We start from the raw sequence: 144,179 nt of genomic DNA, 5'->3' as shown, positions 1-144,179 counted from the left end.
CACATTCAAAGGGTTAAAGCTAAACTGAAAACTTTAAAGCAAAGGAATACCAGCAAACAGTGAAAAATGGCACGTCTGCTCTCTCTGGACAAGCTTGCATTATATCACATGTACGGAAGCCCAAATTTTTAAATCTAAGACCAGTTTTAGTTTTTAATAGGAAATAATTACATGGAACTTTGTTTCCAGAGAGAATGTCCCTTCCAGCTACAGTGTTTTGCTTTGATCTGAGCATTAGCTGGTAATAAAATAACCATATTTTGGATCCTAAGCATATTGATGCTTAAAGGAATGTTATGCTTTCAATCAAATCCTAACTTTAGATTATCCAAAGGTATTCATCCTTCTTTTGTCAGAAACCAATTTGCTCTCTTGCTCCTACAGATACTCACATGTGTTTTAGTATACTTTTGTTGTTTTATGGTAGAATTTGCACTATCGAGGTGGAAAACTTTTCAATAGAGCAAGATCATGTTCCAGCCTGGCAATTTGGGCTGTTTCTCATACAGCTCCGCCATCCAGCCCTTCTTTACACTTGTTGTACACCACCACCACTGCTCATCTCTGAGGGTGACTACCTCGAACATCCTTGCAGCATTATTTTGTTTTAAATCCCTGGATTTTTATTTATTTATCTATGTATCTATCTATCTATCTATTTATTTAATTATTTATTTTACCTGGGGAATCAATCATTTGGACCCATCCTGAACAATTAACCTCCCCTTTATATCACAGCCCCAAGTGCAGTACTTCATAAAGACATGAAAAGGACATCCCAGACAGCAGGACCCGAGCCCAGGCTTGTCACAGAGTATAAAAGGAGAGAGAAGGGGAGTTTTTATCTCTTTGCCCAGCCAGTTCTTAATAGTTCTAAGTTTCAGTGTGACAATGAAACAGTTTTGATAACATAGCTCATGGGTTTCTCTGCCACATAAAGTTTTCTTAATAATAAAAAAGAAGAAACTTTATCCCTGCTAAATTAAAATAGGGCAGATGTTGGATATGGTTCATATTAGCCAGCCTTTCACCCCTTTGCCCCTGGCACTAAAGTTCTGACTTTTTCTTTCCACTATGTCTGTTTCTAACTGGAAGGTATTATTCCTGCCTCGCTCTCTTCTCTATTTATTTTTTCAGCGTCTAAAATTAAACCTGTTCATTTAGTAATATACGTTCTATTTCAGATTGCTAAACCTGGCCAGAGAGGGGAAACACTTTCCAAAAAGTGATGCACCACTGACCTTAAAAGAAAACATAAGGCAGGGAAAGCTGTTCTTAAAAGGTTTATTTCTAGAGAATTTTGTAGCTCTGTTGACATTATAGGGATAATGGCTGTATTGCAATGGGCTTTCAAGGCCCAAGAGGTTTATGTTTTCTTCTGACCATAAGTATAATAAAATTTTAAAGGTGCACAAAGTCTCATCGCTTTAGATATTTAAAACTAGATTGAAAAAACCCTTGGGAAACATACATTATAGTGGACAGCCCTGCTGAGAAGGCAGGGGATAGAAAAAAAAAAACAACTACCCCAAACCCAAATAAACCCCCCTCCCCAGTTATTTCATGCTAGCTCTATGAAAATCCTGGCTATTCAACTCCCAAGGATAGCACAACTCTTTTCTCCAGGGCTGTGAAGATAGAATTTATTGTCCATTTGGAATGATCAAGTTTAGGCTAATAAAAGGCCTTCTGTAAGCAGAAATGCCCCAGCTGATGCTTGGCAGAGTTTTCAATGGTAGAGTTTATACAGGATGGGGGCTCTGCACTATTTGAAATTGCTCATATCTCAGCAGCCGAAGATGATTTGACACACAGAAATAAATGTTAGTAGGCAATGGCTGAGGGTTAATCAGCGTTGCTTTCTGAACTGGGTGGTTGAAAGCAGGAAAAAGTGAAAGCTGCTCTCTCTAGCCCTTCCCTTTGCTAAGGTGCTGCTAACTTTTATGATTTTTTCCCCCCCCTCTTCCTCTTTTACTATCTGTCTTTGTGCCTGAGGGCCAGTGAAAGAACACTGCAAATTCTAGATTGCTTTCAGAGTTTCCCTTTGCTGATGATGGATTACCATGTCAATTTAAACGGCATAGGATTAATTTGTTTCAATGATTTCTCTTTAGGCTGAATGCCAGTCTTTTTTTCTATCTCTCTCCTTTTTCTTAATAATAATAATAATAATAATAATAATAATAATAACAACAACAACAACAACAATAATAACAACAACAACAATATCAATAATAATAATAACAATCCTTCTAAACCCCAAACACTTTTGATATCCCACATTAAAAAGACAATAATAGAAATAGACAAGTTAGGTGTAATGTTGCAACACAGTTATAGGTTTGAGAGTTTTTATCTCATTCTAAGGGGTTGAAGCATACAGTCAGTCACATTAAAATGAAATTGGATCCTACGTTTATTCAATAAATACTTGTCTTGTAGGTAATCCAGAGCAGAGTGCTTTTGACACATAAGGACTTAATTTGTCTTGGATAACAAGTTATTAATATGGCATATTTAAACTTGCCACCTACAATAAGGTCATTTAGATCTATAATACGACTCGCAAGAGAACTTCATAAAGCCAGAAACAAAGTTTGAAACTGCCTCCGAGTTGCGGAGCAGACGCACGGCTCACGGTTTGCTCTTTTCAGAAGAAAGTTCAGAGCAAGTAGAAGCCACCCAAATCCAAATGGTGTGCATCTGCTCTGCTTTGAAAGGCAAACGTAAATGGAGTAAGGAGGAAAAAAAAGAACCCAAACACACATTTTTGAATGTGTAAGCTTTAAAGCTGTGCTGCGTCTGCTAGCAAACTCATCGCAGCTTTGAAAGTGAAAAACCAACATTTGGTTCCGAGTGGAAATTCGCCTGCATTTGCACCCTACCTCTTCCATGTGCTTTGCAATTTACTTGCTTTTAATAATAAGTGAGGAAGTTGGAACATAATCCACCCATAAATGTTATTGCTGTAATTTGGCTGCGCTGTGTTTGTTCATGCATTAGCCGTATATGTAAAGCGAAGTGGGGATGTATGGTGGTGATCCCTGTACAGCCTGAACAAACAGAGATGTTTTGGTACATGCTGGATTTCAGCCCCCAAATACTCTGCAATTGTTTTAAAACTTGGGAAGCTGGAGATGCGGTGTTTAGCGTCAGACCTGTCCTAACCTAACAATGCCTGCAAGAGGTGCATCAGGAGGGGAATATTGTGGGCGTGCTACACAGGACCTGTTTTGTGGCTGGCGCTTCGGTCTCTGAATTGTATGTGTAAGCTTTATTATTCTGCTTTTATGTATTAAGCTCTTGGTTGCTCTTGCCCTGGCAAATTCTGTCTCTTTAAGTAACTAAATCTCGTTTTTAAGCTCTTCTTGGGAAAAGGATGTTACACATGAGTAGAAAAATGCAGGCAAGAAAGGCTAATTGAATGAAAAGAGAGAATTAGGTTAAAAATAGAGTACAATCTAGTATCACATTTTCACTAGTGTAACCTGAAATGAAGGTGTCTCCAAGTCCCTAGTGATGCCAGAGTGTTTAGATGTTGGGCACAGATGGAGACACCTATTGAAATGTGTCTGAAGAAGATTAATAGGACTTGTCAGTGTTGGGAAAGCACTGCTTTGCTGTAAATTTCTACTAGCACAAGATGAATTACCGATGAATGCTCAGTTATCAACCCCATCACTATCATTGGACACTAAATCAAATTGAGCAGTTATCTACAATCAGAAAATTTCTTTTAAAAATAGGCATGCACCTTTAGGCTTAAACTCTTTAATAAGACAATATCCTCTATGGTATGTGTGTGTTCACGCAGGGATATGATTTAAAGTTTCTGTACAAAAAGCTTCTGTTCAGAAATGAACTTCAAGTTTAGTGTGAAATCAAGGCTGTCAAACAATAGAAGATATTCAGAAAATACTGGTTGTACGATACAAGGTTCTGCTGGGGGCCTGATCCAAGATGGATTTTCATACATGTCATTAGATTTTGGATCCGTCCCTATTTATGAGCGCTTTTTTTCATCACTCCTCTCCCCTTATTTTTGGTGATGATAAAAAACCCCTTCTCTCTACCTTAAAGACTGAGCATCCAAATCATATATTAATGCAAAATAGCTGTCAAGACTCAGGATATATCTATAATAATAATACCACCCTCCCAACATATTTAGGAAATTACAGCTTAATATAATGAAATATGTAATGAAAGAATCAATTAATAATATTTTAACTGAGAATATTTCCTTCTCGCCTTTATAAACAGGGAAACTGTCACAAGCAAAATTATCACAAGCATTTACCAGCCCACTGCTAAAGTGTATTAGCTGTATTTACTGTGTGATGCTGATGATGACAATGATATTAAATAAGTGTTATATATTTTTAGTTTCTAGGATTTCTTTGCCTTCCACCCAGGCATTTTATTACTTTATCCAAGGAGATTTATCGGGGCATGTTTTCTGAAGTCAATTTTTCCCTTTTATTATAGACAAGGGCAGTCATTTATGTTTAGGGAGGGAGACAGGTACAGTGCCTTTATCTGATCTGTGTCCTCAGCCACAGCCACCTTCTTAATCGACGGCACATTCCCACTCTGGAGGATCAGGCCCTATCTGGGCTACTTCTCAGCCAAGGAATGCATCCTTCCCTTCATCTCCATGTATCTTACCTGTGATGTATGCTACTTTTTGAGGAGGGAATAGTACGCTATTTACCACAAAGCACAGCTTCAAAGCCTTTGTGTGTTTCTCATCTCCAGCCAAAGCTTATTATTTAGCGCCTTAAAAATTTACCTGGGTAAAGGATAGTAGCAGTTACTGTCTTAATTTTTACATCCTAATTTTAATGCAGCAAATGCCCTGCATTAGGGCCAGATTCTCACTCACATGGAAATTATTAAGTTTAAGCAGAACAGAGCCGATTACAGCCAGCTACAGCCCGTGCCCTTCTAACACAGTCCCTTTACAGCATCCCCTTGTTTGTTTTTTTCTTTGGAGGGCATGATTCTTTAAACATGTTTGTTTTACACAGAGCAGCAGTTGATTCCTAACATTTTTTTCCCCACAAACATGTAAAGAGAATATTAATAGGGAATATTAATAAAGCTGAGTGCAGCACGATGCTAGTTAGATTGTAGTAGCTGAGAAATATGAACTAGTGAACATAATCCATAAACTCCATTTGGTTACTATAATACTCCAATCTGTATTTATTACAACCCCACTCTGATGCTTATACAACTGCAATTGCTAGATTTATACACTCTAATGGTTTCACAATAGGAAAAACCTGTGTTCTTTATCTTTCTTTTCCTCTCCAAAATAACCCCTTCCACATATACTTCAGGCTTCTCCGGACCTTGTCTGGGTTTAATCACAGGCTCTGGGACAAAATGTGCATTATTAAGAAATATAAATATTTTCAGAAGCAATCAAAGGGTTGAAAGATTGATTCGGCATGTAGATTGGGTTTAATTCAAAGCAGCTTTGTTCTAATGAGGACTACTGGGATACAAAGACGGCAGCCGCTTATGGCCACCAGTTGGGAACTTCGACTCGCTGCAGCAACCTGTCAAAGATTTGAAGAAACTGCCAGGTATTAGACAGCAAAGTGGTGGGGAAGCCAGTGGTCTATTGTTTTCAGCCTCCTTCCGAGGCTGGATTAGGATTTCATAGTCCCCATTTTACTGAAATGAAAATTAAGGTTAATTTCTTGCTGCCTATGGGGCCAAATCCTGCAGTCCCTCACTCGGGGAAAACCCCTACGGACTTTATGGGGGGCTTTGCCTAAGGGAAAGGTGGCAAAGCTTGGCTGAGCCCCAAGACCAGCACATTTGAGAGCCCCAAAGCAATTTTTACTGCTTCCAGACCTGGTGTGGTTGCTTTTGCGGTGACTTTTTCTGTTAAATTTTGCTACTTCTGCTCCTAGACATGATGGGACATTTTTGCACAGCGAAGTGTTTTTCCTTAAGGAGAAATAGAGCTCCATGTTGGCTTGGAAGCTCTTGTGTCCTTGTTGGGTGACCCAGCAGAACTGCCGGACCCGTCCTGCTTCCTGGGGAAAGCCTGCAACGTCCAACAAAACATCCTTGAGATGATGCTGAACAAAATGGAACACTTGATAGCTTTCCCCTCAGACTTAAAGTAACCCAACAGGAAAATTTCAGTGTGCACTGTGTGAGGGGGTGTCATGTCACAGGCACTTGGGGAGCACAAGACCCTGGCAGCTTTCCTAAATGTTGAGCATACAGTCAGAACCACAGTATATACAGGATCAAACACTGACTAGTTTCGCTCTCCCCTTAGCCCCCCCTTGCCTACTTTTGTCCATAAAAGCAATAGAAAGAGAGAAAGCTTGAATTTTCTGAACTGTTTCACCCATCCACAGCTGGAATTCCAAAGTGAAATGAAAATGCCTTTAAAATCAACCCTACATGGGAGCCTGAGAGAACAAGTTTTCCTTTGTTGTAGGGTATAGTATTATTTGCTGTAGGTTTTTGATATACATTCTAAATTAGGCCTGCAAAGGAATGCTTCATCTTTAATTCATCACTCTCAGCTGAAAGAGATTAGCAATGTCTAGCACGCACCCTTCGTATGGTGCTGACCTCATCAAGTATGGCCTGAAATTAATTAGCCTCATTCATTCCAAATGGAAAAGGATAATGGAGCTGCATTTTAGAGATGACCATCACAAATTGTATGCAGCATATTTAAAATCCCTCCCCCCTCACTCCCCTCCCCATTTAAAAAACTATGTAGATTAAAATTCTTTCCAGAACTTGCAATATGTCAGAGTTATCAAGGCATTAGGAGCAGAAACCACTCAGTTTTTATTTGTGGAACTGGGAGCCACATTTTGTGTGTGTGGCTGTAAAAGCTGTCTTAATGGCAGAACACCTGGAATTAATTTGACATTTCCAGGTGCTCTGGAAAACTGGGGCATCAAGCACTTGGTGTTTAAACATTCTTCCACTGGCTTGCTTAAATCAATATGAAAGTGGTGTCCCTTTGTCATTCATACATGCAAAGTGCTAGCACAAACTCCAGCTTGGCTTCAGAGTCCTACATCACTCATAATCTAATTAGAAATCAGAGCAGAGCTGAAGCAGCATTCTTTGTGGATTCTTGGGCAGCAAATAGGGATACTTGTCTTTTGTTTCCCTCCTCGATTGCATCGTTCACAAGCTTTCACACCACATCTCTAAAGGTGGTTAGGTGCCTCAAGATGTTGACAGGCATGAAGGACAAGATTATTTAGGTATTTAGGTGCCTACCCTGGGTGATTTCAAATGGAATTAAGCAAATGGATGTTACTGGGGGAGGAGGAGGGGTGGGGGGTAGGAAAAAAAAAAGGAAAAAAGCTTCCAGTGCATATGAAAAGCTCTAATTTGTTGTCCTAAACTCTAGCAATGTGGGTGATGTTTTTCCAGGGTAAAATTTCCTGCAGGGTAAATTTACTGATGTCTGCTAATTTTTAGCGAGGTCAGTGGGTACTCTGTTTTGGGCAGCGCAGCCCAGCCTGGCAGCTCAGCCAGCTTCTCTGTGGCAGGGCACGGCGGTGACGTGTGCCCTGGTTGCTTCCCAAGGGACAGGGAAAATAGTAAAGAATGCGGGATTTCCCACAGGAATTTGGAAGATGCCCATGTCTAAGACAATGTTAAGGATTGGGTCAAAATCGAGATCCAGCCTGGATTCCTCCATCTGAGTAGTCCTGTCTTGACCTACGAGTGCTAATGGATTGCAGCGACGCGGACCTTCCTCTCTCCTCACTCCTCAGCATCAGATCACCAAGAGGGCCTGAGATAACGCTGTGAGTAAGAGACACATTTTTCCTCACATCAAATAACTCGTTGTGAAACTTCAGATTTTGAAACACCAAGGTCAAAATGACCTGTATCTGCAGTGCCATGGCTTGGGGAATGTTCCTGCAGTTTGTACATCCAAGGCTGGATACATAGGGAAACTGTTTTGTGATATGCGCTGTAAATCACCTCATACCCAGGAAAACCGAGAATTAATTATTTCTCTTTAACACAAACAAATATTTGCCTTCTAAAGACTCCATTCATTAAGACTGCCATTGAATCCAGTATTGAGCCCACTGTTATTAATCCTAAATGAATTCAAGTTTGTCTACCATGAACAAAGATGCTTGCCATCTGATAATCCAAATTTGCTCAGGAAAAAAGAATGAGCAAATGTTAGAAGCAGCAGGTGAAATCGTACCACAGTTATTAAGCCTTCTTTCAGGGGGAGCACAGGATAGATTAAATTGTTATGTTAGGCCATGTTGTGAGTCCACGTCAATTTTGTTTGAGATCTTATCTTAGCTTAGAACTGTTTCCTCCTAAATTAAACTAAATGCTGAAGACATGAGAAGCATATTGACCCAAAGATTCAAAACTTTGGACTCAGCAGCCTTCTGATCTTTTGTCCACAGAGTATCGAGTTGTAAAGCTGTGGAATATTAAATAATCATGATTATCTTCAACTTGCCTAAGTTCATTTGTCATGCTGAAACACTGGCACGGATTTTCCTTATTTTTTTTTTTTTTCAGAACGAGCCATTGATTCTGCCTGCAAGATGGTTTCATTTGCCAGTGATCTTGCAGACCAAGGTCCTATACTAACCTTAAGTCTCATGCACTAACCATGGTCTCTAATTCTGTCTCTGGTGCTCTTAATCTCTCTTTTGCAAACATCACTGTCCAATAAAGCAACAAACAAAAATCTTACAATCAAAATGACCGACCTATGCTGGTACTTCGATCAGCTGTTATCAGGCGCAAGCAGTTCTTGAGATTCAGAAATGCAGTATAATTCACCTGGGATAAGAAATCAAATTTAAAAATGAGCTGAACAGACATTTTTAGGAATAAGTAAGTTTCTAAATAAACCAGGTTTTTAATTCCGCTTTTTCTATATTAGTACTGTAAATCAATAATAGTCTGCACTTGGAGAAACCAGATGAGTTTGAATTGTCATAATTAAATATCATCCTGTTTCTTGTAGCACAGCCAAACAAGGAATTTTACTCCTGCCCAAGAATTTTCTCAAGTAGGGACAATTTACTAACTCATTACAGCAATGGTTTAAACTCCAAGTGGTTCCATCATTTTTTAGAAAACAAACCTCTACCAAAACACATAGCACAATTCATCCCTGGTGTCAGAGCACTGAAGAGATGGAGTTACAGAAGAAAGAATGTTGTTTAGATGCTTTTAAAAATACAAACATAATGATGATACATTAAATAATGTGATCTACTCAGCCGGACTTCTAATTATCTGCGTGCAAACTGTGTGTTCATGGTAGACATTAACACTAAGCCATTAGTTTGAATGGGGAGAAAAACAAGGAGAGTGCAAAGCTGTGTATTAGCTTAAACAAGTAGGATGTCGTTGCAGCCTGAATTTGTTGATGACACCAGGCATTAAACAAGTAAATCTTCAGCCACTGAAGCAACAGTTCACTTACTTTCAGGAATGACATCCAGGAGGCAATGCAGTGGATTTACAGCACTGGGTACCTATGGACTAATAATGGCCACTTAGCCCCAACCAAAAAATAACGAGTCAAAATGGAGATTCATCTTTCCCCTGAAAAAAAGATGTTTTTGTCTTGTTTTAATCTCATTTCAAATGTTCAAGAGTCTAGGTTTGATCTTATTGGCAGTGGGGAAGGATTTTTGTCTGTAAAGTACCAAGCCCATGGAATCATTTGGGCAATTTCTATTCTCACCTAGCAAAGACTATGGTACAAAAAGGCATCCAGCTCCCAAGCTGGAGGTTTCTGTGTGAGGTCAGGCCTTTCTGTGGGCTGTGGTTTGTTCCCAGTTGTACTAGGCATCAGTGACCTATAGTGGTTTTCCCTAAATCCCTGGACATTGCAGGTCCACACACACACATGGTGAGCTCATGTGTTGAAAACAGAAGCGTGTTGAGTAGCCATCGTAGTTCTTTGTCCCAGCTAAATTATTTGGCTCCCCTTCTGCAGTATTTTCTTTTCATACATCCTAATTCTACCATTTTTTCCCCTAATAACAACATAAATGAGTACTCTATAGGTGTAATTATGATAGTAGGTCTTTTACTGCAAATACTAGAGGCCTGTAACCTGTAATTCACTTTTTCTGATACTCTTTGATTTTAACACTAGACACGTTATTTTAAAATGTTTAGGACCTGAAAGCTAAATTTATATAGTGATACATAATAGTAATGGAAACTAAGCTTCCTCCTTAGCTCAGGCTTTAGATCTATGTTGCATCTCTGCAAATTGGTGCCTTGTTCACCTATACGTATTATACCTACCACTCCCATAATGGTTCCAGTATCAGAGTTAAATAGAAGGAAGCAAGACACGTCTCCACCTCTTTAATTTAAGGTAAGAATCAAGATGTACTAGCATGAAATGTCTTCTCTTGCATTATTCCATGGCAAATTCAGGGGCAATAAGGGCATTTGCCTCTCCACAGTGAATCTGCCACCTCTCTTGTAACACCAGCTACCTTTCTTTCCAGGGATGAACCATCACGAGACCATGATTGGAAGGTGTGGGGACCAAGCACACAGAGCTATGGCTGATGCAGCTGGTTCCCTGACTGTCACTGGGTGGTGGTTCAGCCCTCACTCACTGTGCAAGCTACCAGAGGCTGGAGAAACGTTGTGTGGACTGTTCCTGTCCTGTCCTCTGCTCATCAGTGCTTTGAGTTATATGAAGCCCTGAGAACCAAGGCAACATGATGGTATGACCAGGTATTTTCTCCTCTCATGGCCTACACCAGAGGCACAGCACAAAGTTTCATCCTTTACTTCTGCAGGTAGGAGCTCAATCTAATTTACAGATTTAGTGTTAGTGATGAGCAAGACAATAATGCTAAAATAACTCATGTGAACCTTCGCCCTCTTTTAGAACTGACATTGTTCCATCATTTTCTCTCCATTTTCTGGATGAAGCAACCAGCATGAGGAGGGCATGCTGGTGCACATCCCGCTTAATAGCTGAAAAGAACAAACCAACAAACAGTTTTAATATGCTGCAGCTTATCAACATCCCAGTACAATAAAGGGTGAATGATATTTTCCATTGATTATTCATAGATGTACATGGATAGGCTGATAAACTGCCATTCAGTTCAGAGGCTGGACAGAAACAGATCACCAGCTAAAATACAATATTCCTAGTGGAAACCTTTATGGAATGTGTTCTTGTCCCAAACCCCTCCTGGAATAGGCACAGTAATGCTCCCTGAGACCTGGCAGCCCTTCTAAGTGAGCATATGGTCTGCTCAGCTCTTGTAGTACCAGTGCATGGTGAGCGAACACACAGCAATGTCAGAGTAAACAGGAGGCTGTTTAGTAGCATGAAATTCCGTGGCTACTTCAAACCTCATCGGTACTTCAGATATGGATTCTCCTTCTCTGCTGGAGCATGCACCATTAGCAGGAGAGGTAGGAGAAAACTGAGACAATCTCTTTGGGAGCGGATGGTGTCTGTAGGCATCTGCCATAAAGCTGATGCTGCTGTGGAAGGGTCCTAGTGTGTCAGAAGTTGCATTTTCTGGTGATGCTACATTGACTTCTTCATTTTTCTGAGACGTCCCCTGATGCAATGTAACTTGTACAGTAATTGGAATAGAAAGAGGGACCCGAAAGTAAAAATCCCATTGTTAATCAAGGCTGGCAAAGGGCAGAACATTAGCTGCAGTAATTGTATTTCTGAGGGATTCAACAAAGCCAGGCTTGTCAACGCTAGCAAACAGATCTGGTCCTGCCTCTGTGCTTCTCGCACTGGCAGAACATTGCACTGAAATCACTGGAGTAGGGATCAGGCCAGGAATGAGCGGCTGAGTTGCAAAGCAAATTAATTCCTGCCAAAAAAGTTCAGCTATGCTCAGAAGTATGTAAAGTGTCTGATTTGAGAAGTGTCAAGTAGCATTTGTGACCAATTATCCAAGATGAAGGGGGCAGAGCTATGTTTACATGTACTAATCTTCAGCCAAAGTTTGAAAACTCCAATTCATGGACACGCATCAAATTTCCTTTCCAGGCTTGGCATTTGCCTGTACACACGCACGCACATTGCTTGGGGATGACAGAAAAACATGATTACAACTTGCAAATAATACAGATAAAAAAAAAATAATGCAAGGGGAGCTGCCACGCAGCAGCAGCCTGATAATTAAGCCTATATTGTGATATGAGAAAAAAATCATGGACCACTGTGAGTAAAATAGCTTTATCAGCTGAGCTGAAATATGATGTGTGGTGTGTCTGTATTGTTATTTTTCCACAACCTGTGAAGCCCTGAGAAATGATCTACACAAAAGAATAAGAGGTAAAAGCTGCCTCTGCCATCTTCTGTTTAATTAACATAGGTATATCAATTTTATGCAATTAATCAAGATAGTAGGGATTAAACAGTAACTCACAGTTGACAACAACAATGACCTTATCATTGCTATGGCATAGCAGGGCTACAAAATGGTAGTGGTGACTGGAAACACTATGAGTAAGAATGAGCTGGCTGGAGTTTTGGGTGGCTTTCAGAGCTTTATGCAGATCTATTGCAATTAGGGGCAGCTGATTTTTCATGTGGCTAAGTGTTTATCTGCCCCTGCCTTTCCCTTTCCCCTCTTGGACCTTCCAGGGTAACTCCCAGAGTGGCAACAACTTTTAAAGTGATTCCTCTTTCTTCTAACAGGTTCCTGATGCTGAAGGTCTGACCTTAAAACAAGCAGTGCATAGGGCAAGAATGGGTACCGCGGTGAGCTTCTGGCCTTCAACCCTTCCAAATGCAGCTATTTTAGTAAGCAGAACAGTATATTCATGATGGGTGAGGGAACAGAGCCTTCCAGTGATGGAGTTCTCAGCACATTAACTCTGTCAGTGCTGGATGCTGTGGCCCTATGCAGGTTGCCTGTGTCTATTTAAGACCCTAAGTGCAGATTTGCTGAAGTCTGCAGCTTTCTGTAACTTCATGGCCATGCTTCAGTGCCTGCTGCACCTAAAACCCGAACCATTCTTCCTGGGGATTTCCAAGTAGATCTGGGATGTACTGCAATCACATGCCACTGTGAGTAGATCAGATTTGGATTTCTTGTTCGCAGGAGAGGCACAGCCTGGTTTGCTACAATGCAACTGTCCTCATTAATGTTCTTCAAGCCTTGATGTACTGGGACCGCCATTGTTGGGTAAGAAAATGGCTGAATTTTCTGGGCTCATTCTTTTGGCTTCAGAATGTTAAATTGGGTGATAATGAGTAGTAACTGTGTCCGTTTTTATGGTGTAGTTGACACTTGCCTTCTAGTAAACAGACACAGAGATGACCCTCCTCATTTCGCACAGGTCACCAAACAGCCCCTAGGATGGTAAGGGTTATTGGCCATTTACCAAACTCTGTTTGACTTGGGTTCATGGCTGAGAGATGAAAGGCACTATATTGCATTACCAGTCCCTGGGGCCAGCTGGTCTCCCTAAAGAAGCATTTCATTTAGCAAGGCAACTGCTGGCCTGTGTGAATCGGAGAGTTAAGAAAAAGAGGATGCAGTTTCAATTGCAAATGCTTCCTTAGGGCAGATGTCTTAAAGCCACACAGAAACTCACTTGCTTCTGTGTCGCAATAGTTGCTCCAGGACACTTAATGGCTAGTAGATTTTCCCTATAATTAATCTCTCCTTCTTCCCACCAAAGCATTCATTAAGTTACTCGTGGTGTTTCTGCTTCTGCCCTATTCTGTTTTGCTCCATCGTCCTGGGGGAGATGCCCCACACCTGGGGCAAACCCGGTGCAGCTGGTATGAACTGTCACATTTTTTAAGAGCTTCTGAGTCTAGGCAGCACGTGCCTTCCTCATCTCCCAGATGAAACAAGGAGCCCTGGTATCACACTTAGAGCTGTGTGAAGTGAAGCACCCTCCTGAACTTCCCGACTTTTTCAATGTCCTAGACCTGAGATGCTGACTGATTTTCTTGGCTATAGTCGGGTGGTCCTTACTATTGAGCTAGTCCAAGGGTTGCCTTTTTACAGGTGATGGATGCAGTGCTTAATGCTGCAATGGTTACAGGAAGGAGAACGTCTGCTGCTCAGACAGACCAAGAATTCAACCTGGGCCCATCCTGAATTTCTTACAATCACAAAAGCCACTATTGTTCCAAATTCATTAGCACTGGTCAAAATCCTCCGTCACTTTTCTCCCTCGCTGTTTGTGATGTGGATCACATGATGTTCAGAAGTTGCATTTGTTGTTTGATTGTTTTACATAATGGTTGTAATAGTGCAGCTGCTGAGTCAGCAGTTCTTCCTTTGTTTGTTTATTTAATACTCTATTGCCAGCAAGTTGTTGTTACCCAGTTCCTGCTGACAACCAGGGAACAGGAACAAGTCAGCTCAGAAAATGAACGACTAGAAGGTAAGTGAAAAGAATAGTAAATGCAGGCCATTCATGTGACAGGATCCGATTCATTTTTATGCCAGGGAGATTTTTTAAATGGGACTTCTCCCAGTGGAGAGCTCACAGTGCTCAAGGCCTGCTTCACTATAAAGACAATACATAATTATTCAGAGCTTATTATTATTTTTTATCACTCATTTTCCAGTCACACAGAGCGAGGGCACAGATGAGATCGGGACCTAGTTTATTGCCATGCACTGTACAGATTGTACAGTAAGCTGTACTGTAAGAGCCCTATAAAAGGTGTTAACTGTCTGCTTTATGGAGGCAGGCAAATGCACCCAGGCTGAAGGTTGAAGCGACAGGTCTAAGGTGACAGAACTCAGCAGCAGCAAAAATGGGGACTCGGCCTGAGACCCTCTACCCCGGGATCCTGCTACTTAGACATCTTTTCACGTTTATTTTGAATCACTGAAACAATGAATTGAATAAGTGCCATGTCCTTTGAAGCACTATTTATTGTATTTATAGAAAACAGATTATCTGTTCTCTCAGGCTAGTGGAAATTATTAAGAGTGATAAACTCATCAGGAAAAAATGTAGGTTGGGTGTGACGGAGAAACTTGTGTTTTATTCCACAGTGCTGTCTTAATCTCTGGTTTTGGTATGACAGACTATGTGGTCTCAGTGATACTGCACCATCCTGTTCCCTGCTTTCAGGCTGGGGTCACAAGCTGGATTTGGAAGAAGCAAGTTCCATGCAGAGATATGACTGGAATATGAATACTATTCCAGGGTAAGTGAATTATTTGTTTAATTTGGGTTTTACACAATGTATAAAGTCCATACAAGGTCTGTTGTTTATCCTAGCCTGGTCGTGAAACTGTATTTGACCACTACTTGTTCAATCCAATAAAGCATACCTGTGTACCACAGCAACACCTGCTTTATTTGTATATTAAAATAATTTAACCAGGTCAGCACTTTGGGATTTAGCATTTCATTCATAAAGGATTGTATAACACACACCAGTTGTGCTGCTATCTCTCTACTTTCTGATGAACTGGGTGATTTTCTTAAGCCTATTTATATTTTCATTTATTGTAACATTTTTTTACATTCTTATTTGAATAAGTGAGACTTACAAAAAATAATAAGAGCTAAAAAATAGCTCTCAGAGACTGAACAGATAATCATTATAATTTTCTCTTTAGTACTTGCAAGGCTTGGGTTATCTTATGCAACCTTTCTGTGTTAACTACTCTTTGTTACTTCTGCTCAGACACAGAAGGTAGTGAAAATGGATAATGTGTGTTATAGGTTTCTTTACAGATGAAACCAATGAACTGTCCTGAAGTCTAGTAACCACTCAATACCAGCAATTTGTACGACCCTCTGTGCTACTACTGTTGCTTTGAACCAATTTGTTTAGTCATTTGGACTAATTATTCAGACTCATTCCTTCCTGCTGCAACAGCAGTGATACAACAAGGTGTGTTTTAAACCATGCAGTCATTGACATCCTGGCTTTCATGAGGGGTTATTCTTGTCTAGGAGATGAATCATTAAAATGCCCATCTACAGATTCCAGGTGAGTTACTCAGATTTGGATGCTTCCAAGTAATACACAGAAAGGTGCTGAGAAAATGATGACTCTCTGCCTAGTAAAAAAAAAAAAAAAAAGCTCAGAAAAGTAGATTAGAGCAAATTACAGGTACTAGTGCTTAAAATCTTTCTAAGGACACCTGGGGCCAAAGGGCTTCTGCCTTCAAAAATGTGTGGCCAACAGGGATGCACAGTACTTGCTTTACTGACTGACCCATCAACTGCTCTCTGTCCCCAGAAACAGTTCAGGAAATGACTGAAAGTATCTGAAGACATAAAAAGGATAATTAAGTTTCATTGTGGGAATAAGAGGGTAATCTGTCCAGACAAATCTAGGACCTAGTATTGAAAACTGTAGTATCTGAATATAAAAAATGAGTAATTTTGAATAAAGATGTCTATCAGGACTGTAAATTCAGAGAGTAAAAAAGTAGCTTTGCTTAATAGACCATCTCTCTCTCCATCTTCCTCTAACTCATTTTCTTGTTCTTTTCCTTCCTTTTGTGTTATTGCAAAAAAACGCATGTAAAATCTGATACTGAGAATGCTTTTAGCTTCATTTCAGTCTTCTTTTCTCAAAATGTTTTGTTCCACTGTGAAGATTCCCCCTACAAGATAACCTTAGCTGTGACCGCTCTAGGCTGGCGGGGCCACTTATTTGCAGAGAGAACAGCTATATTTTGAAGGAGTCTCTGAGGCAGCCAGGTCCCCACTCTTCGGCGGCTCTTAAAAATGTTTTTGAGCTGGCATGAGAAATCACCTGGGACTCAGAGCAGATCACAAGGTGCTTAGGACAGTATTTTCTCTGCACCTTTTTTTTGCTGAGCAGAATTGCTGCACTATAAACAAATGTGAGTTTTGCCTCATTCTTAGATACTGTGAGTTATGAAAGCCCACTCTAGATGTAATGAATGTATAGATCATTTTGACCAGATCATAATCTATTAGTAAATAATGTTCCCCGAAAATGTGTAGGTGAAATAAAGAACTTCTTGCTACTATTGCTGTATTTGTATCAAGGATTACTGATGATGCCAACATGATCCCAAAGCTTTGTGCTACTGATGTTTAAATACAATGCAGAACTAACTACAGGGTTTGGTTAGCAAATTCCTTCCTGGATTAGGATATTTGGGATAAATGCAGGAAACACAACCTGAAACTGTACAAGGCTTACCTGTCTTCAGACTTTATCACAAACCCCGCACTTCAGTTGGCTGACATGCTCACTAACATTTATAAAACTTTTCCATTAGGCTCCCCTGATTTTGGTAGTGATATTAATAAAGTAAATCACACAGGATTTTTCAGAATGAGCATGACCGATACAGCAAACCTTTTTAACACCTATGACTTCTTCACTGTCTGTGGAGGAAGCCCAAGGATACCAGGTTGCCTAAGACCCGTGGCCAATTGTCAGCACAGTCTCCAGGCCATGGGAAGGTTAGGTTTAAAGAAGATGGCACTTAAGGGACATCTGTGTGACACACACTACAGTGTCCAGAGATTGGTGTCTATGTATTTTGCTCTAAATCTAGCGAGGAAGTCACTAGGAAAAAAAGAGAAAGAAGCACGGGGGAATAAAAGTACTTTTGAAAGAGAAGAAATCTACATTTCAATGAAAATCCTTTCAAGGCATTTCAAATAAGAGTCTGAGAGAAATAATTACAAAGTTTGGAGAGAAAGAACGTTAGCTTTGATATCTTTTTCTTCTATGAAGCAATTAAAATAAGCAATTTTTCAAATACTAAGCAGAAAATTACTAATGGCTGAACCCAAAAGCTTTCATTTCCTTCTTGGGGCCTTTATTCTTCTAAAAAAAGACAAAAAAAATGTGAAGGTGGTTTTCCAGATAGATTAATGCATAAAGCAGTCGCTAGTTGGATGTCATAAAAACTACAGCAGCATAGAATAGCTGAGATTAAGAGCTAGATTTAAATCATGCAACAGTCCAGTTAATATCAATGTCTAATTAAGAAATGCATAAGAAGTCTGTAATGTTGATTTGATGGAGAAAAACTCTAATAGGGTTTCTTTTGGAATTTTCCATTTCAATTGCTGTGTAGACTTTTAATGGATGTCCTATCCAGTCTTTGGTATTAGCAGGAATCATCCTCAAATTAAAACCAAGGCCTAAAATGGAACACAGGTAGACAAATTAGCTCGTCTGCGAAGCAGTCTGGGTAGAATGACAATGTGAGTTCAAGCCGAAATTTTAGTACAAATAAAAGAGAACAAATGCCTCCAATCTGGTGTGGAAACCCTATCTGCTTATCATTTTAAACAATGGTAAACCCTGTAATTTTAAACAATGTAATGTTAACCCATTTCCCCACCTCCCTAAGCCTGCTGAAATCCCTGACAATTCATACTTAGAAATCTAGACCACTAAGCATTATTAATTAGTCTTTTTAAATAGCAAGGCTTTCTGTAGTTATGTATATCAGTAGTATGTAGAGGTGGGCTCTTTGCTGGCGATGGGATTTAGAGCACACAGTTCCCCATCACTATCAATGAATGCCATTAATCTCTCGCTCCTCTCTGGGCAACTAAAGCTCTTAAACATTTTGAGCAAAACTAAATGCGCAGCATCCACTGTGTCACACAGATCATCCAGGACATTTGGTCTCTAGATAGGAAAGGGGAACCGGCTTTATGCTGCATGTTACTAATGCCCTGAAGTTGTTAAACTAGGAGCAGTGTAACAGTTAGTACGCACAAATCCACATTGCAAAGAGAGAGAAAGCATAGCACTGGATTAAAGCAGCAGTGTATTTGTTATCACCACTTTGTTGTTGACCCAACAAATCTGGAGGGAATTACCTTAAGAATCCAGGAAGACAGCAAACTCAGAATAACCCCTCTGACCCAGGCAGCAAGCACACTGGGGAGTAATTTTAAAGTTCATTAGAAGACATTAAAATACAATACATTGGCCATGGTAAAGTGAGGCATATGATTCCATCTGTCTACATATTTCTTTCCAGTACTAAATCCATCTAAAGACCTTTCAGAATTATATCATTGTCTTGTCACTTAGCAAACAGAGAGTGGAAAAGGTAAAAATCAGACTAACAGTGAAAGTTCAGCACTTCCAAGTCACCACCATTGCCTGAAATGTCACAGTCCAAATTCATGCCTGACACTACTACATTGATCAATGAGGCACAAATATGTCATATTAAACAGTGATACCATGGCCCTGGGGTGTGCCCCAAGGTTTTTTCTTCTTGAAAGAGATGGGAACTAGGATGTTCTCAGTAAGGCATTTGCCTCCTGAATGATACAGAAGGTCTAATGTGAGGACATTCAGGTCATCACAAGAGTCTGATTTTTTTTACCCCTCTGTCTTGACTGTGTGGCTGGGCAGGTACCACGGGTAAAGATGCTTCTAAATCATGTGTTCAAATGGAGCACTGCTCTAGCATGGTGCTTTGTCTGCAAGCTGTGTTGGATTTTGCAACACTTAAAAAAAAAAAAGAGAGTATGAAGCAGGTTGTCTTTAGCAAAAACATGCAACAGACAAAAAAAGACAAACTTGAACTTGTCCAACACACTTGAGAACGGCAAATTCTGCTACAGTTTTGCTAAATGAGAGAAAAATTTCTCCTTTCCTCCATAAACCCATCCTTTTAGACATTACTGCAGTCATGACCTCACTGCAGTTCCTGGCTTCTTTCTGAAAAGATTAACATGAACTAATACACCAGTGATCTCATCACAGTGTAAAGGACATCTTACACAGGGAGGGGGGGGAATCAGAACTTCAGTGCTTCGTTTGCATCACGAGCAGAAAAAGCACTATAACTTCATCGTGGTGAAATACAAAAGGTACAATTCCAGACAGTCATTTTTCATCTTCTTATAAACTCTTTGGATTTGTCCTACCTGATCCTGCCTGTCACACCTGTCATCTTTTTAGCTGTCTCCACATCTGTTTTCTTTCCTCTTTTCCTGCCTTTATCTATACCTTCCTACATGTTTTAATGTACCTGATTTGAGTCACATACACTACTATTCTCAACTACATCCAAAACACATTTTGCAGAGTATATACAATCATGTTACACAAAAGTATTCACACATACCTCATCTATAGCTTATGTTATTCTGGATAAGAAAATCTTTCCTACTTTCCAGTATTCAAGATGTGGTCTCACCAGTGCTGAGTACAGGGGGATGATCACTGCCCTGGTCCTGCTGGCCACAATATTTTGGATACAAGCGAGGATGCCATCGGCCTCCTTGGCCACCTGGGCACACTGCTGGCTCATGTTCAACTGGCCATCAGCCAGCATCCCCAGGTCTTTTCCCACTGGGCAGTTCCCAGCCGCTCCACCCCAGACTGCAGCGCCGTGTGGGGCTGGTGTGACCCACAGGCAGGACCCGGCACTGAGCCTGGTTGAACCTCACACAACTGGCCTCAGCCTGTGGGTCCAGCCTGCCCAGACCCCTCTGCAGAGCCTCCTGCCCCCCAGCAGATCAACACTCCCACCCAACTTGGTGTTTGCAATGTACTGAGAGTGCACTCCATCCCCTCATCCAGATTGTTGATAAAGATATGAACTAGAGCCAGCCCCAGCGCTGAGCCCTGAGGACACTCCGTGTGCCCGGCGCCAGCGGGATGTGACTCCATCCCCACTGCTCTCTGGGCTCGGCCGGCCGGCCAGCCTTTAACCCTGGGCAGAGCACCCCTGGCCTGGCCACGAGCAGCCCGTGTCTGCAGGAGATGCTGTGGGAGACGGTGTCAAAGGCTTTACTAAAATCTGGTAGAAAACATCTACAACCTTTCCCTCAGCCACTAAGTGGGTCACCTTGTCACAGAAGGAGATCAGGTCAGTCAAGCAAGACCTGCCTTTCATAACCCCATGCTGGCTGAGCTCGATCCTCCAGTTGTCCTGCACGTGCCCAACCCCAAATACTCTGCAGATGATAGATCTGCTTCAGTGAATCCATCAGTGATGAATATTAGATGAAAATACATACTGCAGCATCAGAAGTCCAAAAGGCCACAGGAGCAGTGCAGAGCACGTTACCAACAAGAAAACAGTGGGTGAAAAGCTGTTGTAATTCCTGGCCCCAGGAGCCTGTCTGAAAGTGCAGACTTCCCAAGGCACAGGGGAGATTGAAAACTCGGGATGCTCAGCAAGGTCTCATTCTCCCTGAGATGTTCCAGGCCAGCTCAGTCCAGACCAAAGGAGCTGGGCAAGGTCCTCGGCTCTGCTCCAGGTTCATTGCTCTATTGATGGTGAAGAAGTATTTGTAGTAGATCAGGACCTTGAAAAAAGACTGGCCTACCAGCTGAAGCTGTACATACTAAACCATATATTCCCCAACTACAGATAAAACAAATGGCCAGTTTTAGCCTAATCATCACTTCTGCCAAAGGAAAGAGAAACTCTTTGAGGTAAGTTCCCTTGGATATAATTCTTTCTTTCCAGGTTAAAGAAGGCCTGCAGCTAATACAGATCTTGAGTCGTAATGTGGATTTGCACCTTTCCTGTTAAATATAGCTGGTTCGTGTCCAAAGCATCACTTCTATTCCTAATGCTCACTTATATTGTTACAACTTCTACATTAGTTGCAGGTGTGAAATGCCAACTGATCCGCACTTCTCTTGCTGTCAGCAGGAGAGTAATGTATGTCAAAGGCATGATTCTCAGAGGTGAGGTCACCAGGATCTCCATTTGCACATCTGCTTTGCTAAACACAAAACTCTGGAGATTTGCAAAGCTCCAATACACACAAAATGGGACGAGTTCACTGGGGGCCATACGTAAGAAACTGTTTGTGCTTCTTATTTAGTAGGCAGGTCAGAATTTTCCCTCTGTACAAAATATTTGCTGTTTTACAACAGGCAGGCAGCATTTTGCTAGTCTTCATAAGTGGATACTTGTATATTTTATATTAATAAGGAAAAAGGCTAGACTACTCCATGTTACATGATACAAGAGAAGTCAGGTTACCAACAGGTTAAAAAAAGAGCCTAATACATTAAGCAGCTTCAGAAAGATGCTAATATTCAGTGTGTGTCCCTGCTTGGACAGGTATTGAGACCATGAGACTGCTTGGTCAGAGCTCCTGGAGGGACGCTGCTGCTGGAGCCTGCCTTACACAGAGGCATCCAGATTTAGTTTTGAGGGCTCCAAGTGTTCAAATATTTCTACTTCCTGCTGTTAGTGGAATTTTTTTCATACCTCTGAAAAAGTCTTCTGATTGTAATGTGTTTGCACTTGATGCCTAGATAATGGTTCCTGCTCAGGGACATCTAATACAAAATATTTTCTGCCTTCCATGTTTTATATGAGATCAAAGATTAACATATATATATATATATATATATACCCCCCCCTAATTCTTGATTTCTGCTAATCTATAATAGCCTTTGGTATCTGCAATAAAAATTCCCATGAATAAACTATACAGACTTTTTTTGTCTTTATGTATGGTAAATATTTGGTCCTTTAATGTCATCTGGTTATGACATCATGATTCTGCTTATTCCGGACTTATAGGACATTTTAAACACATGCACCCAATCATCATTCACCACTCTGAACTGTAGTTTTCCTACCTCAGCTGACTATTTCTAAAGTTTTTTTGGATAGTGGAACCAAAACTGATCTTAATATCCAAAATTTAGTCATCAGCTGTATGTTTTGTTACATGGAATTTAGACCTACCATCCACATAGTGACTCAATTTGAATTAAACCCAAGCGATTTCAAGACCCCATAGCCTACTGGGGAAAGCCATGAACAGAACACATGGGTCAGAATGTTTCGTGAACATCTGAGATCCCAGCCCTGAGACTATGCTGCTCAAAATGAACATCTCCTTAAGGAAGCTAAAAATAATTTCCACAAGGATCAGAAAAGATACACTTCTAATACTGAAGAAGAGAAGCACTTGCTTTTTTTTAAAAAAAGTTTGATTCTGGAAAAAACTCATTATGTTAGTATGTTAAAAGAACTGTGCTGTAGAAGACAGGGTGGCTAATATGGCTCTTCATGGAAGTGGCTATTGAATCGAGGTGTCTTTTTTTCCCCTGAAATTTACACCAGAAATTCAGAGCAGAAGTTTGTCATGTTTCATCAGAATGACTTCATTACTTTCCTGAGTAATAAGAATTACATTTCTTTCCCTGGGCTGTAGAATATAGACATAATAAACCCATGAAAAGAAATGGGGAAAGAGATACTGATTTCCTTGGAATGAAATACAGAAAAAATGGTCTTGAAAAACAATTGACTATAATATGCCCTGGATTTTTAAAGAAAGTTTAAGGAAACATTTTCCCAGTACATGCCTATTAGTTTTATTTCCATTTTTGCCACATATAATTATGAGAAACTTACAGACAACTCATAAGATTTTTAGTTTCTGTTGAGAATTGCCTTTTCCAAGATAATTCTGTATGTTATTACTTTAGCCCACTGGGTATCATGCAGGCAAGGTGTAAGATTATGCACATGAATATTTCTGTCTACCACTTACGTGTGCTGAGACAATATCAGCTTATTCTTTCTCCTGTCATTGGTCCTTGTTCCACAGAGGATATTCTTAATTACCAGCAAGACAATTTGGTAATATCATGTAAAGTGTTGCAGCATCATTTCTGTGATGATTTACACCTGCTAAGGATCTGATCACTGCATTTTAAACTATATTTTAAGTTCAGAAGACAGAGATTTTTTTTTTTTTTACAGGACACTTGCTATTTTGAATAGAAATACTCTCCTGTGCTTAATTTATTGGCACAGTTCTTCTAAGTGATACAGAGCTTTTCAACATGAAGACACCATTTTTGTACATTTGTACTGCTCTGAAAAATTTAGAGCATACTTCTGTACTGGATTAAATCAACTCAAGTCTAAACACCTAAACACTGTTTTCGACAACTAGGCATGAATGACATACATTTACAGGGATTCTAAAGAATACAAAACTAAAAATATCTCAATTATGGAACAAATTCACTGTATTCCTTCCTCCACTTTGTGATTATAGTAATTTTTATATATATATATATATATACACACACGTTTAACCCTTGCAGGTTTATGCCTGAGTCTGCTGGAAATGCTGGAAACGATTCCGTTAACCCCAACAAACTCTGCTTTACATCAGAGTTTTGCTGGTGATGTCCCACTAAGGAAATAGGGAATTTTATAAACACATCATGGAGGGTAAGTGCCCAATAAAGAGATGTCAGAGATCTAGAAATTACAGTCTACTTGTAACAGAAATAAAACAAGGAATGCCTACTAATGAGTCATGAATGAATTTCTGTATAATTGCTTCCATATTTGGGGCAACCTTTTCCTATATTATCTACAGTAACCTTGCAATTCATGGGACTTTGATAGTGGTTATGATCAGAACAACACACATCATATATGATGAAGATTAGTTTGGGGAGGATTTTTTGCTCCTCAAGTTACTTTTCTGAGGATTTATTTCACTCTCCAGCTACTTTCTTATCCTCCTGATTTTCAATTTCTAATATGAAAACAGGAGTTCTTATCAATTTAGGAGAGAAAAAAAATAAAATTTAGACAGAACTGTAAAGCACTGTCTATTTTAAAGTTCCTCTCAGATAATAAGAATCTGTTTAGTACTGAACTTCCCTCATGAACTCAGTTTTCCATAGTGCATTCAGTGTTGTAATAAAGCAAATCAAATACAATTTTAATAACTCCTTCCATTAAAATGATCTATTAATGTTTTAAGACTCCAACACTTACGAGCATGATTCTAATTGCATGATTTTGCCGCGGGCAGGTTTTATAGATCTGCCTGATCTTCAGATATTTGCACTGTTTGGATTATTTTAAATAATTAATTTTTGGAAGAGTTTCAGTCTCAGTAACAACGGTTCAGTTTGATAGGGGTTGTCTTGTGGGTAATTGTACGTATTTGCTTCCACACAAGGAAAAAGTAGGTAAATTTAGAAATCCTTGGAAGGAGATGGCAGAGGTTTATATGATGATAAATGTTATGAAGAATGTTCTGAAGAAGGGAATATTTACTCACTATGTTAGTACAAGGGGCAAAAGAGGTTTAAAGTGAACAAAATTTTATGTTTGTCATGCAGCACAATTAAACTGCAGGACTTTCTGCCACAGAACACCACAAATATAATCAGATTAAAAAAGAACTAGAAGTTCATGAAAGGTAGTTCCTCTGATACCATTAAACATTTTTGGTTTATGTAACTTCTGCTGTCAGTCACTGTAATGCACTGAGTGACAGGAACAAGGAAAAGACCTCAGGAGAAGAATTAGTTTGTGTTTGACTTCTGGTATTTTCTGTCTATCTGCTAGTGATGTCTGCCACAGATGTGGTAAGGGGTTAGCTGGACCTTTAGTCTAACCCAGCACAGCTACCTCTAGGCAAGAAAAACAGTTGTTTGAAAGCTTGCTCCTTTCTCCAGTTTCTCAGATTTTTTTTTAAGAAAAGAGGAACTCAGATTTCCCTGCCATTTTGCAGAGTGGGATGAGGACAACAAACAGGACGCGCCTTGGGAAGAAGGTAAGCAGGGAGCAAGAGTTGTGAAGAAAGCATTTGTTGGTTGAGTGGCTTGTGAGGGCCCTTACCTTGACACAGTTCCCAGTCTTTATCTCTAGTGGTAGGCTCTTGGCCACCGGCATGCTGGCTCTCCTCCTCGTACGTGCTGTTCTTCCCCTTGAGCATCACTTCAGATCTACAGCAGAAGGTCCCCTCCTTCAAGATGAACCAAAACATCCACACAGTCTTGCACTCTTGATTCAAAGCTTCTGCAGAGAATTTACTCCAACTTTTATTCATGACAAATGGCTACATAAGCCTCGAACAAACAAGCATTAAAACTTGAAGTGATAATTTTCTTTGGGAATTAAAGTCTTCCTATGTACCAAATGTTGCTAGCTGTATGCAGAGAAATGATTCCTTGTCTGCAAAAAATAGCGTGTTCTTTAGTGACTATGGCTTTACCCACCCCAACAGTGCTAGTTCTTCTGCCTTTTTGGTGAATTCTGTCTGGTGTGACAGAACCGAAGAAAATTTCCTCTATCAAGTGTGCCTTTTCCTTGCAGGATGGAGTCCTATTAGACTTGTTGCAGAGTTCACGCACTGGGAAAAAAATGGTGTGCAAGTTGTGCATAGCCTATGACAAATTTTTACTTCAACAGACTTTAGATCAGTCCCGTTTGAGAGTAGTGGGAGGGACAAGAGGCTGTGGGCATAGAGGCCTGGAGAAATGTAAGCTTTAACATTAACATATGCTCAGAAGTGTGGATAATTTCAGCAGTATTTGAAATTTCCAGTGCTGGATCAACTCAGAGCATGAAGTTCTCAATTAGCTCTCCTCAGAAGCCATCCCAAACAAGAATACCCTGAGATACTGAACTGATGATACAAGTGAATTATGTATGGGGTTTTCCATGAAAACTTTGTATTGGAAAATGCCAAACAGGCAAACAGGCTTGGAAGGTGGCTTTCATGAGACTTATCAACTGAAAAAAAGACTTTAAAGACATTTCAAAATCATTGCAAGTGTCCCAGTAGATATTTTTCTAAATGAGCATTTGCTTTAAAATATGTTTTGGTTCTAATTTTTAATTTACAAATGCAAGAAAAAAATGAAATATTTTGAAATTACAGAAGCAAATGGCTCAGTGATTTTTTTTTTAAGCAGCTTATTTGTTAGCTAGAGAATTAGTTGAAAAAACCCCAAAATCTTGGAAACTCCCAAAGGACAGAAAAAAGCACTTCCCTGCTAGCTATGAAATGAGGGAAAAATATAACTACATTTTCATTTAGCACAAAGATTTGCTAAAATACCTCCATTTTCTTAGATGTTGCAAAGATTTGAACTCAGACACACTTTGCATTGCTTTCTAAGTGTGATGCTTACTTATGGTAAGTGATAACGTTTTTACTAGACCTGGTCATCTATACTCCTAAGATAAATAACTGGAGGTTTTCCAGCCTCTGCAAGGGTTATAACGTCTGTTTCATATGCTGTTACAAGGAGGAGGGCAGGAAGCATGAGCAAGTAATTTTAGAGTTTTGGTCTAAACTAATGTGTTTAAACTGCAAATTATGATTAATTCTCTAATAATTTAAAAGTGGGGTATCCAAGGAGAAAGAGCCCTGGATGTCAGGAAGGGTTAAGCTTTGCAGGGGGGAGAGGGAAGACCTCTATAGCTACACCGTGCCATGCTAATGGCGTAGGGCAAGAACATCTTTAGATGCCTACTCAATTTGTCAGGAATTTCTCTTCTGAACTATTACCTCCAGCTTTCTCCAGAACACCCTCAGTCCTTTTATCTGTGAGCTATCTTGAAGTTTACTGTCTGTCTATTGCCTCAGCTGAACCACACTAATAGTCAGCTAATTACATGTGAACACTCTAATTTGCTTTATGTCTTTCTCAAAAATGTACGTGTGCAGGCATGCACAGGAGTAAACTTTTGCTGACGCTATAAAATTGCAGCACTGTGTGGAATTGGTACACCAGCCAAAGCATGATAAAATTCGATGCATGTTTGCTGCCCTCTCCATTGCTTTCCCCCCACCAGACCACCACTACCACTTGTTATTCCTGATGTGCAACACCACCTGTTGCTCCAACACCAGGCTTCTCTAGGCCAGAAACTGGAGCAAAGAAGAGAAATACGTGTTTGTCATTGAACTGAACTGAGAAGAAGGAAGAGGAGAATGATAAGATCATAGCCTGCAGCACTTTGTTTATGAGAACATCCTTCCAGTGATATATGTCTGCACCAGGTGAAAGTATTGTGTCACCCCTAACATATTTTAAATGCCAGGGCTGTCATGCAAGAAGACAATGATGAACAAGTTTAAACAGAATATGGTATTGTAGCCATGTACAGTGTTACCTTTTAAAGGTTTGCACTGGTAGAGCTTCTTAGCAAAACATTTCTGGACTGTTATATTCCCCTGCAGAACTTCTCTCACACAGAAGTTAAACTAAATGAAAATATTTCTGTTGCAGATAAGCTGATGAGGTTGTACATAAACCAGTGCATTTCCTCACACAGGTTTTTCAGGCCATTTCACATGTCCTCCCTGCCACGCTGTCTGAGCTTCTCATAATAACGCCTTGGACAGGAACCCTGCTTCGCTTAGCAAATAAGCAAATAAAGGTAGGTCTAGACTGTGCACTGAAGAGCAGGGACTGGCCTCAGGTCACTGCATGTCAGAGGTTTACTTGGACTAGCTCTAGCATGCTCCTGTGGACTGAATTTCCGTTAGCTGCTGGAGCTCCCAGGCCACATCATCTAGTTCAATTTCACACAAAAGAACTCCGTTTGCGTGCTGCAAGACTGCCTCACCTTGTGGGGCAGGGTAAGCAGGGTCATTTGGAAGATTCACATCAAAAGTGCACTCTCCTGGGCCAGAGTGAAATGCTGATGTAGAAGCACCTTTTGTCACAAAGCAGGTATGCCAAGAGCCATCAAAATATTGCAGTCTTCTTCCCAGATATTTATCTTGAGCTCAACTGCACGAACACCATCATGGTGTTATAAAGCTATTGCACAACATGACTCATTTGTTCAGACTGACAGTTTAAACTGAGCCTTGGGAAAGCCAACATCCAACACTGACACTGAATATGAGCATGACCCTATCCACCTTGGATTCATGTGGAAGAGCTTTAACCATATATGTCACACAGGAATGAAGGCAACTGTGACACCACGGAGTTTTACATCTTTGAGGCAAGTTATGGTCAAAGCTACTCCATGAACCATCCAGGAGAGCACTAACAACACTTTACAAGAGAGAAAGTGGAGCTTCTAATTTCCTGAAAAAAAGTTCAGGGAACTAAGATTTCTTCAGCACTTACTGAGGTCCTGTGTGGGCTTGTGTAACGTGTTCAGCATCTCCCATCAGTTTTTCTTTCTGTAAAACAGAGATACCTTATTTTTCTCACAAGGTTATTAGGAGGATTTTTCCAATTAAGGTTCTTTAGAAATGAAAGTGTCTTGCTAACAGTATTTAATCACCTGACTAAAAATGGACGCCAGCTTCTTTAGGCAGAACATTAGTTTTTTAGGGACTAGTCATGGTGCCCAGCTTAACATAGTCTGCAGGATCATATGCTGCATCTTTAAGACATAGTTTACTTCTGAATCAGTAAATGTACTAGACAAAGCAGCCATTATTTATGCATTCCTGCATACATGGCAAGGTGAAAATAATAGAATAAACATCATATACTTCATTATGATATCGGTTTACACTTCCAGGGTACACAAAAAGAGGCCATTTCATCAAGCTAATTGCCTGAAAGTAAAAGAGAGAGAACTTTAGCTATTAGTCTATTATGGGGCTTTTTTCTTAATCACAAATAGGGGCCGTGTGTCCCCAGGGGGATGTGTATTCTAATTTACAATTGAACTACAGATCAGAGCAATCAATCTTGTGCAGCACTTTTACAGTGTAATTGCTGCAACATAACAAATAAAAAAAAAAAGCAGCCTAAGTTGAGTTTCAGCTTGAGGTGGAGATATTTACCAGGCATTGGTTCGGGGTGGGAGGGAGGCAGAGGGAGAAGAGAGGCGCCAAAGCCATGAATATGCAATGAGGGCTCATTAGTGCCCCAGTGTTGCCATGACGAATGGCATTATCCCCAGACTGGTGCAGCCTAAACATGAATTTTATAACGACCCATTTATCATGACTTGTCATGGGTTTCTTTACTGTACTTTCTACTGACTCACACCTTCCACCATTATCACCTCAGAATCACATCCTTTTGTTATTTCATCTTATTCTGGTTTAGTTTTTGGTAACGATTCTCAAGAAGAGGACTGCAAATAGCAATATGCTAGTGTTCAAGAGTTTAGAGCTTCTTAAGCTGAAGACCCACTGCCAAATGTGTAGGTGGTCTTCAGGCCACTTACTACCGGATAAGTGTCCTCATTGTCACACATATCTACAATCTTGTCAGTTGACTCAGCAGAAAGGTCTCGGGTTGACCGAGCATTGAGACAACTATCTTTCCATTCTGGCAGATGTGATGGATGAATCTGTTTTGTTGACCTAGGCCTGTCTAAAAAGGCTCTTCCTCAGTCCACTCCAGCTATGTGCATGGTATAAAAATCCACCCCTCATCTTTCACTGATAAAAGTACTAAATTGGATAAATAGGCAAAAACTGCTTTCTCTCCAGCTTCACTTAAACTGAAAATAAAAAAAAAATACTAGATGTAAACTCTAAGTGGTAGGAAAAGTGTTTACCTTCCAGCGGCAAGAGATATTAGTCAATTCTAAAGGAAAACAAAATTACAGCAAAGTAATTAGTGTCTGGCTTTAGCTCATTTTTGGTCACTGCACATTGTCTCTGTTTTACTGCTGTCCCTTTGGCCTACCCGATTCCACATTTAATATACCACTGCTTATAAAGAAATCCCTGTGGCTCAGAAGGCTGAATTGCAACTGCTGGGCTAGGGCCTGCTCTCTAGTATATAGAGGCTTTCATTTCCCAAGTTACGAATCTGACATCTCATGGCCAAATCCATGCCAGTTTATTTCTGAGAAGTCTGTCCTCATTATTTACCCCAAATAGTTTCACTGTCAGTATGTCTTTTTTCCCCGCTATGAAGTGGCTGGAGTATCTGAAAGTATCAAGCCTCTCTTTGTTGGGTTTTACACTTTTGCTATTACAAGAATTTGTCTTTAGGGATAGAAAAATCACGCAACTTATTTCCAGCTATTACTTGGATAGGACTTCATGTCCTTAAACAAGTTGTGAGCTCCCATGATCTCTGAAAACAACTCTCCTGAGGTCTTACATCAGGATAGTCCTACATTTCTTTCATTACTCTACTGGATGTTTGAAAATATTAAAAGGCATCTAACATCCCAGTCCAGCAATTTATGGACTCAGAGTCTGGTGCTGCAGCCCTCAAAGACTCTATTTCTTCTACAAAATCTGCACTTTGCTATTATTGTTGCCAAGACAGGCACGTGTTTCACTAGAGGAGTAGTTTGTCAAAGCAACAGTCCATTATCCAAAGATTCATCACAGGTTCCCACTTCAGGACTCAATGGAAGAGAGTTTGAGTGTGAGAAAGTGAGGAGAAAGGAAAGCTTCCTCTCAAAGAGGTGCATTAGGTAAATGACATACCTTGATTAAACAGGGCATAGCTGATTAGGCCAGCACGTACTAATGTGTTCTTGCTTTTTTTTTAATTTTTCAAAAACATCGGTGTTCTATATATATGTAGTTTTTTTAAAGCCCCAGACAGCACCTTGTACAAGGCCCTGACCTTTGATGGAGAACCCCAACTCCCACTGCAGTACAAATGATGTTCTGTTAATTATCAGGAGACAAAAAGAAGAAAAGAAATCTCTCAAAGCAGCAAACCACAACTTCTAATATTGCAGAAAATGTCCACTGCCTTTGCAAGGATTCAGGACACAGCAAATACTGTCATTATTCCTGAGAATAAATGTTTGCTCTATGACCCAGGTGATCTGGATCATCTATTGAGTGGAGAGAACAGAGAGTTGTCAGAAACAATATGCCATAATTAATTTTTTTTTCAAACTCCTGTTAGGAGTTCTAAAACTTACTATAGTCAGTCTATAAGGTCAGGTTGATATACCTGATTGCTGGGCCATTATCTGCAGTTTATGTGATGGAATAAGTAGATTTCTGTTTGAGTTTTAGTAATTCACAGGTTCCATCCAGGGAGCTTATTCTATTATTTTATAGCAAGATGCGCAGGCCCCTCAGGGGAACAGGCTCATCTTTCTCCCATTCACCTCATCAAAAAGAAAGACATTGAAACAAAGATTATTAAAGGCTAGCCCATGCAGATGACATCTAGCTCGATGTCACTTTAACATCCAGCACCACTACAATCACGTCAGAGATTTCTAGGTTGAGATCAACAACCATATGGAGGGCAGCTGCCTAAGACAGAAAAGCATTCACTGTTCCTCAGTCAATGCACAAATGGCAATCATTAAAATAAAATAATTGCAATCTTTAAAATGTTAAGTCCTTGGTTCTAAACCAACAGGCCTCTAAATGATAGGAAACACCCAAATTTGAGGAAAAAGATAACTTTGTCACATGAATCCAGCTTCCAATAAAAATATTGGCTGTGAGATTGTTTCAAAAAAATTAAGAAATATAGACAAGTTTTTAAAATGGGAGAAAAGCCTGTAAGGTGGAATGAGCTGTGTATCCTGAATTCAGGAGAAGTTTAGTGACTGACTGCTGTAGAATCAGAAGCAGACTGTGAGCACACTCATGACAATTCTGCTCCAAATGTATATTTTAATGCAATCAGGTCCTGACCATATAGTAGAAGTCTGAAAAGTTATATTCAGTAGTTTGCAACATTTACAGATGGAATTCACAAACTTAAGATGCAAAAAACCCCCCCAAAATGGAAAAGAACTGCAGGTGTGATTGCTATATAATGTTGTTCAGTAGCTGTTCAATTGACATATTTACAAGAAAAATTAAAAAAGCAGATACTATTTCCCTATATAAAACACTACACTTTTAAAGATGTGATAAAGTGCTAACCCTGAACACAGAACTCATTCTGAGTGAATACTTAAGTATTTGAACACCTAGGTAGTGTCAGGAAGATACCTGTCTGTGCTTGTAAAGACTACTGGCTGTACTACATAAACCTGACCAGTCTGGGTTTTTTTCTATTTCTTTTTGCAGAGAAATCATCCCTCCTTCCTCAGTTGTGTTTCTAATACGGCCTAATATTTTTTTTCTCCCTTCAAAGCTTAGCTTTAGCCATCCTCACGAGCCAGTGGTCTTTTCCTCTGGATAGACTTCAGCTTTGTCTAAGCTTCCTCCGCCTTTCCCTGTGCGGAGCCAATGGCTTGGTGCTCCCCATTTTTAAACAAACAAACAAAATGTCCTTCTTCCTCCTCCTCCCCACTTTCTAATGACATCTTCAGTCATTAATGAGTTAATAAAAATCTCAAAGTCATCTGGGAATAGATAAGGGGAAAGAAAGAAGAGTATTGTACACATAATGACAGGCTCCCCGCTGGCCCTAAGATGTCATGGGTCAGCCATGTCAAGAATGTGTGTGCCCAATCATCTGCTGATTTTTATCAGCAAGGCCTCAAGCAGAATCTGACACGGCCAGTTTGGGAGTTACAATGAATAAACAATGACTTCTTGGATTGTTGGCGGCTGTATGATAGAGTGAGAGGGTTTATATATACTAAAACATGATGACATTAGCAATCAATATACCAATTACTGGACAAGTTATTGGACGAAGAATGCACGTCTTGAGCTTTGTGCACTTTGAACACGCTACCAGCAACGGGAGGCCGTAGAAATAGTGTTACTTAACCCTTCACAAGCTAGATATGCTCATACCTGACAATGCCTAGAAGTTTCTGGGAGCAGGCGGCAAAAGAAATCCTGGAAGATTTGGAAGAAATAGAAGACATAAGCCTGACAAATTTCTTTTTCATTAGGACTTGGGGAAGAATAGATTTTTTTCAAGTGATCAGCTGGGTGTTGGAACAATGGAGTCTAACGAATTTAAATTGTGCTCCATAAAATTTCAGAGGAAATAAATTTCTTTTCACCCAAATGTTCCTAGTGTACTACACAAACCTCATGACTGAGAAGTTAGAAAATATCTTTTACAGGATGTTTAGGCAAATATCCCAACAGCTCTCACCTAGCTATTCTGCAGTAAAGAAAGGAAAATAAAATGCTACCATACCTTTAGTATTTATGTGCTACTGGAAATGCATTTCTGCATCTGATCATTGATCACCCTCTTGCTTCCTTTAGTCAGCTCAAAGGATTCAGTGCTTATGGATTTGTCTTCTGTTATTCTGGAAGTGATTGTGAAGATTCAATGCCAGTGTTACAATCGAAGCCATAGTAAAATGCAGTTTACAAAGTCATCTAATTCAAACTACATATACACAAGACAACTAAGGTGGACATCCACGTGGCAGACACACCTGCTGTATCTGTGGGCATAGCAGAAGTGTTGTCTAGACTGAAGTTAAATGGTGTCAATTCTCCATTGTCTGTTAAGATGGACAAGTCCATGATCTAATGGAAAGCTCATGGGGTTTGCCCTGAGGTGCATCATTAAAATGTGGGAAAGACTGATTTTATGATTGTTTTATGATTTTCATGCTTTTATATGTTTTATGATTGTTCTCCATCCTTTTCTGTGTGGCTATGAATGACAACTGTTAATGTGATCTGGGAAGCAGCGATGCCACATACCCTTTGACTTTCAGTCAGGTCGGAGCAAACAAGACAGTGCATAAATGTAAAATTTAACTTGGTCTGCCAGGGCACCAGCCAATGCAGTAAAAATTGTGCAAAAGTAGGGAGGTAGAAGAGTTCAGACACCAGACTGGCACATGTGAACTTACTGTGTATCAGGGACTGAATAAAATCTCAAGTTGCATCTCTTACAGATTACTTTTGTGATCTAAGGGCTAAAGTGCTACTCTAAATTACAATCAAACCTGCTCCTGCTTCTCAGAGTTGTGTTGGACAGTAATGGGAGAGGGACCAGTCTCAGACAAAGCAGAAAAATAAATGAGACTGCATCTGGTTTTAACTGCAATCGTTATGAAGTGTTCAGCTGGATACTTTCAAATGGCTCTTCCTTTCCCACTGAGTAAGTTCTTGAAAAGTTTGGAAATGAATTTGTCCAGCATGTCTGATATGAATAACAAAGTGCTTTTAAATGTAAATGTTTCATAAAATAGCACCATTGCCATACATTACAGTGAATACAGTTAAAAAAACCCTCAATAATTCCTCCTCTGTAATTTATAATTAACTTTTTGCCTCAAGGTAACAGCTACATTCACAAAAATAATGGTAATAGATTGACCTTGTTATGAATGGATAACAAGCTGGAAACAATATAGTTTGTCACAGAGCATTAACTGTTACTGTTGAAATTGTAAATAATGTGTATAGAACTTAGAGTGTAAATGGCTCCCCTTAAAAATATTAATTATGTCGATTAAACACTTGATGCATAATGGATTATTCTGAAACCTATTTAAGTCCATGTCAGACTGAGTACACCATTTTCTAAGATCCAATTCCCAGGCTGCTGGAAAAATCTGTGGCTGTGCTCTGACTGCTCAAGGTGGACAAAGGGCTTACAATGGAATATCGCCTTAAATTAAAGATGTATGGCTGCCTTTCCTGTTTGGATTGCTTGCCTGCGTTTTCCACTGAGTACAGCAACTGAAGATTAGACTGTGTAGAGACACCAGGCTCTTCTGAGATGCTTTTAGGCTGCTTTGGAAACTAATGAAGAGCAACCCTTATACAGCAGTGCTGGCTACTCACTGGAGGATCTCGATGGGATATAGAGCACTCTGCTGGCTTTTATGCTTCTTTGTAATTACTGGTAATGGGGCAGAGGAATATAGATAATATTCTTACACCTGACTGGTTTCTCACACAGAAGTGATGTAACTCATCACCCACAAGCCAGTGAAAGCTGTGAGGGCTGATGCTACTCAGCTGATCTCTTTGTAAGTCCTTTGGAGCCAGCACTGTGCTCATCTGGGAGGAGGAGATTGCTATCACATGGCTTTAGAGAGTGATCCAAACCCAGTATATAACACACGGCATAGAAAAGATTAGACTTTTCTCCCAGTGCCTGGGGACCTCTAATTCATGAACAAGAGACAAAACCATATTTTTGTGCTTCCCAACCACAATAAGTACTCCTCAGCTGTAGCTCAAGACTGGACTTAACAGCACAATACTTCAGTGTTCTGGCCAATTACCATGTATAGACTATTGCATTATAAAGGAGGGTTTCTCGCTAGATTATCCACAGAGCAAGTGATATTAAAATGACAAGCCACCAAGAGGTCAAATAACCAGTTGCCAGAAGTTAGAATAACTAGGCTGTGGAGCAGCAATATCTGAGGAACTGGCATGTGTCCCAGGACTGGTTGTCACACAAATAAAAAGCCAACAGCTGGAATCTTTTCAGATTGACTGATATTTTCTTTGAACATAGTGTAAATCTATCACTTTGGATTTTCAACCAGATGCCTGAACTAGGAGTTAAGAAACCAATTCAGCAGAATATAAGGTCTCCTTATACCTCATTTTTCCATGCAAGCTTCATCTACTTTGTTTAGCTTTATCCTTTGGGATCAAGGACTGTTCAGACAGTCTGAGCATAAATAATCTGATTATAGGTAGGGCTTTTCAGTGCTCCTGTAATCCAAGCAAATACAGTACATCCTCTCATGCAAAAGGTGTGTTCTCTCATTTGGGCAGGAACAAAGTCACTGCACATGTATAACTGAGCAGGCACCTCTTCCCCCACACGACGATGTCAAAAGCCCCAGCATGAGGCTGGGTAAGGGACACTCAGACTTCCCTTTGCCCAGTATTTTTGTCTGGGAAGCTCTTATTTCACCTGCAGTCAAAGTTTAGCTGTTTGCTATGCATTCAGTGCCATCTCTTTAAAGATGTACATCTGAATGGGCAAGAAAGTTAGGGATTAGCAATGGGCAGAGGTCAAGTCCATCAAGACTTTAAGCATGTCATTGGTTGTAAAAAAGATTACATTACTGGCAGCTCTTTGCCAGACCTGTACTTCGATGCCAAATGTTAATCCTTGCTGGGGACAAGATGGCTTGTAAATGTTATAGTAGAACATAGCTTTTCCTGTAGAAAACAGGCATTTATGGGTAAAACACAGGGATTATTTTCACATGCTTACATTTACATTTCATGCCAATTCACTCTTGCTTGCTGTGAGCTTCACTTCAGTACATACATTTAATGGTTTAAGGTCTTTATTTGTATAGCTAAGGAGAGTATGGTTGAGTTCTTAAAGCACTGAGGAGCAGAAGAGCCAGAGCTCAGCCTCAAGCTTTGCCAGAGAATTTAGCCTGTTTGCTTGTTGAACCTTAGTTTTCCCATCTGTAAAATGGAGCTGCATCTAAAAAGGTCCTGTACAATTTTATTTATGACTGTCGGGAGAAAAGTCTTCATTGGATTTATAAAGCAATCTACCTATTTTAGTGTGGTTAACTATATATCTGTGGCTTTACAAGTAACATCCTTCCCTACAATCAGATAGCTTCGATTGAGCTCAAGTTTCCAAATCAGATGTTTACACCAGGACAGCCAAGGCATAAGCCAACACAAGATTTTAAAATAACAGAAGACTCAGCTGTCCAAAAGTTTATCCTGCTGTGGACAGAGAGCATAATGGTGTAACGAGCAGCTGTTATCAAATGCGTGCAGGACACTGCATGTGACCAGGCATGGTCAGGAAATTAATACTGTCCCAGTAGACCTCCAGGAGCTGACTGGGCTCATACAGCTATACCTCAGTGTCCAAGCTGCAGGAAGACCTTTGGCTGTCCCATGTGAGAGGAAAGCAAGCAGATCTGGGCTCATACCTGCTTTTGGCATCTTGAGTTCTTCATCGTCTCTGTGCCTCAGTTTCTCATCCTGTTTTGGGAGGTGATGAAACTCTATGCTAAGGCAGAAATCAATAAAGTTTCACTTTAAAGGGTCTGATAAGGTCAAAACCACTAGTGCCTGATGCACATGGATTCTAGAGTAAAGGGGACCACTTAAGTTCCTAGGTAGATTTGATAACAAAGTTCATAAAATAAGAAAAGCAAATTCAATCCAGGAAAACCTGAGCTTCTAGGTTTCATGCCACATACACTTAGCACCTATAAAATTAGAATACTCTGGTAGAAGGGGATTCAGCATTTCTGGCAATAAGTAAAAGTGATATGCAGCATACTAAGTATTAAATTGTGTTAGTTCAGTTTTGTTATGCAGATGGATTTTTTTTCTCCTTCTCTTCTACTCTTTAAAATGTTTTGAATTAAAATAGCTTACCCAAGGTCACCAAAGGCATATGGTCCTGCTCAAAACTTTAAACAAAACATTAGTTTTTACAACCTTTTGTAATTTGGTATTGTATACAACATGGTTATAGACAGAGTTTCTGTAATCTTTGCAGTGGGTGACAGAAATATGAGAGCCAAATTTATAAGCCATTTAGTGAAGCATTTAATCAATTTCATGCATAGGAAATAACTCCGATTGCTTTGCTTTATCAATCTTGCTTTCTCAGAGCCCTGCAGTCACCCCAACCTCAAAACACTTAAGTGCGTGTGGGGGGAACCATATGCAAAAATCTAATGCTGTACACAGTGTCAGGAACTTCTGAGGACTGCTTAAACTTGCCAGCATCAATAATCCCTCTTGAGGCTGTTACTGTATCTCAGAAGGAAGGCAGAAAGCCCAATATTTATAGGAAGTTGCAAGGCCTCTTTTTAGAGCGTTTTTCATTAAAGACCCTTTGTCTAAAATGAGTCTTTGACACTGTAGTGTTATGCAGATTAAGCTTGCCTCTGATGCTGAAGTGTTTGTGTATGTTGCCTTTAACCACTTATGAACACTTAAAAATCCTCCCTGCTTCCATGAAACATGAATAGCATATATTTTGACAAATTCAGAGAGACACTGCTGAAGACGATATTGCTCACTATGGCCACAGCAAGAAAAACAACACATGAGGTCTAGACTATCTTGAAGCCCGTGTAAGAGTTAAAGGCCACACTTACCCAGGCCTGTAACTGGGGAAACCAACTGGGGGGCTTTATCTTGTAAGAGACCACAGGACTGGAAGGGTTCCTCTTCTGGTCTTCAAACCATGGCTCTGGATGGACCACCTGACCCTTGGCATTTGGCAAGCAGATGGGAACAGTACTTTTCACCTCTTCCACAAGGCAACTGGTGAACTGGAAGACCCTTAGCTCTGCTCTTTATCTAGCAGCATCTGCACTCAACAAGAAAGGGGACAGGGCTGGTCTACTGGCATATACCAGCACAAGTTACTACTCTTTCTATAGAAGGCAAATAAAAATATTGTTCAAACCAGCTTCATTGACTTCTCCTGTCACTGAAGTCCATACTTGAAGTAAGAGGTAGAGCTTAAAAAACTACTTCAGAGCACACTTTTTCTCATGTGCTACAACAGCTTGTACACTACCCTAAGCAGAGTACTACACAGCAACTTTTTTTCTTGAGTGAAAAATTCCTGAAGGAGCAAAAAGGCAATCTCTCCGATAATCATCAGCTGCTCAACTATATTAAATTTAGACAAGGCTACAATAGTGCCAGAGTTGTCCCCTGCCCTCTAAAATTAGAACTGAAAGAATGGTGGGCATAGTGCTAAATATATAACTCATTTAAAAATAATGTGCTCTCAGGCTTTCCTAATGCTTGAAAAACTGATCATCATAAATCCCTAAAGATCTGTTTGCACAGCCAGCCCGCCTCCACTAGCCCCAAACATGTTTGAGGAGGATATGCCCTTTCCTGAACATCCATTTTTCTTCACAATGCATAGGAAAAAAAGTAGCAAAGGTCTGCTGCAGTTAAGCAGTACACTTCCTAGTTATCTAGGCAGACAGAAGCTTAAGCTGGCCTCTACTTTCTATTTAGAAACAGATAAAAAGAAAAAACAAAAAGGAAGAGTTAATATTTACTATCTCTCATAAGTACTAGTCCTTGAAAAGTTAACAGAGACCACCCATCTGAAATGATCAGAAGTGTGAGCTTTAGCCCTTCAAGCTATAGGAAAAGCTTAAAGACCTTCCACAGAACACCCCCCACCCCCCTAATAAAGTAAGAAGCCTTGTTTTCCTACTTTTATTTCTCAGGTCTAGCAATACATAACACTAAAAATTTCAGAATAAATAAAATAAACAGGGTGGATTAAGAGCAGTTGTACATAGAAACAGTACCACAGAAAGCCTACACAAAACCATTTTTCTTCCTAGATAAAAAAAAAAACTTTTCCTTCTCAACACCCACCAAGGAAGAGGACACACTGGGGGAACAGCCCTAGGGCTGCAATGAATTTATAGCCAGTCGGGACCTGGCATGTAAATTGGCCCAAAGGAATGCTGGGACCTTGGAGGACTTAAAATTTTTCATCTCATGAGGCAAGGGGTGTCCTGGAAATTTTTGGCTTTTATTTACCAGCTGTTTCTCTTTCTCAGTTATTTCAGCTACTGGAGCATCTGCAGCAAATGTTGAGCCTTTGAGAAGAGTGACACAAGGGGATGGGAAATCTTTGTTTGAGAGGTTTTCATGGATGTACCCAAAAACGACTCCCCTGTTTGGTGTGGTTCTTCCTTGGGGCGGGGAGAACAAATCTGGGCTCTATAAGAAGCCAGACCACCATTTACTTACTGGTTGTGTGTGGAAGTGGAGACCTTGGTTAAAGGTGATAGTGATGTTTCACTACAAAATTTAGCTAAAAATAGTGGTGTTTTTTAATCTTTTGTTCTGTTTTAGCAGGGGTGTGGGTTTTTTGTTTGGGTTTTTTTCTATGTTTATGGGAAACTGTAGAGAACCCAGGTCTCTGCTCTTGGTCTTCTGTAGGGCTGTGAAAGGTGTCTGTGCTATGAGAAGTGGGTCTGGACTTGATCTGCTGCAAATATAAATGCTTGTTAAGGAAGCAAACAGGTCATATTACACTATTCTTGTACCTTAAATAAATCAAGAAAGGTGTAAATGTGCTAGTCATGAACTTATTTCTCCCTTGGGCTGCTTCCATGAGATGTTTCTTTCTCTTCTTACCCCCGCCCCCCCCCCCCCCCCCCCCCCCCCCACCCTTCTTCTACCTTTGCTGTTTTGGATGGTATCAGCTTATTGGAGGGGTTTGCTGAAAATAGTAATATTAAAAAGGCATGTTTTTGGTTTGTTCATCTGGAATATTCTAGGAAGGATTAACTCTTCTAATTCTTCACCCCATAAATTTGGCCTTCCCTTTCTAGTTTTGTCTTGCAGAAATGTTAAGGCAATAAAAGTATAAGTAAAATAAGATGCAGCTTTTTTTTTAAAACAGGTATACCTCTTGCAACCTTAATCACCAAGTGATCTGCTGGCTTTTTTAATGACTAGCAAGTGAAATAAACATTTCTATGCTTTTCTGCTGGAGAAAGGCAGACCCTACCTGGAAGAGTTTCTTACAACATGAATCTAATTTTCTGGGAGGAAAAAAATAGTATAGGAACTCAAGGTTAAACTTTTTTTTTAAAGGAATCCAGCATGTGGATTCAGCGATGAGTGGGCAGTGCAGAGCTTGTGCCTGGGGCCAGTGCTTTTCACGAGGGGCATCCTGGTTTGATGTCAAGGGATCTGCCATTGATTAATGCTCTTAAGGTACTCGCCAAAACACATCTGGCAGAAAGACCCTTCCCCACCTTTTATCCTCTATATCCCCAAGGAAGTGGAGGTTTGGATTTGTTTCCCTTCTTTGCTCATGAGAGTGTAAACTTAAAATGTTACCTCTAGGAGAATGCCTTAACTTTCACTCAACAGGCTGTTTCTGGGGAAACTGGTGTTTTTGATGACCCTATTCTGAAAATGATTACTTTATCACCCCTAGGAGCCGTTCGCTACTCTGTGGACTTTTCTGGACTTGGGCTAGAGTTGCTGAGTTTTAACTAATGAAAGTAAATGAGAATTAAAGAAATGCTACTGTCTGCTCACTTCCTAAAGGTGGTTTTCTTGAAGCAGAATAGCTGCAACAATTCAAAAACCTCAATCAAGTTTTTTTTTACTGTTTAAAAAACACAGTATTTTATGGATGTAATTTATACACAGAAAAGAGGAGGGCTATTCCCAATATTATCTTTATCTTCTAGACATAAATAACAAACAACTCCGGTAATCAAAATTTACTGCAATTGTAATAGGTTTTGGCATCGTTTATGTATTGCAGGGAATGTTAACATAATGTTGACTTTCAGGACTGAGGCCAGGTTTTTTTGATTGTTTTTTTCTTGTTTTTTTTAGGCTAGATCCATTATATTAAAAAAAGGCTAGTATATTTGTGGCGTTCAAGAGATTAATTCTCATAAATAACACTGTTTATATCTCCTAATCAGAAAGTTGAAATTATCTGTGACAATGTGAACACTAAGAAGTTGTATACTATGAAAATATTTCAATAATTAATGCATGCACTATCTAGAGCAATTGACAGTGAGGTCATAAACATAATGGGCCATCTGTGTTTGATTTGTATCTGAAAATGCTTAAAGGGAAAGGCAGGTAATTCAGGCTTCTCTTACAAATGTAGACAGGCAAGATTTTTCACCTCCTCAGAAGGCTGTTGAACCATTTCATTACTTTAAATAAGAAAAAAAGTTCTTCCAGACTAGAGCCTTTTAACACACTTGCATTTTGCTCCTGTATTCTCTGACAAGCAGAGCACACCGGTGGGACTTTAGATTTCTTTTAGAGTACACAGAGGGTTGTCAGTCTCCCTTATTTACTTTATGTTGTTTGCTCTATAAAAAAAATGCCACTTCAGGCTCCTGAGCAATCCCACTGGCTCACTCTGCATTCTGGGACCTGGGTTTAAATAGTTTCCTTTGGCCCTTTCCAAGTTCAAATCTGCGCTGGGCTGTTGAAAGACAGCAAAACTTTTATGCAGGGATCTGGCTCATTGCACTTTTATGACCCTTCTCTGGATTTGTCCCAGCTTGTCTCCTGAACCTTTTCTCCCTTTGAAAGTCAAGGTTCAGGTTACCTGCATATCTGGCATTGGATTTAATTTAGCACTAGATTTCTGTGCCGTAATAGGGAGAAACGGATTGTGCTGGTATCGTTAGGAATAACTCTTTATCTCGGAACTTATATGCATTGGCATAATGCCAATATCAAGCTGGAATGACTCAATAAATAAACAACCAAATACCCCTCTTGTTTTCACTGGCTGATCTGATGACAGTCAGACCTCTGCTCTTGGCACTGACTGAGGTTCTACTGAAGGAAATGCCATTATCTTTCCCATGCCAGGCAGAGATTAATACATTCTTAGAAACTGAATCCAGGCAGGACTTCTAAACGATTTCATGTGACCTCCTGTATATCAGGGCTATTAAATACTACAAATTACCTGTGATAAGACCAGAGATTGTAACCTATTTAAAACTCTCTACAGTTGTTTCCCTCTGCTCTGCCCTTTCTTGTTCCCCAAATATTAAGTGTAGGCAGAGAATAGGTCATAGCAAGGTAGCACTATTGGCTAGAGAAACTGGCTGAAATGCAGCTGGGTAATCCCCCCCAGTAAGAATTCCCTATTGTCCCTGATAATCTGATCTGGGGTTAAATTCTTTCTCAGATCTGAAACTGGTGATCAGTGCCATCCTGATCATGAAAAGAACAGACACCAGCTACCACCTATGAGATCTCAGCATTGCTCCTGAAAATTTTGACCACCTCTTCAGCACCTCATCCCTAGCATTGCAAAACCTTTGGTGTAGCCAAGTGGAAAATCATACTGGCATAAGGCAAAACCAGAAGCTGAATTATATCACCAAGGTGTGAGAATTACTCTTGATATTGCAAGTACCTGTCCAATGCCAGAAGTCTGAGGCATAAATATTTTCTTAATGTTGAACTACAAGGGTCATAAAAGGAGACAAGAAAAGGCCCCAGATTCACAGAGTAGTAAGAGGAAGACTTTGGTCTGTGGATGCTGAGGCTGGCAATGCATTTCTCTCACTTACATAAGCATCCTCCTTCTTTCCCCATACCCTCTCAAATGAGTCCATCTAAATTGCCGGGTGTTCCAAGTCGGACCACGAAGAAGACATTCTATGTTGTCTCAAAGCAGGTAAACAACCCTTTGCCTATGTTTATCTTCAGCTGTACTGTTCTATCCACAGATCAAATAATTTCTCCTAAGAGCTACAGCAGAACCATTTTTTGTTCTTTTAAGAAAGCAAATTTTGCCTTAAACACTTCAAGCCCACTAGTCTCAAGGTTTAGCAGTTTTCAGTAGTGGGAAACCACATTTTACTTAAAAACAGTTTTTGTAACTTCTGTTTCCACTTTTGCATCTTGTCATGTTGGTAGCAAGGTCAAATGTCCCATGATATCCAATATTCTCCCTGCGCACAGGTACTGCTGCTTAGAAATAGGCGATGACTCCTTACTTTTTGTTAAACAGCAGAAGCTGTGTTTATATGTTGCGCAGCAGTGCTTGTTTCTAGTACCTACATTATTTTCATCTCCTATGGTCTTACTTCACTATTTGTCTCCCTTTTTAAAGCAGAGTTGGACCCAGCTGTCTATTTATCTTACCAATGCTTTTTGTTAGAAACGAGATAATCTCCTTGTTTCTATTTGGATCTTTCTTTTTTTATTCCAGCTCTGGACTCCAGAGAGTTTTGGCCTCTTTATGCTGTAGCACTGAGTAGAGGTGGAGATTAAATCCTTCAGGTTCAACTGTTTTGAGACAGTTTCCCAGTCTATAAAAGTAGCCTCATTCCCCAACTTTTGCTGTATTTAATTACGTTACAGGGAATACAGAACAACAGACTGCTCTGAATCAGAATCTTGTCCTCTCCCATCATTTGTTAGTAATTCTTCCTGTCATCCACAGATTTTATTACCACCATTTTATGTACTATGTGAAAATTTTGTAATAAAGTTCATTATATTGTAAACTGCAAGATGGGTCAAACCAAAGCAGAACCTGACCCAAGCACAGTCTGTGACAGATATTTGGGGAAAGAGTAGAAGGATGGCTCTGTACTCCCCTGGTTTCATAATCAGTAGTTAAAAGACATCCAAAGCTGATGTTTAATATTACTCAGTGAAGTTTTCTGTTTTTTTTTTTTTTTTTTTTTTTTTTTTTTTTTTTAAAAAAAACCCATATAGACTTCTATTCTCTGCAACATCTATGAAAATGAGTTCCATCATTTAATTTGTGCTGAGGAGAAAAATACTTTCTTGTAACAAGTGCCTTATATTGTATTTTGAAAAATAGTGAATAATCATTCTCTGCTTACCTTCTTCACTCTATTCCAGATTTTATAGGCCAGATATTGTCCCCTCTTTCTTTTTTCAGCTATTCTTTACTTACAAAAAGGCAGCAAGGTGTTATAATCTTCTGCATCTACTTCGAGTCAGAATGACCAGAACTATCATGGATTTATACATGACATGAAGATATTTTCTGGGTTTTCATTCTCTACTTATATTCTTCTATCTTCCTTTCCCTTTTGCGGAGCACTGAATTGATGCTTTACAGTGAATTATTCACAATTGCTGAGATCCTTCTGGCATAGATGTGCCTAGAGCCTGTCTGTGTCTATCATACCTGCATTGCTCTCCACCCAGTGACACTGAATTTCTCCTGTTTTTTTTTTTTTTAATATCCTGGATCTTTTAGCTTAGATAGTCTTGCATAATTGTTTGTTGTTGGTCCATATGTGATCAGCACAGTTGGTAACACAAACTCCTAGGGGGACTCTGCTCAAGAACTCTCCCTGGTCTGAAAATTGAGTATTTAATCTTGTAACAATCTCATCTTATAACAGCCCAGTTTAAGGGCCTTTGCCATGAAACCTTCTCCAAATCTTTCTAAAAATCTGTGTACCCTTCCTGGAGATGCACACGCATTTCTTGATTCCTTTGACAGAATTTTATTGGAAAGGGTTTGTGCAGACCAAGGAACGGTGCTGAATATCACCTGGCATTAAAAACTGTGGTGGCTTTGCTTAGTTAAATTTAAGATAATTTCAAAAGGAGAGGGTGAATTTCTACTTAGGACCGTGGTCTGACATTCAGGATATACAGGCTATACTCCTCCTCTGCCAAAATTCTGTCTTACTGAGCAAGTTGTTTCATCTTTCTGTGGTGCAGTTGCTCAGAGGTGAAATCACTACTTATTTCTTCCTTCTCTATTTAGCCTCCAAGTTTTCCAGGATATAGGCAGCATATTTATATGTGCATTTCTTTAAAGCATTTGGTTTGGTAACTCTGGATGTTGTAATCCAAACTGATAATGCATTTGTTAAGGTCAAACAGTTTGATAAGAACATTAGGTGACTGCTTTTAATCAAGCTCTATTTCACTTTTTCAATTAATACATATTTTTTTAAAATTTTGGTGATACATTATCTCAATGGCTATATTTGTTTTGGCCACTAAATCAACCAGCATGCCATAAGCAGCTTTCAAATTCTGTGTCATTTCAAGTCAAATTATTTTCTTGCTATTCTGCTGTTTTAAAAAAGCTAGTTGGACTCCAGCACTAATAAAGTCAGCAAAATGCCAAGGACTTATTTTCCTGAGATTTCACTAAGGTGTGATAATTAAGAAATGTGAAGAGAACAAAAAACCCACAGTGCCTCTGCACTGAAGATGTTGTGCCTTGAGAGTCTGAGTAATAGCTGTTGGGTCAGTGACCATAAAACAGTCCTATAAATGCAGAATATAAGATCTGAAACGGGGGCATTGCCTCACAACAATTATGCCAGCAGCTAATGGTAATATCCAGTGGGTTACCCGTCCTTCCTCCCTCACCATTTAAAGTGACACCATCCCCGTTTTCACTCTGCATCTATCATAAAGACACATTGATTTCCTTTCGGAGGAAAACACATATTTCTTCCCTCCTGCTAAGAAGATAAATCTGACAGATTTTAATCAAATGTAGTTGTTCACAACTACAGAAATGTTTCCAGTGTCATAGATGAAAACCTTTTTGTTTTTCCCACCCCCCCTCTTCCCTTTTTTGAAAAGGAGGAGATTTCTGGAAGCCAAGTTTATTTGGAGAGTACACCTGTGCTAAAAATCTTACTATATGCACCGGCCATTAACATTTCAGAATGCCCTATGGGCAGGTTTAACTTTACTGCCCTCCAACATAATGCCTGTCTTGTAGTGGTAACCATGAATACTGCTATAGTTAAGGGTCTGTCAGTGGTTCTATCATAAACTCCCCTGTTTCCAGGGTTTTTATAACTCAGCCATAAAAACTCTCTCCAAGCTAAAGCTTAGCTTACCAAGGCAGACATGATTCTGATCTTGGAAAGGCAGATGATACATATCCCTCTGTCTCTTCTGAAATTAGCTATGATCCCCCAGGAAGGGCTCTCACAAACCATGGGTGCCATACATGTCCAGCAATATATGATAGATGAAGGGGGAACAGTGTCTTAGAAAGGCTTTAATCCTCTTCAAATGGCAAATAAATTGGTCTTTTTACTTTGAAGCAAGAGGAGTCAAACAACACAGTGCTTTCCAATTTAAATTGCATTTTTACTTTAGTCTTTTATTTCTTAAAGTAACTTTAGGAGTTCATTACATCTTAGCCTGGGCCACAGGCAACAATCTAATAGCATTTAGAAATGTGGAATATCATTCACTATTTAAGTATTACTCTGGATTTAAATTGGTGGGAATGAATGTAGAAGTGGGTATCCTGAAGGAAAAGATCAATCAAATCAGAGTAGAGCCAATGTTCACAGCAAGGTAGAAACCATGCCTAGTGTGACCCTGAAAGAAAGGAAGCTGTCTTAGAAATGTAAAATTACAATTTAGATTTCTGCTTATTTGACTGTAGACTTAGCCCAGCTTGTAGGCGAGGCTGGCTGCAATGAGCTCCAGAAGTAGAGCAAATGTTGGTGTGTAATACTAATATTCTATAATGGCAGCTAGTATAGATTCATGAGTCATGAACAACGTTTTGGTTATACGTTCTTCAGTGAAATTAGAATGTGATAGATGGAGAGCTGTATTATGGTTCTGATGCTGTGTTAATCCCCACTAATGAAAAAAAAAAAAGTACAGCACATTTTGGATATTGGAAATGCTTTTTTTGGGAGCAGGAAGAAGAGTTCAACTCTGCCAGGGTATCTGCAGGTTTTCCATTCTATGGTGGTAGTTACTTACTGATGCTTGAGGTGCTCCAGTCCTCTTTATTCCATCCCTGAGTACACTAAGGCTGAACACACTAAATATTTTGAATTTGAACCTGCATGTACATCTGGTCAATAATGAAGAGAAAATAAAGGAAATACCTTGAATGTGACTATTTAGATCAAAGAACAGCAGGCCAGTGCTGACTCCTGCTAAAGTGTTTGGCTAATCTAGGCTAATATTTGACTAATAAAGCTCCATCTCTGATAATTTTAAACTTGTACTCTATTATTGTAAGTAAGAGATTCTTCAACAGCCTGAATTTGGCGCAACAAGTCTTTCCACTCCTCAGCCTGATTTCAGCCACGGTCTCCAGCTGAGTGGTAGCCAGTGGGCTAGATGGTTGGGTTTAATGTGGGCAACTGTTGCATTAACCTGCTAGAAGAGGCAGCACCTTCACACGTTTTATTCCTAGTGCTGGGTTATATCTCTAGTATTTGACATTTTTACTATATTAAAATTTGGGCTCTAAGGAGCAGGAAAATAGTGACTCAAATTGTCGCCTCTCCTACGGTGATTTTATTTCTGGGTGCCATACGAGGCGTGTAGCGTCTATTGCCACTCCTGTGCCAAAGTGAGGAAGAGGCATATTTGCTTCGCCCCATCTTCTGGTTGTCATTTTGGCAAAGCTTGTTTGGCTTGACTGGGGGAATAACGTGGGCCATGATGTGAGCTGGCACTGCCTGCAGGGAGAGAGGGAGAACAAGGGTCCAAGTGTGGTTTGGTCCTGATTCCTCCCCTGCTCTGCTCCTGGGACAGCTGATCTGCTCAGTGCCTCTGGATGCTTCACGCTCTGACCCAGGGGAGCAAAGGAGAGGGAGGAAACTACTGACCCACCTCTTCCAAAGAACAGTTTGTAGCAGTCCAAGGAAAACTATGGAAAATGAAAACAAATTAAGTAGGAAGGGGAAAAGGGTCTTTCATTTGCTATTTCTACACTGATAATGGAACATTAATGTAAACCAGGACCTTTTTTGGAAATGAGTCAGAAGTAAGCCCTGACATATACTTGTACACGGTATTTCTGCTTCTGTGTTGCCGGGAGCTGTTATGGCTCCTGCCCCTAAACCATTCAGGCCTTACGCTTTTTAGATCTAAGCCAACAAGACGATGTTCTGGTGACCAAGCTTTTCTCTAATGCTTGGGCCTTTATGAATCTTCTTTCTTCAAGATACCAAGGAAGTTTCTGCTTTTAAGGAGTCTAGTCTCCCAGTGATCTAGGGGTGGATTTGCACTTTTAAGTCCCATCAAATGCTAATAGGAATTCCTTGGTCAAATCCTCTGCTCTGTCCCTCTTCATGCCTCACTGGGAGAAAAGAGCCATTAGTGTGTTTAAAAGTAAATTTCAAGGTTTCCTTTTTGTGTGTTCCAATGGCTGAGGTTTATTCCTCTCGTCCTTTTTATTTTATTGTGAGGCACCTTGAGTTATTTGCATGATAAGACACCCTGTAAATGGATTATATTGTAATGCATTGTGTAGGTTTAATGCTGACAACAGCTTGGTTTGGAAGTAAGATAGCAACTTAGATTTTTAGTTTCTGATGTGCCGTGCAGAGAAATGCCTTTTGAGAAGCATGAGGCGAAGCAGGAGGGATGAGGAGGAGGCAGTGGAGTTAAGTTGTATGAATAACACGAGGGAAGGCTGGCGTTAAAGAGGAGTTGAATACATTAACTTCTCAGCCTCCAAACCGGAGAGAATCAAGGGCACAGATGCGAGTGGCTCTCCCCTCTCTGTTGTAACAGTTAATGTGTTTTTCCCCTTAATTTTTCCAAGAATAGCAAAGGGATGACAATATGTTCTGGTAACAACCTTTTGTATGTGATGAGTGTACCTTTGCAGTCACCGTGCCCAGAATATTATGTCATTATAATACTTATAAACTGAAGTTGGTCCCCTGGAGAAGCCTTATATTTCAGAAAAAGTAGTGAAATGAACAAAAATCTGGGATTTTTTTGGGAGATAGATTGCTCTTGACTCTCACTGGACCATGTAATGAGTGCTGGTGCAGGACGGTCAGTAGTCTGAGTGTAAAGCATGGAAAACGTACACTCCCCAGGAATGGTATGTTTAAATCCTGTCAGAAACAGCTTGGCTTTCCCTTCCAAGGTAAATACACAGTGTGCATTGAGTGGGTATTTCAGATAACACCATAAAAATATAAACTTGGTGTGGAGACTAAAGTGCTCGTCATCTATGCTGAAGTCCTCCACATGGCACTACTTAGTGTTACACGCTTGAAAGATTCTGTGAAAGTGGTGGAAGTATTCCTCTTTCGCCCTTTCATTTGCAATAATTAAACTTACCAGTTTTCAAAACTTTGCTCCATACAGCTTAAAGCTTGAATAAAATGATAGCAATTAAATCAAAGACAGCTACTCTGTTTCACTTTATTTTGTTGGCTGAATTCTGCATGGTACCCAGCACCCCTGAGCTGGTTTAAAGTTCTTGAGCACCTCTTCAGCTTTTGGCACACACATGGTATCCTTTCACACTAATAGGACTATTCACATCTTAATCTGCAGTCTGATAGGTAATGGTAAATATCTTAACCAACTGTTTATTACCTATAGTGATTGAATGGTGGAAGCTGAACAGTGATGCAAAATTTATGCATCACTTAAATTAGAATGAAATGCTGCTTGGAATCACTTTAGGTTTCATTTTTTAACTCAAAGGACTCATGAATAGCATTCTGAAAATTACTTTGATCATTGCACTCTTTTTAAAAAAAAAAAAAAAAAAAGGGTGTACCTTTTGGGAAGAAGCCTTTGAAATCATAAAGTGTAACTAAACTTAGGCAGCATTCTGTGACCTGTCAGGAAAGGACTGATCCTATTAAAGCTCCACTGCATGTGGTCAAAATACTTTAAAGAGATTTTTGTAGGTTTCTGTGTTTACTGACGTCAGTGTGGCAGAAGGGGACAATTGGCTGCTAAGTTGTTTTATTTATTTATTTTTTTAAAGAGAAAATGAACTTAGACAAGCCACCAAAGCATTCCTGATTTATGCTGCCGTTTTGGTGACGATGCAGTTTCTGGGACATATTGTCACTTGATTCAGCTTTCTGAATCTGTGACTATTTAGAAAAAGGGACATTTTGATTTACCAATCCATTCTTTTCAATTAAAATATAGAAAACTGCTTGTCTTCCCTGAAATTTAGACTGACTCCATGAGGAAGGAACTCAGCACTAATCGTCCCTTATAGATGAGTGGCACGTAAACCTGGATTAAGTCTAGCAATCTGAGGAAGCAATATGAGGAAATGTCTCACTTAAGTGCATGGTCTTTGTGCCATTGCACTCCTGCATTGATAAAGACATGCTGTACAGTTGTATAGCTGACACCAGACTCAGGGCAAGAATTAATATTTAAATTAAAACAACTGGTGCTTTTAAAGAGGGGAAGAGGTTCTTCATAAAGTACGAATAAATTCTCCATTTCTGTCTGTGAAGACGTCACTAACAACTCATTTAAACTCTTGTAAAAAGAGCGTTTGTGCTCGAACAAGAAGTTTTGCAATCTGGAACAAAATGTTACTGATTAGGGAATTTGGATCTCAGCTGCTCCTGAATGACTCCAGATTTGATTTCATTCATGTCAGTGCTGTTATTCCAGATTTGCATAAGGGCAATAGACTACACTTTAGAGAAATCAGTGTTACTGAACTATTATTTAATTAAAAAAAAAAGAACCTTCTTTTGACCCTAGGAGCAGTACTTATGGCCTTTTGCAGCTGAAAATGTCTGAAGCAGGTGAAAGCAAAGCTGTGCAAAGGGTATGAAATTTCATGAAAATGTGGCATGTGCAGCATCCTTTCCTTTTGTGGGTTCACCTGTTTGTGTGGCTTCTGTGCTATGTGGGCTGAGAGCATTGTATCCAAGATAGCCTAGGATGCAGTAAAAACATTGTAAAATAAATCAGCCTGCATTTGAAATCAGAAAAAATTTTGCTTTATGTACAGGGATATGAAGACTAATACAATACTACTGATATGTTAAAAAAACGTGTGATCAAAATTGGTAATAATTCTTCCATTAAATGACAGATAAAACTTTAATTAAGACAGCCTACTTGAAGCCTAGGATGCTTCATGTGTGACTAATTCTGATTGGCAAAAATACTAATTTTAACAAACATAAATTAGCAAGTTTTAGTCTGTAGCTGAGAAGATAGTTGCATGCAAGCGTATGTGTATGTATATATGTGCACGTAGGAGCATGTGACATCTAGTGAAAAAGCACGAGGGGTCTGCCGTATCCCGCAATATTTAATACAAGGTTTTCTGGTGTTCAAGCAATGTGCCTAAGCACATGCATGCATGAATTTCTTGGTACAATAGCCTGCACTTGGCATACATAAGCACCAAAATGCCAGTGGCTAACATGAGCTATTTGTACGTGATACTGCATCTAGTGCTTTCCAGTGGTTCACCAGGTAGACACTGGTTTGGGATTTCTCTATTTCTGTGTGCCTAAGCTGAGACAAACTGGGTGAAAACCCGGCTGCGCTGTTTCAGGCTCCTGGCAGCCCCCAGGAGAGGCTACTTTCTTCTCCATCTGAGGCTATTTCCATTTTCTAGAGCCCTTCCTGTCTGTCCAGAGTTTCCCCATGGCTCATAACCCTAAGGGACTGCACGGTTGCCTTTCCTAGAGGCAGATCAGACTGAGGTCAATGGCATAACTTGCCCTCCAGTTTCTGGGGACTAAGGTTACACCATTGATGTTACAGGAGAAGTGCTAAATGGCAGAATCAGCTGGATGTAGTGGCTACTTTAGAGTATTTTAGCCCTGTGGCTTGAGCACGTGGGTTATATTTTAGCAACTGAGATGACCATTCTCTACAGATATTAAGAATGCAGAGCCTTGTGAATAGCGGAAAATTTAACATTTCATGGATATCACAACTCACACTCTTTTTTTCAGTAATACTAGTGTGTTGTAATTCTTTTTTGCCCTCTATTATCCTTCTACACTGCCACAGACTGTACTTTCATCTTTTGGAAACAACCCTTTAATGTAGTGGCTGAAATTTAATTTAGGATATTTTGTTCTGCAAGTGTGAACTTTGTTTCACAGGAATAACACTGGAGCTTCCATGGTTTTTTTTAATTGTGACTTTTAGAGCAAAAATGCAATTTCGAAAGAAAATGATCAGATTTTTTGCCTGACTATTTTATCTGCAAGCTCTGCCTAGCCTTGCACCCCGGGCTGTGCCCCTACTGAGGTGTGAGTTCCTGCTACCAACATGAATTCTGATATCACATCCTTTCAGTAATGGCTGTTTGCCTCTTTCATGCTAAAACAAGCATAAAGTAATTAAAACTTATTTTTCTTTACAAGATATGGAAAAACCCCCATGATTCTAAAGCACCTTGGAAAATTCTTTTGAGAAACAAACTGCTTTTTTTAATAGGAGGTTCTCCCCTTCCCCTCCCAGCATAATGCAGAACTTTGAATTCTGAATTAAGTTCACCCTCCTGTGTGGGCCCTAATAGGAAAGTTGTTACTCACTCTCATCAACTTCCAACCATGTTGAACTGGAATATCAGAGACAGTCCCTTTGGCTGGCCAGAATAATTTCTGTTCCAAACATCTTTATAAAGAAATGTAAGAGCAGATGCTTGGATCTTTTTATTGTCTTAGTGCCTAATTTACTTGACTGTAGTAGCTACAGAGGGCTTTTGCCTGTATCACTGCAACTTTTAACAATTTTTCTATGTGTTTATCAAAGTTTTCTTCCATTCCAGCTACTGATTTTATTGCCTAATGCTGGCAATACTCAGTTATCTTTATCTCATCTTGATCTATGCTTTTTATTTGAGTTGCAAAAGACCACAGCCACAATTCAGCCTAAGAAGATAAAACTAAAGTAATTCAAGCCCAGTGAATGGTTTTATTCTCTTGTGTTCATACTTTCATAACTTACTACTTGTCTGATCCATTTTCAGCTGTGATGTACATATAATCAACCTTTTCAGACTTCTCACAAGAAAAGCTTTTGTTCACTGTGCAGTAATCAGTATTAAAGGCCTTTAAAATGGTGAAAGTCAATGACACTGTCGCATTGTCCAGATACATTGTTGTTGATGAAGCAAACTGATATTACTGAGAAAGACCAATTTAATCTCATTTTTTTCATCTGTGGTGATCACAACATTTTTCACATATTGTTCTTCACAATCATGTAAGTTGGTACCCACCTCTGATATTTCATTCTAGCTGGGTTGTTTTTTCTTCCCCAGAATAACTACAGAATGATTTGATGGCTTGGAAAAAACCACTGAATGGCCTCAGTCCATTAATGGAGCCTCTACAGACACCATTATATATGGGCTATATATATGTTACAGCATTTGAATCAGTGAAGAAAAAAAATCTTATGGCAAGAAGATACTTGATCACAGATATGATTGTGTCACTATTAGATTTTAAACCTAAAAAGAGCAGCTCTTTAAAAAAGAATAAGAGGAGCAAAATGATCAGGTTTTATTTTCTAGGGGAGCACTGTTTTATATGTCTAATTATAAATCTAAAACTGGTTCCAGAGATTTTGAATCATTTAACTTTAAGCTTGTGATTAAATGCTTTGGTGTCTGGAATTTTTGGGAGGTAATCATGTATTCCTCTCCCAATTTTTAAATGTTTATTTTTGACCCATTGCAAATTAGGTTTCTATTTGGGTGCCAGATAGAAACAAGATCCTTCAAATTTTAGTCAGCAGTTAAGATGCAGCTTGTGATGGTCTCCACTGCTTTATAGCCTGTTAACTGAAATGACAGTCAACATTTGGATCTGACACAAAGGTGGGGAACATCCTTGCACCACCCAAAGCTGTCCCATGGAAGAAGAAAACACTAGCTGGAGTTTCTGGCTCTGACTGCTTCCTGTTTGCCCCCAGGGTGTCCAGCTGCTGAAATACAAGCTCTTATTAGTTTTACCACTCTATGAAGCAGCTTTGAAGACAGTTGATTTTGGGGCACCTTTTTGACTGAGATACCAAGCGGAAGCCCTTACAGAAGCTGGCATTCAAAATTAATTGTATCTGACACAGACTGATACCTTGATACTGTCCTAAAACATGTTTAGATGCAAACATTGCTACTTTTTAAACTAAGTCAAAGGCTATTGGGTGCAATGGCTTTTGTTAGACCCCATAGTCAAGCTAGAAAAAGAGAGACAGCTATGGGGCATTGGAAGCCTTCCTTACGTCTGAAACACAGCAGCAGACTTAGCTAAGTACAGTGGGAAATAGTTGCCACATGTTAACTGTATTAGTTAGAGACAGTTGCTGACAGGGAAATGGTTGGTATCCACAAGAAGAGAATAAAGCAAAAGCTTCTTTTCGGATTTCCTTATTTCTATCTTCTGTTTGAAATAAATATTAAACACCTATTTCCTCATTTTTCCCTCCCCACCCCCAAGAGAATAAGTAGTGATTTGGATTTTTTCCATCATTTTCCTCTGTCCTCCTTTTTCACTCCTCATCTTCCTTTTCCCTATTTTTCCTATTTCTGGACTAAATATTCCACATATTTAAATCTGGAGAAGTTACAGAAGGGAACAAAGGGAAGTTGAAAGTCTCTTAAGTGGTTGAGTTAGTTTCATTTTTCTTTCTGCTGTTATAACTTTTCCAAACCAAACTGAAATTTTGGATATCATTCACTTATTTAACTAAAGTAAGAAAAAGGAAAAATGAAAGGAATTGGACAGGGAACAAAAATAATTCCAGTGCTTACAAAAACATTGTGTAAACAGTAGAAAAAAATCATTGCATTTTGTACCTTATCAAGGGGAGAACGCTTGAGTTTTATTTTTTTAATGAAAAAGCTCTTCCATTTTTCAGCTGCTCTGAGAAATCCAAAGACCTCAGCTGTTTTCATCACTAGTGTTACTGCATTTCTACTTGTCTTGGATCTTGCTTTTACAAGATGCTATCGCTGCTATGCTGTGTCTCTTCTGAATTAACTGAGCTTTTCAGCTGCATATTTTAAGTCTACATGAGTCAAACGTTCATTGGACTCATCAGTCATCAACCCCATATATCACTAATGCCAACTTTGATACTAAGATGACTCATGTCCTAATTATTTTGAATAACAAGTGTGCTCTTGTGGTTGTACAATATGATTTTGCTTGTTACAAAATGGGTCAGCAGAAAGTGGCCACATAATGCAGGCTTGTAAAATGATCATGAAAATGCATGTTGGTACAAAATCGTTCACTCTTATTTTCACAAGGATGATTTCCACCCCCCACTGCAGTGGGTCCATTAAACAACCCCTGGCTCTCTGTAGATAACAGGTACTTGAAAGTTTAAACCTGACAAAGTACATGCTTTTAAATTACTTCTATGCTTTAGAATTATTTCACCTGCAATGTGCTCTGAAAAATAATTAGGCAAATGAGCCACCAAAGAGACTGTGGCTATAATTTTTTTTGCTATTACACTTTCCTTTTTGATTGTTTAACATCTATAGTTCAATAGAACATTGACAATACTACTTTACATCTGTTGCATCTTCTATACCTGTTAACAAAAATGAGGAAAAGAAATCTCAGGCAATCCTGGTGAGATTCATGCAGGAGAAATGTGAAGCCTGGGGAGACTGCTGAACTATGCTGGGCTGTAGATCATAGCGACTTCAGTGGTGGCATGTCCTGTTCAGAGCATGGCACAGGACAATGAATGGAATGAAATGCTTTGGACTGTAACTGCCTTTCCTATCCCAGTTTAACGGAACACCTCAATGATTCAACACCTCAAGAATCTGCGAAAAAAATAGGTGGTGCTGATCTTTGGTCTCCTTCAAATAGTCTCATACCAATACCTTAGCAGGCTACTTCAGAATATCTTTACGCTGTTCTTTAGTTCGCTGAATACTTCATATTTACAACATCAAACACAGAAAGCCACCTGTTGTTTGCAATCTTTAGATGTTATTGAAGTGGTTGTTATGTTACAACAATGTCTATCAGATTCGTGTGACCAGGAGGGCTGTTGTGCAGTTGTTGCCCCCACCTTTATATCTTGTAGCTACATGTTAATAGGTAGAATTAATTAGCTGGTTTACAACTGTTTTGTTCCCATCAGTTATACTACTACTTCAAGGAGAAACGAGCAAAATTTTGCTTCTGAGTTTGCGTCTTTGGAAGTTTATCTTTTATGCTTTGAGATGTGAAGTTTTTCCAGACTAGCCATGTTGTACAGGTGGGAGACAACGAAGTGCTTGGCAAAGTTATGCCCCAAATACTCAGCTGAAAATTATTTTTTTTTCCTAAGATGAAGTTGCCTATTTCAGCTCAGATGGAAAACTGAAGAAGGTAAAACAGAGAGGAGCATGTGGACCACACAAAATGTGAACAGCTAGCTGATCTTTGGCCTGATCCAAACAAATGCTGTTGAAATAATTGAAAATATGCCGATTGACTTCTGTGGGATTTACAGCAGGTCTAAGTTGGCAACTACCCCTTCTAGCAAACAAATCTTGTCTACTTTTACATTTCAGGCTTATAGTTAATCAAGTTACCAAGACAGAAATGTCTGGCATGAACATGTTTCTCTGTTTCTTTTCCCTGAGACTAATAATGTTTCTCCAGAAATTGCTTCCAAAAAACTCAAAGGCCAGTATTTAGATAAGCAATATCAAAATGCTTCAGCATTAAGCTGTGATAAGTATTTCCTCCTGTTTGTTGTAAGAAAGAAGGTTTTACACAAGCCATGTAGTCTTAACTTTCACCAAGTTAAATAAAGGTTTAGTAAAAGGATTTTGTGCCCTTTTAACCTGCAATAACCAGAGTGCATCCTGTGTGACCATTCATTACATATGAAATGGCTGTAATTTATACCAAATGGGGTAGGTGAATTCAAACAGAAAGATACCATCGATGATAAAAAGATAACACTTCTCTGTAACAGATGCTTCATTTTATGATGGAAATGGGGAAGCTGAATGCTGCAGGTGCCGGGCTGACACCAGGCCTGTGGAGAATCATTAGAGCCTCCTCAGAGATCTAGGTTTACTCTGTGTTTAATCAGCCACAGTCAGAAGAAATGGCTTCATTTCAGCTTGATGAGAGCCAGATTACAAAAGGAAGATAGATGGCCAATAAGGTTCATCACTATAAGCATATTGTCTTAATTTGAAGAAACAAGCTGGCATTCTGTGCTGAGGAAAAGTGAAGTGCAATATGGCTAGTATCAAACCCTAGTTATTTTAAGTCTCTGTGCTCCCCACAATGAAAATATTCTGGCTGTTCTTCCTTTGACTAAAATATTAAAAAAATACTGCACATGCCGCAAGTGACCACATTTGCTCCTGAGATACTGCTGCTTTGGGTTCCAAAACTCTGAAACCTACTGAAGTAGTTTTGCTCATCTTAACAATTCTCCAGCTGCTTATTTATACATACATATATTATAAATATAAATATATTTGTGTGTATACACAAGTGAAAAGGTTTGAATTGACTATTGATCAAAAAAGGTCTCTGAGCATAATATGAACATGCACCTCCTAAAAGGGTCGTGGTATAACCATCTATCATGACTTCCCACGACAGCCATGGGGACAATGAGACTGTCAGCTGGGGCAGTACGCTTGCTGTGATGGGGGATGGGACTTTACATTAAAAAATAAAAAGGAACGCAGGCCAAGGAACCCGTTCACACAAAAGATAAACAAAACTAGAGATCTCTGCTTTTCGAATGAAATGCATGATTCATTGCTATTGCTTAGCTTTTCCTTAGTGCTGGTTTTTTTTTTCTTTGTGCATAGACTGACTTTTTGTATAAGCTATTTCTCCAGTTCTCTCCAGAAGAAAGAGTGCTCCTTCAAGCCAGGGGAGCTCTCAGGATAAGAGTATGGGAGCCTAACATGATGATGGGAACAGTATAATTTTTACTGTTTATTTTACAGTAGAATCCAGATGGCTTTATTAAAGTCAGAACCTTTTAGTATCAGGAAATCTACAAATATTTACAATTACGATTTTTCAACTCATTTTGAATTGTGAATCCATAGGAATGTCCTCTCCTATGGCAAATATAAACACCTTAACAATAGGTTCACATTTCCAAATTACCTCTCACAGATCTCTTAATGGAAGTTCTCTCCCCCAGGACTACCCAGATCGATCATGCAGAGCTTGAGGTGCAAAACTGCCAAGTGTCATAACCATAGTTACGAAAAGTTGCAAACTAAATTTAATGTAAATTGGGAACGGTAGTAAATACATCCCTGCCCTGAAAGAATTGTTGGGATAAGAGCTTGATCCATAAAGCCTAGGAAATCAGTATTTCCCCCCCCTACCTGAACTTACTGGATTTTGGAGCAAACCTAAAGGGGTAAGAAAGCAGAAGGCATTGTGTAAGACAGACATGGAAACCAGCAGGATTCAAAGAATGCTTTAGCAAATGCTATAGTGTGTACAATTTTGTAAATGCAATGAGCAGGTCATAAGCAAGAAGACTAAGAGATTTTCTATGTGTTGCAGAATAAGAGTGCAATGGAATGTTTTGAGGAGTGAAATTATGGTTAATTTATGGAGTTTGAGAAGTTTTGAGACTGCTGCTGCTTGAGGGAGAAGTGGACAGTTGGGCTTGATTGGTCTCAAAAACAACTGAGAAGGAAATGGTTATCGGGGCTCTAACTTGTAAACGTTGTGGATTATAATAAGAACCTTGCGCCTTGATGCAGTGGACGAAGAGGAGGAACAGGTGGGCCGTAAGCTGGACTTAAACTGTATTTTTAACAAAGTCCCAGAGGATATTGTGCTTTGTTCAAGGCATGCTACAGCCCAGAAGAGTCACCATGGCAGAGGAAATAGAAGATGAGCAGAGGACTTCCCAGGAGCCAGGGCCCAAGTAAGTATTCTGAGATAAGTAGTATGTTATGCAGAATAATAGTTTTCTTATGCTTTTGTCCTTACACCAAGAACACTGCTGTTTCTTTTGGTATTTCTTAAACTCACTTTATAAAAAAGCTCATTTATTTTTTTTCCACCTTCCTTTGTTCTGACTTCACCCATCTTTGCATGTTAAGATGAAAGTGAAGCAACTCCTACTGACTTTACAGGTCTGAAGGGAATTAGGAATTTGACTCATCAAAATTATCTCTCCTCCCACACTTTTTTCCCCTGAAACACTGAAGAAACACACTCCTTCGTCCCTCACACATTTTCCTAATGTCTATTCAGAGTAAAAGCAGAGTGCTCACAAGCAAGCAGCCGCTTTTAAACAGCTCAGACTACACCACATCTGTGTTTCTGCAGTACCTGCTACACTGCGAGTCCCAGACAGCTTGAACTGCCGCCTTATTTTATGACTGTACTGACACAATCCTGCAGTGAACCATGCGACCCCTGAAGTGTTTAGAAAGGTGCATTTGTGTAAGGGAGACTTTTTTCTTCTGGAGTAAATCAGTGTCTCCTAGGTAATCTCGCATGAGGACATTATTGCCTCGTACCTTTCCCTAGGCAAGGAAGGCTGCGTTTTTCAGAAAATGATGCACTCAAGCATTCATAAAGTGGAGACTTAGGAAGCTTAACAATTGGTAGAAATATTATCATCAGCTATCATGGTAACATTATCCAGCCATTCCCACCCACAGATACACACACATGCACACTGGATTTCTGCTTAGAAAGCCCTGCGAATAACACGCTGTAGGTGTGTGGTCCTCAAAGTGTTTAAATGTTTGAGGATGAAGTGAGCAGGAACATCTTGCATGCACCAGCTGAAAGAGGGTTGGGAGAAGTGGGGGGTGGATTTCCCTGGACAGATGATAATTCTCTATCTTTCTATGTGCTGCCAAACTGCCTCAACTAGTGGGGGTTTATAAACTCTTTTTTTTTTTTTGTCTCTGAAGAGCAGATCTAGTGTTTTTTGGAACACATCAAATGCAGTACAATTAAACAGGAGAAAAAAATATTCCCAAGGACCTTCATTCCCTTCCTTTCCTCTGTCAAGTTATTACTTAATTTAAATGCTGCCAAAGTTACTAATGAAAGACGATGTTCTCCAGTGTGTTAGAGCTGAGTGCCCAAGCAGAAAAGCATGAGTGGCTTTCTGCACTCTTATCTTTGCTAAATTCAACCTGGAAAAAAACTAGAGCAAATTCAGGGATACTGTAATTAGCAGGATTTAAAATGGTCTCTTCAGGTCACTTTTCTTGGCCCAGAATTGCCCAAGAACTCAACATCTGAACCGAGTATCTGATGTGCCTGGGCCATCACATGGTGCATAAGGCTAGAACTGCCACCAAGTCACTTAACCCAGGTACATGCCACCCACAGGTACCCCATAAAAACAAACTGCCTTGGAACAACATTTTTCCCTTCCAAAAATGATGGAAAGTGGAGAGAGTACAGGTCAGAGATACATACCAGGATTTTGTGAATATAATTACCAGGACTTTTTGAGGGGGAGGAAGGAAGGGTGTTGGTACTTGTTGAGGACCTGGGAAGTTTTGGGGTGAAGGAGGTGATAGGAGTGAAGGCACCCTCCATGTTTTCTTCTTCCTCCACCTTTCCACAAACCTAACATGGCACTGAGGTGATGAACTGAGCAGATGAGCAGTGCCAGACCTCAGTTCATTGCTTTTTTTTTAAAAAAGAATGAACATTTTTTCCCTTTTCTAAAAATAATTTGTGTGTGAATCAGGGGGAAAAGAAAGGTAACGCACAAAGATACAGAGCAGCTTATTAATTAGTTTGAGGTGCTCTCAGTGCTCCTGTATATACAGAAGGGCTAAAAACTTAAAATACTGATGTGACATTTTTGCTGCTGCTGGGCCTGTGGAACATTACTATGTGCAGACCTTTTTTGCCTGAGTAACTCACTCTGTGTCATCCCCCTTGGGGTCATACAAAAACAAATGAAGGTTGCACAAAAAGAATTGAGGTTTTGACACTGAGGTTAGGGATTAGGATTTGTGCTGGATTTGTGCAACAAGGAGTATTTTCCTGCAACATGTCCACTATGTGCAGGTGACATTTGATAGGTTTGCTCTCCCTTATCCCTACCCTCAGCAAAACTCTATGCCAAAGTCTTCTTGCAAGGGGTGCTTCATGTTCTCTAGCATAGCAGCCTTTGGAGGCTTGCTGGTACAAAATGAATGTCCTCCCCAACATTGTCCCCATTCTCCCTAGCCTCTGACAAGGCAATAATAGTCCCTACTCCAGAGAGCAAGGTAGAGTGCTGCAAACCATGGTATTCACCTGCTAAAGGTCAAGGTCAAAGTCTGCCTGGCTGTAGATCGGCATACCTTAATCACACAAGCCTAATGGCCTTTTTCTGTAGCTGATGGAGCAGAACATCATGTGATGTCTATCGCTGACTTCCCAGGTGCCACTTACAGCTCAGTCATGGCTCTAAAGCAAAGCTCGTGCTCCTTTCTCCAGGTCTGCAAGAAGATGCTTTAACCACCTCGATCTTGTGCCTCGGATACCAAAATGTGGAGCAAGGGGAACCTGTGATACCCTAAACTGCAAGTAGGTGGTAACTGAACTTGCTTTGGTAACCCTGGGAAGGAACTGTGGCAGTGGTTAAACCCAATGACTGTTCGGCAGGCACATATTGCTTGTGGGAAAGGCTGTTCACCTCCTCTAGCTATGGCTGTATTCTCTGTTCCTTCATCTTCAGGTATGGAAGCTTACGCTTTAAAAGAAAAAAAGCAGTATGCCTAAGCTGTTAATGAAATCAACTGGGGATCACTGCATATACATGATGAAACAGAAAAGCTGCATCTGTCTTATGCAGCAAGTACCAAGAGCAGGTTAAAGTTCTGTCTTCAATGTGACCAATGACATTATGCTGAGGATAGTCCAACTTCTGTCTGTAACATCTCTCCCCTAAATAGCTACTGTTTATGAGCTACAAGTTTTGGGGCATTAGTAAGTGGTGGTTTTGATGAGAGATCATAACCTGTATGGTACCAAAACAAAGGGAAATTCGTTACTAGTTTTGAATGATTTCTGAAACAAGTTACTTTGTTAAATACAGTGAGATCATGCAAAGCTTTTAGAAAGCAGTGAATGGCCATGCCTGGATCCATCACCTGAATGCCATGTACCTGCTTTCCTGCTGTATGTCCCCTCATTTCCTTGTCAGGTAGAGGGAAGAAAAAAGGCTGGTAATTTATGACTCCTATTAATACAGTAGGCTGGATGTGTTGACAATATATCAATAATTATTTCTGGCAAGACCCGAACAGTATAGTATGGGTCTCTGTAGGATGACTCATTTTACCAGAAGACAGATATGTGTGACCTGAGTTTTATGACAGATGTCAAATATATCGAAATGTGGTGTGAGGAAGATCATCTTATTGGCAAAGTAATGAGAAGCCAGTGGGAAGATTAATGTTAAAGCTGAATTGTGTGGTGCCTCCTTCACTCTGCGTTTTTGATAAGTGATGCTGGGGCAGAAGGGAAGGGGTTATCCTCTGCCTTGTGTGGGCCAAAAGTGGGAGAAGTTTGGAGGAGCAATAATATTAACCAATGTGACACCTTAACTTTCATGGGGAGATCAAAACATAAACAGCTTTTTGAAGGGGAGGGAATTGTTGCGGGGGGTTGATAAATGTGACAGTGCTAGGGGAGCGGCCAGCTAACCAGACAGCGTGGCCTAAATCTTTCAAGGTGACTGCTGTCGTGACAACTTAAGTGGGTCTTATTTTCAGCAAATGCTAAGCCTCCCACCTTCTGAAAATCAAGCCCTCATGTTTCACGCTGTCTGCCACAGAGTGGAGATCAGCTGCCACCTTGGGAAGTGTAGGCTCAGAAAGCCTCTCCTCCTGCAAAGCCAGCGCAGCAAGGCTTTCTTTGCAGAGTTGGGCTCTTTGCTGCTGGAAAGCAGTTCCCTGCCTCAGGCTTACCCACTGGTGCACCTCTGTGATGTCTTTGGAGCCCTGGTGTGAGCCACCGTGGTCCTCAGGTGCCATCAGAGTGGTTGCTGCAAAGGGCTCCCCACTGCATCTTTCTGCTGGCAAGCCCTGCCTCCACATCCCTTACCCTTGGCCCCTGCTGATCCCCCAGGTAGAGGAGTTCCAAAAGACTTTGCTTTCGTACAAGAGCTCTGGATCCCAGCCTCGCCGTGGCAGCAGGGCTCCAGGCTGGCATTGTTTTGCTGTTGCAAAGACCACCTCTTTTGTAAGGGAAGTCCAAAGGATTACTTATCCCTCCATTCCTTGCTCCTGATGGAAAAAGGGTGAGGAGTTGCCTCCTCAGACAGTGAGGGAGAATGTCTGATTCATAGTGGAGGCAAGAACCTCCCCGCACCCTGCAGCTGGATTGGTTTTGGTCCCACAAAACCGCTGCTAGCGCTTCACAGGGGGAGAGTTGTCTGTTCCTCAAACCCACAATGTTGTTCAGGGAGCAAGGTTTGGGGGAAAGCCTGGATTGCAATATGCAGGTATTTTTTTCTTGTTTGTGCAAGAAGGCCGCTTTCGAGTGACACCAGGTGCTTCAATGTAATAACAAGGTCAAGCCTGAAAAAAAAATTATATACTTTGAATAATTGAGCTGTATTTTTAGCCCTAATTTTGTGATCTGTGTCACATATATATATGTGTGTGTGTGGCTCATTTCCCTGTTCACCAGAGACGCTTTTGCCATATTCAGGTTTGCTACCTAGAGAAGAGGCACATGGGCCCTTGGTGAACTAAAGGCACCTCTTGACTTCTTTCAGCACGAAAAAGAGTTGCAGGGTTTTTCTTGCCTTCCCTTTTTCTTGGAAAGGTCATGATTATAATTTCCCCACAAATAGGACAATTTTCCTTCATTCAGCTCTAATAGTGGCACAAATTTAACTATATTGTGCTAGCAGGCACTGATATATTAATTAAAATACAGTCTAATTATTTACCCTAGTTAGTTCATACAAATCTCAGTAGTGTAATCAGTGGACTCCCTTAAGGATTTTTGCTGTATTCAGCAATAGAAATGGTTTTTCTTTTTTACTCAGGAATAGAGTTAGTTTGGGGTTTTTACTTCCAGGTTGGTAGTTCAGTGGCTGCCATGGCCCTAGTCTATGCAGAGGGATTGTGCAGCCACAGTCTCACTGGCTGATGCTAATACATGGAAAAAGCCTGTGAAATAGTTATTGTAGGAATTACAGCAATGGGGTGAAGTGACTTTTCCCAGCCCCGACTTTGAGGAAATTCTTGGGCTCGTGCTGGTTCCTTTTGGTACATTTGGTCACACGAAGCCAGGACAGTTTCTGAGAAATGGTGCTCTGATGTTCTTCAGTGCGAACAGATGTGGAACAATGTTTACATGGGGAAAATGTTCAACCTATTTCGTAAGGAAGGAGGAGGAATGTCTCCTGGCAAAACAGAGGCAGAGGGCTAAGATGATATGGATCTGAGCCTTTATTAAAAGGACAAGAGAAGCTGACATTGGGAGCTGCAACATAACTTGGGGTGCCCAGCTTGTGTATACTTAGGTTTTATTTGCTGTCAGGTGTTTATTTTAAACACAGATGGTATGAAAGATGCAGATGGTACTGTTGAAAGGGAAGGAAAAAAAGGTTCAAAGCTAAGAGATGGAGGAGAGGAAGGATGGGGTGAGGCTGAGGACAACTGAGACTGACCCAACCTGCAACTTGCAACCCTGGCCACATCATAAACATCTTTTCTTTCTCCGACATACAGCCATCAGACTTCAAACCCTGTCTCCAGAGAGCATGGAAAATTGGAAAGTGTTGGTCTAGAATTCCTGGGTTTTCTCTCTTTGTGTTTTTATCTCATTGCCAATCCCTACCTTCTCATCACACTTCCACTTTGTTCTTTTTCTCAACAAGATCAAGCAGCATTGAAGAAACTGCATCATCTAAGCTACTGGAATAGAGATTGACACAACTCTATACAGCCCCTTATGCAGGCACTGTAACTAAGCAGTGTGTCCTTCCCACTGCTGAAGAGAGAGGCTTGATGGATACAATTTGGGGTATCAAATACCGAAGCCAAGTTGCCTGTTGTCGCTATAAGTAGCATGGGTAGCACCTGTGAACCAAGTTCTCTGTAGGAATTGTGGCCCTCCTTAATTAAACACTTCCTGCAAACAGTCACTAAAAAGATCAAAAGGGAATTAACACACGGCCTGAAGAATCAGACTTTTTCAGTGAGACAACGCAAGACTATATAAAAACCTGCCCTTAAACAGCAGTGTCATCAGCGTTCCTGGTAGTGCAGCCTGGATTTCTTTGGAAATCATGTACCCTTTAAGCACACTTTCATCATAATATAACCAATATACCTTTTATTACATTTTCTCTCCCTCTTCTACTTCTGGTTTAACCATGTGTGAACCAAGCTAACATGATTAGACACCTTGTTTTTCACCAGTCATTTCTGTTTGCAGTCTTCCATAAAGTGCTTCAAATGAATTTTAATATGTTGATGGTACTTACTGGAGAGATTAATATTCATGATAAATACCCCTTAGAAATAATCTTCAGCAAATCCTTTTGACAGAGGAGTCAGGGCTGCTAACGACAATAACTAGTACAAAATGCAATTTGGTCAATTACTTTAATTAAATTTCACTCTGTTATGTCTTCTCATTTATATAGTAAACTAATAGGGGAAAAGTACATCATCCTTATTTGCCTCCACTTAAATGTCCAAAAATGTTTCCTTATGTTTTGTTTTAACATTTACAGCTCTCCCAGCTTCTCAGAACATTTGAGATAATTATAGGTTTTACAAATAAAGCTTATTCTTCACCAAGAAAGGTTAAGACTTCCTTTTGAATATACTTTCCTAGAATAAAAACCATGGCTACACAGATCCTAATCTGGTATTTACAGACTAGATGATTTTGGATGATGCCAGCATTCCAGTGTAAATGGTAGAGGTGTCTACATTTCATCAAATGCTTTTTTAATTATATTGTTTGAAATTGGAGTAAAAAGGAACACAGCTGTCTAGAGATTTTGGTAGCGTACAGGTTATAATGAACTTAGGAGAAATAGCAGCAGCAGTCTTTTAAATGCACTTTACTGCACTGAACAAGGAATTTTACACTGTGGGCTACATTCTCAGCTGGAGTAAATTGCCATATCTCTGATTTCCTCACTGCACGACAGTCTGGCTCCGAGCTCCCTGCTTAAAAAAATTGAACTCTTATTTTCAACAGTTCATATAGCAGAAGAGTATTTGCCCTGGGTTTATTATGATGCAATTGTGTGTAAATATTAAGGTCATCTTTTATCTGGAAAAATGCATGAATTAAGTTAAAATCAGTAACTCCGATCCCGCCCTGTATCAATAAAATCAATAAAGCGGTTTCCATGAGCACTCTGCATATTCATGTCAACAATCATAATAAGGCATATGGGAATGTAAAGCGAGCATGTATGCCTGTTTAGTGACAATATTAGGGGTGGCATTGTTTTGGGGAGCTGGTGCCATAATTCTTCTGCTACAGCATTAGCAGCAAATTAAGCTTCAAGAGGAAGAACCAGCTCATTTTTATCGTGGGGTAAGCTGGGGAGGGGCGGAGGGGGGAACCCTCCTTCCTCAGCATACGTCTTAGATGCTGAAGTAGAAACCACAATTTTTTTTCCCTGTGGTTTCACTGAACTCCTGTAAACTGCAGCAGTTTCTTCAGCAGGCTTCCAATTTCTCTGACGATGTTATAAATTTTGTTGGGAAGATGAAGTCCTACAGTGCAATTAACTCCAAAAGTGGTACCAAGCAACAGCACGCAGATACCGGGCTGCAGTACTTAGCACTTAACTCTGAAATTCTGATAAGCCCTATCAACTCAGGGTTGTGTTTAATGTTCACTCCTGCTTATATACTGAAGATACAACCTAGCGGTCACAGTGTTAACACTCCCCAATATCTATTACAATTAGTTTTTGATTAAGAGGCCTAGCATGGCTTTTGAAGCCTTTTATGTTGTGTCAAATGGCTAGTGATGGAGTGAGATGCACAGACACCTCCCAGTAACAGAGCATCTTGTAAAAGGTTTCAAGTGAACTATTTTATCATCCTAATGGAAACCAGATGACTCTAACTCCCCCTTTAATTTCAACTATTTACTGAAGAGTCCTTGTTTTGAATTACTTAAAGATTTATTCCAAACCACTATCTCATGCATTAAGAATCACTAATAACAAAACCATTCTGAGCGGAGCAAAGCTTTTAAAGAATGCGACTGTGCCATTGCATTTATTCTTAAGTTTAAATCCTGTTTTTTAAATGGCTTTCACATTTTTATATCTCAGTTTATTTTCTCTTTTTTTTTTTTTTTTTTCATTTTTCTCCTTGAAATCATGAACATATTTTTCTCCAGCCGTTTCCAGTCCCCTGCCGATGAGACAGGAGCTGGGTGGTGGAGCTGAACCAGTGCATACGCTCCTTCGCTCCTTCATCCCGTCATCTGGAGAGTGACTATTTTGGATCTCCTTGGTGGGTTTAGCAGAGGAAGGATTGCTAAATGAGGGCCTACGGGGGAAACTCTGTCCCCCGTGCACAGCTTCATTATTTCCACTGAGCACTAAAATTTTCAGAGGACGAAAGTGTCGGTTCATGTTAGCTGTTCTGGCCTGATGGCTGGAGTCACCCCGGCTCGGCAGCTCTCCCCTGGAAAAACAGGAGGACCCGGGGGGATCTGCTTCCTCTGCCCTTGCTCACTATCTCTTTCAGGCTCATCCCTTCCTCCCAGCCACATCACTCTCTGCATTGCTGCAGAAGGAACCCTGAAATAACCTGGATTAACTGGATTAGTGGTGCAAAGCGAGTCTCCTTTCTGTGCTGCTGTGGTATCTGCTGCCTGGGGTGAAGACCTCCCCATTTCCATGAAGCCTCACAGAGACACAGAAATTGCTCTTAATGAGCACGACCATGAACTGGTTTTCATCTCAAAATGTGACACTGTTATTTACATCTGTCAGTATTTTACTGAGCTCTCCTGCTCCCTGTGGACACTACCTTCTAAGCTGTTTCAGGTGACACAGCTGCAATATTCTTTCGCCAAAATGCCCTTTTGACTCAGACCGTGAAGTTCTTCAGTATATGTTTTAGTGGCATTAAAAGGATTAAAGAATGGCATAGTTAATTAAAGATAGATTTTTTAAAGGTAAATTTATGAGAAAAAGATACATGTTAAGAAAAAAAGGAGTGAAGAAATACAGCTGTCCAAAAACATGTTGTATATTAAGGTGTAGCCATTAAATTTCTTGAGAACCTTTGCTGTATTGAATAAGGAATTTGGACAAAAAGAAGATGGTCTATTTTTAAAAACGTTAAGCAGACTTCTGTTGCAACGCGTACTATTGACCTTTGGTGACCGTGGATCTTCTGAGCCACAGAAACAAGTAGTTAACAAATCAAACACCCACTCCAAATGGAGAGCTCTTCATCCTTCACAGGGATTTCTACCTTGTGAATATGTGTTTTCAAATCTAGATCAAACAGAGGTCTTTAGTACCAGCTTTGCATGTGTTGGCCTTCGGACAGAACTAGAGTTCATGGGATGAGTGGAGGGAGTGAAGTGCTTTAGGTGGGATGGAGCCTCAGGTCATACCAAACAGGATGCCAAAAGATGAGGTGCATTTGGTATACAGTTTGCATTTTAAAAACATCAAGGACAAGGATGTATCTACAGCTTGTGTCCTCTTATTCTACTGCAAAAAGAAATATTTTTACAGTGGTGGATAAAACAGGTATTAATTTATAGCTCACTGTCATTAACTAGACCTCAGTATCACAAAGTAGATCTCATTTGACAAACAGGGAACAGGAACCACAAAATAGTCACATGTTCATGAGATAGAAATATTAATTCTCAGTTCTTTAGTCAAGTTATTCGGCTGAGTTGCATTGTAAGACTGAGACTGACTATAAACTGTATGCACACATAAATACTTTTGCATGTGTAAAATCCATATGCTGGCACACAGAGATGGTGACTTCTGCATTTCATTAAGAAAACTTTAATAAATTACATTTTGGTAAAATTCAGGGAGAAAGGCTCTTCTGCCAGTGTATCATGAGCTTTGTGTTACACCTGCAGACCCACAGAAGACTACTGGTTCTTCAAGTCCATCATCAGGAACCCTTTCTGTTGCACCATGATATATTCCATCTACTTTTCTTTGGCTTCCCTAATATGTCCTCATTCCTATTGCTCTGCCTTCTGACTGTACCTTCTAGATGATCTTAGATATTTTTACAATTTTACTCGATGTTGAATAGTACTATTTTATTTAATATTAAAAAGCAGCATTTTTCTTAAACACTAGAGAAGTGTAATATTTAGCTGTAGAAATATTTTTCTACATTTTCTTATAGTGTAAGTACCATGACGACTATTGTTGAAGTACTGGAAATTCCACTCCCTTCTCATACGCAGTTATATATGCTTTGCACCATTTTTAGTTAAAATAATAATTAAAAGTAAGAAATCAACTGATTTGTGTCCATTGCAGTTTGCATTGTGAAAACATGCTGGGAGAGATGCAGTTAGTCTCAGACCTGGCTGCCTTTATATTTCCTAGCCTGAATGACCAGGGACCTATTTACAGTCAAGTCAACTAGGACTAACTGTGGACCTAAGAGCGAGGTCTAGCTTCATGGTAATTTTAGTATTGGGCTGGAATAAACAGATAGAGCTGCACAGGAAAGCTGCTGCTGAGCTGACAAGCCAAAAGGAATTGGGAAAAAAAAAATCTCACTTTTTAGTATGTGGGAAAGAAATGCTGAGACTTTGTATTTTAGAAAAAAGGTGTTAGTAAAACTTTTACCATTGGCAATTCAAAGTATATTTTACTAAGAATCAATAGGCAGTTCTGGTGAGTGTTGATGGAATGTTAAATTCAAATATTCATACATTTTAATAACTTTCCAGTAATGAACAAAGGGAGGAGCTATCCTTTTTTTAATTTTATTTTTTTAAACATATTTGGGGATTAAATCAATTCCTTAAATGTTTTATATTCTGCAGAGTTGTCAACAAGACAGCATCAGTCTGAGAATCAATTGCAGAATGAACAGCTGTGCAATACTTTTTTCAGCTATTCAAATAACTTTACTCTCCATGAATTAAAAAATAATTTGTTCATAAGTTGAAAGAGAGAAGAAAAAAGAATGAGAAATGAATGCCTTAAAATTAGTCTCCTCTAGGTTTAAGTTTTAGATGTTTTTTAAATATTGGTCCTTGCCCTTTCCAAAGTTATTTCTATTAGCTATTTTCTTAAGCTTGCTGTAAACTGCCAGTTTTCCTCTGTGTTAATTATTAATATGACCTGTTTATGTACCAGTTATCCAGCTAACCATTAATGTCTGTTTACTCATTGATGACCTTTGCAACTACATGCCACGCTCTTGGCCAGAAAATGTCAACATTTTTTAATAACTTAAAAATACTCTGCATAGCTTAAGATCATCTACCTAAAATTTTTTTGACATGAAAACCAAAAATTAAATACCACTTATAATTCACAGATGTTTGTACAAGGCTGTTTCAGCCAAATGGCACAGTAAAAGTAAAAGAAAAAATAAATCTTCACTGGTATTCTTTGCTTCTGGTTTTGTTTTAAAATACATTATAACAGGAAAAAATACAGGTCCATCATGCAGGCATAGTAAAATGCTTCTCAAAATGAGTTGCCATAGGTAAATCTTGATTTCCCCCCCCTCATATTTTCAGTATTAACCTGAGCACAAATAAGATAGCTCTTCCACATATTCTACTAATAGCTAAAGGCTACACTGAGGACACAATTGGGTTAAAGCTGAAAGTGGTGACACTAATTTTTACCCATGATTACAAACTCTGTGTATATTTTTGCTCACTAAATGCCTAATTTAAAAAGACAAGCAGTAGCCCAGGACGAAAAAGAATTTGAGTGCTCTTCCCACTCAAATTGATGTGTAGAATGGCCTCATCCAATCTGCTACAGAGATAAGTGGAACAAGCAGGTTTCTTCTTCCTTGGTCCACTAACATCCCTTCCTAAGGAAAGCCTTGAAATATTGTCAAATATTTTCAAATATTAGCATCATCCCAGCCATAAGTAGTGGTGATGGCATTTACAGAGAGTGCAGCTTTGATATATACATAGGTATATGTTCACATTTTCTTGTTCATTGGAGTTCCAACTTCAGTAAAAATTAGGTGGTTTTTTTTTTTTTTTTTTTTTTTTTTATGTTACAGCCTTGAACGCTTGCTGTGACTGTCACTTCATGTGGAATTTATCATACAGAATGTAAGTTGTAAGGCTGAGGAGCAATCTGTCGCAAGCCATTGTATCAATAATCTCTGAAGGGGTTTGTTTTAGTCCTGGGTGGGAGGTAAGCTTTCTAGATTTCTACCCTCACTTGCATAGACAATTTGGGCTCAATAGGATTTGTTTCAGAGGGATTTGCCAGGGCTGTAACACATTTACTTAAGCAACGTGCTTCTGTACAGGATGGTTATACAGTACTTCAAGCATATAAGTGCCTTTCAGGTTTTCTGTACTGAATGATAACTCACCTTGTCTTTCTTGGTGAGGTAGGTAATAAATAGAAATCTGGACTGTAACTGAGGCATTCTGACTTAGTTAGATCTTCTGGTGTCCTGAAAAAGACAAGTAGACTCAATTACCATGCCAGCAACTACATAAAGATTGTCAAATTAAATCCAAAACCCTATGTTTAAATAACAGTATGACAAAACCTGAGAAAAGGCAAGAATATCAAGCTCTTCTGACATTTTGACCTGAAGTTACAGCACTGTGGAAACAAGGAAAAATACTCTTTAAAATGTACATCATTATCTTGAAAGACTGAGGGGCAGGACTCGGTCAAATCCATCTTAGCCTGGAAATGTGGACAAGTGGTGCTGCAGCTGTTAATCCATGCTGTCTTCCTGCTTTTTACTGAGATAATCCCATGGTTTATTTGGTAAACTGGTAAATATATAACTGAAAGGGGAAAATAATAATATGATACACTTTCTCAAGATTTTTCGACAGCACCTTAATTAAGTCGCCAAAAGCCTTGTGAGTTGGATAATGGTTATATTGAATCAGGATCACCTACCACTGATATGGAGTTATCCCAAGGTTCAAGCACAACAGCTGTTTAATGGTGTATAGTGACACTACACACCAGGGTAGAAACTGAAGAAGCATACCACATCCGATTGAAACTGCAGGGAGACCTGAGAGAGAATTTAATTATTTCTGTTGGAACTTCTTCAGAACATTGGCTTGGCACCCCAGACTTGCAAAGCATGCCGTGGAAACTTTAATGAGCTGCAGTTGTAGAGAGTAGGCTTTATTTTAGATATCATTGAAAGACAACAACTCAGCACACCTCAGCGTCAAGCTAGAAAATGAATTCAGTGCTGACTCAGAGGACAGTGCATAAACTAGAATTGTCAGCACCATTCGTTGCAATAACTAGGTCTTCCTTGGAGGTCTCTCATCTAAGACTGACCTAACTTGACACATCTTAGCTTGTGAGACAAGGGATGAAGCTCAAATGTAATATTCCTGTGGGAAGTGGTGTTCTACGTTCATCTGCTTTTATGTGCAAAGCAGTGACATATTTAATCAGGGCTTCCCTGCTCCCAGCCCCTCCACGATACTTATTATTTATAGGGAGCTGTTTAAATTTTCCAGATAAATATGTATTCAGAGTCTTTCCAAGCTATATAATGTGCTCTATAGATCAGAGCAACTCCATTTAAAATTGTTTTTTAAAAACACAAATTATAATTTGATAGACTGGAACAGCTCTATTGGTTTCATAGATAGCTGGGCATTTATTTTCCACTGTAAAGATCATAATATTTACCCAATGGACCAGAACAGCTCCTTCTTAGCCTTTACTCCCTCTATTATGCCACATTATTTAAATACAGATTCTGCTTGCATTACTTAAATTTTACCTAAGTGGATGGGGATCACTTGGGTGAGTGAGTAAAAGGGGCAGGGGTTGTCTCATACATCCCATCATCTTCTGTGTAAAGATCTAGAGATAATAAGAAGAGATTAAGAACTGATAGCTTCCATGACTATTTTATTTATAATGTGTTGTTCAGTTCTCTATCTAGTTCAGTGGAAGGGTGGGTTATTCAGCCATGTGTTCTGTGCATTGCAGGTGGGAGATATTTTAAATGCCTATATGCTGACAAGGTGAGTGGTTAGGGCATGATTTTGTTATATGCATATACAAGTGTGTGTGTGTGTGTGTGTGTATACCTATGAAAGCACAGGAATAATTTTCATGAGTATTTCTCTCCTGCTTTATTTTTGTATGACCTCAGAAGGCAAGAGCATAAATCCATACTGCAGGGATACATGCTATCTTCTTATTTATTTGTGGAGAGCCAACAGAGTGCTTGATAACATATGGACTGCAGCAGAGTAGATACACATTCAGAAGCACTTCTGAGTGGTGTAATGGAGCTGCTACTGCTGCAGTGGTTTCCTCATGTGCAGGCAATGCTACCTCAGACTTTCAAAAACCTGGGGACTGATTTACCCACAGAGGAAAATTAGCAACTGTCATTGTCGTCAGTGGGCATTGCCTTGGTGTTCCCTGATGCTAAATGATGGCCATTCATGTATATTTTACATGCCATTTTATATCACTTAATTCATAATCTCTGTTCCCAGATTTAAAAGAACCATTTTATTGCATCATATTCCCTTATTTTTGAACATGACTTGTTCATTTCTTTTAATAATTTTGTTTCATAATGAATTAATACAGAGAGTCAAACGTCACCATTATGGCATTAGAGAAATACATATCCAACCCATCTTGACTTGTGGTGAAAGATATGATCCATCAGTTTATTCCCTTCTCTAACTTGTTTTTCTAGATTTTGTGTCTCCCTTAGCCAGTATGTCCTCACAGCTGTCAATATGCAACCATAGAAGCAGAGGTAAGGACCATATTTGGTGTCCATGGTTTCCTTCATTTCAGAGGTTAACCTAAGATGTTGCATGGTATGGTTGCATTTTTTGCCTACATGTGATGACGGCTGAACTGCAGGATGGCTAAACTGTTGAATTTCTTGTTTTTCACACTGTACATTTCATCTGGCTCTGTGTCTCCTTTCTTTCACAGCCCCTTTCTTCAAAGAAAATGCCCTGTCAGCAAGTTCTCAGTCCTCTGTCATGTTCTGCTCATGCCTCCCCATATTGAGCTGGTTCAGTTCCAGTTCCACTACAGGCCTCCAAAAACACAAAATATTTTCTTTCTTCCAGAAAGCTCTTTCTGGTTTATATCCCAGATAAGAAACTTGAAAAGCATATGAACAGTGAAACACAGTTTGGGTTTTGAAGTTATACTGAGCTAAAAAACCTGAAACTTCCTGAAGTTCAGGGACTGTCTAGTGTGGCATTTGAGCCAAAGGTGTTCTCTGAACAAAACTACTTGAGCAAAAAATTTTTCCTGATTGAGAAAGGGATGGATGAATGTCAAATGTTTGAATTGCAGAGATGTGCAGGGTTACAGGAGCAGTTACGTGATGGGTGCATGGTCAATCCAGCCATAGGCTGCTGATAAAAGACTATTCTGGCCTCAGTTATATATTTTTGCAATCTAATTTGCATGTACACCAGGTATCTGGACAGATTCACCTGCTGAGAGCTAGTCTTTTCTATCCCTCAGTAAGGCTGGCTTTCCTATAGTTCAGTGAGCTGACCCTGATGCGTATGCATTCACCCAGCTGCCAGCACTGATACAATGGGACTTCAGGGACGAGGAGCCCATGAAGTTGGAGATGAGGTTGGCAGCAGCCTGGGCACCAGTAAAAATCCTCTGTCTGGGCTCAGTTTTGGCCAGGACAGCACAACAGTCATGGAAGTTGGGCTCATCCATTAACGTCTGTCTAAACAGGGTCATAGCAGGGTCTGTTGGAGAGATCTAATTATAAGTCTGTTTTTTCTTTAAAAGTCCTTGCCTAGTATTTCCCTTACTTTTCCAAACACCCTGAAGTAGACAATACATCACAATGAGGTCAAACCGGAGGAAGGAGAAAAAAAATGAATTCCAGCAGCCCCAGAACAATGACAGTTTTCATTTATTATCCAGAAGTCATGTGAGTTTTAAAGTCACCAATCATCATCAAGGGAAGAATGGAACTAGATGCTTGACAAGGAAGATGCTGTCTGTGGCAGCATAATATTCAATTTACTGCCAAGGCTACTGACTCCTGAAGCAATGGGAGAATAAGTGAAATAATTGATTTCTTACCTCAAAGGTAATATGGCATCAGAATTACACCAGCTATGTTCAGTTGTCTTTTTTTAAACAACTTTCCTAATTTTATTTTAGTCCTTGAAAAAGTAGAAGTTCTTAAGGCTGTCTTGGAGTCTTACCATGAAGAAAAAGTCTTAGCGTATTGAGGGTGCATAGAAAACCCTAAAATATATGCTTACTGAAAACCAGGTTATGTTGCCTGCCTGAGGTTGCAAACATCTTGCAACAAAGTCCAAACTGCTCCTTTGGTATTAATTATATTCTGCCCCAAAAGCAGCATGTTCTTGTTGAAGTTTTGGGCGGAGGTCCTTGCTGAATGAGCTGAGGGCATCGGATTTCCTTAATATGACCCTGCCCCATTCCTACGCCTATGTATTGTCTATTTAGGGAAACATTCCACTGTCCTTGCTCATGCTGAGCAGTCCTGTAGATATAAATCATTCTGCTGTGGAAGCAGGCACAATTCAGTGTGACTAACGGACCCTTCTCTGCTGATCAATATTAATGGACGTGGCATCATACATGCTCGTAGAGCTGAAATCAGTGGGACTGCTCATGGAGTAAAGTGCTACTCACTGTAAGTAAATGCAGCAACACATCACCTATGGATAAGTAAACTATTTGGGATAGGAATCTACCAAATAATAGAAAAGCACTTTACTGAGCTGGATGGTTTAATTAAGTCTTAACTTATATGTTTATGTCAATAATCACACTTCACAGTTGGAAGGAGCTGTAAGAGTAGTAAGCTAACTAAAATACATAGGTGCAGTAGTATAATCTTACATTGTGGGACTGTCTCTCTTGAAGTAATTGTCAAACATGATCAATATGCAGTAGTTTTTAATGATCAGCAAGTGGTTAAATTCGACAAACTTAAATATTTTCCAAAACAATTTATATTTATTAATGGCTACTGCAAAATCCATTTACCCATAATCAAGTGAAACTTGAAGGTGCTGGGTTTCTTAAATGCTGAGAGTCAACAATATTAAAGTAAATAGTGGAGGACATTCCAAGATAGTATTAACACAATTGATTTATTGATGATTGCACAATGGGAGGTTATCTTTTGTTAATTGACTCTGTAAATAAGCTCATGGGTGTCTCAAGCAAAGAAAAAAAATCTATTGCTACTAGAAAGTTTACAGGGTGAGTTAGCTATGCTACTCCATAAAGTGCCTGCTCTGCTGTAAAACTCCTTGTGGCTGGATAACGGCTGGGAGGCATTTCTAGCCACAAATCCCAGCAGGTGCTCACACACACATGGCAAGTAACACTCAAAATCTTGTTAGCTTATACTGTTCTGTATGTGAAACAATTCCCCTTGGATTTAGTAGAAAAAGACAGGCATGGAAAAAGAAGGGACCATCCCAGAGGTCACAGATACATCTACACATCAGGTGGTGTCCATACAGCAGACAGATCTGATCTTGTACTGTTTGATCTTTCCAGGTTATATCTGGGAAGTCTTCTTCACTCTGACTCAGGACACACCTCTGTCACCTCAGACCTAAGCCCAAATCATTGCTGTTTCATCCAAGCTACGCTGCTAGATACCTCCCCATGGAATGTTTTACAGGTGCTTAGATCTTATTATTGCTTTCCTTTGGAGTTCCTTATCTCCACCATGTTCTTTTCTGGTTTGAGCAGGGCATTGCCCGTTGGGTAACACTTTTACCATGTTCTTTTCTTGTTATCGCTTGCTTTGGTAAATCTGTGGTGAACAGCAGGGACACTCCTTATCCAGTGGCTATGGACTACCTTGTTCATTAATTTCTAGCCTTCCTGCCTGAACGGCTCAGTAGAGCCAATTTGGTAGTCTACTTTTTACCACTTTGGTTTCCATTTTCCTCCCAGCACTATTTCTTTCTCTCTTTTTGATTCCTTTCTGTTCTTGTTCTCTCTGGGAATCTCCTTGTCATCCCACTCTGACCCTATCTTGACACTAAGAAAGAGCTGTAATCAGTCTGAATGTCCTACTTCACTTGGCGTAAGATCCAAGAGGGAACTCCTTTGCTCCTCATTTAACAGCTCTGAACTGTAAGCAAACAGAATTTCTACTTTTGGGTGACAACAGCAGACAGAAGGTTGGAACAGGAACACCGTGGCCACAGAACCACTGTGCAGGGACAACCCACTAGAGCATTTTTATTCCTGGTCGGTAAAACATCATGAGCTTTCAAAGAAACTGGCTTCTAGTTGGCGGATCCTTATGAATCACCTGCACTGAGTCATGCTCCTTTCCCTGTCATATCCACAACCCCAACATACAAAACCCAAACAACTTCCGCCACTTCTCTAGGAGAGCACCTAGACTGTGGGAACAAAGGCTCTGCTGTTTCCTAATCTCAAAACCAATTAAGACATCAGATTAATAGAATCTTTAAATGCTTTGGCAGATGCAGGTGGAACGCCCTCTGTTTGCGTTACTATAAAGCCTATCAGTACCTTTAGCATTAAAGGGCACCAGGGAACACAGAGTATCAGGGTTGCAAACAAGAAAAGCATGAAGTCTTGCACTAAAAAAAGAGATTAAAAAAATAGCATGTGTCATTTCTTGTATCTCTGGCTTCTGAAAATTCTGCTAGACGTCACCAAAGCCTGAGGTTTACCTCTGAGAGGACAGGGAATTCCCTTCCCCTCGTGAGATGTAGTTTCCTTTTTTACCTCGTTCCCTTTGTTCCTCAACACAAAATTGCATTCAGCAGTTCGCTTAATGACTGTAATGCCCTTGGTTAATAGGATTTCGCTGCGATTCCTATCTTTTAGCTTGGCACTGGAGTCCGATGTGCATCTAGTGTTAGCTGGGTTTTTTCAAGTACTGTCTGCCTGGAAACAGCATGACAGTCCATTCTCCCAATATTCTGAGCAGTAATCCTTGGAATTACCCTGGATCAGGCAGAAGTGAAGATCTTGTCTAGAGAACTCAGATTTCTCTGCTGGGATTGCAGCTCCTGCAAAGATTAAAGGCCATATCCACAAAGATATTTTGACACTTCAGTAGGAGTGAGGTGCTTGAATACCTTTCCTGGGACTGACCCTAACTGCATCTAGCACACCTGCCTGGCAGCCAGGAGTCAGAGCACTGACCTGCAAATACTGATGGGAAATTCCCTTTAAAACAGCTGCCCAATTTCTGTGAGGATTCTGTAACAAAGTTTTCTGGGAAGAAGCCCTGACTAAAGATAATACTCTTTGGATCCTTCAGCTGGGTGAGGGTGGTGAACATCCTTTCCCCCGCTCCCTTTCTACAGTTCAGGAGAAGATGAGTTTCATATTTTTCTTTTCAGTCACCTGATCTGTTGTGACCCCTCCTGTACACTGTGACACTCCTGTACACAAAAGTACAAACTGCTTTTCCATTCTTCGTTCCATTGCTTTGGGATCTATAAAAAGAGCGATAGTGTTGAGGGATTTCTGAACAGAGTGTTTCATTCCTGTCACTGTCCCAGGAGGATTAGAGCTGCAGAAGCTTAGAGTTAGGCTCATACTTCCCTCTATCCAAATGCCTGGCTCAGAGATAGGCATTGTTTAGGAGGCCTTAATATTCCTAAGGCAGTACTTGAGATGATGTGTTTTCACATTGCCTCTCTCCCTCATATTTGGTACACTCTTCCTCATATGAATTCAGTAACCCAAGCCATTCTCTGGAAGCCTCAGTGACTCCCATTTACGTCTTTGCCACCTTTTCTAAGAATGTGTTCATTTCATTGATCCCATGTTTCAACGCAGCAGTTGTCCCTGCCATTATCCTTGACCTAATCATAGCATTTAGGGAACTGCGTGTCTCATGGTCACAGATGAGCACATGGACAGAAACTGCCTTACAGACCTACCCATATAGCTCGCTTTAGATCCATGAGAATGGCGTGTGAAATTCCTATTAGGTCTAGTTTCTTCTGAGCTGCTAGGGCCAAGATAGTTGTACTTCATAATCTGCTGGAATGCTTCTTCGCTGGCTTGGCATAGCCAAGTCCCGCAGAGGGAAGAGGGGGGAGAGGATGTGCTCCAGCCCTAAGATCAGATGTCGGGCACAGGTGCTGGCAGTGCAGCAGCGCTGCAGCCCCCGGTATGAAATCGCAAGCTGGCCTCGTTCTATGGACCTTCTGAAAACAGCCCAAGATTGTGTATCATGAGTTATGACAGCAATATAAAACTGAAAGCTTGACTGCATCTGTTAGTTAAAAATTGCTGTGAGAGCTTGAGAGGCTGCTAGCTCAGTGTTTTAGCTAAATCTCAAATAGGGTGGCTGCACTTTACCTTCCTGATTAAACTCTTAGTTTTTGTTGCTCAGGTTCATTTTTACTTCCCCATTCCCTCAAAAGCTGGCATAGATTATCGCTATCGTTGGAGACACCTATTCACCATGTAAACTTTGGATCTGGATTCACCTCTTGCTCTCTTCGTCATATGTTGTGAGGTTCTTTGGCATGGAGCCGCCACTTTGTGTCCCAGGGGCCACATGTCAGGGGAAGAAAAGAGATCACCTCTCACAGTGGGCAAAGTTTTAGTTGACTGGAGACATATGTTGAGGCAAAGCTGTCATTTTTTTCTCAAGTGGGCCAAGAGCATATGTAAATACTGGTACTACACATCCAATTTTGCACTTTGCAAGGAAAGAAGCAGCTTTGTAAACAGATACAGAGCACATACAATCTTTTACACCTTCATTTTGGTAGATGTATGTGCTTTTTTCTCGGTCTGGCTGCTCGTGGATGTTCTGCTCTGTGTTATTTTCTCATCTTGTATCACAAGTGAAGTATCTGGTCCTGTTCCCGTGCAAATGAATGTTAGACATCTCCTTGGCTTCCAAAGGGCAATGTCAAACCTAAATGAGGAAAAGGTAGAACGATGCTGGGATGAGACACTCCTAAAAGGCTCTTAAGTGATCCAGGAAGGAGCATTCATAAGTGCTCCTCTTCCCTCTGACACTAATGAGTCACTCCTTAATCACAAACTGCCTGTGCAGAGCACTACCCTCCTGACACAAGAGCAAGCTTCACCTCTACGGACCTTTAAAATAAGTCCTCTAGGCTTTCCTTCTTTTACAAGAGATAGCTGACCTCAGTGACCTTGCTCCTCTCCAAATAATGAGCTCATCCTATAGATGCGAGGGGATATAGTATTCCTTTCACTTCCTGTCTTAAACCCTGGTCTTAGCCTTAGCACGGGCTGCCCAGGGGATTGCTGTGCCTCCTGTCCCTCTTCCAGCACTGGCAAAGCTCCTGTCATGGGAAAAATGATCCTTTTAATTGGGTTGCACATCATTTTTGGGGCATATGAAGCACTTTTGAGATAAAGGGTACTGTCTAAATGGACATCCTTGTTATTAAATCAATAAATAATAACAGAGTTAGCTCCCTGCTGTCAGGCATGTTAATTTTCACCTTTGTTGCCACAGGTACAATGTAGTATTATTTTACTGTTTCCTTCATGCTCTCAGTGGCTGAACACGCTATCAAAAATGATTCTGGTAGAAACTTTTATGTCGGCCAAACGTTTTTGGCGCTGGAGGGGCCTTGCAGAGTTGAAAAGGGAAACTTGCCTTCCTAATAACTCATAGCTGTTGTGGCTACTATGTAAATCTCTTTATCCAATCAATCAGACATGAAATAAAATACACTGACCTGATGTTTGGCTAGCATGTAAATTCCAAGTCACATGAGGCCTGGGGAATTACAGTGCAGAAGGAGGAGTTTTCATTCCCCATTTGTAAGATGATATCTGCTGGGCTCATTAAAGGAAAATATTTTGGGGCCTGTGTCTTACAAGGTAAACTTGCTCTATTGTGCAGAAGAACACTCACTAAAATAGCTAACATGGATCATCTGATGACATTAGCTTTGTAAGTAATTTCCATGATGTCAAGGGTACACTGGAGATTAAAGGGGGATTAAGGCCTACTTGCACAGTCAAAGCATCACAGTAAATTGACTTGACTTGGCAGGCTGCACCTAAAGTTGGCAAGTTTTCACTAACTAATCATATAAAATCCAGGTTTGTGGTGTTAGTTAGACTACACGTTCACAGAGGCCAGGAAACGTTAAGCTTTCAAGGTGGGAGGTTTTGGGAGCTGAAGGAGGAAAAGGGAGGGGAGACTGTCAAGGAGACTTTTGCAATGTCAAGGTGCCAAAAGGTGCTAAGTAAAATAATGACCCAGTTTTACCGGAGAAGGCTCTGCCTTTCAAGAGGAAGCTGGTTTGATTTCTACCCAAAGGGCTTTTCCTCCAGCAAAGTTTATTTTTTCCCTCCCTCTCTCTGTCACAAAATGCAATCTCCTCTTAAAGGATCAGACCCTGCACAGGAACTTCACTGAATAAAGATGAGTTTATATTTTAAAAAGGAAACAGCTGGATTGCAAAAGCAAGGGAGGTAGGCAGCTCTTGTTTCATTAGCTAAGGGAAACTCAGGGCCCCAGAGGAGAACAACTGGGAGAGCAGCCATGACAGAGAGAAAAAAAAGAAAAAAGGAAACAGAAGATCATAAGAACTAATAATGAAAAATGGAAAGTGAGAATGAGCCAAGAAAAACAGGCAATAAATAGATTAAAAAAAAAATAATAATTGTGGGGGGAACAGAAATGTGAAGTGACCAAGCAGGAAAAGAGCAGCGCAGAGACTATGGATTTTCTGGAAATGAAATAAATTTTGAAAATTCTCAAGAACCTGATGAAAAACTGGAAGTGTCTCATGACTGATCTCTTGATCTCCAAACTGGTGGCCAGTTCAATATGAAAAAGAAGGAGGAGTACTGTGTGTTAATTGCCCAGCAATTTGTTTCCTTCTTCCACTGGAAAAAAACAGAGTGAGTTTAGCTGGGCAAGACAGTCCAGGCTCCATCCATGCTGATGAATTAGGGTCCTCTAAGAGCAGCTTATATAAAAATGTATCTCACGATTGTTTAGAAGGATCCAGTCAACTGTTTATCTGTGCAGTAATCACTGAATGATGAGTCGGAGGTAACCTGGGTGTGGGACTGTGCATAGCGGCAGTCTCTGAATGGTTTCAGATGAGGCAAGAGTAGAGATTGAAGGAAGAGGGGGCTAGGAAGAAAACCAGATACTAGTCTGTCCTTCGTCTTGAAATCTGTTCATTGTGATAAAATATATAAACATGGCCAAGACTTCATAGTCCAAAAGAGAAAAGATTTTTTTCAGCTGCCCTTCAATTAGATCCATAATAATCCTGCAGCTTTATATGGTTTACAGACGACACTTTGCCCAGCAGAAATGGTGCTATTCTTTAAATTGTGCTGTGCTCATTAGGTTTTAATAGGAGCAGTTGTTTAAAGGGTGGGTGGGGGCAGGAGGGGGAATGCACTTGGTGATGCATAGTGGAATGTACATTAATCTTGTTAATGACAACACAGTTAATGGCTGGCAAAACATTACTTTTGAATTAACCTTTCTCTTGTGCAGGCTATACTTGAGAAACAGAGCCAGGACACCGAAGATACAAGGAAAGTACATGAAGACAGGGATACAGGATTTCCTATGATTTTATGTTGTTCTTAATTAGGAAGCATATTGGCAGCAAATGCTAACATGTGTTGGGATGTTTAGCTGTAGCCAAATAAATGTTTTCTATTACAACTCTGAATTCTTTGCCTAGCCAGAGCCCATGCTGTTCTGTTCATGTCTTACAAAATCCCTTTATAAGTCATTTTGGGGGCCAATTTTCTGTTGGCTTATACAGCAGAGTTACTTTGAACATATGCACTCAGACTCCAGAAGGGTCGTTGTCCTCACTTTTTTTTTTTTTTTTTAAATTCTGATTTTTTTTTGAGTGATAAATGGGGAAGCCCTTCTTATGAAATGCTTCTGTAAGGCAACTAAACAATAGCCTGTACTGAGCAGGCTCATTTAAAGCGAAAAAGTAGGGAATGGATATAACTGGTTTTCTCCAGTCACATGTTCACACATAGACTGAATGAATAATCCATAATGAATCATTTATCTGACATTTAATTTCTTTCCCCTGTTTATGAATGGTCTGCAAATACTCTGCTGGTTTTTGTTTTGTGTTTTGTGGTTGTTTTTTTTTTGTTCTGTTTGTCATTTCAAATTATTAGTGAAATAATTTCTTATCTGGCTCGTAGGTTATTTGAGAACAGTTTGCTATGAGTATTCACAATTTATAACTCCTGTTACTTCAGTGATGTGAACACTTAACTGGAGTCTGACCTGAGTAGTGCAAGTTTTTCTTGTGCCAATGGAAATTTAGGGTTTTCCCTTCGCAAATATCCTGCTACATTTAATTTAATTACTGTGTGAAATTTTTCTTGATGATCTAGCCACCTCTAGGTAGGAAATCTGACTAATGTCTTCCACCTCTGTGTTTGAGTCAAGACACATTCTAGTAGAATAAGTAACTAGGGTCAACTTATTCTAGTAGAAGTTGAAACTTTAAGCTGGTTATCAGACAGTACGGTCCCCATGTATCGTCATAAGCTATGGCTCCTGCTTGCATAAACCCAAGCAGAAAAATTGTCATGGAGGGCAGATTTAAATGAGAAGGGAATTTAACACAACCTTTTGAGTTGCTGCATCAGCCTTCTCCAGGCCCAGTGCTTGCTCTGGTGGATTCTGACATTGTGTTATCGTGCACTCATGTAAGCAGGGACCTGATTACATCCTGCAAGGGGTGGAAGACCGTCAGTCCATAGGTACAGAAACTCTTGATTTCTCTTGAAGAACCAGAGTGGAACATGCTGAGTTTGGTTTACATCCATTTCATAATGTCTTTGCATCTTTCTATTCCAAACTGCTAAGTTACAAAGGTGAAGATAAGAAATATGTCTTCTTGTGAAGAGCCCTAGTGTGTCACTATTAAGGCAGTCAGCCTAATAAAGCCTTCAGCACCAAGGTGAAAGAAGAAGATGGAAAAGATTACCCTTGTGTTAATGACCCTGTCTGGGTTCAGGACATCCTTCATCCTTTCTGAAAGAACAGAAACACTCCAGAAAGCTGGAACAACTCAACATATAAAAGCAGAGCTTCAGACGCCGCTAGTGGGTATAACTACTGGAGGACATAGATCACTTAGGTGGTTAAAGGTAATTCTGGCTAGAATGGAAAACATAGCAACTAGTCACTAAGCTTGTTTGTGAGTGGAGAACCCTCTTCTCCCTGCCTCAATGTCTGGTAGCAGAAGAGTGCTGGTGGTACATAGTGTAATGTTTTGAGCTGTGAGACAGTAACAATTGTTTTCACAGCTTTCTGTGAGTGATTTTTAAGGTTATGTGTATGAATTTGTACTCTAGGCTGATGAAGATATTTTTATTCAGACCATTTTGTAAATAATTCAAACTAACGAGTCTTAAATAAAGTATATCATTTATTATGAATGTATACTCCTGATGTTTACTAGTGCACTGTTTGGCTTCCATCATATTTTGATTCTAAGGTTTCATATTTTTTATGATCAGAAAGCCTTTTTCTTCCCTTAAATGTTCATGGGAAAAAAAAGGGAAAAAACCAGAAAAAAGTTATCTGCCATAGCTATTTTGCATGGACTCCCTTGCTGCTAGAGGGGGAAAGAAGGTGCTCAGGGACTGCCCATTAACAAGCATGTATAAAAGACAATGAACAATGGAGCTAAAAATAACTCATAACCATATAAGTATAGCAGTTGTTCTGTGCTGCTGCATGTATCAATTTATGGTGAAAAGAAAGAAGGCAAATTGCAGTATTTAATTACTTGTGAATGTGATTAGTTGCTTGAAAACTTAAGGACCATATCATATCAAAATCCCATACCATATAAAGCAACTTGCTCTTAGTTTTCTTCTCAAATTGGACCCCATTAATCACTGTAAAAGTTTCAAGACCATTTGGCTGAAGAACTCTGATAACGGAAGGCTTTCAGGAGGTCATGCTCTCTGATTGGCATTCTTGACCTTCTGTTGTCTCAGGTTCTCATCTTCTGGCTTCACTCTGGCTGTGGCAACCTAGCAGTCTCTGGGCTAGGTTGCTCCATTACCCGTCTGAAATCCTCCATGGGCTCATGTTGCGTTGGACTAAGCTGTTCAGCAGAGCACGCAGGAAAGAGAAGCGGCACCGGTGGCTCAGTCGTGCCTTTAGAGTTCAGCTTCAAAGAAAGGTAGGGGTTCAGTGGGATGGTTGTGAACCAGCAGGGATTATAAGTAGACCTTTGGAGTCCAGGATGACATTTAAAGGCTTGAGGCCTGATGTAGAGCAAAGAAATGTCATTCTTTAGAAAAGTGGACCAGGATGGTTAGTAGGAAAGAATGTCAAAAGAGAGTTTATAGGCATCTCTTAAAGTTGAAGTAAATGTATTTCATTCCTTTGATATGAGCATGTTTCTTCTTGATTTACCTGTGAATGAACGTCACAAGAGCTAGAGTTGGTTAACAGATGCTTGGAATGACATGAGGGAAGCACAGAGACTGGGAGACCGGTTAACATTTGACGGAGGGCACATAACATGTAAACCTGCCTTATATTGGAATTAAATCATCCCGTCTGATGTGTTGGGAGCTGGATCTCCACACTTGTTCTTGTGGCTCAGAGACACATTTGAACCCTTGAGTGGTTATTCACACCTAACCCTTTTCAGAATCACCCATTATTCTTATTAACAACAGCAAGCACTACCAAGAAGGAAAAAAAAATAATATCATTCTTTCTGCAAAAAGGTAAAAACATAATAGTGAATTAAAGTTCTAAATGATAGCACTGTTAACATAATGCCTTTTGTCTAGAATGAACTATAAAACACACATATATACAATGGAGAAAACCCTGTAAATGTGTAATGGACAAAAAATATATATATAATAAAACTGTTGAAAGAATGCATTTTCTCAGCACCAAGGCTATCCATAAAATTTTTACAGTTTTCCACTATATAACATTATCCTTCATAAAAAATGATATTTTAAAGCAAAAAGGTTGGCAAAAGAAACAATTGGTAGTTAACGGAAGGACGGGATTACAGCACTGTGCCTTTGCTGTGAACGGTGGAATAGAAAATGAAAAACATTTGGGGCATTATATGAAGCCCAGCAGTCATGCTCCATATGGTTTGAAGAGTTGAGCAATGCTTGACAAAGATTTTATGACTTCATTTTCTTAACATTGAATATTATTCCTTCAATCTAGGCCTCCCACCCCATTCCTTGTCTTAAATTCCTCCTGTTTTCAGACAAAGAAAACTGTTTTATTAGTGTATATCATTTATATTGAGTTTAATCACATCTCATTTAATACGCTGTTTTGTTACCAGCATGGCCTTTCTGAGGAATGCCCTGTAATCAAGGTATTGAGGCAAAATTGAGGTAATTTGGCGCCCAGATCATGCAACAACTTCCTATGTGACTTGATGCAAGTGATTTCATCTCTTTCTATTTCAGTTCCCCATCTGCAGAATGGAAAAAATAGTACTTCTGTATATCAGACATTACCATGATAAGTTTTAGGATAAATAGCTAGAGTAATCTGTATAAGAGGACAGGTCAATATTTCTGGATAATTGGATTTGGAGCACAGGACTTCCTCACTCCCAAACCTGTGCTCAGAGAGTTCAAGAGGTTAACATTTTATCTCTTAGCCTGCATCATGACTTTCAAAAACAAATATTGCTCCCCTCTGTCATAATATACAGATTGATTAGCCACTCATTCGTCAGTCTACCATCTACTGCTGTGTGTGCTGCCATCAGTGGAAGAAAGTTCACAGCCTTCCCCAGAAACGCACGTGGATTATCCTTATTTTTATTTGACTTTTAAATCATTAGGCACAGCTGGCCACTGTGCCAAGCTGTACATTCATAATGATGTGCACGCTCATCTTGAGATGGGAATTCCTGCTGCAAAATATACACCATAAGAAGAAAGGATATTTGTGTCTCACCTTCAAAAAAAGGTTAGAAGGTTCATGGAGATCTCAGCATTGGTACACAATCCTCTACGTAAGAGAGAAGCAGCATTATTACTGTTACTACAGATGACCTAAACTGAAAACTTCAGTCCTAGATCCAACCTTTTTGAAAGTCAAAGTATTTGGATCTGCAGTCTTAGCTTGGATGAATCCCTAAAAAGGAGTTACTGTTGTCATTTATTACATCAATTCACATACTATGCAATACAAAATAGCTCTTTCCTGAAACACCACTTTTAATTTCATTTCTTTTACTTCACAGCAAAAGGCAGCATTCCTCTAACCCTCCTCCTGCTGTATCTGAGTGCATGCCCTCACATGTGGATTTCACATGCAGTGGTATTTCAGATGGCACATTCTGCATTAACTGGATAGAGTATCACTGGGGGTATGTTTTATCCCCTAGACTCAGTACACTGGAGAGCACTCAGCTGGTTAATATTTCATATGGATTCTTTTCTCTTTTCTTTCCAGCCATCTATGCAAACTTTAAGACAGCCGGTCTGGTTTTAGGAGGTGATTTCCTTGCTGTGGATTAAAGATCCATTTGTGAGTCACTCTTCAGGCACTTCAGAAGAGTAGATTTCAGACCTGAAAGAATGTATTGCAAACAGAATAATGTGTTTTCAAAATTAGCTCATGTACCAAATTATATATTTACTTAATACACCTTAATGGCTTTTGAAGAAGCCATTAGGCTCTATTGCGTAAATAGTATGTATACCAAAATATGTATTTAACCTAGATAGGGCAGTTTCCCATTGTTGGTTTTCCTTCCTTCTTTACAGAGTTTTATCTTCATGGCCTTTTTAAAGTCTATTATTCTTGAAGAATTTATCCTCCAGGAGATTGTTTCGGACAGTGGCAGCTGTGAGGGCATGGAGGAGAGGGAGTTCCTGAGTTCTAATGTGTAGCAAGGAGGGACTAATGTGTAGCTGTCAGAGTGGCTAATAGGACTTTTCAGATTTTGGAGTGGGGAAGGGAGAAATTAAAATATTGTTCTTAAAGGGAAGGGAATATTCTCTTAAAGGAAGAATCCTACAGGGCTCCTTGTCCTCACCCTAGCTTAGGGAACAGGAGTGGGCTCCTGCATAAGACAACTTTGTGTTTTCACATTGGGCTGTGAACAGCCCTACACATCCATGAAAAAGGTGTGCAGAAGAGAAAGAGCCCCTCTTCTGCTCCCAGCACCGAGGTGCAGGACCTGCTGATGCTGGAGGCAGACTGCTGTGGTGAGACCCTTGGAGGGCTCCTGGTGCTCCTAACCCCTTAGGGTCAGGGTACAGCCTGATGCTGCCAGCCTGGCAGTTCAAAGGGGTCTTAAATTGTGTTGGGATTTCAGGCAAAGAACCTAAGCTTCCTATTTGGTTCTCCATCCACGTATAAATATGGAGAACTGGGATAATGATCCTTGACGGTGGCTTTACTTGATCAAGTGATTCAATTCTCATCTCATGATGAGTGTGCACATAATTATGAATGTACAACTTGGCTCAATCCCCAGCTGTGCCTAATGATTTAAATCAAGTAAATCACTTGATCAAGTAAATCAAGGGGATCACTTGATTGGAATGGAATTAGTTTTCAGAATATTAGATGTGAGAGGGCTACTAAACCGGTTGGAACTGGTGGGAAACAAGTGGGGAAATAAGTACAAAAAGCCAAAATCACTGTGTTTCACTGTTTAACTGCTACCTCCTGTGACTGGCACAACGAGTAAACTGTATATCTGCTAATGTTACAGGTGTACTCACAGCTAGCTCATAATGGAAAAAATATCTGTAAATAACTGCTCAGTTACAGCAAATGCCAAAAATTAATCCACGTTATTCACAGATGATTCCATCAATCCTAGCCATGTTCATCAGTTTGGAAATAACAACAAACCCATATCAAAATTCCAGAAAAAGATATTATCTTGCTCAGGAAATGCAATGAGAACTAGCAGCTAAGTGCTAAAAATAGGAGTGTTGTATGAAGCCTTGTAACTTTAGCATATAGTCATGAAGTGCAGAATGAGAGAGAGAGTGGAAGCCATTCCCAGCACCGGGCAAGAAAGAAAAGTGAAGGACACACAGGGGTAACCAGTATGAGGGGAGAAGAAAAGTTTCCTAAGTTTTAATGGAACTTCTTATAGACTTACGTGTTTTTGTGGGCTCTGGAAAGTTCCTGTCTATATTAATCAGTCTATTAAACAAACACTTCCGCAAACAGTCTGTGCAAACTCCTCAAGTTGGTTCATCAGGGTCAATGTGCAGGATGGAAGGGGACAAGAAGACGTATCGGTCTTAAGAAACTTGTTAGCTACAAGTGCAATCAACATAATGAAAATGAATTCAGCATTACGAATCTCTGACATGAATTGCTGTCCTGCAAAAATCTCTTTTTAGCAACCCCCTTGCCTATGTGACTTCAGGCAGCTATCTCCAGTTAAAACAGGTTTTGGATATATTTGGAATTGCCTTGACTTGATTTCTAGAAGAAACCAAATTAATTCAAAATTTAAAGTAGGAAGGAGAAAAAAAGGATAATAATACTAGTAATAATAATAATAGTAGTCCTGAAGAACTGGACTAGTGCTAGTAGGTCCATTGATGCAGTTTTTCATTATTAACTTGAATGCATGTATGAACAGAGAGGTATACCAGAAATTATTTTGTGCAAATGCATCCAAGCAATGTTATCAACTGCAGACCAAAAATGCAACTGGAGCTGTATTGTTCTTTTTCATTGACTTTTTGTTGACCACAGGAAAAACTGGTTTTAAAGTACAACACAGTAACACAGTCTAAAGCAGTGAAAAACTTGTAGAGCCAGTTTGTTGTAAGGGTGTGCTGACTTGTGACCCAGACAAGATGGTGGTTTTAAAATAAAATTGAAACAAAGGAGTTCTGTTGTGCTTTTTATGTATTCCGTCTAGGAAATCATAGTCTGTCTCCTCCAGTCTTGTGCTACAGATCTTCCTCCCACCTCTATTCTCACCTACTGTGCCCTGCTTTCTCCTCTTGTATTCATGATCTTTGTACTTTGCCGTTTCCCTTGGTAGTGACCATCCCATCCCTTCTGAGATACCTTGGACTGTACATTTTTCCCATTTAATTTATTCTTACTCTGTTTAATAATACGGTTCAAAATTTTTTTTCCCATTCAGTTAAGAACTTTAAAAAATAATTTGGGTTTTTATGCCAAATTACTTTTTTTTTTTTGTGAAAGCCTATACAAGGCTAATTTTATATATATTTACAATGTTTTCTGATTTATAGGATTATCACCCTGAAAGAGTTTTAGATATGTTTATGGATGATATAAGGTTTCCAAATGACACATGGAAAGGTTCTCTTTGAAAATCAAAGTAAAAAGTATTTCCTGAAGTTATTTGCAAAACTTGACCAGAACTACGAAAAGTATGGCTATGCCCCTTTTGTTCCCTGTGAAATGGTATGAAATGGGTGAAATGGGGGAAGAAAGAGACAAACTGAGCTGTTTGATGGTTTAGATTAGACACCATTTACAGGATAGAGTTTTGGTACTTCATAAAGTTTCTATCACAATGGCACACTTATCTTTATTAATCTGTAGCTGCTCCCTTAAAAAAAACAGGCAGTTTGCATCTTTTTTTTTTTTTTTTTTTCTCAGGTACTGGGAAATTATTCATTCCTGGTGTTCCATCAGGCATGTCAAAGACAAATATTTCTATGTGCATCTGTATTTGGGCCACCCATCCTGAATCTGTAGCTCAGCTTTTCATGCCAGAAGTCTCCTGCATTAAATTTCATGCTGCATTTTCTCTGGGTTTCTTACAGGTGCTGTTTTTCTTGTTTTTATTAAAAGGCTAAAGCTGAATTGTGTTCATAATAAAAAGCATTTTTTTATAGGACCTGTTGGCCACTCTAAGATAGAAGTCCATCGTGTCAGAGAAGAGGTGCAGTTTTGTCTTCACTAAAAGGTTGTGCCTTCAGTTGTAAGAGATTTGCCTGCAGAGCTCCTGGCAGATTATTGATTGATAATCTGACATATTTCTGTGTTTACAAGTTTCTAAAGTTCTGCTCATGGTAAGTTTTAGAGACATCACATGTTTTCATACATGTTCAAAGAAATTAGGTGGCTTCCAATCATATACATGTGGATATGTGTAGTTCAAGAGAAAACTGGGTACTGTTTGGAAATACTGTTCCTTAAATATTCATACATACGTGGTGAAATGCTTAGACTGTATAACTTTAACTGAAAGTATTTATCTGATTCTGATCTCAACAGATGTCTGAACAATGCCCCCCCCCTCCCCGTAACAAAGCATCAGCCTGCTTCCAGACTTCCCATGCTGAAGTTTTTGTGGTGGTCAGTGGTAACATGTATCTATTTTTCTCTCATACTTTTATAAAAACTACCTAACTTTTTAAAAATACTTTTTTTTCCCTTATGTAGTTTAATCCTGTCTTCTCTGTACTGGCTGATTTTCAGTTGAGTGTTGAAGATAGTTACTTTTTCATGCTGAGGACACCTGTTTTTTAACTCTGTGTATCAGTTTAAGGAAACCGGGGGAAAAAATACAGCAAAACATTTGGATCCATCTGGTTGGATGTGGGAACGTTGTGATCATCTGGACAAGATGGCAACCACCATCAATCAATTTGGAAAATAGTAGATTTGCCCCTGCTCTAGCTCTTTCTGGATGATCCAGAGGTTTTTATTTGCCTAATGATATGCTTGGTCATCCTTCTCCAGCTCTGTCTTTCTTCCCTCTCTCCATCACCACTGGAGGGGATTTTCCTCTCCTCCAGCACTAGCAGCCCTTCCACTGCTCTCACTGCTTGCCATGCTCTCCTCTAAGCATCTTTCCACAGGGGATTCACAAATCCTGTTGTTTTACGTCATATTGTCATTGCAACCACAGGCATGTGCCTGCATATGTCCCCTAGCAGGAGAGAGAAATGTGCTTCCTCGTGCCTGTGCTCTCAGCATGTGCGATCTGCTCTCCTCCCCCAGCCTCTCCCAGCCACATGCATCCTGCCTGCTGGGGCTGTGCCTGCTGCAAGGCTCCAACCAAAGCTGCCTCTGTCTTGGCAACGAGCGTGGAAAGGAAATGGGATTGTGCAAGTGGGGAGGTGAGCCACGTGGGTGCATGCAAGAAGAGGGAGTCTGAGAGGTGCAGGGTAGCAAACTTGCCTCTGCCTCCACATTGATGCTGCTTTCAAGCAGAATGCAGCTCAACGTGCAGCTATCCCCTTAGCAAAGGGACTGGGCTGTCTCTGTGGTCACTGGTGTTGAAAATGCTATGTTAGGTCTAAACCAAAAATATTGCCTTAGGCTCCATTTCATAGTCAAACCTGATTTAATAGGGCACATATAGCATCCCATAGCAAGATGAAGGGAGCTGCCAAAACACTACTGCAGTCAGTGTATCATACTCCATGACTGCTGGGCAATGGCTGGAAACCTGCTCAGTACCGCTCTGTGTCGTTTGACGCTATACACTTCCATATCTGGCCCATACGCACATGCTGAAATTCCTGAGCATGTGCGTAAAGTACTTAAATGCTTTGCTGAATAAGAATTGACTGAACATGTGCTTAAGTATCCTGCTGAATTACAGCATTAATCAGTTTTACAACTGACAAAATCACTGCCCCAGAAAAATATTCTCCAATTAGAATGAGTGGGATTATTTCTTTCATTTGTGTGAAATAAGTGTGTTCCCAGTTGTATTGAACGTGTTCTATTTTCTGTGATATTAGAAATCATTTTCCATAAGATTTCATATTGCTCAAGAGAAAACTTGAGAGATTTTGGAGTTGATCTGGTCCCTGGATTTGGGTTTATATTAAGAAAACATTGTAAGAAATGATGTAATGGGCCAAAAATATGCATTTGCTTTTTTTCATTGACTTCACCTAAGAGCAGAACTCAGGCCAGTGTGTATGTTCATTAATCTTCTCTTGTGGAAGCTACCTCTTTCCATATGTGATTTTAATTTGTTTGTAGAAACTGAATGTAGTTTTTCATACGGTAGAGTGCTCCTTTTTCTTCCTTATTTCCTTCACGGTCTTTTCATAATAGAGTTCAGAACCAGAAAAAAAGAAAAGAAAAAAAGCCCCAAACCATCAAACCAACCCCCTTTATATAAGCAGCCATTTTAATAGATAATAATGGTAATTTTTCTGCCCTGCTAATGATGATAATATTGATATTTATCAATAACAGATAGCATGCAAGTGCCAGGATGAATAGAGTGTTTTGCACAGTGGGGTTTTATATCTATATATGAAAGACTGTGCAGTAAAGGCTGCTAGCAGGCAGGTGAGGGAAGCTGAGCAAAGAATTGCCTCACAGCAGAGAGCCTGGTAACAGCAGAGGGGAAATTTAGTCCAACGCAAAAGCAGAAATAATCCCTGCAGTAAAAAAGCTGCAGAATCTGTAATCTCAATATCCAGCCCAACAAAGACCATGCATCTCGGGGCTCAGCTAAGTGAGCTCTCCCTGGAAATGGTGTGGGGCTCACTGCAGATAATTTGGGAGTGGGGAGGTCCAAGGAAAGCCTCCTGGTCATTGGAGCTAAACCTAGGCAGCCTGGATAGTTCCAACGCGCTGTTTAGGCTGCTATGCAATCCCTTTGGTGTTCAGTGTGTTTTATTTCATTAAGTCTGCAAAAGGGACTTTGAGAGGCGTTATCTTCAGGAGATAAATTTACAGCTGCTTTTCTTCCTATATTATGTTTACATTTTGAACCTGTGTGCCTGCATATTACCTGTTGGTAAAGCTGACTCTGTAATTATTGATCTTGAGGCTTATGATTGTTCACCAGACAAAGGGAAGGGGGAGAGGGAAGGGTGAGCACAGAACAACCAGCTTTTCCAAGACCTTCAGAGGTGACTCACACAGAAGCATATGGCCCAAATACTCTGCTGGAGCAAAGTACTATATCTACAGTGACAGCCCATGAGGTTGTTTACTGAGGCCAATTTAGGATGTGACCTTTGAGTTTCATTGCCGCAAATTACTTGAGGTACAGCGAGAAACATTTCTAAGGTGTGTCATGCCCACTTTCAGAGGCCCTGGATGGAATAGGGACCTGGTTATGGACCGACCATCTGAACATATCTAGGTGCTAAATGTAGGCATAAGGGTGACTGGAGAGAGCTTAGGTGCACGCTCTCAGCATCGCGCATGGGTCTGACTTGGAGCATGGCCCCAAACCAGATCTGGATATGGACAAGTTCAGGAACTTCCCTAGATGCCACATACATTCAGCTCCACTGCTTAATCACAGGATCACAGTTTGTTATGCTTATAGTCACTACCAGATCCAAAGGAGACAATATTACCTTTTTAAACAAAACAATAAAGCAATAAACGAACAATAAAACCAACACTCCAGATGTCTTTCCTATGTTAGATAACATAAAACTAAAGAACAGCCACATACATGCACTTTCTTCTATTTATTGTTTTAGTATCAGCTACAAAATGTTTCTATATTAGTGTCCACACTAGAAAAATCCCAACTCTTTGAATCACAGTAATTTGTATATTTTATTTTCTTAGGCCTGAATGTATTTCCTAAATAACACAAAAAAGCTTTTAGTTTGCAATAGTTTTTACTTGAATTTTCAGCAGCAATGCCAACATGTGCATTCCCCCCCATGTGTGTTTTGCTTTCCATGTTTCGTGTTACAGAGTCTGTGCAAGAGACTTTGAGAGGTGTTATCTTTGATACAGGAATTTATGGCCATTTTCCTATCTACCGTATGTTTACATTTTGAATCTGTGTTGAACATTTGTTATACTCACTTGTTGTGCCTTGTCTTAAATTAGATCATAAACATTTTGAGGCAGGGACCATGTCTTCCTGTATATTGTTTGTTTATTTAGGCCCTACTGTTATGGATGTGGAACTGACTAGGGGTGACTGCAATAATAAAAATAATACTGCTAGTAATTATTTTGTCCTGATAAAGAAACATACAACTCCTGTTATCAGAACATATCAGAGACTAGGGTGCTTAAAAAAGATTGTAGAATAGTAATCATCTTTGCAAATGCTTTGAACCCAAGTGTTAAGAGAAGGAAGGGGAGAAGAGTTATGTTTTATGGAGAGCCCTGGCAAAACCATTCCCAAAGTTGCTGATATCCAAATATTACCTATAGACTTGCATGTGCATCTAACAAACGTTTTGAGCAATTACCCCTAATTGCCCTCTTCTAATATTCTGATAAACAGGAAAATCTTCACTATAAGAACACACGGCTTATAAATGAAAGGGATGAAAGCTCGTGAAAGGACGGAGGCAGACCATACGTCATCCCACACCTAGGCACAACGGGATGCATTAAGGAAGCATTTATGGAGAGGCATTCCATCAAGTCAAGGTGTCAGAGGACATATGGTCTCTTTCACCATTAACTCAGTGAATTTCCATACCTTTCCACTGGTCCATATTAATCTCACTTTGTGATGGTCAGCTTTGTTTGATATCATTGAGGCTTTGCTCCGAGAATACCCAATATGCACATGCAAAATTCATGAAAGTAAATAACTAAAAATCACCTCTTCGTGCCTGTTTTTTTGCAAAAAAGAAATTAAAAAAAAATATTGGGTCAAACAGAAATGTTTTCAGTAATCAAGACAGAAATTAAGAAATATAGGTATGAATACTTAGGTTTATCAATATAGATACCTGCTTTGACCCTGCTTCCTGACTAGAAAAAGTTGTTAGTATATGTCTTTGAAATACAGTGTAGCATATTGGTACCAATTTGTTTGGCACGTGAAGGTGTACCCATCCATCTTAACCATTAGTCGTGATCCCAGAGATATCACTGGGATGCTGGTAATTGCTAATAAAATGCACATGTAGAGATGCTTGTGATAAACATTGTGGCAGGAGTTGGTAGAGCCACTAGGTAAGCGTGACAAAGTTAAATCTTACTTTCAGCTCTTCTAAAACCAGATATGCTTATCTCTTTTATCTCCTTAGTTGGCTTTGGGGACCTATGGGAGAGGCTGAAGCAGGGGGGAGTCTTCCTCCTTTTTTGGGGCTTCTTTGTGCTCTGTGGATATCTGTAGAATGTCTGAATTTAGGTAGAGGAATATCTGCTAATCCTAAACGCAAAGCTACATTTCTCTCTCTGTGGATCTTTTGTCGTCTCAGAAGATATCACACAGACACCTTCATCATCAAAAAAATGCTGAAAAATAGTTCATACACATATGATCAGGCTAACTAAAAGTTATTACTATTATTTTTTAAGATGGACTCTGTTTTTATTTTTGGCATTTCTTCAGCTAAGCAATTATTGTAGCCCAAAATCTCTGCAACTTCTGTCAGGGAAAACTTGAATGCAATGACATTGTGTTTTTCTTACAAATAATTGAAATAATACTAAAAATTCCAAGAAGCCCTAATGCTGGGGGGAAGAAGGAAAGAATTTGTGAAAGTGCTAGGTGGGAATAAGAAAGCTTTTAAGACAATCATTATAATAATACCATCATAATAATGCCTTTATCTTGAGGGAAAAAAAACCCAAGAAAAATCATCAGCCAAGCAACCACCACTAAACCTGGGACTAAAACAATCTCTCTGAATTTTCAATTATCATAAAACACTGGTGTTTTCTGAGAATAAAAAAAAAAACAACACAAAAATATATGTCTTGATTTTATCATGACATCTTGTTTTCCACAATACCTTTCTCCTGTCCCAGAGACTTCACCCAGGCTCTGTGAAAAGTCTCCTCAGTCAGGGTGCTTTACACATTTGTATTGATGAAATATTGCTACGTTTAGAAGTTTTTAAATTCAAGGGTCTTTTAGTGAATGTTTAGAAGCACTGATAGAGTAGAAAAACTCCCTGCACACACCTGTTTCATTACATTTTCCCGCAGAGAAAATGCTGTCCTGTCAAACTGCTGTATACTTCCTAGCCCTCCAGTATAGTCTGTGTATGTACTTACGTGTGTGTTTAATATACGTAAAATCCCTTGTTTGCACAAAGAATATTGTTATTCCCTGTACATTTTATCTGATTCTTGGCATGAAAAAAACCCCACAACAACATACTGGACTGAAATTTAGAATGAAAAGCCAGACGAGTGTAGACCCTTTACTTAGCCTAGATCCTAATGATACACTGTCCAATGTTTTAGAATATATGCATTCAGAAAATCAAGTTATTAGAGAAAAATTCTCCATCCTGAAAAACAGGCTTATCACTGAATCAGGAATTGCCAGTAATGTCTCCTTTGGGATGCTTGTTTTTAAATTGGCTTTTGGGAGGCTTTTATGACTGCATCCACATCAGTGCTGTGATTCACAGCAGTGATGCAGTTTTGAAGCAAATCCCCCAGACTGTCCCGTTTACCATGCAGTGGTTCAGTTCGCAGAGTGGTTTTGCAGCACATAAGCTGGATTCTGTTTGGAGAAAACTAAACTGGAGGCTTTGATCCAGGCATGTGCCAAATGTTCTCCAACTCCTATTACAGGAATAAGAGGCCAAACCAATGACTAGACCTCCAGAAAGCTTGGAATCACACTGGGATATTTCTGTTCAGGGATCCGGACTAAATCAAGTTCAAAACAATCCTGTGTCTTTACCTCCCCTGTAGGGGAGATAAAGAAGCTTCAGTACCAACAGCTCCAACCTATTGATCTGCTCCTGTGGCCACAACTGCCTTGAGAAAGTAGATGTAGCCTATGACATCTTGAAAGTATTCCAGATTTTACAAATGTTTTCTGTGTTATGTTAGTTGTTTTTCACTTCTCTGTTGCTTGGATCTGGTGCAAATATTCTTAAATGAATTTTAAATGATCTGAGCTTGTGCCCATTTTTTGTTGCAAAATTTAAGCTCAACCTATTCTTTTTTCCTCCAAAGATCATACTGCACTGTGAAGCCATTTGTATGACTTGAGAAATTTTTTTTCATTTTCATTGAAATTGCTGTTTATGGAGATGTTTAAGAAGATGATATACATTCCTCATCTCAAAAAGGGTGAAAGGAAATTGCAAGAACTGTAAGTTTTTCACAACATTTTTGTCCTCAGATTTTCAAAGCTGTCTAATATTGCCTTACTATTGAAAATATCCAACTCCCAAGCCTATGTTATGCCAGTGGGCACCAAAGCTTATGATCAAGTACAAGCAGGTTGTGATATTTCTAGGTTTTGGTGGAACATGTTTGCTTTACAGGTTATTTAAATTGTGATTTTTAATTTAGATATTAATCTCTTTTGTAGGTTTTACTTATGTGCTTGGCCTCATTAACCCATCTGTTTGACCTGCATCATTCTCATGTTGACAAAGATAGGCGTTATGAACCTTAAAATGTCATAAACACCTCTAAAATGTGACCCTACTTGCAAGCAGTGGGGAAGGTTTGACAGCATTACACCAGTCATCTGATAAGCTCAGGTCAAAAGTCTCCCAATTGCTTGCCTTTTGTTTGGGTGTCAAAGAGGCAAAAGCTTTTCATGTTTTTAATAAGCAAATTAATGAAATACTTATAGTACATTGCATACATTAACTCTTAGGTAGCTGGTTTACTTCTGGGGCCATCTTTCCAAAGGTCAGAGGCCATAAATGCAGTTTCAGTTTTCCAGGAAACAAAGAGGACAGTATATTTCAGTAATCCTTTCCTGCATGTAGTTAAGATTCCCTTTTTTTTTTTCACTTTGGCTTACTTTCTAGAGGCATAGTAACACTTGCCAGCTAAGCCAGATGTAGCATTTCAACCAAAAAAATGCACCGGATGCGCGTTCCAAGTTTGCCAATGGCTATGCATGAGGCTGGAATGTCAGAGCAGGAGCGGCGGATTAGGAAGATTGTGTTCGTGTTACTCAAAGCAGGAGCCCAGAAAATGTCTCTGGAATTTCACTCTTTCAGCCACTTTTTCTTCATAGATATAAAACATTTGTTTGGTAACATTTTCATGCTCCTTACAATGGCTCACTATAGTGTTGCTTACATTTTCAAGGTATTAATGAATTAGTCTTCATATATATGCTCCACAGGAATTTAGAAAGCGTGATTTTTCTTTCTTTAATAAAGAAAATAAAGAAAAGAGACTTTTGCTTACCTAGGATGACATTAATACAATGGCAAGCTATTTTTATGTCTCCTGTTTCCTCTCTTCTTCAGATAAATCTATGGTTTCTTAATTTTTCTAAGCAAAACCTAATTTCATGTAAAATCAGTATTAATAATGCACTTTTGGCTGTGAAAGATCATCTGCCTGTTACTTTTCTGTGGGGTCAGATGACCCAGTATAACTGTGAGGGAAGAAGTTTAGCTCCATCTTATTTACCGCTACTGGGTGATGGCTTTTCTAGCTTGCATTTTATACTAATTTAAACCATTATTTGGCATCTACTATCTAATACTTCCCAGTTTTCATCCTCAGCCACAAAAGCATGCTGCACCTATAGGTAAGCACCTCCACACTCCCTTTGCAGGTAGGGAAACCAAGGACAAGAAGTTAATTGAAAAGCCACGGAAATATGCCTCCTGCTTGGACCTTTAGCAGAGAGACTTTCATTGACTTCCAAACTAGATACAGAAACCTGAACTTCTGTCTCCTAAGGCGATTCACAGTCTTCACGTTAGCATAACATCAGTAGATGTTACATGAGTAGATGACCAAACCCTTGTCATTTCAAGGGTTTTTGCCTGTCTGGAAATGCTTCTTAGATAGTCTCTGGTGCTTTAATTCTAGAATCAAATCGTTGCATGCTATAAATGTAGTTCAGGATGTGTTTTACTGAAATTCATTGGATGCCGTGAATTTCTATGAGGTAGGTTGCTGGAAGTAATCAAAGCTACTGAAACAAATTGACTTCTCAGACCTGTGGTCAGGGTAGAAAATCAGCTCTTCTATTAAGCACACTACTGAGAAGAAGAAAAAGGTTAAGTCAATAGAATATTCAAGGAGAAGGGGGAAGGTACTCATTCTTTCATGTGACTGAAATTCTGTAAGCATCTTTAAATGATGCTCAATGATTTCATTTCATACAGGTTTCACTCTTGACATCCAAACCAACAACCACAGACTGTTTCTCTTGCAGACTTAAGTAACTAGTGCCTGGACCGTTAAACATACAGCAAAACCCCATAAAATGAGACAAGAAGCTGTAAAACACTGGCTAGAATAAGCTCTTCCTGCAGCGGGCTGTGGAATCCAGGCTAAACTGAAGCCTGCATTTTGGGAAATATCTTCCTTTAGCCCAGGTCAGGCTAAAGTGCTTTGTTCTCTAAGGTTCCACCCACACTCCGTGAACGAATGTTCCACAATTTACTAGGGAACAGATATTTAAGTTACATAAAAGACATAAGAAATACAACCATGAGATGATTTTATCCCCTTTGCACTGGTTGGACTGCTTTCATTCTAAAATGAAATAAAAAATGTGGGGAAAACTGCCTTATTAACAAAAGCTATTAAAGTAATCTAAACATCACATTAAGCTTTGCTTGCGCAGCAGTAGACACAATAAGAAACACATATTACAGTCATTTAGATGCAAGATAATTTACTATTTTTAAGATCTTATAGCATCCTTTTCCAAATTCTTTTCTTTTACTCTTTGCTGTTTCTGAATATTTTGTTGCTTCCCCAGCACTGTCTGCTGAGGAAAGTTTTTTAGCTGGAAAACCTTTCTCAGAGTACATGTCAATTCTTTGCTATCAAACTGGGTGGTCATGTCAGTGGGGATCTTACAAGTGTTTATCCTAAGCCTGGTTTGTTCAATATTCACTAACCTCTAGGACTGTGCAATAGAGCATGCCCTTATCAAGTTTGCAGATGGCACCGAGCTGCCAGGGTGCGAACACCTTTGGAGCAGGATTAGAATTCAAAATGATTCTATTAAATTGGAGAAGTGACCTGCAATTCAATAAAGACAGCTTGAAAGTACTACAATAAAAAGGGGGTGTTCTGCAGAAGGGAACCAAGGGGTTAGAGCTGGTCCACAGACTGAGTATAAGTCAACAGTATGATGCTATTGCATCTTGAGACGGCTGCAGTTTTGAAGTCCAGCATTACACACCGCACTTCAAGATGCAGACATATCAGAAAGAGTCCAGAGGACAGCAACCAAAATGATGAGAGGTTTAGAAAAAGTGACCTATGAGGAAAGGTTGAAAGAACTTGGTTTGTTTAGTCTAGGAAAGAGAAGACTGAGGAGGTACATGATAACAGACTTCAAATATTTAAATGGTTGTTATAAAGAGGAAGGAGATCAATTATTCATGTCCACTAAGAATTGGACAAGAAATCAGGCATGGCTTTAATTTGCAAGAGGAGGATTCCAGTTAGAAAGCTTTCTGACTATGCTGGAGCACATTAGCAGCTTCCACAGCCTCCCTGGGTATTAAAGGTTTATAAGAGTGGGTTGAACAGACTTTCTAAGGGATGGTTTAGATCTGCTTTTGCCTCAAAGCACTGTTTAGGACAACAACTTCTTAAAGGCTTTCCTGGCCTAACTCCTATAGTTGTAATACAGATTTGTAATGTACGCATCCCTATGTGATTATGCAAGTGCTAAATTATCACCTGAAAGCATACTGGTTTTTACTTACCTCTCCAGGTACGTGATGCAGTGATAGTGAGGAAATATCTGCTATTTGCTAAAAGAAAATTGCTCAAGAGTTTTAAAAAACATTTCTTTAAATGCAACGGTGGAAAATCAGAACTCATACCTGACCTCATCTGACAGCTGCTATAGCCCTTGTAAAGGGATTAACAACCTGGACATAAAACAAAAGTTATTGCCAGTTATTAAGGTGGGATATTGCTCAGCACAATTAGGCCACGTCACAAGTCTGTGTGGGGCTATGCCTGAGTGGAGAATTACAGAGAAAAATGATGATTTTCAGATCTCTGTGAAGAAGCCCTGATGCTGTGGTGAAGGGGAGGCTAAGGAGGGTTTGGAAACATCCTGAGAGAAACTGGAGGCCACCGATGCTGGGGTATGAAACTGTGCACCAGACATGTGCCTGACACTGAAAGGGTCCCCGCTAAAAAACACTGCACAGACCCTATGATTTCTTTTTTTTTTTTTTTTTTTTTTTTTTTGGTACTATCTACTTTATATATAAATATATATGTCCTCGTGGGATCCTTTAGGTCTGCAAAATGTGTCTGTATGATGCAGCACAGTGATCAATAAGAAAAGCTGAGTCCTGACCCTGGCAGAGTTTCTGACTCTGAACATTTCAGACGACGCCTCCCAGCCCAGACAAGATCTGCTTCTCTGCTGAGTAAGGAGGTGCTTTGGTAGCTTGATTCTACAAATCAGTATTTAGCAACTTTCACTCTTCAGAGATGCGTGAAAGAGACAAAATGATGATTATGCTACATGAAAGGTATAAAGAAATAAAACCATTGTTATATTATGGATTATTTTTCATAGCAATTTGCAGGCGAGCCTATGTGTTTCAATTATAAAAGAATGAGTTAGCTTATAATATGCTAAGTTCTTTTTATTAGTTGATTAATTTTTCACTTAAATTCTAAAAAAGTCATTATTTCTTCATGTTTAAGCCTTCACTTCTACCGCCTTCTTTTGTAGTGCTTTTCTTAATTACCTGTGGTAATTTGCATCAGCAAGAAACTAAGAATGCTTTGCATGTCTTTAGTGTCTTCCCTCCTCTTTAGCTATTGATGTAGTTACAGAGAGAGCTCAGCACTGTAGCATCTGGCATCTTGAAACATTATTATAAACATTAATTAAATAAACCTCTCGATACTTCTGACAGGTGATGAGAGCTGCTGACTTCTCATGAGAGCCCTGGTGCCCATTTTACAGGTAGAAAAACTAAGGGTATATTTGAATTGTGAGATTTGCAGATAGTTCCTTGCTTCCAGGTTCCAGGTGCATGCCCTGGCCATATCCCAAATCTGTGCTGGGGCAAAAGCCAGGCTCTTTCTCCCCGAGGATCTTGGTTTCCTTAGGAAGGAGACCTGAGTGCTCAGACGGGGAGGGGTGGCTAGCTCGGCTAGGTGTTGAGTCAGGCCTGTGGGTTGCACGGTGAAGCATTATCCCCACAGTCTAGACATAACCAAGGCAAGTTAATGGATTTGCAGGAGGCTCATGGTGATTCTGCATTAAAGGTGGGAGCAGATAAAAAAAAAAACTTGGCTTCCTCATCACGCACTTCCTCCCATTTAACTATCGAGATGACCACACTGGTTTTGCACATTTAACAAGTCCAATGCAAACAAGATTCTTTCCCCCATTTTCATCAACTTCGAGATGTTTTATTTTCAGGGGTCTACAAAGGCAAATGCACAATTCAAAGAAAACCACAGCAGTGACTGCATAGAATAACAATCTCACTTCATTTTGGAGCAGAGCTTGGAAAATGTGGCTACAACCTAAACTAGTAGAAAAATGCAGCACACTCCTTCCCTCTTTCTAGCTGCTTTAAACAAAGGCCACAGGTAGTAGACTCTCTTCAAACCCATCTACTTGCTGTGCAGAAGGACCAAGCCAGAAGACGGCTTTCAAAACTGCAGCATCTCCATGTTGCCAGATGCACGTTCTTGCTTTACAAACTCCAACATGTTTTAGCAATTAAATTCTGTTTTTCCTGGATTAAATGTCAGTTTGTCAGCCTGTGGACAATTACAATAGATAGTCATGGGGCACTGCACCAGTTAATGCACTTTACTCAAAATATGAGGGACTTGCCTTTCAAATTAAAAGTTACCTTGCCAGCAACAGCCATTCTTTCTTTGACAGCACACTTGCTTTTCCAGACTTCTTTTTAATTTTTGTTCCCCGTTTTCACATTTTCATATTATAGCACTGGACTATTGATTTGGTAGTCCATGAGTGGTCAGACAAGGTCCAGGGAAATCAAATAGCAACATTTCACTGCCTTTTCAGAACTGCTGGATTAGCCCTGGTGCCTACAATTTAAGAACGGATCCCTATCCAGAAAAGCACTTTAGCACGTGATAACAGTTAATCGTGTGCTTAAGTGCTTTTCTGAATCTGGGCCCATATAAGGAAACACTTCTAGCAAACACTTCCAGCTAGTTCAAATAGTGTCCAACTTTTCCTGATATTAGATTTCCTCTAAAATATATAAGCAGAACTCCTTCAAATATTGAAGAACCTCACTAAATTCTTCCCTTCAAACAATTGTTTGGAGGTTTTCTCTGTTATTGACATAAAGATTGATCCAAGTTGCAAAAGAAAAAATGTGTTTATGCAAATATTAAGTGCCTGAAAACTACACCACAGCTGTTTAGTTTTTGGATGAAAGTCTTGGCTTGTAGTATAAGATGCGTCAGCGTCTATGAGACTTAGAAAACATCTTTTGTTACATGGTTATTTCAGTGGAAATACACTCTTCAAAACCTTCTCTTCCAGAACAAATTCAGATTTCTCTACATTTAACATTGTGAAATTATGAAAAGCTTCTTGGCATATGTGTTCCTTGTCAAAATGAATCTAGAATGAGATAGTGACAATGAGGGACAAAAATTTTGGGATCACTTATGCTCTTAAAATTTTGGAGCGTGGAATTGTGTTCTAACTACAGGGAAGCTGCAGCTGCAATGAGAGGGTTCAGTATTCCTGTAAGAGGTGGTCATTGAGTGCAACAAGTGGAACAGGATGATTTCATTCCATATGTAAACATTAGCGATAAGAAAGAGAAGCCTTCTATGTTACTTTTTTTCTTTTGTTGCGTTAACTTCAGACCATGCATCATCTCTAATGAGCTTGATAAAGCATAGCAAGGAAAATGTGCCATAATTCATCATGATTTCCATTTCAAAAGTGACAGCCAACTTCAGAAAACAGTCCACTTTGCAACAAAGGAAAAGCAAAAAATGATAATGGAAACAAATATCTTCAAATGAAAACTTACAGTCCTCTCAGATCTGACTCCCATTATGGAAAAGTGGGCTTGATTTTGTTAACGGTACCCAGGGATCCTCTTTGGTTCATCTTGTAAAAAAAGTATTTGATTTTTCTATGTTGTCCACTTCAGAAGAAACAGCACCCCAACATTTTATTGAGCAATAAGAGCTGGTATATGGAAAAAAGCAGGATCAGCATTTTAAATTGTTGGAAAATGTAACATTAGATTTAATTCTTTCCCATTAAAAAGCTATGGCCCATGCTGCAATGGAAGGTATAAATAAACTGCTTTCAATAACAATAAAGGAGCAATCTGTATATTTTGGGAGCTTCTGAAGTATTTTTACTTCTTTGCGTGAATATTGAAAATATTTTTTTTTCTTTTGGTGGCTGCAATCCTCTTTTAGAAATCAGTTTATATTCTTTCTGGTACATCTGGGTGCCTTAGATATCACAGGTGTCACCATTTACATAATTTACCTTTAATCTTTAGTCTTTGAAATAATTTTGTTTTGAAAGAGGGTTAAGTCTTGGGTTGGAGAAGAAAATGGTACTTCCTGAGATGAGGGAAAGGAAAGGTGGAGGGTGCCAGAGCAGGGCTTAGCAATGGAGCCCTGCACCCTGACTCCTTCGCTTCCCAAAACTGAATCAGTGTCCTAAAGATAATGCAGATTTGTCCGGTGGTGTCAGATCTACTAAACATGATGTTGACAGGCTCTAAATCTTTTTTTTCCAGTATGTGCCATCTTTAAGAGATGTGATGACAGGAGAATATTTTATGGCAATTTGGAGGTGAATGATCACTGCCAGAACACAGTGTGCTGCTTTAAGATTGTGTAAATTTGTGAGGCAGAAGACTGACCAGCAGCCTGCCCAGGATGATCTCCTGGGCTGAGCTGTTGTATCCCAAACTGGAGGCAAAATTTGCCAAGAAACTGGGAGATGCTTCCTCTCAAAAAGGCAGGATGTTGCTCTCCTGAGGCACCATCTGCTAAGCATCTGAGAAGTCACATCCCACCTTAAGTGGGCTCACAGGTCGTATTTGTGTTTCTGTGCATGAAACAGATAAGAGCAATTGTGGTCTCTGATGATATCTCTGCTGAAGACAGAGCAGGCATCCATTTTGTGTGAATACTTCAAAATACCCAATTAAAATTAACTGTTTGGAAAACGCTAGTTTTTTACTGTTGATTGATGAACTAGGGTGTCGTTACAAAAACAGAAGAAACAGCAGCTACTGGTGTCAAAGTGAATTTATGTGAACCTTCTAATAAAAAATTCTCAAAAACTTATACTCAGGATCATTCTTATGTAAGTAGTTAATTAACATGTGGAACTCACTGCCACAAAATACAGTATCTTTGAGGCATGAGTTTAGCAGGATTAAAGGGATTTATTAAACACTTATATGGATAATGAGACCATCCGCAGTTACATTACACGGGATGAAACCATACATTAGGGATATAAACAATTATGCTTCAGGACAGAAGCCAACTACTGACTAATAGAGTTAAGGAGGAAATTCACTCCATAATTATCCAGGATTTTATGCACCTTTTCTAAAAGTTCTGCTACTGGCACTGTCATGAATGGGCTACTGCCTTACAGGAAATATTGGAATACAGGAGGAAATATAGGAAAAATAATGAAATTATGAATTCATTTATGTCTAAAGATATTGTCTTATTTTTCCTCCTCCTTAATAGTAATAATTGCAGTCTTTTATTAAAAGAAAATTGGAGAATGGGAGATGAAAAATTAACCCAAAGCTTATTGAGGCTAATGAAACAGGGTCCTGCCTCCTTCTGTATATAAACTGAATATCATCAGTTCATGTTTTTTGAATTTAAGAGAAAGAACTAAGGACATTGCTTTAGCTGATCTTACGCCTTCAGTTTGCATAATGGCATTATAATATGGTCAGTACCAGTTTCTTAAGTTACACTTTTGCATCCTAACACACTGCTCTTTTGATGGTGCTATGAGCATAGACTTGCACTGAGTTGTCTAAAAGGATGCTGATACTCATGAACCCAGCTCTATTAGGAATTTTAACACATTCTCTGAAAGGGGCTTTGCAATAATTTGAATCTCTAGGAACCAGCATCCAGCTAGGACTTCTGCTGCTCAGTAGACCCAAGATACCATGTCTCCCATGCAGGCACTTTGCCTACTTAAAGTAGTCCACAAAGGAGGATCTTTTAGCATCATATAAGGTATAGCACAACCTACAGAAGGGGAAAGAATGCATCAGGCAGGACTGAATTGCCTTTGACCTGTTTCAAGATCAAAATAATTACAATATCAAATTGTCTTAAAACAAAAAAGCAAATAAACATTTGGTTTTTAAATCCCAATATTTTTTTCACCAGGAATATGTGCAGTTATGCCCTCTGAGTCCTCTGTGGAGCTCTGGGTATGACAGCAGGGAAAGTGTCATGTGCCTTCTCAAGTCTCCCTTGTAAGGGCTTCTCATTGGAAAAGGGAAAAGAAGCTTGCGTCGCTCACATTTTTGTCAGCGATTTTTCTTGGCAGCCATAGGCTCGCGAGAAGCACTTGCTTACAGATTCCTGTGCATGCTTGCTGACAGAAGACCTGAGCACATGCAGTAAATCTGATGCATCCACCCAAAGGGTCTCAGATTTGCTGTGCATGTACAAGGCATTACTGTATACCACTTGTACTGGCCATGGCTGGGACTACCAGATGCTGTATAGCTGTGCGATTTATGGAATTCCTAAATAAATATCCAAGGCTCTCAAATTTGGCTGAGGTGAAAGTTTTGGGTGGAAAAGAGGATATTTGTGGTGAAACCCAGCCTCATAGTAACTAATTGCTTCTTCTCAACAGCTTCCTTCTTTTGTTCCTCAAGGAAAGGATTCATGGACTCTAGGTTGTCTCTGCTTGTATTATGGGGGAAATTGTAATGTCTCAAATGGCACATCAGTACATACAAACAGAGGGCTGTGCAAATAACTATTCACCTATATCTCTGGGACCAGTACCAAAATCACTGAAGTCAGTGGAAAAACTCCAGAGAGCTCCTCTATCAATCAGAAAACACAACTATGACTTGAATTAAAGACAAAAAAGCAATAATAAAATAGGAAAACAATGAGAGGAGCAGGTGTTCAGCATATTTGAAAGGCAGAAAAGCAAACTTTTATGTTATAGCAGTGATGCTCTGCAATGAAACTGAAGTCTGTCAACATCCAGATATGTTTCACACTGTATGTTTGGCATTGCAACAGGTGGTTACTGCCAGATATACCAATGAAGAATATTCCAGATTTTTTAGCTATTGCATGAAGTCTTTCCACCAGATGAATTGGCTGTATTTGGCAGCAGTCAGTTAGTAAATAAAAAATGATCTAGAGTTCACAACTATTGTAGCTTTAAAAAGCCAGCTAAATAACATTGTTTTTCAGCAATGGCATTCCTCACCCAGAAAGGAAGTCCCAGAGAACACAGAAAAGGAAGAAAGCTCTGACAGTCAATAAATCTGGGCAATGTTGAATGAAATGGTTAAATAAGTAGGGAACTCATTATTAAAAATGTCCTTTAACAGCCTATTTACATTTAAAGAGGAGGACTGAGAAATGAGGCAAAGCTTCTGTACAAAGATAAATTTGGTAAAACCGCCATGTTAATGTCTAGGGGATGGCATGTGTAGGTTAGGGTTGATTTTTTTTATAGTCTGCTGGGTCTTTAGCCTGCTGATTTTCCACTATGTTGCACAGCCTCAGTGGACAACTTCTGGCTATTTTTACCTATAAACACAGCTTTGGCTAAGAACAAGGTTTCAAATTGTAGTGTGCTGGGATTTTTTGTAAAGAAAACTCCTTATTCACTGGAAATTTGCTGACTGCTTGAAAATGAAGACTGTTTCAGGAAAGATCAGTTTGGGTCATTTTCCCACTTTGATAAGAATCTGGGAAGAAAAAAAATTTGAAATTGCCAGCACATTCCTTTCCGCCATTTTCAAAAGTGAAGCAGCCCAGTGCTAGTACTGACAAAAACAGCTCAAAATGATCAAAACAGCTGTTTCAGTGGACTGCTTCCTCTTCATCTCTTATTACAAACCCACAATTTACTCTTTTTGTTTTAGAATTGCAGTCCCATTTTCTCCTAACAGTCTTACCTGTGTTTCACAACCCAAACAAAAGCCCTGTGCTATGCAGCTCCAGGCGTATTTCTGCCCTTGGATCATCTATTGTGTTGCTTTTGACAAACTGTTTAAATACATCAGGCTGAGCTAATGATTCTAATTTGATGGACCTTATTTATAAAGCTGTTATATACCATTAAAAGTAATACTGCATATTATCAATTTATGTTGATAATTTTCCAGCCATATAAACCCGAGGAAGGAACCAATTCCACGTCACACATCACATATATATTTTTACCATTTTAAGGCCCAGTTTTAAGGGAAACTCTGTGTTTTTCAGGACCACAGCTTCCCCCTTTGCTACAACTGATGGAGCTGCGCTAGTGGAGCCTTATTGGTGTTTGTTTCAAGCATTAAGTAACCTTGGGGAAGCCTTTTTCTTCCTTCTGCCGTTCTTTCGTCCGCTCACAAAGCAGGTTTCAGGTTTGGGCCTGCTGGTTGAGGGGAATGCTTAGCTCGCCTATTTAAAACACAACTGGATTTTGCTATTCAAATGTAGGAAACCTAATTACACATTGGTAAATTCTCTTCAGTCTACCAAACACAGAAAAAAAACAGTGACAGAAACTGAAAGGCCAAAAAAGAGAAAAGAGTCCCTAAGACCTAATGAATCCAAACTAAACACCTCTCCACAGAAATGTCAAACATTTCTCTTAGCACAAAACAAGGCTTAAAGAATTCCCTGCTTTTGTCTCTGGGCTAATTCCTTAAGCAGAGAGGGGGATTTTCTTCTGGGAGTGTTATTTCACAAAGAACTAAACAGCAAATAAACAAAAGACTCTCAAAGAGTGAGAGAGTATAAATAAAATTCATGACTCCTTAAAGAGTTTACACTGAAAGAATGTGGGGGATTATTTACAATTAAAGCATAGTCTGTGGAATACAGTTATTATTACAAAAATGAATAAGAGGGTATTTCATTTAGCGCACAATGAGAGTGCACCTGGGTCTTCTCCATTTGTTAAAATTGGAGAAAACTCACTTGCCTTCAGAATCATCTATTAGCAAACTCTTTTTCATATACCAGGCCGGGTAATCCAATCAAAAAACTTGTTTATGAAGTTGCAAATTATCGGTGTTGTAGCTGTAGAAAGTGTCAAAAGGAAAGGACAAAAACCAGGGGGACCAAAGCATGAAAGTTGAGAATGTCCCTCCTTTAAGAGAGAAAAGAACCCCCAAGTAAAAACTTTTATCTGTTTTTCTGTGAAAAGTATACTTCAAATCCTCACCCCCACAGCCAGGCCTGCAGAAATGAAAAAACACACCTTGTCAACAAAAAGAAGTGGTTTTATACTTCAGGCCTAGAAGAATGCAAGTTTTTAGTAAAGTGAAAAGTAACAAGAAAAGGAAGAAAAACTTTGGGGGAATCTCCCTTCTTCCTTGCCAAGCGGAATATGAAACAATAGAGTAGGTTAATAATGAAGACAAGGTTAGCTGAGGGATAAGATGAACGTGGAACAAATACAAGATTTCACTTCCAATAAATTAGGCAGACACAAATGAATGGTTATTAAGATAAAGAAGCATAGGTTGAAGAAGTCACTTGATTATAAATTATAGAGCAATTAGTCCTCTTTTCAGTGCTTTTTTTTGTTGTACTAGGCATTTTGTATGCTACAGCAAATGTGTCATAAAACAATGCTAATAATGATGTTGTTGAAAGCCAAGGTACAGCAGCCAAATCCCATATATATGTGTGTATATATATGCGTGTATTAATAGGGTTGTGAATGATATATGAGTGTGTGTAGCCATACGGGTGTATGTATCTCTATGTGTACATCTGTGTGGGTGTACACACATGTCTGCCAACAGCATAAATATCACAAGGCACATCCATGTGCAGCCCTTTTAATTCTTTAGAGAAGTGATATATTAATATACATTAAAAAAGAAAACTATATGAGTGTCACGGAGTGTACTTTATCTATCTATCTATCTGTCCATATTATGTCTCTCTGTCATGTTAAAAAGAAAGCCTTATATGAGAGGCTAGGCCATGGAGACCTATTTCATGTGCCTGAGCGACAGAGACAGAATTTAAAGCTTTGCTGAATTTGCAGCAAAGTTTTGATTGAGTCTTATCCTGCCATGCCTGTCTCGTCAAAGTATCCGAAACATTTGGCTGCACACGATTAAATGAACAGTATTTATTTTTATCATCTGCTGCCCCTGACTCAAACTTTGCTACTAAGAAAATTCAGCTCTATGGAAAAGAATTTGAATTCCAGCTGGGCAGTTTTCAAAATAAGATGAAAAGTTAAGCAGGCAATTGGTGTGTATTTAGGGCTCAAAACACCTTGCCTCCTAAGAAGTCTTGAAGGAGTTAATCCCTTCTCAAGATAATCCACTAAAGAGCATCCTTCATTATGATGTTAAAAGCAAGGATCAGTGCTGGGGGAGTCTAACAATAGGACAGGGGTGCTTTTCAATCCCCATCACATTCTTCCCAGGTTAGAAACAGAAACTGCTGTTATTCCAGCCGAAAAACAGGACGGGTTTCTCTCTTGGTGTTAAATATTCAGATTTAAAAAGGGAGGGGAAGGGAAAAGAAAAAAAAAGCAGCAATTGCTAATCCACTGCATTAACTAAACCTCTCTCTTATTGGGTATTTTTCTGCCAATCTTTGTAACTTTTATGACAAGGTGGTGAATGCGGAAGGGCTGCATTGAAATAACTCACAACTCTCTTAAGACATCAAAAGAACTTTTGATAAGAAGCTTGTAAATAATTTCCTGGTGGTAACATGTGAGCGGAGAAAACCTGAAGCAAGTTGGCCAAACTTCACTGAACCAAAGGACACTACATCCCTTTGCTCTGGCAGGAATCTGACTTCTAATAAAACACAGAGAAAAAAGCACGTGTACCAAGCTGCTTTATGTTACTTATATGGCTGGTGTTCTTAATATCATTCTAATTCATACTTCACTTCGCTTAATACTGAGTATCCTGTTTTTAATTAATGAAAAGATAGAGATGTGTAAAAATACACTTTTTTTTTTGAAATCTTGCAAACATATTTGGGGATTACTTACATATGCACACATGCACTCACACACTGTTTAATATAGAAATCACCAAATTAAAAAAGTTTTGCTAATCTATCCAAGTAGGAAAAAAAAAAGTAAAAATATTCATAAAGTGAGAGATTTTATCTGCATTTTTAAGACAGCAAAGGCAGAAGATTCAACCTTTAAAGACCGTATTCAGAAAATGAAATAAAAAAGCTGTTACTTTGATAGCTGGCCATACAGTTGATTTAGGATATGATCCAAGTCCTGTGGATCTCCAATAACCACAACTGGTGTTTGGATCATGTCCTCAGAGTACAATAACAAGTTTTTGCAGCATGCATAATTGATGGGTTTTAAGGAATCTCATGTAAAACATGTTTCATTGTGCCTTGGAAATGTCACCTTAAGGAATTCTAGCCCCATGTCAGGGCCAAGAGAGACAGCAATAATATTTCAGTCATGATAATTAAATGCTGTAAGCACCGTTATTTTCCTATTTGTTGTAATTCCAACTAAGAAGGGCTCTGATTGAGACCTGGCAAGAAGTGGTTGAAAAATTGCTCTTCTGAAGGGGGAAGCTAAAAGAGCCCATGACTCAGCTGCAGATAGTAATTTTGATTCTTTTGTCCAATATAACCAGCAAACGGATGGTAGCTCCAATTCACTGCTAAAGTCTGCAGCAACAGCAGTTGAAGACTTCCTGACACAAGGCCACCACTTCTCTTGAGCATAACAGATCTCTTCAAAGGAGTAAGATCACAGCTGGATAGGAGGAGGAGCAAACCAGGTCTCCAGGTTGATGTCCCTGCTCATGGCAGAGGGGTTGGACTAGCTGACCTTTAAAGGTCCCTTCCAAACCAGACTATTCTATGATTCCATGATTTCCATTGCCCCACTTAGCTGGAGCACAGGGCAGCGCTCTTCTTTCCATCATCTTCATACAAGAAAGTAAGATAGCCTTATGCTTAGCTAACCTGGAGGAGATGACGATTAGAGGGGAAGTGTATCTCAGTACATGGGACCTTATCTGGCTAGTTGTTCTTGAGTCTGTGTCCCTTACCTAGACCAAACTGGAAGTGGTGAAGATGTATTTTTGGAAAATACTAATGCTGCAGATGTTGAAGATGTCTGTTAACTCTTTAGATGTTGCAAAGCTTTCTGGGCGTGTTGAACAGGAATAGTGAAGTCCCATCTGTTTAGAGTGCAAGCAAACAGTAGGGAGGGATCTCACAGCTGCTCTACTCCCTCCCTATTGGTGGTCCCAGGAAGAAGGGAAATGCTGCCATTTCCCTGCTTGTTGAAGCAGTGGAATTCTTTTGAGTTCTTCTGACCTTCACTACATAGGTAGCTGTTGACATAGGAGATCAAGGCCATGGTTCTGCTAGCCACAGCCATAGCTTTGCTTTTATTAGAGGGTGCTTCTTTGACATCACTTTAAGTCATCTTACCAAAATTAATGGCCAAGGCAAGGAGTCGCCCTGCTTACAAATCTTTAGAGGAGGTGATGAACCTTGCTTTTTATAAGCACCATGGTTATTGGGAAAGGGATGCAGCTCTCAGAAGTCCTGTGCTTATATATATGTTTGACTTTGTGATAAAAGCAGATGATTTTGGCACATTAAGTGTTTATAGAAGTTTTTAAAGACCAAAGGCTCTGATCAAGATTGGTTAAACCCAGGCACTAAATAAACAGAGGGAAGGACACAACCTGAGCCCTTACAGGAGCTCGCTTTTGAAGCAGAGTCCATTTCAGGATAATAGGAATGGCTGATCCAATTCCTGCCCTTCAACTGCATTCAGTTTCTGGAATTAATTTATCAAGCTACATTTAAGGATTAAAAGATGGCGCCTGACATTTTAGAACAAACCAGAAAACCCCAAAAACCCAAACAAAAAAACCTGTCACAATTCAGCAGAATTTGCAAAAGAAAAGAGGCTCTATGGGATAAAGGAAGCCAGTCCAAAGTCCTCTTAGGTTGATGATCTCTTCAGGTCACGGTTCAAGTTATCTTGATTTTTAATTGTACCCACCCAAGTCTGTACTGCTACTCTCTAGCTATTTTTTTTTAAAAAGACTTTAAGTCGCTGCCTAAATGCTCTTCTCCTTAATGAGAATGAAACTGACTGGCTTTTATTAATGAATCCCATCTTTTGTGCATAGGTTTTAGTTTCTCTTTAACATCTTGAAAAGTCATTAATTTATTGCTAATTTAAAAGAAAAAGAGAGAGCGATCCTGTTGGTTCGAATGAATACTTTTCCTTTGGTTGAACCAATAATTCAAGCTCCTGATTATACCAATTAAAGACCAATTTGAGGAAAGGCCTCCAGCACTGAGCTGCAGCTGCCATTTAGCCACAAATTATGGGCCTTATATGTGGGTGGACATGAAACTCTTTCAGAGAGAAATAGATTGAGAAATAGGGAAACTATTGTAGGGATTTTAGCAGAAGGGGGACATTAATTGGATACATTGCTTGAAGTCAATCAGAGATTCAGCTACTCTGTGGGCCTTTTGACTTCAAGACCCTTCTCTTTTTGTTCATGTACCTTCAGCTAGATTAATCACAGTAACTAAACAAGCAGAGATATTTTTCAGAGCTTTTTTTCTTTCTTTTTTTTTTTTTTTTTTTGGTGGCTGTGAAGAAGGGGCAGCTTATTCTACAATGAAATGAATGCTGAAGATGGTAGAAATAAGTGTGATGGTTTCAATCTTGAAATTAATTTTTTAGATACTTTGAGCTAATAATATACAAAAGTGATCCCAGGATGAAAGCTTTTGTTTGTCAATTTGGTATTAGAGACTCCACTTTATTAAATATATTGATTAAACCCAAGTGAAATTATAAGCTTTTGATATTGTTTTCCTGCTAAAAAGGAAATAAAATACTCTCATGAAAATGTTTCTCAAACTTTGGATCTGTACTAATCAAAAAGTGGAAAAAATAAGGCGCAGCAGCAACCATCAGAACATTAGTAAGTCATGGATAAAATATAAAGTGCCAATGCTCGTAACTGAAATGTTTTAAAAATGTTGCATAATAGGTGCCATTGGACTACTGTATGCTATTTGAGATTTATTGTTCTAGATTCTGTTTCTCCAGCCCATAGTCTCTACTGCTGTGGTAGTTTTCAAAATTCTTTTAAAATGCTGGGAGTACAAATAAATACATAAAGTAGAACTTTTGATAAAGAAATGTAATAACAACACATATGTCTATGTTTGTATATATATAAATATACGTATATAATTGTGCTTACTTCTCAAACTGCAGTCATCTATAAGAAACCTCACTGCTCGTGATTTCTTGTAATCTGCTTTGAGGTTTCACTGCTGGAAAACCAGTAAACTTTCCATTAACATTACTTGTGGGAACTCCATAATTCTGGATTTATCATATACCCTGATATTCAGGGGTGTGTTTTTCCATAACATTAACATCCTTGAATTAGTTTGGTTTTTTTTGGTTTTGGTGTTTTTTTTTCAATAGCATTGTTGTAACTCACCTTGATTAAGCCAATTAAAATTCTCAAAGAGGTTGTCTGATCAAGAAGCCAAAATCTTTTTCTCAGTTATTTCTTGAGAACTGTATGTACCAAAGTCTTTTCAGCTCTTTTGATGTTAAATTGAGATTTGCAACCAAAAGGAGTCAAGGAGGTTGATAGAGTGCCTGTAAACTGAGAGGACTGAAAAGACAACTTGCTTCCCTTTACCTGGCATAGGAATTGCTTAGTTGGTTTTCAGATCATTATATTTCTGGGCATTTATTTGGGATAGAATTGAATTGAGCTGTGTTTCACATTTTAGATTAATGGGACTTCAAACAGTCTTCAGTGCTTTCTCTGGCTTAAAATTCTCAGTTAAAAAAAAAAAAAAGGAAAGACTTCTGTTCTGAATTTCCATATTTCATTCAAACTTGCTAATTTTATCCTGGTTAGGAAGTGGGATTAATAAAAGCTACTTTTGATCCACCCAGAGGAGGAAGTTGTGGAAATGCTGCAGGAGAGTTTTGTCCTCTTAGAGGAAGAATTTGCTTTGTACAAATATGCCGCCCCAACTTCTTAGTTGTGGAGGCCTGTATAGCACAGATGTTACTCTGGTGATTTTACAGTTATTCTGGTGATTATTCAGTATGGAAGCAATCATGAGTTTTCATCTCCACAATAACCAGATTCTAGTTTTTTTTCCTCCATCTAATCTCTATTCTTAGATCCTGCTCCATATTTTGTAAGAGATTTTCCTTTTGCTTCATAGCCTTTACACAAGGATTTTCTCGTAACATTTGCTGATGAAACACCAGATGTTAAAAGGAACAATGTGTTTGATTTTTATTTTTTATTTTTTAATCATTTGCCTCCTTGATACTTTACACTCCCCAAATGAGACAGAATGTGTGAAACTGAAAAAATCTTGAGTTCAACAGGTGAAACAGAGGGCTGAGAGAGTCCAACACTCAAACCGCCCCGCTCCCAGCTTTTGATCTGAGTTCAGCATCTTCTCCACAGCATGAAGAGGTAGCTTTTTGCTGGGTTAGCTGTGTATCTGACACACCTGCATGTATGGATAGCAAAGCAAGTTAACACATCTCCTTGTTCCAGGTAGGTAATTTCCTGCCACAGTATCCAAAGTAACACTTTGAAGGGAGTGCCTCAGAAAAAGAATATTTTTCCCTGAGAAACTGCACAATGCCCATGGTTAAGGAACATTTCAAGCATCTTATTCTATACTAATTAATCTCTAAGCCTTAACATTTATCTCTCCAGTACACAGCATACGTATCACTGTGAGTTTCAGTTCTGAAGTCTGATAAAACTAATAAACCAAAACTGCCAGAGGTGGCACATTAAACTGGTAAAATGGTTTTCATCTTAATTGGATATGAGCAGTGTTATCTCTAATAACCCCAGGATACTTCTAATTGGAGTTTTCTTTTTCCTTTCTTTTTTCCTCCCCTCTTCTTTTTCTTTCTTTCTTTTCCTTTCTTTTCTAACACTAATGTCATTGACCAGTGTTAATATTTGAGTGCCCCCTCTTCCATTCCAAACCCCCTACTTGGCTGCGATATTTTCCGAAGCAAGAGTCAGCCTGATCTCAGGGCGGTGAGGAAGGCATATTTGTATTCCATTAACAAAGGTGATTTTACGGGTGCTATCATTGGAGATTTTAATAAGATAGAGGTATTGATGTTAGCTAATAATGTTTTGAAAGTTGGTTGTGTTCACTGCCCTGAGATTCACCTCAGGCCAGCAACTTCTCAATTTTCAGATGTTATTGCAAGACAATGGCTGTCATTGTTTAGGCTCAGATTGTAATTTTAGTGTAAATCTTTGCTCAGTTTTTTTTTTTTTTTTTAGTGTGGTAAAATTATTCTTATTGCTTCCTGCTAAGTTTTAGACTCCTGTGAGAAGAATGTATATTAATTGGTAATACTAAAATACTGTGTATAATTAAAAAACATCTAAGCTTTCTGCAGCTAGTATCCTTTTGTTTTATTTTGCTAGGGTTACCAAGAAATCTTTACACGGATGAGGAGATACTCACACCGCCGAAGCTTGCTTTTCACGGGAGAGGCGCCTTACAGCTGATAGCTGTGTGGTCTACAGAGGAGATTGCACAAGGGCTGCTTGCAGGAAACAATTTTTAGAAACTTTTGTTCACTATTTTTCAGGATTCTCGCTCTTTTTGCTCTTTCTTTTACACATGCAACCCTGAATTAGCTATTTCACTACGTCAATTTTGTATTAAGTTTTTGTCATGCAAAATCAATTTCAATTTCTCTTTACCCTACACTTGTCTAGCAATACAGGTATGCTTTTGGCTCTAAAAGAAGTAAGATGATAAAGAATGAATAGAACTGAAAGGACAGAAGGTCTAAGAAAAAGAATTTTAGCAATAGCATAAAATACCTCATTTTTTCAACAGGGATTAAAAATTGAAGTCTGAGTATGTTTTAAATGTGAGAAATTTTACTCCTGAGACATATTCAGGAAGATATAATTCATTTTCCTGCAGAACACACATGCACGTACACACACGCACATGCACACACAACTGTGCATGTGATGAAGTCAGTACCTTTCCCTGCACTGCACGTGTTTCCGAGAATATGTTACCAAGCTCACAACGGTTATTACTTCTTCTATACAATTAAAAGTATCTATGCAGAGCTCATTAAAATATTATGGAAATGCAACAAGAACACTTCAGAGTGTAAAAAAAAATCTGTACAACCCCCCACAATTGCAATAAATGAAATTAGCACAAAGATCTGTTCAGTAATTTATATTTACATTTCAGGCAATTTAATCAGCAATACCTGGCGTGTGGATTAGTAGGGATCAAAGGCCTTTCACAAAAAGAGCCTTTTATAGTATCAAAGACCCTGTGACATCATGTTTGCCTTTTATGCTGAATTAGATAATTGCAAATAATTGTAACTCTGAAAGACATTTAGTTTTATGGGAGATTTTTTTTTTCCCTTGCAGGTCAGTGTGCAACCCTTTGACCCATCATTGTAGGACTAAAGGCTTTGTTAGAAAGACAAAGATTATTACTTTTGCAACTAAAATCATGCATGATTACTTTTGTGAATAGTCAGAGAGAGCAGAAAGAAATCTCATGATACACCAACCCTTAGAAAAAATATTCCAGTTTTTTTGTCAGGAATAAAATAACCAAACAAGGTGGGATTTTTTCCCCCTTTAGCTTTCTCTGGGATTTACCATATCAAATGCAAACTAAAATAAGAATTATAAATAGATTAGAAAAGATAATCTGCTCCTCATTCCTGTGCTTGGGTCTGTCTTTCACACCTTGGCATCCTTATATTGCACCTGAGCTCATGGCAGCAGGCTGACCTAGGGGGCTTTGTGCTTTCAGTGGTTGCTTACAGGACCTAGGCAATGGAGAAGAGCCAAAGTACAATAGGCTTGGTGTAAATCTTCAGAGTGTTAAGTGGAAAGTTCAGCAATACATTTCAGCAACAGATCTCTGCACCTACCAGTCAAAACATTAGCGACAACATGATCTGACACCCCCCTCCCCTCTCCTGCTCTACTGGCCCAGGAGACCTCATTGCATGGGATCTCTGTAGGGTTACTTCATAGTCAATTTAAGGAACCATTAAATTACTCTCATGGCATTTTTCCTTTCTGGACAAATAAAGACCAACATGAATTTAATCTTCTGCCTTACAATAAAAGTGAAATAAAATATCTGGGCCATGGAAGTTTAACCATCAGGCTTGCTGAGCCTGGAATTTTCACCAAAGTATAGTCAAATAAAGGGCAATAAAGCTGTCTGTGACCCCGATAGATACAAAAATCTGTCTCCGTGGTTTATCAAGCTAATGAATTGCTCCTGGTTTTGCTGTCAAAAGGCCTAATTCTTTCACCTGTTCTCATGCTAGGGAGCAGCTCACATTGCCCCAGTTTCCATGGGCGGGGTGGACAACTGGTGTGGGAGCTTTGGTGTCAGCCTGCAGGAGTGATGCTGGGTTAGGGGAAGGCTTGTGACCTGTCGGTCTGTTCTAAAGGTGTGAGTTCATGGAAGCCAAACCTTTCCCCTGTGTGTTAGCACTGCCCTGAAAAAAAGATTTGCAGAAATGCATATAAAATTTGGCCTTTGCTGAAGAAAATGAAAAAGAAGGGAGGGTTACAAATAAGGAGGAAAAAACCCCAGGCTGCGTAACTGTGAACATAACCAGATTATGGTTACCTTTCAAAGTGTTGCTATGCTTCAGTGCTGCCACAAGTTACAGCCTGCCAAGTGGGTAGGAGACCAAACCAAGACATATTTCTTAGATGGCTCAACTGTCTCGGGCTTGGAGGTTCATTAGGAAGTAAAATCGTCCCAGGAATACCAAAACACCAGGACGCAATAAAGATGATATAGGTAATGTATTCTGATTTCTCCCAGCATTAACTCATTTAAAAAGCAGTGTTAGATAGAAAAGCAGACTTTTATAAGCTTGTAAAACAGCAAACAAAATGCAGAAAGGCATATCAATGTTGGGTATTGTTTGCCTACAAAGAAAGCCAAGGGGACAGTAGCTTGCTCAGCTTAGTGTGACTCTGGGGTAAATAGGAATAGACATTTAGGTAGCAGTATAACGGTCAGTGAGTGTGGGCTGGACATGAGAACAAACTGCATTAAATATTGCCCAGGTCAATGATTAATATATTCCCATAAACTTGGTAACCTCACAGCCTCCTCCCCACTCTGCATTTTTCAATTTAATTAAAATTAATGTGCTAGTTTTAAGCAGCTATATAAACAGCCATAGTTATTATGCATTTGACAGTAGATAAGTAAAAGGTTGTAGTAACAGAACAAAAATGTAGTGCCTTTCTTAACACAAGTGCTTCCAGCCAGTGGTCCTGGGAGCTTCAGTGAAGCCTGTGGCTACGTACTGTACATACATAGGCAGAAGCTCCAGGTAGGTGCTGCTACTCAGTGTTTTAGAGCTGATCTGGAAGCAGGACCAGTCTGAAGTGAGAGGGCTGGACCCACATGAACTCCAGACACCCTTTCCAACCAAAATTATTCTACGATTCTAAGATTTTTTTGTTGGTAATGGAACAAAACAGTAATGAAACAGTCCTTTGCAGTTGTGAGTTTGGGGCTGGAGCAACCGCAGGAGGGAGAAATGCTATGAACACCTACTCAGGAGGTAAACAAGTATTTCCTCTGTTTGCACGCACTGTGTTTCAGTACAGCCGCCAAACTATCTTTCCATGCTCACTGCTCCTGTCTGGAGCAGCACCACGGCATGAGGGCAGGCTGCTCAGACTACCTTGGATGGGAAACTCCCCTTTCTAAACTCAGTTTTTTCTTTTCTGTCCTGTGGTGTCTCATGCCCATCAAGGGTGGTGATATTTCCAGATCTTTCAATTGCCAAACAGCCGTGGAGTGGAAGCATACACATTGGAGCAAGCCATTGCATCTCCTTGGTAGTTCTGGTGTACATGGGGATTTTCACTGGCATCTTGAATTTTGGGTGTTCAAAACATCATAGATGGATCCAGCTGTTGTTTAATTATTTCTTGTGCACAAACTTCTAGTAAACAGTAAAACCCCCTTAATTTTTACAAATGTCACCATCATCAAGGAAGCACGTGAAAGCAGGCCACAGAAGGACCAAAGGATTTAAAGTCCCATAAACTTAAAGGGCAGATAGGCACCTAGGTAAGAATTAGGTTCTCAAATATCTTTATGGAGCTGCCATTTACTGTTTGGGCAATGTAACTAAACCAACCTCCACCGGACCTCACAGTCACAAAAATGAAATACACTGATTGGCTTTCCCCTTCTTCACAAAAGAGTTTAATATATTTTTATGGCATTAATATAATTTCTTTGGCATTTGCCAGCAGGAAGGTTGTATTTCATGCAGCTGTAGTCAGAAGACAGTTGAAAAAATCCACTTTGTTTAGAGGATGTTTGTATTGCAATATAAACATAGACATTTTCAAACCAGCATTGCTGCTCTTCTGCACCAACTGCAAAGCTGAAGGCATACATATTTCCACGCAAAAAGTCAGCATTGATCTATTTACCCTGGTAACCTGCTTCTATTAACGTTCAGCTTTTCACTGGAACTTGTCAAGCTTTAAAATATTGTGATAATTTTCCAATGTTATACCATTGGGTGCAGTAGAATTTCTCCTGGGCTGCAATTAGCCAACAGCTTATGTTAATTTTAATTAATTAACTTAGGTTCATAGTAATGCCATGTAATAAAACATTTTGCTCAGTGTGAAACTTGTCCATCACATTTGTTTGTGACCTAAGTTAGTAATTATGTGTGCTTAAGTCAGTGGTAAATGGAAATAAAATGATGCGTCAGAGCCAAAATGAGGTAATTTGTGTCAACTCAGTTGGTTGATAGTGTTATAAAGGTAAAAGACACAGGAGTGCTGGTTAGAAACTGGTCATTATTTTGCAATCCAAGGAATCTCTCATGATGCACATTCAGTACTAATCAAGACACCATTTTCTCGTGTGAAAATTCTGTCTTGTGGCACAATAAATCTAACTAAAACCCCAACTAATGTACAAGGTTCAGTAAGAACGTTGACATTTGAATTAAGATGAAATTGCTGTAGTTTGGTTCTTCTTCAGCCTTTGAAATCTAAATGATCAATGAAAGCGAACATCAAACTTGTGACTGATTGTTGAATGATTGAATTAATTAAAAAAAAAATTTCTTCAAGGAATGACTTTTAATACTGATGTCTTACAGTGCATAATGGAACCTGAGAACATATGCACTTGCACAATAGTTAAAAAAATTGCTGTTTTTCTCATTCCAGGTGTGTTTTGGAAACAGGGCTTTCTGCCCCCACTGCTGTAGCATCTCACCCTGCTAATAAATTTGAAAATAGTTTTTTCCTTCAGAACTTGAATTTTAATTTAAAGGCTAATATCTTGTCTGGTTTATTTCAATTGGACACTCGTGTTTTTCAATGTTGCCTTTGGTGTCAGGGTGAAAGAAAGTTGTTGTCTATATTTTTGCAACTTAGACCAAAACTAATTAATTAGTTAAGAATCCAACTATTCTGTCTTCCTTTTGATGTCTAAGTTTCCAAGACATAAAAACCCCCAAAAAACCTTAGCAAATGGAAACAAGAACACAGGAAAAAAATCCACCCTGTGGATTATCTGCAGTTTTTTTTTCCTAAAAGGTTCAGCTTTATTTTTCTCTTGCTGGAAAAAAAAGCACTCATTAAAGAAACTGATGATGTTACTGAGACTACCTCTTCAGGCAGCATGACAAGCCCAGCGGTAGTACAGTGTAGGTATATGAGTTTCTTCCACTGGAGCTTCTTGCAAAGAAAAAATAACTCATTTTCTTATTCAAACTTGTATCTGATTGTCATGTTCCCTCTCCATATGTCTTGTCAAATATCAACAGGTGAAAGTACCCTTGATCAAAGACCAGTTCATTTCAATATAGTGAATATTAATTCACCTTATGCTAGAAAAAAGTTACTGGTGAAAATCACATATATTGCCATGGGGATGGTATGTCTGGTCCTGATGAGAGCGTGCGAAGCAAATAATGCAACTGTGATCACCTTTATGTGTTATAATTACAGAAGGTTGGATTTGTTTGATGGCTGGCAAGTTGAAATTTTTGTTTTGAATCAGTGTTAAAAATTTACCTTGACCTGAAAATATGTGGTTGAGCGTTTGCATTAGTTAATACTTTCTGAATAGAATTCAATTAAAAAAGAAAAATTCAGTTTGAAAAGGAAGTATTGAAACATTTAGTCTGAAAATGTTTTTTATTTTTACATTTTTCTGCATTAAATAGATTGATCCTTTCCAAGAGTGCATAAATTCATATTAAATCTCCTTTCTTATCATAAAATGATATATCTTGAATTTTTTTCCATAAAGTCTTTGATTATACAGCATTTACATTTCAATAATTTCAGCAAATTGATATGTTCGTTTTCAGACCAAACAAAAATTAATTCTGGTCTTCCAATCACCAAATGGGGAAATGGAAATGTGGGGATCAGTTAACTTTCCCCCCACCCCCATCCTGCTTCTTAAGAAACTGCATTTCCTATTGGAAAATCATTCAGATGGAAAATTATTGCTGGGCTTTGCTCATTGCAGATTGGGAAACATATATAAATTTGTGCTGGAGAATGGAAACCTGCAGCGTGGGATCTCTTGAGTAGGTTTTACAAGAAGAGCTATGACTGATTATTATGCTAATATTAACTTGCAATTGTTAACGAACCTTTCATCTTGAAGGATCCCAAAACACTTTACAGACTGCAGCGATCTCTCCCACTCCCACTGAAATGCAGCCAGCTCTTCTGGTCATTCTTTGTGACTTGGTGTTACTCAATAGTAGAAAATAACCTCTGCCCGCCTCTACACCGGCGATGTTTAGAAATGCAAAAAGTAATTACCAAGTTGGACTGCAGCCAAGGCACCGGTTCTGACACTCTTGTTCCTGCGAGTGAAAAGTGCTATAGTATCTTTAAGTGGCCATAAGTCAGAGCTTGGGTCTGGCGTCTTATCAGAAACACGGAGGCACTGGTACAACACAGAGTCTCAGGGGAGGACGGGAGCTACTGCCTCACCCCCAGTGTGATTTCTTGTAGCAGCTCCAAGTTTTACTTGGAGACTCTCCCACTGGAAATTGGGCTGATGTAACCCTGCTTGTCTAGTAAAACTGAGTACGGTTACGACTTGACTTGCAGATGGCCACCACACTGCTGTTTGCGATGGCTTAAGCTTAAGTTAAGCATGTGCGCAGATGACACTTTTTAAACAGATTTTTATTTCTGGAGATCAATGGTGGTTTTCTGTGCTGTTAAGAGATTTGGGCTTTTTTTGTGTGCATGTGGGGATTTTACCTGAAATATATATGTGTGCATTTCCATCTACCAAATATTTCAAAGTATGTGGAATACAACTATACTCCTCTCACCCCTCATGACATGTTTTATAAAGAAGTATCAAAGCAACTGATGCTCTTAACTTTAGAAAGATTCTGTTTCTAATTGTCTGGGTCAATAAATGGAGCCAAGATCTCTTAGCAAGGTACATTCCCTTTAATTGATATTCATTTAAATTAACTTGTGTTTACTGTAAATGTTCTTGCTGCATGAAATGTGCTTATACTACAGAAGCAGTGATGTTTTTAGTGATGGAAGGAAATGCTGCCTTTTCTGTACTTTTATTTGGAGTTTGAAGTCCATTAAACTGACTTCATAAATTCAAAAATAAATCCATTGATTTCTATGAATGCCTATGGTTAATGAGCATGTGGCATGTGATTTAGAATTAAAGAGGCATTATCACATTGTTTTAAAGGCCTTAAATTTAGGCTTCATTAACAAAAAGATGGGAAAGAAGTATCTGCATTTTAACCGGTCCTCTGAAGTGCTGGAAACTTTGAAGCAGTAGCGTAATGCCAGGTGCCTTCAGCATCTGAAGAGCTACTTTCTAGGTCTGAGTAGGACTAAACCTTGCTGATTCAAAGGCAGTTGGGGCTGATGTCTGACCCAGGGTGAGGGGCTGTGCTATTTTCTTTGGGCAGTGATTTGGTAGAATGCTTAAGCATCTGTTCAATTTTCACCAGAGGAGGAGATCTACTGGACTGTTTACACGTTTAAAATTTATCAGCTGGTAGATCTTGAGCTTTATGGGTTTCTCTTGAGAATCTGACCAGAGCAAGGACTTCAGGAACAGGCTCCAGGATTTCAGTTTAGCCCTTGCTCGTGAGAAGCCCACAGCCAAACAGGGGAGCTGTTAATGGTAAACATATTAATTTAAGAGCAAGTGGTAAACAAGAGTCCAGCCACAGAGAGTGCCCTGCAAAGCAGTTGAATTTCAGAGCAGTGCAGAGATGGCAGATCACGGAAATTGTGATGCCATGGTGGGATGCTCGTAGATCTTTTCTCTCTCTTGCTGCTTATTTGAAAAGCCACGGGAGAGGGAGGTTTTCCCGCAGGACCTCTGTGTGACCCCAGTCCCAACTGGCTGCCAGCAACTGTGTGTGTGCTTGCCCGTGTCATGGCAGCGCACGGATGGCTTGACGGAGTTTACTGCTTTCTGGCTTATTTTAAGTACTTTTGGAATCTTCTGCATCCTCTAGCAAACTGGGGCAGGCTGACCTCTAAACCACATAATCTGAGCATAAGTTAAAAAAGAAGCCCAGAATTTTCCCTTCCCGAATAGCACCGCTGCCGACGATCTCTGATCCAGCTTTAATGTTTAATTGGATGACCGGGTTTTAAACGGAGCATTCTTTAACCCGGCTGACTCTGCCTGTCCCCATCCCCCTGCCCAACAGCAGCCTCACTCCAGTTATCAAAGTGTCATTAGTAGAGACAGCTGCCTGTAAACAACAGGAATGTCAACACAACTGTCTCGGTCAACAGGAATTTAACTTTAATCTGTTCATTACTTAAAGATACATCATCCTCTTTCTGCGCTGTTATCTACATCACTTGCAGACAAAGGCGGAGAACAAATTGATGGGGAGGGGGGGTGTCCGTGTTGGGGGGTGAACTGGTCCTGCCTCAGCCAAGCTGGTTCTGTTCATCATTTCCAGCGTCTCCCCACCCCCAAACCCTTGCAAGTTCCTCTCCTGTACATGTATATATATTTGCTGGATTGCGGGTGAGGGGGGTCAGGAGTTCCTTGTTTAGCTGGAAACAGATACTACATATTTATAAATGTAAACTTGGAGCGCTGCCAGACTCCTGCATTTAAGTGATTAACAAATGTTTCCCTTCAAGTGGACACCTCTTGTTCTAAATATATTTGACAAGAATGTAAAGAGTCAACTGGAGGGTAGAAAGGGCATACCGCAAAGCGTGTTCTGCAGAGGCTGCCAGCGTTCGTGGGCCGGGGCGCTGCGGCCGGCGATGCTGGCGGGTGCCAGCCGAGTTCATGGCAGGCAGGCTGCCAGCGCAGCCCAGCCTCCCTGCTGTTTAACGACAATGGATTTACTGCTTCTCTGCATATTGGTGTTATTTTGTGTAAACAAGGTTAACACTCCTTTTAAATTAAATACACCACCTGGTGACTGAATGCCTGACCTTGGCAGACGTCTTTCACCTGGTCTCCAAAAAGGGTGGGTACCCCGGCTGTGCCGCTGCCCTTTTCCACCCACCGGCTGCCTTTAATGCCTCGTCCTGTAAAAGTGTGTCAGTCTGCACAGTGCAGAGCCTTTCTGGGGCTGCTCCCACCTCCAGATGCACAGGACAGCCCGGAGTATAAAGGTATTTCTTATGAGCAGGAGTGTGATTCTTTCGTAATCATGTGCGTCGCATGTTATTCTCCTCTACCATGGCCCTGCCATTTCCCTTCTACTTTACCCCAAATAGTTCTCCTGCTTAATCACAATGCATCGGATCTCCCTGGATTTTCTGTTTTGTCTGTGAAGAGGAGTTTCTGACTCTGACCCCTCTTCCCCTTCAAGAAAAAGATGGGCAAGCTTGAGAGCGATCTCCCTCTCCCCTTTCCAAATGATAATCTGGAAAATAAAGCATTCTTACCTTTGCTAAAGTGTCGAAACTTTTTCACTTCTAAAGCATCATCTGTCATACAGATTCAACTAAGGTGTTTGAAAGATAGCTGATTCTGCTGCCTTTGATATCTCTAGGGCTGCCTCTCTGTTTAAGGTTGAAGTCATTCATCATGGTGTGTTAATAATTAAGAAAATCCTATACTGGGTAAAGAAATCTGAATTTTAAGCATTGGAATTAAGAGTCTACAGCTAAACAGTAGCTATGTAATGAAGAAAACCACTTGAAGACCCCAGTACACAGACTGTATCAAGCCTGCAAGTCCCGTGAGTGAAATGTGTATTGGAGTTTGTAAACTCTGCAGGAGAACAGAGATCCACCAGGCCCAGTGACACACAGAGCTTATAAATTTCACAAGGCTGGGAAGCACACTTGAGGACAAAACCCCCACCAGTGCTACAGATCTAACCTTCAGTGGCTGGCAGCAAGGAAGGACTGTGACTTTGGAAGGATCGGGGAGAGGGTGGGGTGGGTGGAGTGCTGGGTCCCTGGATGGTGGCACCGAGTCTCTGGTTAAAGGCAATTCCCAGGTACATCAGTAGACGTTTCCTGGCAGGACTTCTATATGATTTTCATTAAAGTAGCTCATTTCTTGTAGTCTGACTTTGCGTCAGGATCTACCTTTCAGCTTTCTAGTTTAAATGGAGATACGTGGCTTTTTCTTCTAAGGGTGACATCCCTTCCTAGTTGTGGGTAGCTCAGTAGCTTCATTCTTCCCACAAATTCCTGGAGGGTGCCTGCTCTTATGTGCTATTTTTTTAAGTGTCGGACCTCAGTGATATACTTTGATGGTAAAATTACCAACCTACTTGAATTTTTATTAATTCTACATTCGCTGCTTTCAGTTTTACTGATTTTCCCCTTGTTCTTGTGCTATGAGAAAGTAGAGTTAAGGGTATTCTGTTTTTTCCCTGGAAACTTTACAGAGAAATCTTAATAATTTTAAACAAACATTTAAATATCTAGATAAGAGCACTCAGTTGCATAATGAAATAGGGATGATGGGAAGTAAACGGAAAGACTGTATTTAAACTATTACGATAAGACATTTTTTAAAAGAAAATCCAGACAGATAGGTACAATATATGTAAAATAATATTCTATAAATATATGTGCTAAATACAGTTTTCCCAAGCATTTTTGGAAAGAATCTCCTTACTCAGCGACTAACTTATGGAACACGTTCTGATTTTATGTAAAAAATGCTGCACATTTAGAAAAAAATTGTTCAAGTTTTAGTGCATAGATGTTGTCTGGCTTGTAGGCTGGGTGCCTGTTACTGGGCAAAAGGCTATTCCAGTGAGAGCTTTAAGGGATGAGCAAAAAGCAGAGTTTTTCAGAGAGCTGCCACATTTGTACAGATAAGGCTAGTCTAATTAAACTATCACTGCAAAGTCCCCAGATTGCCCAGGCCCTTCTTTTGCTCTTAGTTGGAGTTTGGATTCTGTTCTCCAAGAAACACAGTCTCTTTGAACTCTTTCCCCTTTGTGTTTCAAGGATTGTTCTCATCTGTGCTATAAAGAGCCCCTGTTATCTGCAACAGAGCGCGGTACATCTATCCTGGCTGGACCACACAGTGATAGAGCTGGGAGCTCTGAGTGATACCTCATACCCATTTGCTTCCTCCTGTCTGTTTTCTCTCATACAGAATTCTCTCTCCGTAGCCTTACAGAGCAGAATTGCTTTTCACGAGGTTTATGATAAGCTCCTGATGTCCTTTTCCTGCTTCCAGAAGCTGTTTGCTAAAGGACTCACTTTTTCTTTCTTTAACAGCCAGAACTAAAAGCAGTTCTGTCATCACAAAGTGTCAACGCTGTTGTAGGAACAGGAAAATAGTAAGATCACACAGAGCTCAGCCAGGTGCAATGGCTAACACTTGAACTTTTAGAAAATGGTCTGAGCAGGTCAGTTTTTAAATAACTTGCCTATATGAAAGAGTTTTTCTGTAAGCTTGTTGCTTTGTATTCAGTCTGCAGTGGGTGCACCTGAACTGATACACACATGAATTTAGGTATCTTTGGTTCCTTAGGGTACAAAGCAGACATCAGACACCATATAAGTTACATATTGTAAGCAGGACAAGAAGTACTGCTGAATATGGGGTATGATTCTCCTTAAAAATACATCAGAGAAGTAAAGAAGTGAGAAAAAAAAAGTTATTTACATTAGTAAACAGTGCTGGCACGTAAACAAATGGGATAAACTGATGATGAAAAAATCTAAGTTAGAAATTAGAAGAAGATTTCTAGTGAGTGGAGGGCTGACACTCTTGAATAGCCTTCTAATAGGTGCAGTTAAGGCAAATAATGAAACTAGTTTTAACTTGGAGTTCAATGCATTTAAAAATAGGATTACACAATGTTGTTGCATAGCAGAGAGCTGGGTTTACTGACCTTGGAAGTTCTTCTCAGTCTTGTGCTACATTATTCCTTCTAATTATTGTGTGGCACTGACCTTCAATAAGATCTTTTTTTCAGTTTTCCATCCTAACTTACCTAAACTTCAAATATTTTGGTTGAAATCCTACAGTTCTGGCATAAAAATTAGCACTTTTTCCCTCTTAAATTGTGAAACTGTCCAGGCGTGTTACAGAAAAACTTGTTGTTCTGCTCGTGCATTATAGACCAGTTTAATGGGAAAGATTTAGTGTTTCCATCTCTGGAGGGTGGGAATGAAACTTGGCAGGGTGGCTGTCTTTGTGCAATTTGCTGCCCTATGGAAAATCTGCCCCACTTTTCATCCAGTTTCGAAGATTCTGAGAGGAAAAAAAAAAAAAAAAAGAAAAAAAAGCCAGTTCGTGTATGGTCAGCGGAAACTTACTGGAGTTCAGTCGCCAAGTTTCCAGATAGTGCATGCACTGAATATGTGCCAGCTTTTGTATGTATAACCAGATTGCATACATACTATGACTGAGAAGAGCATGAGTCCTGTCTGGGACTGAGCTGGACGTCTGCTGAAACTTACTGCTCCTCTTTTCTGAGAGCTGCTGTGGTGTCAGGACAGAGAGCAGAGATAATTTTCTTGCTGCTTAATTCTTCCCAGCTGGAGCTCGTGCTGTGTGGAGGACAATGAGGAATGGAGACCCGTAATTTTGACATTTCCTAGATCTGGTCATGGAACCATCAGGAGTGAGCCAGGAAAGAACCCCAGGAGTTCTAGACCTTCTCTGTGCTAGGACAGGATAAGCAACGGTCTGGACAATACTTAGCTGTTTCTTTTTTTTTTTTTTTTTCTAGTGCCACAGGTCCCTAAGTCATCTATCCTAGCACTCAGATTTCCTTAAATGTTTCTTTATCTCTACCCCAAATCTTGCTAGCCTGAGTGGACATGTAAAATAGTTTATTCCTTTCACCTTTACTTCTACTTTTATTTTTTTGAAGGCTGCTAGCATTCCTTTCCTCCTCTTACTGAGACAGCAAATTTAAGTCCTCAATATTTCCATGCTGGTAGAAAGAGGACCCTTCCTATTTGGTACAAATCTTTTTTGAATTACAGCGCCAAAGGTAGACCCCAGTCCTCCAGCTGGTACCTGATGCTGGGAAGCATCATCTACAGATTGCACGTGATCCAGTAGGACATTTTCCTTTTTTCCCTCTCCAATATCCTAATGTCAATGACTTGTCTGTCACTAAGGGTATCTCCTAGATCATCTTCCGCAGAAACGCTACTTATCTTCCCTCCAGGATGCAGCACTTTACATTGGCCCCTCTTGAACCACATGTTGGTTTATCTGAGACCATTCCTCCAATTAATCAAGACGATGTTGTATTTAATGTTACTCTCCAATCTGCCTGAAAAATCCTGCTGGTCTGATATCCTCTACTAGTTGAATAACTGTATTATCTATGCCATTATGATGTTATTTGTGAAGTTTAGGGGACTTGACTTGGCAAGCTTTATAACACAGTATAAAATTTTGAAAGATTTGTTGAGGTTTGTAAACAAGCTAATAAATACAGTCACTGATGTTCCTGATGTAGGAAACTTATAAACTCTCTCGCTCATGCAGACATGTACACACAGTACTTGGCAAAAGGATGGCAAAGTGACTTTTAAACACACAGAGCACATGTTAGAATCAGGGCAGTGCTGCTCTCATTCAACTTTTCTTATCTTCTGTGCTTCTTTGCAGTGGAAGAATGCCAGTTAGAGAGGCTTGGGAAAACAAGAAAACTTGAATAAAATGTAGTGGCTCTATTGGGATTTCTCTGCATGTATTGTGTTCCAGTTTCATTCCCTCTTCCTCTTCCCTCGCTTTTTCTTGCATTATATTACTTGATGTGTGTGTGTATCTGGATGTGTGTGTCTGTGCCAGCTAGATGCCAGCAGAAACCGAATAAAAAAAATAAATTGTTGATTTGATCATTCTTTCACTGACTGTGTTCGTCTCTGAAGTTCCTATTGTTTCTGATAGTTCTCTTGCTGTGGGGACTGGATTTTTGCCAGCTGGGTGCCAAAAGCCAGTGAAAATAAATAGATACATACTAGGGATTGTAGAGATTAAAATACCTACCATTCTGAATTACCCAGGGGTAATTTAGAAATACCATTTTGTTAAAGGTACCTGATCTGCTTTTATTATACACAGGATTACTGGTGAATGAACCAAAGGAGAGATAATATTTTAAATCTTTGATTAACAGTATATGTCTATCCTTTTCACCTCTTTTTTGAAAAGATGGGTGTGGTGAAAAAACAGATATTTCCTGTGACACACCAAAGAAAGAAAACAAGTCAAAGGTAGGACGATAAATACCTCCGTTCCCGCAAACTGGGTGATTACCATAAAAAAAAAAAAAAAGCAGCCTTTCCCCTGAAGTTAGACCATATAATATTGCATAGTACAAACTTATTAACAGGTTGGCCACATGTCTCAATGAGACCAATCTATCCTTGAATAAGCACTTATATCTCTTCCATATCCCTGGGCAAAACCAATGTTCTGGAGCTAAGATTTTGTACTTAACTATAAGATAGTTGAGTGGATTTTGCTTTAATAAGATTAAAGAGAGCATGCATTTATCTGATCCAGGTAATGTGGGAAGTGCAGAGACAAAAAAAGAACAAGTCACCTGTACGGGAGAGGGTAGGTTGAAGGTAAAGAACTAGTAAACAGACACTTTAGGTTTTGTTGCTGTATATTCATCTCTGTCTGAGACATGCTGATTATTTGGGAAAAAAAAACAGTTTGCAGATGCCATCTTCCAAGGGCAATAAAACACAAAAAATTGTTGCTCAGAAGCACAAAGCAAGACTACAGTGCTACATCTATTGCTTCATTATGAGGCAAACTTTGTTTGTCTTAACACTTAGAGTAATCAAGTTTATGTAATTTGCAAGAGTTCCTATCTTTCAGTAACATTTCTTTTAATCAGTAGATGAATGAAATTACACAGAATATTTTGCACAGGCTTTCAGTATGAACAGGTATGTTGGACTATACTGAAATACATATTGACAACAAAAAAAAGTAGACTTCTGGGAAAGAGGGTTATTCTTTGTCTACCTATGAAGGAACACTGTGGAAACTGCCATTGCTAGGAGTTGCCACAGTACTACAAACCCAGGCATACAGCACCATTTTGCACTGGGCAGGAGATAGACTTCATGACTGAGTGGATTTTTAATTTCATGATTCTATGTCTCCTTTCTCTGCTCCTTCTTAGCATGGCCCTTTCAAATATTTCTCCCATAGAAAAATATCTCCAAGAGAAACTGGCCTTGTGAAGAGGAACGGTGAGCCTAATCAGGTTCTCTTTTGTGTTTCTTATGAAGGCCACAGGTTCCCAAGGATTATATGGCAACAGCAGAGTAGCAGAACAATGGGCAAGTTTGAGATGAGATACTTCCTCTGCTGTTTCCAAAGCAAACAGTGGCAGGGAGCATGCTGTTCCCCGCCTTGGAGCCCTGTGGAAAGACCTCGTTATGCTAAGTATACTGCAGGAGATACAGAAGCAGATCAATATGTGGCTAAGTGTCTTAGCTTTACTTTTATTATGTTTGACAGTGATGACAACATCGTGTGTATGTCACATATAAGATGACTAATGTGTGTACATGTGCGAACCCCTTGCACAAACAGGTTTTCCCATAAACTTTTAGGGAAGAGCAAGCTCCCTGAGAGCAGATCAGAGCATGGATTGAATCTAAAAACAAAATAAAGAATCAAACAAACCTCAAACTAATTTCAGGTCTTATGAGATGCTGCAGTGCCATCAATGTCTGGAAATATCCACCACAAGTGGTTTCAATCCAGAATGATTTCCAGGAAACACTTGCCTTAAGTTGTGCTACAAAATGTGTCATCAGGATGTTCTCTGTGTTCCTGACCTGAAGGAGGGTGAAGAACGCTGCAAGGCGATGTGAGAAAGTAAGGAAGTGAAACAAGAACTTTTTGTGTGAGTTGACGATTTGCTCTTGGGTGAAGATTCCCTCCAACACACCAGAAGTGAACCAACCAACATAAGCCATTTTTCTGTAGAGAGCTCAGTCTCTATAGTAGGCCAGCAGCCAGATGAGGGGTTTTAAAGAAGAGTTATGGTAGTTATAAAGAGGGAAAAAATTTGCAAACACTGATAATAATACTCCTACACAGGAAGGTTTGAGCCAGTCACACTACTCCCCCCCCTTTTCCAGTGAGATTCAGAGTTACATAGGAACAGGAGATTGTTTTGGCTGGGATTAGATAGCACAGATGGTACCAAAATGTGTAACACCTACCACAAGTTCTTTAGTTTCATATCATCTGCACAACAGTTCTTCTTGGCCTTTTAACAGTTCATTGAATGGAGGAAGAGGAGAAAAAGACATTGGACAATTGCTGGAAATGTGCAAGTACTGTTTTATTTTATCTTTTGGAGAATCCATACAAAAGCATGTAGATAGGCTCATATAAAATCTTGCATATATCTTCTGTGAGATGGTGTGAAACGTCGCTTGGCTCTTCTCTTTCAAGAATCCCCAAAACTTGGCAAGTAAATCTCACAACACATTTGAGAATTACATCAGAAATGGTTTTGCAGATACATACAATGAGGTACAGGAATTTTAACCAGTTTTTCCAGAATCACCAAAGGAGATTGAAGCATGGGTGGCTTATCTCCATGGAGCTTCTCAGGAGTCCCACGGACTTTGTTTTGTGCCCTGACATAAATAGCAGCAGTCTTTGGTTTTCTTTGACCTTGCAGGTCTTCTACATGACCTACAATAAAACTTTCTCTTCCTGTCCTAAATTTTCAAATAAATGCTATTGTAGCAATTCGTCTACAGCTTGTGATCCCAGGAATATTTTACTGCCAATTCGAATATCATGCTTTATTCAGTGTATCTAGTTCTTACCTTCCTCTACCAAAGACACACAATTTCTGTGCTTTTATTAGGTTTTCTAGGGGTCCAGAAGAAAGAGAATGGAAAATACACTTCTTCCTTAAAGAGAAATACAAAAAAAATTCTAAACACAGGCAGTGAGGTGCCACTGTAATGGACATACTAGAAATAACAAGACTTCCAGATTGAAATTTTCCAGGTTGCCTATTTGATTTGGTTTCCGCAGGTACTCAGCACTCCTAGATAGCTTCGAAATATTCACTGTAACGTTATTTAACAATTAGGCTGAAAGCATGGAGTGTTCCCTGAGAACTAACTGGGAAGAGCTGATGGCCTAAATCCTGTCTTTTGAATATGCAGCCACACAATTTAAAAGCATTTGAGATTTTTTTCCCTAACTAAAAAGAGCCCTTTAGCTACACAGAGTAAAGGAAGACACTAGGTCCCCGTTAAATGGGGAACTATCTGCCTTAGGACTTCAAGTTGGCTAATGTTCAGGGAAAGGTTACTCTAACCACATGTGCAGCGAGCTCCCTATTGATATACCCAATGAGCAATGCAGATGTCATTGCATTGACTTCGGCTTAACTCCACTGCAGAAGGACATGGGCTGCTGGTTCATTCTCATGCGTGCCTCTGAAGAACTTATATTAAGGAAAATGATGAAACTTTAGTTGGTGAATTAGGTCTGCAAATGTATCCGTGCAAAAGAAATCCACGGTTTTCAATGTCTCAGGAAAGCGAGGCAAATGCAAGGTGTAATTCAAAGCCATTATACCACTTGCTGTAAATATTGTTTTCATAAAGCCAGCCTACTCATATGCTCAGATAACCCATCCTATTATTCTGGTAGCTACAGGACTCCTGAATCACACCTACTTGAACCTGAGGGATTAGAGGTTTTGCTCTTTAAATAGCATAGGTGCTGGGCTGGCCACATTTTTCAGACCTCTTTGAGGAAGCAGAATTGATTTTTTTTTTTTTAAACAAAAAAATCATTCAGGGCCCCAAAATAGGCATAAGCGAGCCTCCTCCTTTTGTAATTGTGTTTTTAAAAATCAGACACGTAAAATCTTTTGTAGCTGTAGGCTCGAAACCTCTTTTGTGGAAACACTGGTGCACTGTAATTGGTTGAGTACTGCTATCCAGCCTGAGAGGGTGACCTTTCACACTCTGCCCTAAAAGAACACTATAGAAAGAGAGGTGGCGTAATCTGGGTTAAAGGCTTCTTACTAACATGTTGAGAGCTTGTTTCACACACACACAAACAGTTGCACGAAAGCCCCAGCCTGATGATAACTTAGTACTTTAGCATGGTGCTCTTGAGACAGCTCTCTTCTGAGAGAATAAAGAAGGGCCCCTTAGTTGAAATGCAGGACTGAAGCTCTTCATAACCACCGGGCAACTGTTACGAGGGAAAAAGAAAGTTAAAAGAGATGAGAACAAAAGGGGCTATCCTTGTTACAAGGCTCTGGTTCTAGACCTCAAAAACTCCTCTCCCCTAATCTTTTTATTCTTTTTCTCTGTATAGCCCCAGGTTTTGACAGTGAAATCTCTTGTCTTTCTGGGCAAGCATATTCAGTGCCATTTAAGAAATTCCCGTGGATCTGCCTTTTTCATGATCTCTTCGTACACAGAAAAAGAGGAAGAATAAAGGTGAGCATCATTGCTTATTTGGTTGAGAAGTGAAAATAATGGGATATTTCTGAAGTTAGGCAATGACAGCCAAACTGTAGCTTGAGTAGTATAAAGACTCTAAACACCGTGCTGTTATATTTAACACATAGGAATGTGTAAAGATGTGCTTGCCTAGGTTGTGTGCAGACTTGGCACTTTCATGTTTGACTTCAGAGGGCCCAAATTCGTGGCTGGTTATTCCGTGCCACCAGCATGGGTGAAGGTCCTGGGTGCCATGAGTGCAGTATGATCCCTTAGCTTGCAAAGCCTCCCCAGGGCTAGCAATGTGCCCTGGGCTGGTGGGTCACGGGAACAGCTACTTGCACCTCAGTAGCCCCCTCACCTCTCCATTCTTTAATGCTTACTTCAACGTTGATTAATACGTTACACCCATCTCTTACAGCTTATAAATTTACATTTCATTTTTCCACCTTATTTCTTTCCTAAGTTTTCTTTTCCATATGACCCAATTTTCTTTCTTATAAATTTCCACATATTCAACAATTGCTCTGCCATTCCAAATTATCTGTATATTGCTACTGTATATGTAATTAATGTTAATAAATTGTTACACACTAACAGTGATTCCTATTAGGAAAAAAAAAAAGGACATTCAGGAGTTGCTTTAGTGCAGTTTCTTATCTACTTACATCCAGTATGATGTCCACAAAGTAAAACGAGATGATAAAGTTCTATATTTATCACAATATTAGACTCTTTCACAAAGGTTTTTCTTCTGGATAACAGTTAATAGGGCCAGGGAGCTCCAAAGTCAGTGCTAAAAGTCTGGTTTGCTCTGGACCTTATGGACTTACAGCAGTCCTCCTTAACTTCATGTGTGCCAGGTAGCACAGATTGCTTGAGCTCATACTTTCTGTAGTGTTTAACTTAATGCTCTTTGTGTCCTCTGCAGCACAGTTCAGCTTTGTTAGCCGTGTCTATGTTTCTGACAACAGTGACCCATTTCCAGTCTTCTGAACTACTGTTTTGGTACTTTTTACTTCAAAATCTTTCAGGACTGGCAACTAAATTTACAACTCTCTCCTCCAGAAAGAAGCCCCAGAAGTATAAGGAAGATTGCAACCACTAGCTGACTTTGATTCATCATGGACGGACCCAATGGTAGTCATCCAGGCTGGTGGGCCAGCCCTGAAGAGGACCAAGAAGACAACCAACCACTCCGAGTTGCAAAACCTGATTCTGAACAAAGCAAATTCAACACTGTTGAAGTTTAGTTTCTCGTGGATTAAAACTTGATCTCTTTACCTTTGGAGACTGAGGTGAAGGTTCTGTTATTTTACAGGAAAGAATATATTTGATGAGTTCATCAGAGCCTATGGTGGGAATATTTTGTCACAGCACGAAATCATCACACAATACAACACGATTGGCAGCTGCTTCCTAAGAGCGACCCACGGTTGTGGTAGGAAAGGTTGCAGCTGCTCGTGATGGAGAGCCATTGGCAGTCAGTGACGGGGACTTGCCCACAACGTCCCTTTGAACCACGTAGAGCACTGGCTAACCTTCCACATCCCTCGCTTTGGGGTTTGCCCAATTCTTTGCCTCACACCTACAATTTGGGAAATAAATTGCTTTACTCCTGATTAGCTAGTTTACGTATAGGAGAAATTGGGTAGGTATCCAAAGGTATTTATAGATACATCTGAACAAAATAATTGCAGGAGGACTGCACAGAGAAACACTATCATTTAAAAAAAAAAAAGAAAAAAAAGAAAAAAGGAAAGGGAAACTGCAGATTTTATTTCTAAACCTTTCCACCAGGAAAGGTTACGAAATTTAGGGAAATGAGCTGCAGCTGACATGCCTGACAAATAACTCTCACGGAATCTATAAAGTGAGTTTATTTGTGCCATCTTTTACAGGAAGGGCTGTGCACGAGTTTTGTAGCATTGCCACTGGGGTTGTTGAAACACCCGGCTGGTGATCAACATTTTGGATGCTCATGAATAACCGGAATATGAGCACCTTAAGCACAAATTCAACAAAGGTTTTTTCAAGTTCATCATCACATATGAGATTGCATCATTCAGAGTGGCATTTATAGCCATCAGTACTATACAACCCATGGTAACAGATGACATTGCATGCTGAAAGAGGCCGTGAAAGGTCTTTCATACTGTTTCCTGTTCCTAATGACAGCTTTTACTGCCAGTTAGGACAGAATCCAAACACATGAAGTCATGATGGCTGTAGGTGTTGATTTGGATATGAAATGTATTAACTTAGCTTATGCAGCACCGATTAACAAAGACAAGGTTTTCGGTGCACGTGTTGTATGCACAGTGCTAGAGAAACCTATAGGTGAAGGGACAGAGGGAATGGGCATGAGAAGATAGGATAGTACACTGTTAGCAAACAATTTGATGTACAGAAGTATTTTGTGTTAAAAATGTATTTGGATGCCCCCACAGATAATAATTTGGACATTGTGCCCTGAGACTCTGTTCCATTTTACCATAAAAGAACATACGTCTGTGGGTCCAGCTAGGAGGTTTCTCAGCTGGATGAAAGTGACATTTATCTCTCATATGTGTTTTTGTTTGTGTGTGTATATTCTGCACGTGTATTTTCATGTTTAGCCAAGAATTCCACATCTATAGAATGCTCATGAATATTTTATAGCTTTTGTTCATGAATTCATTCATGAGTTTTATAAATAGTGATAATTTGAAAAAATAATATGTCTGAAAGGCAATACCACTTTACCTATGAATGACCTCTTTCTCTTTTTATTTTCCCTAGTTTGGATGTTTTTCCCAAACAGTCTGTGAAAGTGTTTACTGGTCTATTCACTTTTACTAAACCTGAGGTGTTAACAGTACAGAAATGAACGTATACATACTCCCTATGTATAGTTACATCTTTTCCAGCCTATAGCTAACAAGAGACCTTTAATTGCACTGAAACTTGATCTCTGCAGGCCAAATTTGTTGGTCAGTGCAAACTTCAGGGCACGCTGTGCTGGATGGGTCCTGCGCTGCCTGTGGGTTTGCTGCTCCCCAGGCCCAGCCTGGCGTTGATAGCTTGTGGCTGGGCTGTCTCACATTCCTTTTTGGAGTATAATGTGTGTGTGTGTGTGTGTGTATAAGCATGCGTGTGTGCGTAATAAGTAATATAGCATAATCCCCTTCTGATGACAGAAGCTTCAAGTGGTTACAAGTAGCAGACCTGTTTTCAGATGCCTGAGGTAACTGTCTATAAGGTGCATGGTAAAGAAATAATTAATTACACTTACTGGTTGAAATGGGGGAAACGACATATGATAGCATGCTTTTGTTGCAAGTGCTTTGATTCAACACGAGGCAGGATTTTTGGTGAAAGAAGTGTCAAGGCATAGAGTATTTTTCTGCAGTCAAAGGTTGAATTTAAGTAATCACCCAGTGCAATTTTACCCATATCAGATGTTCACAACTACAATGCACACAGGGGGAGGAAAAGAAGTGAAAGATGGAAACAGAGAGAAAAAACATCCCCTAAATTCTGAACATGCAGTCTTGCTGAGTAACCACATTCATAACTGAGTGGGAGTGATTTGTTCTGACAGCACAAGTCTACTAATTTTGCTGAATTAACAGCACTACTAGTAGTGGGTAGAGCAGGAAAAAAAAAGAGGAGATTTGTTATAGACATTCTCAGGATTATTAATTATAAGGTGATATAAAAGATATGTGGTCTACAGTATCACAAAAAGTTTGGTTGCATCCTTCTGGTGTGTTGCTTAAGCAACTAAATATCTGGAGCAACGTGCCTAAAAGAACAAGATGCATATTTATATTCTAAAATTAAAGCAGGCTTACACTTGCTAGTGAAAGGGAAAAAGCTAGATCAGCCTGGATTCTTTCTTCACTCTAAAGAAGAGGGCATTTCGCTAAGGATCTTTAAATTAATGTAAACTTTTTTTGTTCCTCGCCTTTGGAAAGACATGAGTCTAAGATTATTCTCTATTGAAAAGATTAATATTTTCAATGCAAAGTTTGGAATCCACTTCGACAGCCCAGAGCTTCCAGCTGTTGTTTATGCTATTAGTTAGAAAATCCCAGTGCCATTCTTTCAAAACAAAATTAATAAAAAAAAGCTCTATTGAGTTAATTTTGTGGAATTATGTTAATAAGCACAATTTGCACCATGCAGGTTTACTTTGTGGTTTGTGGTGAGTTTGTAGAGGTTTTGTGAGCAACCCAAATGTGGTGACAGCAAAACCTTTCCAAAGCACAGACTTTTATGCTCTAAGCACAGAATTTCCTTTTGTGGTCAAGTGTGACGTGGTTTTTGGATAATAAATGTCTGTAATAAGGTTTCCTTAGGTTGGCTCAAAGGGCCTGCGCCCCTGTTTTTAATGGCTGTCTTTGGAGACGTTTGGGTTACATATATTTTCTTAGAATTGGAGCACTTCTTAGAGACAGCGTTTAATGACCTAGAGGCTGATCCAGAGATGTATTGCTCACTCACCACTTCAGACCACAAGTGCTGACAATATACCTCTGTGTTACCTTGGCTAGCCATTAGGACATGGTTTTATCCAACAGAGGCATCCAAGAGAGGTAGCTGAAAGGGGAGTTAGCTTCAGGTGGCTTGATTGTCCATTGCACGTGCAGTTAAGAGCAACTCTGAGCTTCTCTAATTTTTCCCGGTCAGTACCAGAAGTCCATAAAAGGGCTGGAAGGATCTGGAGCCACTCTGCTCTCCCCTGGGAGAGCAGCACGGTGGGAGCACAGCCGCTGCCGCCGCTCAGGCATTCTGCACCGGGAGCATATGTAGAGCAGAAGTTTTCCAACTTCATATTTCTTATTTTCATCCTCCTCAAGTCTAAACTGGTGAAAGAAGAAATATCCCCCTTGTGACAGTCTGGATCATCTAAACTGATACTATTTTTGTGGTGGAAGGGAGGGCAGAGGAAGGAGCCACATTTGCTATAGAAACTGTTTTCTATTCCTACATAATAAAAAAGCAGATGAGGTACGGATTTAAAAAAGAAAAAAAAAAAGCTGAAAGAGGAACCAACATGTTGCCAAAAGCAAACCTACCGAAAAACCCCAACAAAAAGCCCAGCCACTGAAAAAACATGCCTTTTGTAAGGCTCTTTTTGTCGCAAATCAGTAAAAGTTGATTCCTAATGAATTAAAATATTCTAAAAGCTTAAAGCTTCTATCACAGTTGACCTTTAAGGCATGTAGCAGCAAAGAAGTTAATACACTTTGCACATGTTGCAGAGCAACAGGTGGTAGAAAAACCCACGCGGGCTCCTTGCATTCCTTACTTTTCAAACTGGTGGCCCCTGGTATTCTGGGATTTACACTACCTCCCCCAGGCTCTGACTGACAAGCTAATCGGTGTGCTGGGAAGCCCTGAGCTATTGATTCCACTGTAACAGAACACCTCCCCGTCAATGAAACTGCAATGAAATGCTTCAACAACGAAGAAAGGGAGGCATTAGGCTGTTGAGCAACTGGAAGAAATTTGCTTGTAGGTAGTGCGGCAGAAATGAAAAGGCTCTCGGGGGCACAAGCTTGAAAAGCCAGGTTATTAAAAAAGCCACAAAGCTGGAGTCTGGCTGAGTGGAGAAAAATAGTTATGGCTCAGTTAGGCGTATCTAAAAGGAGGAGGGAGGGGAACGCAGCTTTCAAAATTGCGTTAATCCCCCATGTACTTAATTTCTTTTCTTTTATGGCAGCTTGTAGTATAGCAACAAGTATTCAAGCAGTTAATAATTTTAAACAGTTTAGCTTTCCGTAGGCAATATATCTTTAGCCTTAATTAAAATTTTATTTTAGTAGGGGGAAAATATTAAAATGACATTCTGATCATCCTCTAAGATGGAAAATATATGATAATATGAATATTTTATTAGACAAACTATTATTAAACAGCTGGTGCAAAATCTTAGCCACTGATTAGTTTGGTTTGTTTGAAATGCAGGTCACTATTTCTTAATAATGACCCAACAGCCCTCCACTGACAGAAACGACCACTGACACACCACCTGCAAACACAAGGGTCTTAATATCTGTACCGGAATGCCAATATCCCCAAAACAGAACTGGATTCCCGCAGCCCCAGTCCTGGGGATGGTTCCCACTTTGGAGTAAAAAGCCTTCCCAGCACGTCACCTGGGCATGTCTCTCAGGTGGTGGGTCTGTGCTTGTATTGAGACATGATCTTTGCTTCAGGAGAGCCGAGGGGATGGGTATCAGAAGGTGAATCAGCTTGGCCATTTGAATGGGGGTGGGAGTCAGAGGGGAGCTGTCACAGCTGAGCTTTGAGGCTGGAATTTGCATCTGCCATTAATTCGGGAGCCCGAGTTTGCTGACCTTCAGGCAACATGCATGTCCTATCTATTTACTCAGCCTTTTCCTGAGTGAGCTGTCAGTTTTTCTTTTGGAAAGTTCTTTCCCCCCTGCATGGGTCGTTGAGTACAATAAAAAATGTGTAGGCCTTGATTGCACACGAAGCAAAACGGTGACTTGCTTAGGCAGCCAGATTAATTTTTCAATGACAATAAGATGGCTGATGTACATAAAGTAAAACCGTCAAAAGTGGCCTTTTTGGAATTTTCAATCCCATCAATTATTGCCTGTTGTAGGTTCAAGAATTTTGCCTTGAACAAACAATGGAGGAGGCTTTTCTGTACACTGTTAGTTTTGTTTGGTGGTGGTGGTGCCATCTATCTGAGTCTATCTATGAACATAAATATATATAGGGGCTGTCTTCCTGTAATGGAGTGCTCTGTGTAGAGAGGGGATGGGGAAGCTGGATGCTGAAGGTTAGGCTCCATTTGCTTGGCATCTAAACCTGTGTTTTAAGCATATATGGCCTAGGTCTGCCCACAGGAGCTGTGCTTGAGTGGGTACCGAGCATCGCGTGGCTGCGGTGGGTAGTGCTGGGAGAGCAGTGCCTGGCTGGCTCCACAGTCACGGTAACACGGAGGACATCCATGAGTTAAAAAGGGAATCAAGGAGGCAGAGAAAGTATTAAAAGAAAATCACCCTAAAAACTTAAAATCACAGAAACCCAACTCCTACCTATACTGAAGCCAATCAGAATATTGACTTTGATTTTGGTTTGACCAGAATAGAAAAAAAAATAAAATCCTTCTTTTATTAAATATGTTCTGTCTGATGGAGAGTGACACATGCACA

General features: G+C 39.7%; 1 long non-coding RNA gene across 1 annotated transcript; it reads left to right on the top strand.

The window, feature by feature from the left end:
* The first annotated feature begins 40,670 nt into the window (after positions 1 to 40,670).
* Positions 40,671 to 111,847, top strand: LOC308067459. The gene is made up of 2 exons (XR_013929624.1): positions 40,671 to 76,582; positions 77,461 to 111,847. It is a non-coding gene; the product is annotated as an uncharacterized lncRNA (long non-coding RNA).
* Positions 111,848 to 144,179: the final 32,332 nt, after the last annotated feature.

This window comes from Falco punctatus (assembly GCF_963210335.1).
Source record: "Falco punctatus genome assembly, chromosome: 7".
Lineage (NCBI taxonomy): Eukaryota > Metazoa > Chordata > Aves > Falconiformes > Falconidae > Falco > Falco punctatus.
The sequence above is the reverse complement of the archived record's forward strand: the minus strand, read 5'-3'. Positions and strand labels throughout refer to the sequence as shown.